The 144179-nt window shown below is 36.0% G+C and overlaps 4 protein-coding genes and 4 long non-coding RNA genes across 13 annotated transcripts in view; 5 read left to right on the forward strand and 3 right to left on the reverse strand.

Annotated features, from left to right (window-relative positions):
- Positions 1 to 2607: 2607 nt before the first annotated feature.
- On the forward strand, positions 2608 to 4709 carry LOC103909482 (uncharacterized). The gene is made up of 3 exons (XR_001796992.4): positions 2608 to 2822; positions 4256 to 4327; positions 4419 to 4709. It is a non-coding gene; the product is annotated as an uncharacterized lncRNA (long non-coding RNA).
- Positions 4710 to 13318: 8609 nt separating this feature from the next.
- On the forward strand, positions 13319 to 15412 carry LOC108180759 (uncharacterized). The gene is made up of 3 exons (XR_011008132.2): positions 13319 to 13534; positions 14982 to 15053; positions 15152 to 15412. It is a non-coding gene; the product is annotated as an uncharacterized lncRNA (long non-coding RNA).
- Positions 15413 to 27791: 12379 nt separating this feature from the next.
- On the forward strand, positions 27792 to 44611 carry LOC141379905 (uncharacterized). Its single transcript, XR_012396871.1, has 2 exons — positions 27792 to 28040; positions 43989 to 44611. It is a non-coding gene; the product is annotated as an uncharacterized lncRNA (long non-coding RNA).
- traf4b (tnf receptor-associated factor 4b) lies at positions 28332 to 48456 on the reverse strand. Of its 2 annotated transcripts, XM_073934406.1 has the most exons (8): positions 48175 to 48456; positions 41954 to 42005; positions 41195 to 41256; positions 38654 to 38758; positions 36317 to 36478; positions 31702 to 31863; positions 31010 to 31165; positions 28332 to 29203 (listed from the first exon to the last, which is right to left on the reverse strand). In XM_073934406.1, the coding sequence occupies exons 6-8, from the start codon at positions 31801 to 31803 to the stop codon at positions 28547 to 28549; spliced, it is 915 nt and encodes a 304-aa protein (XP_073790507.1). In that variant the 5' UTR covers positions 31804 to 31863; positions 36317 to 36478; positions 38654 to 38758; positions 41195 to 41256; positions 41954 to 42005; positions 48175 to 48456; the 3' UTR covers positions 28332 to 28546.
- A 683-nt stretch (positions 48457 to 49139) lies between these two features.
- aldh3a2b (aldehyde dehydrogenase 3 family, member A2b) lies at positions 49140 to 86821 on the reverse strand. Of its 5 annotated transcripts, XM_073934481.1 has the most exons (13): positions 86696 to 86802; positions 84921 to 85083; positions 82851 to 83082; positions 77063 to 77148; positions 72195 to 72403; positions 72005 to 72122; positions 64783 to 64924; positions 64288 to 64454; positions 59339 to 59438; positions 56414 to 56652; positions 54604 to 55993; positions 51862 to 53473; positions 50239 to 51410 (listed from the first exon to the last, which is right to left on the reverse strand). In XM_073934481.1, the coding sequence occupies exons 2-11, from the start codon at positions 85080 to 85082 to the stop codon at positions 55976 to 55978; spliced, it is 1473 nt and encodes a 490-aa protein (XP_073790582.1). In that variant the 5' UTR covers position 85083; positions 86696 to 86802; the 3' UTR covers positions 50239 to 51410; positions 51862 to 53473; positions 54604 to 55975.
- Positions 57173 to 80925, forward strand: LOC141379901 (uncharacterized). Its single transcript, XR_012396866.1, has 3 exons — positions 57173 to 58350; positions 58423 to 59792; positions 78985 to 80925. It is a non-coding gene; the product is annotated as an uncharacterized lncRNA (long non-coding RNA).
- Positions 86822 to 96673: 9852 nt separating the features above from the next.
- On the reverse strand, positions 96674 to 112948 carry vtnb (vitronectin b). Its single transcript, NM_001139461.1, is given in 9 exon segments — positions 96674 to 97086; positions 98248 to 98405; positions 98861 to 99089; positions 101173 to 101319; positions 101825 to 101981; positions 106458 to 106597; positions 106681 to 106902; positions 112613 to 112732; positions 112835 to 112948. Coding segments are annotated over 9 exon segments (1350 nt in total). The 5' UTR covers positions 112890 to 112948; the 3' UTR covers positions 96674 to 96964.
- A 19678-nt stretch (positions 112949 to 132626) lies between these two features.
- slc13a2 (solute carrier family 13 member 2) overlaps positions 132627 to 144179 on the forward strand; it is a 20532-nt gene continuing 8979 nt past the window's right edge. Inside the window, 6 exon segments of the mRNA NM_213452.2 lie at positions 132627 to 132772; positions 135789 to 135917; positions 141581 to 141717; positions 141810 to 142042; positions 143429 to 143612; positions 143906 to 144028. Coding sequence (NP_998617.2) covers positions 132656 to 132772; positions 135789 to 135917; positions 141581 to 141717; positions 141810 to 142042; positions 143429 to 143612; positions 143906 to 144028 — 923 coding nt within the window. The 5' untranslated portion in view covers positions 132627 to 132655.

Consider the following 144179-nt stretch of genomic DNA (forward strand, 5'->3'; position numbering starts at 1 on the left):
ATCCTGTATTGTGGACGTGTATGCATTACTTCGAAGGCATGTTAATTGCCGCCTGTCAATCAATTCGGTTGGTGGGAAAAATTGCACTGCTATATAACCTTGTTGTGGGCCTCAAAATCATTTGGGATTTGGTTCCTTTTTTCAAAAGTGTCTTGAACACCTTGATTAGTTGGATCAGCTGTGTTTAATTAGGGTTGAAGTAAAGCCGCAATATGCAGGTGTTTAACTGCATTGCTTTATTGCATTCCTGCATTGGGCTCTTACAAACTCTCTGGCTGCTATTTCGTAGCCGTGGTGGGCATTTCTCTCTGTTAGACTGGGTTATCAAACCAATCACCGCAGATTAGCTTCACGCTAAGGAGGAGTTTGGGAACAAAAGTTGCTGGGATAATTAGGTAAAAATAAACGCTTATTATAAGACAATGAAAGAGTTTTTTGACCTTGCACGCATATCAGCATGTTGCTAAAGAACCCTAAAACCAAGATATGACCTTTTAAAATGCAAAATAGGCGTCTTTAAAGGACATCTCTGACATTTTGATCAACTGAATTTGCTGTTATAAAATATTAATGTTCCAGAAACCGAATCTTACATAACAAATAGAGCTGTAAATGTTTTATATACATAATTTACCGTTGGCTTTTTATTTAAAAACACCTAATAAACATTATAATAAATGTTAATTACTCGTGGGCAGATATTAAGGCATCGAATAAACCAAATAAAAATGGAGGCAAAAAATTTAATAAATATACAAGCGATGTAGCAGCAGCTGACAGACATCAGTTGATGTATTAATACTGCTAAGTTTATTGTACAAACTGATATGGACTATTTTATAAAGTGCAAGGATGGTATATTTAAATATTCTGTTGATATTAAGAGGTCTTGCTGTATTTATCTTTTAAACGCATAATTTATCCTGCATTTATATGTTATTGTTTATATTTTACAAGTGATATTTTTAGCCCTATGAAGATAACAAATACCAACAACCTGTTATAAGAGATTTTTTTTTGTGCTCATAGCTGAGTCTAACTCAGTCTAGAGCGTATAAAAGCGTGATTATTTTGCAGTCCAACATATATTGTTTTATTAAATTACAACAGCTTCATCACACAGTTTTAATAAATTGTATATCATTCATTCATTCACTCATTTTTTTTTTTGGCTCAGTCCCTTTATTAATCTGTGGTCGCCACAGCGGAATGAACTGCCAACTTATCCAGCACATGTTTTATGCAGTGGATGCCCTTCCAGCTGTAACCCATCACTGGGAAACACCCATCCACTCTCATTCACACACATACACTATAGACAATTTAGCTTACCCAATTCACCTATAGCACATTTGTTTGGAGTTGTTTGGAGCACCCGGAGGAAACCCATGGGAACAGGGGGAAAACATGCAAACTCCACGAAATGCCAACTGACCCAGCCGAGGCTTGAACCAGTGACCTTCTTGCTGTGAGGCGAACGTGCTATCCACTGCACTGCGCTACCAAAGTTGTGGGTTCTAATAGTATATTTAATCTGGAGGGAATTTTGAAATGTGTTGTACGTGATGGGAAAAGATGGGCTCATCCTCCTTTTTTTTATCTGCAATGTTTCTTGTCGATAAGATGTCCCATAGGAGTCTTTGTCTCCAACCTTCACTGAGGAATAGAATGACAAATGGAATTTCACCTGAAGACTATGTGTTGCACATGGGTGGCAGAAGGTAGCGGTTCTTAATAGTTTCATTCATTCATTTTCTTGTCGGTTTCGTCCCTTTATTATTTCGGGGTCGCCACAGCAGAATGAACCGCCAACTTATCCAGCAAGTTTTTAAGCAGCAAATGCCCTTCCAGCCACAACTCATCTCTGAGAATCATCCACACACACATTCACACACACACTCATACACTACGGACAATTTAGCCCACCCAATTCACCTGTACCTGTACCACATGTCTTTAGACTGTGGGGGAAACCGGAGCACCCAGAGGAAACCCACGCGAAGGCAGGGAGAACATGCAAACTCCACACAGAAACACCAACTGAGCCGAGGTTTGACCCAGCGATCTTCTTGCTGTGAGGCGACAGCACTACCTACTGCGCCACTCATGATCATTCTCATGATCATTGTTCAACCCTTGTCAGTTCTATGAAATTCCCTAAACCCTGATTGAATTGTGAAAAGTAAAATATGATAAGAAAATAAGTAAGTTTTGCATCATGTTTCAATAAAACACATTTTTTAATATAAGGTTTTTTAACTAAAATAATGCATTACTTACTTAAATTTAACAGGAGGTCTAAAGAAGGCCATACAAATAAAGCAGTAGATAACAATCCATTTTCAGTTTCAGATTTTTAATAAGGTGAAAGCAAATATTAAATATTTAAGCTAAAGTAGTTTGACTTTTTTTTTTATTATTAAACATTGATTGTAGACCGGAAATTAAGACTTGATGACTGCTCAGTTTCTGTGTTTGTGCTTTGGAGATAATGATTTTTTTTGTTGAATAATCTGATTAGCAGGAGATATATTAGTCCTGAGGAGGCCTGGTTTCCTGCTTTCTTATCATAAAAGACCAAATACACGCCTCTGCGTGCAAACTGTTGATTAGATTTATTGACATTCAACTCAGCCAGTAACGGTCAGAGGTTTCTTTAAGAATGTCCGATATGCTAATAATAAAGGATAATTTCATGGACAAGGTTTTATTTAATTTAATTTGTTTTTACAACTGGAATATATGAACTCAAAATAAAATAAACCACATGGACTATTACTTTCAACTCCAGAAGAGACAACAGGAATAAACAACTTTTGAAGGCAAGTTATTTTAAGTTTTTTAATGTGTTTTACTTGAAAGTTAAATCAAACTAACATATAAACTGAGATTTAGAATCAGAAGACATCAATAATAAACAAACAGAAGTATTAGTATTAAATTGTTTCTATGAAAAACACATAAATGTTAAATAACTTTGGTTTTAGTTCATGCATTTGCTTAGACAAAATGGTTGAACTTATTAAAAAAGACAGTAAACCTTAAACCAGGAAGAGAATTTAATAGTTCCAAATATTGATGTCCATCTCATAGTGAATGATGTTTTCCCTTAATAAGGTACCTGAAGGTAAAATGTTTGATGATCTTCTTAAAATTAAGTAAAATATTAAAACTGCATGAGCATTCAACACAATAATTACTTTAATTGTTACTCTTGACTGTTTCATTTAATTGATTTGATGTTTTACCAAACTTGTACTGCGGTAAACGTAGTGTAATACTGTCAATCTCTGACTGTAATATACAGTAAGCCCAAAAATGCTTGTTACTTTTTTATTGGTTTTCTGTTATTTATTTTTATCATTTTATCATTATATTTTTTTTATAGTTTTTTAATCATTATTTTTCATCGCATTTATGCAGTGCACATTTGCTGCTTTCTGATGTTTGATACAGTCGTTGATAAAAATATTAAATCATCAAGTTCTTTTGCTAAAATGTGGAGGTTTGAACTCAATTTGTGATTTTGTTTATTTACGTTCACATACTATAGACCCTTTTTACATGTTAGTAATAACACATTACAGTCACCAGCATCTTAAATTCTTAATAAGTTTTTAATATGTAGGTCTTGTTTTTTAAAAATATGTACATTACAAAGCTATACTTTGTATTATATCATCTTAGCATAAAATTATATGAAACGTAGCTGCTCTTTTTGTGAGCTGTTGGTAACAGTGTGCATAAGTGACGCAGTAAACTTGACATTGTTCTCTCTTCTGGCTGCCATTATCAGTCTCACACAATTTAGTTTACCCTTTTTAGGTAAATGTAAAGTTTTTCCTTTTATTATTTTAGCAAATAGGAGTGCTATAAGATGTAGAAACGCTTGATGTTTATTGGATCTCATTTAGTCACGTGCGCCGTAATAACCCGGAAGGATCGATCAATGAAAGACAATCAACAAAAGAAAACACAGATTCAACATAAAATCTTCATTAAATCTTCGTATTTAACAATTTTTATTAGACAACTTGGCAAATTTTGGAACAGCATCAACACAATGGTGAGGCTAATCTAGCTAATCTAATGCTAGCGCTAGTGTTTTAGAAACTTCTGGCTATCATATACTACATCTAGCTAGTACACAAAATTGCACTTCTATATACTTTAAATTGTGCTTCTCTTTAAGATGGTAATATGTAAATGAAAGTTGTAATAAGATAGTAATAATGTTTTTCATGTTTAAAAAAAGGGTAACGCTTGTTGCAAACGCACTTCCGGGTTGGATGAAAACATCGCTGATGAAAATTCAAGTCAAGCTCGAGTAAATCATTCAAACACACATTTAAGTTATTAACAATTTGAAGATTATTATAGACAACACAGCTCCACAAATGCTTGTATGGGTCTTTCAGATTCCCATCCAGTGCGAGGATAATCCCGAGGGTCAAAATGGACTGATGGTGTTCGACAAGGAAGCTTTTCCTATGAAGAGATTCCTCTGTCCAGCCGGAGCAGAAGATCTTCCTGAAGCACAAGAAAGAAAACAGCAGTAGATCATCTCTATGCAGATTCAGAAATTTGGGCATCTGCTTTAGGAGCTGCTTTAATCTCTGTTGATTGGGAAATTGTTAAAAAAACACATTTATTAGACAGTGATGTTTGATACATGATGTTTTAAAAACATTAAAAAGAAACATGTATGATTATGAAGAGTAGAGGGGGAGTTATTTAAACAGTTTGTCTTTCAGGTATCCTGTGCTTTTTGTTCCAATCTGGATGCAGACTTGCATTTATAAGCTGAGAGTGCATATCTCAGACATGCAATGTCAGACACAATACTCAATAGTGTAGGGTAATGGTGTGTGTGCATATTTAAAGCTTTGCATGCAGCTCAGCTTGCATCTTTACCTTTGCAACTTTGCATCCAGACAACCCTCGTTTATTCAGCCTACACTGAAAATTTGGAGTTAATTTATTCATTCTTAGGCTATACAAGATGTAGGTGGACTTAAGCTGAAAATATCTGGTCCTTGCTATTCATAAAATACAACTCAATGGCTGCCAGAACTAGTGCTACACACATACCAAGCCTAAACAAAGCAGTGTGATACTATTTTCAGAGTTCTTACACACTACAGAGAGATTCACTCTGCAAATATGTCTAATAATCTGATAGTCCATATTGTTTGCAAAATATTTAAGAAATGCAACAAAATGACAGTCTGCTTCTTTGTCTTTCTTCTTGATGTTGTTTGCTTAGATTTGTCGCATCAGGGTTTTTTTGTACTCTGATTCATAGATGAACAGCCAATCAGATTGCTCTAAATTCTGAACTGAACAAGCAATCTCTGACAACAGCCAAATGAGAGGCCATGAATGCAACACACCAAACAAATTATATTGGCAGATGCTCACCAAAGGCATGATGCTGCCCAATGACTGACCGTCGACTCAGTGTGTCCTGGCCTTTAGAGTCAGAGTCAAGGAGACTTAATTATCATTTCAGCTCTATGCACAGGGAAATAATACATAGGTACTCTGCAGTATACAAAACACTGCAGAACTGAATGAAATTCTATCTGGGATCTATTTTAATGCAAATTTAATTGAAGGATTTAATTATATTCTAAGTGCAATAGCCCATGGTCTGAAGTGTATGCTGCAGATTCACTCAGATTCAACCACAGGCTGTGGTTCTCAATTCCGGTCCTCGCCAAATCCTGAACCCCTGCTGGGAATGGGGAGGGGATGCATATCCCTTATTTTCGCATCCCAATGTTGACAGGTATTGCAGAAACTCACCTCTCTCCCATCCCATGTGCAATACAAAATGTAATCTTAATCAGGAAATTTAAACATGGGCTTTCTTAGAACTTTAAAGGAGAATACAGTCACACTGATAAACACATCAGGTAAATTTAATAAACATGTCGTGTAATTCTAGAAATGAAAAACATGTAATTCATATATACCATGTGAAATACTACTTTTCATATCTGCTACACTTAACAATATTAGGGAATACATGTATATTTTGATAGCCCTTTATAATATGGCTGCACTAACATGCATTAATTAATGCTTAAATAATGCACGGACAATGTGTATCTCATGACGAGATAACCATTTATTAATGTTTACTACATGAGCAAAAAACTTTCAATTTGATTCATACATCAAGTCAGTGGTTCTCAACTTTTTTTTTTATCAAGTACCACCTCTGAAAAAACCACCACAATGAGTAGTTTTGAAATACAGTAGCGTAGTAGACCAATTTAAGCTACAGCTCTGCACAGTTCAAAAACATGGCAAATAAATTACTATTATTAAGAATATTTATTATTGTCAGCCACTTTAAATATTATAAATAGTTTAAATGTTAGGACTCTACTTGTCAAGGTTCGGGAAGGATGAGGGAGCGAGGACTCAAGTGCAAACAATAATTGGGTTTTATTAATAATAAAGTACAAATAAAACAAAAAGGCAAAACAAACAACCCCGAGGGGGAAAAACTCTAATAAAACAAATAAACGAACAAACAAACTTGACTGGCTGGACAAGACAGGGCTGGACATAACAGGACAGGAAACTATCGACGACGAACTGGCAAAGGACATGAGGAAAACATGAGGGGGGTTATAAAGCAAAAAGTAAATTGACACAGGTGAACATGACAAACTAATAATGAGTAAACAAGGAGGGTGGGACTAGACAATAGACGGAAGAGCGCATGACACAGAGAGACAATACAAGCCATGTGCTCACATAACACAACACTGAAGCACACGACAAAAGCACGTGACCACAATGTAAACACCGAGCCACGTGCTTTGACAAAAGACGCAAGACACGAGCACACGATGAATGAAAACACTCACCGTGCGCTCACACACGCAGCGTGCATGCTTCATCCCAGCGCCGACCAAAACCGAAACCAACAAGACTGAGACGCTGGGAATGAAACACCACGCTGCTGACAGACGAAAACACAAACACGAGTACAAGAGCGCACGCGTCTGAGGGACGCAGAACGGAGACAGAAACAGGACCAGACATGGGTAGTGTCCGAGCTCTGCCACCAAAACAACAATTTACAAGACCAGAGTGGCAGAACCCTGACACTACTGTGCTCATATGTAAAACAAACAAACAAACTTAACAAACAAACAAACTAAAAACGTGAACATTTAAATTAAAATGTGCTTTTAAAAGTTAAAAATGGTAGGGTACTGTTCTTAAAAAGTAAAAAGAAAAGTGCTGTACTTCATAGTAAAGTATTAACATATAGTAGTCTTTTCATCAACACCTGAAAATGTTGCCTGGACCTTATAAATATAGGCTATATGTCATCATATTCATATACAAATCAATTTTTATACATTTTGAAATATATGTAGCATGTACATATGACATTTTTGATTCCTCTGCATACCACTAGAAGAAAGCCAGCGTACACCACTGCGTTTAGTAATTGCAACTAATGTAATTGGTATTAATTCAATAATCTGTGATCCATTCATTCCCTAAAAGCATTTTTGATGCAACTAGTGATGTACAAGGGTTAGAGCAGAGGTGTTGTAAGAGGCTAAATTATCATATGCATTTGTTTATATGACAAAACATGTCTTTTTGACTCAAGAAGGTCCATACTGACTCCAAAGGCAGATACTGATAAGATCAGGACCTGGTGTTTGGACTTTGGGGGTTTTACGATGTGGTCACATGTTGATTGGTCAGTTTAAATGTCTCAGCATTTGGGCTTTAGTCACATGGTCAAGAAAGATAGAAAAAATGGGTGGTAAACTCTGGCTCTGTCTCTTTTCCTGGCCTGTCTTTTCCTGTTCTGCTCCTCTCCTCTTCGGATTCTATCTTCTCTGCCTCTTTGAGGCCTACTTGCTCTCTTTGTCTCTCTCTCTCTCCCTTCCCCTGTGTCTCTCCTTCTACCTCTGGTAACTTTAATTTTACATTTAAGCTGGGTACAATTAATATCATATGTTTTATCATTTCATATTTTATCATTTTATAGTTATTTTGTTCTTAATTCAGTTGTAACCATAGAGAGTTATTGTCATTAAATCATCTCATTTTCAAGTATTTGTGAATTACTTTTGATTTAACATCAACATTCAATTATTCCATATTTTGTGTGCTCTCCCACATTTATAGCTATTAACACTGCCCTTATTTCTGCTTTTGGTATGAGATTGCAGAAGAATGGTTTGACTAGAAATGTTCAGTTTTTAACATCATACTGATAACTTTTTAGTCGCTCGGTAGAACAACAGTTTGAACTGCTGTGGTTTAAAACCCATTCTTACAGTGTCAAACTCAGTTCTAACGCAATCCAGCACACTTTAGTTTCAACCTTGCTCTGATATACTTACCTGTAAGTTTCCAACAAACCTGAAGGACTTAGTTTGATCTAGTGTGTTAAATTAGGGTCGGAACTAAACTAATCTTGGGATTGACAGGCAGAGGTCCTGCACAGTGGCCAGAAGGATTTTGAGCCATGTAGCCAGGTCAGTACGTGATGCTGGTTGAGGAAAACAATTACTCCAAAACACCCTAAAGTGTCCCAATAATATTTAGATCTGGTGACTGTTCATGCCATGTTCAACTTAACTTTCATGTTCAATAAATTCTTTCCCCAGTTTTGCTATGTGTATTGGTGCATTATCATCCTGATACATGGCACCACCTTCAGGATACAAGTTTCAAGTTGAGTGTACAGCATGGTCCTCAAGAATTGATCGGTAGTTCTTGGCAGTGACGTGCCCATCCAGCAAAAGCACTGGGTCTAGGGAATGGCATGATGTTGCAGCCCAAGCCATCTCTGATCCACCGCCATGCTTCACTCTGGGCATGCAACAGTCTGGGTTGTGCGAGGCTGTGGGGCTTCTCCACACAATAACTTTCCCACATGTATGTTATATTTGATTTAGTACTGTTCTGCATGAGCTATTTCACATGACATATGTTTGAATGAGCTAGAGGACTATTCAATGTGGTATAAACAATGAGAACAATCTAGGGAGGCAACATCAAAAAGCCCTCCAACGTGTTTTATACTGCAGCTCTGCACCTCTTATCTTAGGGTTTTATCTCAGTTTCAGTTTAACTAGAACCACATCAGTATTCAGTCACTACTCTGCCTGTAATGCTGAATAATTTCCATAAACTGAAATATTTTTTAAAATTTTTTCTTTGTCTGCACTGTAAACCCTACTGTTGTCTTTACTTAAGCAATTAAGTAAAGTTGACTGAACATAACTTAAAATTTTGCACTTTCGTCCTATCACTTAATATGAGTGGATTTAACGTATGAGAGTCTGGGAAGAGAGAGAGAGAAAAGAAAAAAGAGAAATTACAGTTACATACAAGATAAGTCACATTATTCTTCAGGAAGTACATTTAAAGTGGAGAAATATGATAATATGGGTTGCCAAACATGATTTTTTTTCCAAGTGTAGATATAACATCAGTTCTTGAAGCCAGTCTGATGCTTTAGGTGGATTTAAAGATTTCCAATTCAATAAAATTTGTCTGCAAGCCAGTAAAGATGCAAAGGCAATAATGTTTGGTCCCACTTTATATTAAGTGGCCTTAACTAATATGTACTTACACAGCAAGTAATAGTTTGTTACAATGTACTTATTGTGTAAATACATGTATTTACTATGTACTTATGTTTGATTAATACATGTATGTAATTACATCTGTATTTAACTTTTGTAATTACATTTGTAAATACATTGTTGACCATCCCTTACACCTTAACCCACCCGTAAACCTACCCATGCCACCAAACCTGTCCATAACTCAACCTCTATCCCAACTCAAAAGCACCACAAGTGTTCTCAAATAAATTATGAACACAGGAAGAACATTGTATTTATTTTTTGATGTAAGTACATAGTAGTTAAGGACACTTAATATAAAGTGGGACCTAATGTTTTACTGTCTTTAAGTAAGGGTAAATTCATCAGGTGGAATGCCAAAGTTCTGCACATGGCTTGAGCTGTACTTCACACACATTAGACAATATATTATAAATTAGTCTTGAACAGTACATGGGGTTGAGTACTGTTGGGGTTATTTTTTGATGCAAATTTGATAATTTTTAAACAGAACCAATAATTAAAAAAAAAAGGCAAAACAAAATTATGGCAGATTACATTATTGGAAAAAATATATAAAAAAGTTTAACAATATTTGTGAACACAAATAGAAATTTACATAAAAAATTATAATAAACCTACAGTAGGCCACGTGACTCAACTCTAGTAGTAATAAAAGCAAGTGGTCTATTGTCTTGGTCTGCTAAACCCAGCTTAATATTTCAGCAATTCTTTTAATAACTGTATTAAAAATATACCTCTCCTGACTTTCTATGAGGTAATTTAAAAGGATGGAGTGAACAATACATTACACCAAAAAATATATACACTCAAAAAAATTTATCTTCTCACAGCCTGTCATGGATTTTAGGGATGTTCAGATCACAAGATCGGAAATCAGGCCTGATCAAGTGGTTTAAGATTCGATCGGAATCGATGTAACCACCTGATCATGACTCGAATATATATGCATATATATATATATATATATATATATATATATATATATATATATATATATATATATATATATATATATATATATATATATATATATTATTTTTTAACATCTATATTTATGCAGTGGCACAGAGTTAGACCTCTCTCTTGACTTCACACAGAAACAGCAACGCGTTCAGCATGACATCACTTTGTTGCCGAGACACTATTGGTTAAATGGCGGCAAAGTAGAACATGAAAGAAGCTTGAAGCTGAAAGTGCGAGTATGTCTGCGGTCTGAAGGTTGGCTATTATAAAGTTGATGATGACAACATTGCCATGGCAAACTGTGAGATAAGTAAACTTAGAATTGCCTGCCGGGTATTTCAAGTTGAGGTGCTGTTTGTTTTTATATGAGATTTTTCTTATATTTGCTGTTGCACTAAAGTCCAAAATGAAGAATTGATGTTATTTATTACTTGATCGTTCAAGCTACCTAAAGAACTGCTCTGTTTGTTAACAAAGTTATTGAATGTTAAAATAAGGTGAATTCAATAGAAATAAGGAACATCCTGCATCTGTTTCTTCGCTGTTCTTTATATTTTTTATGTATTTTTAGAAGTATTGCATCAGGTTTTGGTATCGAAGGGGAAAAGAGGGGCTCTTCCTCCTTTTTTTAATCTGCAATGTTCTTTGGAGACCAAGCAGGGAAGTTCTGTGGAATGTCTTAGTAGATACGATGTCCCATAGGAGTCTTTGTCTCTGTAGGGTCCAGCCAGTTGGTCCAATGACGGTGTCCAATGGTGGATGAAGGTTCACTGCATGTTCGGTCTTTCCAGTGCACAATGTTGATTTATATTAAACTTAACTCATATCTGACTCCAATTTTAGTATGAGGTGGTTTAGAATATTAATATATTTATCCTCGTTTTTTCTGACTCCAATTATAAAACATTGAGAAGGTTATTTTGTTTCCGTTCACATTAATTTAGATTATGATTGAATATTCTCTTCGGTTCATCATTTTATGTTATTCTCGTTCATTGGGATTCCTATAACATCCTGAATCTTGTACCGGCCGAGTATACAATTTCTTAAGCACAAGCATGTCAGTCTTGGTCACCAAACAGTGGCGATTGACCGCTATCCTAAAACGGCAGAACCCTACTTACCCAGATTAGGATATTTTTTATGCGGTCCCCATAGATCTGCTACCTCCTAAATCAAACCGAGCTATTTAGTCATATAATGATCATTACTATAGAATTAAGCAGACCAGTCGTACTTAAACTATTAGTAACTTTGAATAATCACTATACTATCTAAATAGTATTATAAGTTTAACAGGTGAAGGACTATCCCCTTAGATATCCTTTTACAGTCTAAGTATACATGAATTAATGCCAATGTGTTAGTCGGAGCTCTATAGACATCATATAGCGTGCCGCAATGCTCCGTCTACCATGTTCTAGTCCGCTACTAACCTGTACAGGGGGTTGTGGTGTTATGAAATTACCACAATCTACTAGAGATAATAACACGAACTCTGTTTGAAAAATTCAAAACAAAACATAACAATTTATTAGTCAGGTAAATGTGTACGCCAATTCATTCAGTCAATTCATAAACGATCAATACAAAACATCAAATTATCAAAGATAAATCCAAGATGAAAAGATGCATACCTGACTTCAAATTGTACATAACGTGGAGCGTAAGCTCCAAGTTACGGGCTGATCTGGGTAAGCAGAATCGCCCTGAGCCTTTCTCAAACCTTACCTTAAGTAATCCAAGAGTTCCCTCAAGGAAAGGGGTGTATGCATAACAAAAGGCATTCACATTTAGTGCTGCCTGTGGTAAAGTCACACCCTTCACAGTGGTTCAAAAGATGCCTGAAGTTATATATTTATTGTTTTGATTATGTCTATTTCTGAGAGAATGAGACCATTGTACCAATCGCACTGAGACATTTCAAATGATATCAAACATGATAGATAAAGTCGCTTTGGTTAATCTAGAGCATTCAAACATTGAAATGACTATATGTGTGAGTTGGGGTGGATGAAGGCGAGTTTCAGCAGACTCAGATGCAAATGCAGCAGGAGTTGGTTTTTCCCGCATTCCCACCTGCTGGGTTGTGGAGTCAACAGTCTCTGTTTTCAGCTCATGTTTTGAATTGTCAAAGACATCAAAAATATTTGTAATATTTCAATTCTTACATCTCTAACCTTCTAGGCACCAAGGAATAGAATGACAAATGGAATTTCACCTGCAGACTATGTGTTACACATGGGTGGCAGAAGGTATCGGTTCTTAATAGTTTCGCTATTAAATCCATGATCATTGTTCAACCCTTGTATGTCAGTTCTTCCCTAAACCCTGATTGAATTATGAAAAGTAAAATAAGATGAGAAAATAAGTAAGTTTTGCATCATGTTTCAATAAAACACAATTTTTAGATGTAGATGTCTAAAGAAGGCCATAACAATAAAGCAGTAGAAAACAATTCATTTTCAATTTCATGATTTTTAATAAGGTTAATGCAAATATTAAACATTTAAGTTATTGTAAGTGGTTTGACTTTTTTTATTAAACAATGGTTGTGGACCAGAAAAAGACTTGATGACTGCTCAGTTTTCATGTTTGTGCTTTGGAGATAATGATCTTCACTGTTGAATCATCTGATCGACAGGAGATAAATTAGTTCTGAGAAGGTTTGGTTTCCTGCAAATACACGCCTCTGCGTGCAAACTGTTGATTAGATTTAGTGACATTCAACTCCGCCAGTAACGGTTAGAGGTTTCTGAATTGTCTGATTTGATCATTTTATGGACAAGGTTTTATTTAATTTATTATTATTATTATTATTATTTTTTTTTACAAATGGAATATAAGGACTCAAAATAAAATAAACCACATTGACTACTACTTTCAACTCCAGAAGAGACAACAGGAATAAACAACTTTTGAAGGCAAGTTATTTTAAGTTTTTTAATGTGTTTTACTTGAAAGTTAAATCAAACTAACATATAAACTGAGATCTGAGATCTAAAATCAGACGGTATCAATGATTAACAAACAGGAGTATTAGTATTAAATTGTTTCTATGAAAAAAAAAACACATAAATGTCAAATAACTTTGGTTTTGGTTCATGCATTTGTTCAGACAAAATGAGTGAACTTGTTAAAATAGACAGTAAACCTTAAACCAGGAAGAGAATTTAATAGCTCCAAATATTAATGTCCATCTCATAGTGAATGATGTTTTCCCTTAATAAGGTACCTGAAGGGAAAATATTTGATGATCTTCTTAAAATTAAGTAAAATATTAAAACTGCATGAGCATTTAACACAATAATTACTTTAATTGTTACTCTTGACTGCTTGACTGTTTCATTTAATTGAGATGATGTTTTACCAAACCTGTACTAGACGTAGTGTAATACAATCAAACTCTGACTGTAATATACAGTAAGCCCAAAAATGCTTGTTACTTTTTTATTGGTTTTCTGTTATTTATTTTTATCATTTTATCATTATATTTTTTTATAGTTTTTTAATCATTATTTTTCATCGCATTTATGCAGTGCACATTTGCTGCTTTCAGATGTTTGATACAGTCGTTGATAAAAATATTAAATCATCAAGTTCTTTTGCTAAAATGTGGAGGTTTGAACTCAATTTGTGATTTTGTTTATTTACGTTCACATACTATAGACCCTTTTTACATGTTAGTAATAACACATTACAGTCACCAGCATCTTAAATTCTTAATAAGTTTTTAATATGTAGGTCTTGTTTTTTAAAAATATGTACATTACAAAGCTATACGTTGTATTATATCATCTTAGCATAAAATTATATGAAACGTAGCTGCTCTTTATGTGAGCTGTTGGTAACAGTGTGCATAAGTGACGCAGTAAACTTGACATTGTTCTCTCTTCTGGCTGCCATTATCAGTCTCACACAATTTAGTTTACCCTTTTTAGGTAAATGTAAAGTTTTTCCTTTTATTATTTTAGCAAATATTAGTGCTATAAGAGTTAGAAACGCTTGATGTTTATTGGATCTCATTTAGTCACGTGCGCCGTAATAACCCGGAAGGATCGATCAATGAAAGACAATCAACAAAAGAAAACACAGATTCAACATAAAATCTTCATTAAATCTTCGTATTTAACAATTTTTATTAGACAACTTGGCAAATTTTGGAACAGCATCAACACAATGGTGAGGCTAATCTAGATAATCTAATGCTAGCGCTAGTGTTTTAGAAACTTCTGGCTATCATATACTACATCTAGCTAGTACACAAAATTGTACCTTTATATACTTTAAACTGTGCTTCTCTTTAAGATAGTAATATGTAAATGAAAGTTGTAATAAGATAGTAATAATGTTTTTCATGTTTAAAAAAAGGGTAACGCTTGTTGCAAACGCACTTCCGGGTTGGATGAAGACATTGCTGATGAAAATTCAAGTCAAGCTCGAGTAAATCATTCAAACACATATTTAAGTTATTTATTTTGAACAGTTTGAAGATTATTATAGACAACACAGCTCTACAAATGCTTGTATGGGTCTTTCAGATTCCCATCCAGTGCGAGGATAATCCCGAGGGTCAAAATGGACTGATGGTGTTCGACAGGGAAGCTTTTCCTATGGAGAGATTCCTCTGTCCAGCCGGAGCAGAAGATCTTCCTGAAGCACAAGAAAGAAAACAGCAGTAGATCATCTCTACGCAGATTCAGAAATTTTGGGATCTGCTTTAGAAGCTGCTTTATTTTCTATTAATTTTGAGATTGTCAAATAAATACCTCTAAATAAAAAGAAACATTGATTAAAACATGTATGATTATGAAGAGTAGAGGGGGAGTTATTTAAACAGTTTGTCTTTCAGGTATGCTGTGCTGTTTGTTCCAATAGTATCTAGATGTAGACTTGGATTTCCAAGATGAGAGTGCTTATCTCAGACATGCAATGTCAGATACAATGTACTCAATGGAGCTAGTGTAGGGTAGGGTAGTGGATGGGTTAGATGTGCGTGCATGCAGCCAAGCTTGCAGACCCCTCTCGTTTGTTCAGCCTACACTGAAATTTTGCAGTTAATTTACTCATCATTAGACTATCCAGGATGAGGGTGACCTCTAAAGTAAAACATTACAGAGGTCTTAAGCAGAAAATATCTGGTCCTTGCGATTCATAAAATACAAGTCAATGGCTGCCAGTACTAATGCTACACACATACCAAGCCTAAACAAAGCAGTGTCTTACTATTTTCACAGTAGTTCTTACACACTACAGAGAGATTCACTCTACAAATATGTCCGATAATCTGAGAATCTATATTGTTTGCAATTATTTAAGAAATGTAACAAAATGACAGTCTGCTTTGTGTTTTCTCTTGACTTATGTTGTTTGCTTAGATTCGTCACTTCAAATTTTTTTTAACTCTGATTCATAGTTGTAGCAGAACTGAATTTAAATCTATCTGGACTCTATTTTATTTCTAATGTAATTAAAGGATTTAATTATATTCCAAGTGCAATAGGGTGACGCAGTGGTGCAGTAGTGCTATCGCCTCACAGCAAGAAGGTCACTGGTTCGAGCCTCGGCTGGGTCAGTTGATGTTTCTGTATGGAATTTGCATGTTTCTTCCAGCGCTCACGTGGGTTTCCTCCGGGTGCTCCGATTTCCCCCACAGTCCAAAGACATGCAGTACAGGTGAATTGGTTAGGCTAAATTATCCAGAGTGTGTATGGATGTTTCCCAGAAATAGGTTGCAGCTGGAAGGGCATCCACTGCGTAAAAACATAGGCTGGATAAGTTGGCGGTTCATTCCGCTGTGGCGACCCCAGATTTATAAAGAGACTAAGCCGAAAAAAAAAATGAATAAAGTTAAATAGCTCATGGTCTAAAGCATATATACGCAGGTTCACTTAGGGCAGTGGTTTTCAATTCCAGTCCTTTAAATCTTTTCAATAACCAAAAGGATATCAGTTGTGCTGTTTTAACTTTTTAATCTGATAACAAAAAACAAAGATTTTACTGCAATCACTGCAAAAAAGGAGAAAGAAGAGAGCAAAGAATAAAACTCAAGCAACAAAATCAATCTAACAATGACTGACAAAACCTGATAACACAAAGCATAGATTTTACAGTATGTACCCTTTTAGCATTTTCTGATAAATAAAAATTGCAATGATTTCAGCTCTCACAACATGCACCAATAACACATAAATACATCAAAACCTCAATTAAAATGAAAACATAAAAACAATAACATTGATTTGCAAAATAAACATATAATTTTTATTTAAAGATTTTTTTTAAAGTAGAGATGACAGGATTGATAAGAGCTTAGCAGAAACCACCTCTCTCCCATCTCATGTGCAATCAGTGCAAAAATGGAAACGGGGGGGTCTTAAACAAGAAATGGAAACTTGGGCGTTCTTAGAACTTTAAAGGAGAATACAGGCACACTGATAAACACATCAGGTAAATTTAATACAAATTTTGTGTAATTCTATAAATGAAAAACAAACGTAATTTATATGTACCATGTAAAACACTACATTCAATGGTTGCGTCCGAAACTACCTACTACTCAGTAGGTACTGCATTTACTGAGGTACTGCAGGTACTGAATTTAAATGTACTACTCGGCCGTTAAAAAGTACGTTCTATACAGTATGAATGTGAAAAGTATGAAAGGAATTCGGACGTACTACATCCGCCATTTTGTCATGGTCACGTGACCTACCTGCGTCAGTTGCGTCGCCTCACTTCTATTTATGAATTTTCTCACGGGGCATTATGGGATAGCGCAGTGTGCATGGGATGCGCACTTCAGAATCTCGCCGGAAGTAGTAAGTCATCCGGGTACTTCTCGCCTACTGATTTTCGAATTCTATGAATTCGGACATACTACTCGGCTCGCATACTGATTTTAGCGTACTATATAGTATGGAAGTATGCGGTTTCGGATGCAGCCTATGTCTGCTACACTATGTATGTTTTGATAACACTTTACAATATGCATTAATTAACATTCAATATGATTCATACATTAAGTAATTGCACCTAATGTAACTAATATTAGTTAAATAATTTGTGATACATTATCTACTGTGATACATTCTCTAATAGCATTTTTTAAGTAATGATGTACAGAGTTTAGGGCAGAGGTGTCAAACACCTGGTCAAGTTCCTGGAGGACCGCAGTCCTGCACACTTTAGCTTCGACCCTGCTCCAATACACTTACCTGTAAGGTTCCAACAAACTTGAAGGACTCAGTTGGTTTGATCAAGTGTGTTAAATTAGGGTCCGAACTAAATTGTGCAGAGCTGCGGTGCCCCAGGAAAGCCTGGTTTGAATGAACAATTCATTAGTATAGTGTAGGGCCTCCTTTTGTGAACAATACAGTATCAGTTCTTGTTGGGATTGACAGACAGAAGTCCTGCGCAGTGGCCAGATGGATTTTGAGCCATTCTTCTTGCAAAATAGTAGCCAGGTCACTACGTAACTGGTTGTGGAAAACATTTACTGACCGCTCCTTCAAAACACAGCAAAATGGCTCAATAACATTTAATCCTGGTGACTGTGCTGGCCATTGTAAATGTTCAACTTCCCTTTCATGTTCATCAAACTACCAGTCTTTCTGTGTGTATTGGTGCATTATCATCCTAATACATGGCACTGCCTTCAAAAGGGGTCTGGAGGCAGACCTGGTGCAGTGCAATCTGAGCTGCATCCAATGCTTTTTATTGCGCTCACCTAACCCCACCCCTAACCCTACCCGTCACAGTGATGTCACTCACTCCATTGAGTGCATTGTGTCTGACATTGCATCGCTGAGTAATGCAATCTCAGCTTGCATCATAAAGGCTGCATCCAGATATTATTGCTGCCTTCAGGATACAATGTTTGAGTGTACATGCTCCTCAAGACTAGACCGGTAGTCCTTGGCATCTAGCACAAGCGCTGGGTCTAGGGAATGGCATGATATTGCAACCCAACCCATCACTGATCCACCCCCATGCTACATTGGGCATGCAACAGTCTGGGTTGTATGATTCTCTGGAGCTTCTCCACACCATCACTCTCCCGGATTTGGAAAAGGCAGTGATGAGGGACTTATCAGATAATAATACATGTTTCTCATTGTCCACAGACCAAGATTTTTCAACCCGGGCTCATTGTGGAAACGTAGCCCCGCAGACGTTTCTGCGTACCGCGATTTACGTCCCGGGAGGTACGTATTCGAGCGGTTTTTGTTTTCGCGGATCCGCGAGAGGCCGCTGTGCGCGCTTTTTCGCGTCTCGGGTGCCTCTCGGGAGCGCGCGCTGTTTGTGCCCGCGCTGTTCTCGCGCGAAAAGCCGCCGGATCGGCCGACTCAGCCGCCCTCCTCTTCCTCCTCCTCCTCCTCCTTCCCTAAACCCGAGCGACGGTTAGCAAAAGCCGTCCAGAAAAAAAAAAAAAGCAAAAGCCCTCGTCTTCGATTTCGAACGCATTTTCGGATCCCGCCGCGTTCTCGCCCTTATTTTTCGGATTCCGTTTTTCGTCTTACCTGATTTCCAGAACCTGCTGTTCCCCGGACTCGATCCCGGTCGTCGTCCACTGCGACCGGCTCCTCCTCCTCCTCGTCCGGGGCCTCCGCTCTGCCGACGCAACGCTGTGAGCTAAGCGGACAAACTGATTGCATCGAGAAAGCCCTCCACTCAGTTATTTTCCGTATTTTGTACAGAAGTTAGCTGTTAATCGTTTAGCAGGTTTTCACTGTAGATTGTACAGACTTTTACCGTTAAAATCACAGACTTTTTTACAGTGTAAACATAGCTCAGGTTCATTCTGTTTCCACTAAGATGTTTCAGCAGCTTAATTGGTGTTCACCTGTGGTAAATTCAGTTGATTGGACATGATTTGAAAAGGTATACACCTGTTTATATAAGGTCCCAGGGTTGACAGTGCATGTCACAGCACAAACTAAGCATAAAGACAAAAAGGAATTGTATGCAGACCTCTGAGACAGTATCATTTTGAGACACAAGGCTAGAAAAGGTTTCAGAACAATTTCTGCTGCTCTAAAAGTTCCAATGAGCACAGTTGCCTCTATCATTCGAAAGTGAAAGATGTTCGGAACCACCAGGACTCTTTCTAAAGCTGGCCGGCCATCTAAGCTGAGTGATCGTGGGAGAAGGGCCTAAGTCATGGAGGTGATCAATGACCCGATAGTCACTCTGTCTGAGCTCCAGCGTTCTGTGAAAAGAAGAGGAGAATCTTACAGAAGGACAACCATCTGTGCAGTAATCTACCAATCAGGCCTGTACCAAAAGGCATCTGAAGAACTCTCAGACCATAAGAAACAAAATTCTCTGATCTGATGAGACTAAAAATGTGGCTTCACAACAACTTGGTGAATGTCCTTGAGTGGCCCAGCCAGAGCCCAGACCTAAATCCTATTGAACATCTCTGGAGAGATCTGAAAATGGCTGTACATATATACTGCAGCTCTGCACCTTTTATCTTAGGGCAGTTTTGCTTTTTGGACCTGGCTTGCTTTATCAGGCCCATTGGAGCTGCTCTTCAGAGGATCATCCTGTGACATTTGTATTAAACTGAACTGAGTCAATTTCAATCTAACTAGAACCACACCAGTATTCAACCACCACTCTGCCTGATATGCTGAATATGTTCCATAAACTGATTTTTTTCTTTGTCTATGTAAAGCTGCTTTGAATCAATCTATATTGCTGAAAGTGCTACAGGAATAAAGATGAAGTTTGATGATGGAGGTGATGTGAGGAAAAAAAGAGGATGATGATGAAGAGGATGAACATTCTTGTTGAAAAATAAAGAAATTAAATCTGATGCCGAAAAACAGACATTTTAAAGCATTCAAACTAAGTTTCTGTTAAAGAAAAATTGCAACTTGCATTTAGGTAAGAACCAATGAAAGGACGATACCATGTCATAAAAAGTACTTCATTGTACAATCATCGAGAAAAGTCGGTTAATGTAATACAATGTCAAAAAAAAAAAAAGGAAAAAAAGAACCGTCTAAAAACAGCGTCTAGAAAACAGTGGCCTTAACTTCAAGGGAAATTCCTGTATTCACAGGAGATCCCCTAAATTATCTAATCTTTAAGACAATCTTTGGGTACTCTACTGAAAATCGACTTAGCAATATCATGACATGCTGTTTTTAAAGCAACTTACGAGTAGAAACAACAAGATATAGACAAATAAAAGCACAAAAAAGGCCAAGAGGCTATCAGAAAAAAACACACTATGCCAATGATATCTGCAAATGAATATAAAATAAATATATATATATATATGTTCATTTTTAGAGTTCTTGTTTGGTTACTTTAAAGACTAAAGACCATGTAAAATCAAAACATTTAAATGTTTATTTTGCTAGTGATTAATCAGTGCAAGTTAATCCACTGACGAAAAAAAAAATCCTTAAGCACATGTCTGTACTTGAGTCAGAAGATCAATACCAATGGAGGATTCTGCCATTAACACAAGCTCTTTGGCTCTGCAGACCATCATTTGCTTCGTGCATAATGTTCTCCAGATAGATGCTGAACAGGTCTGAAGGCAAAATGCCTTGTCAGACACAGACTGTTTGCTGGAAGTAGTCTGTCGTATTGTTCCTGACTCTTATAGCACTGTGTTTTTTGATACAGATTTTTAATGAGAAAGATTAGCTTGGGGTGAATACAGTAATGGTGTAGTATTTTCCAAAGATCCTGATGCCACACACAGTCAAGGGCTGTGTTAGCTGTAATACAACCTGACCACTACAAATCGTCACCTTAGAATTATAAGGTTTTGTCTGACATTTCTTATTAAATAACATATTCGTATTAAATGACAACTTATTTACATTATGGGATGCTTTTCATAAGTTGTTTAGAAAAACTAAAATTAGAAAAACAAATGTTACACACATAGGGCCTAATCATACACCCGGTGCAACGTGGCGCAAGGCGCGGCGCAATAGTCTTTTGCTAGTTTCAGCTTAGCGCAAGAGTCGTTTTGAGGCGTTGCGCTACGCTGTTTAAATAGCAAATGCATTTGCGCTCATATGTGCGCCCAAAGGCGTTCTGATCTAAAAAGGAAGGCGTTCTGAGGCGCACTGCTGGCGCGTTGCTATTTTGAGAAACTAAAATAGATTTTTCATTAGACCAAAACAAACCCGGTCTAAACTCCGGCGCAGAGTTGTGCCTCGCTTACACACTGCTTAATACACACAAGAGAGCAATAGGCAAATATCTTTACATATGAAAAAATTTAAATATTAAGGATATATATATAGGATATAATAAGGATAGATATAGAATATAAATATAAAGGATTAAAATATTACAAAACATTTTATTTTCTAGCCTACATAAATCATTAATCTCGGGAGGCTTTTTCAGTTCATTCATAACAATTTGCTTTTGTATAATGTTATTATTATTATTATTAGCAGTATTATTTATTATATCCATATTTATATTTGTTTTATTAAAAACAAGCTTAGATTTGTCCACCTGTCAGGTTTTAGACCATATGGGGCACAGCATGTGTATTAGGATATAACTCAGTATTTTGAGCACACTTTGTTATTATTGTTCATTTATTCGTTTGCTGGAAATTAGAACTGAATTTAGAAACAGTTTTGAAACGAATATTTGCGCTTAACAAACTAAATTAATTATTTATAGACCAATTGATGTCTGTGCGTAAAGGTTTCCCTATCCAAGAGCGAATGTGAAAGTAGATCCATTATCTCTCATTCTCACGCAGTAGATGCTCTGTTTAACAGTTTTCTGTAGAAAAAAACTGTTAACTGTTTGCTTGTGAAATGCAAATTTTTTCCACTTAGACTTACTTTACGTCCTGTAAATAGCGAATGGGCTCTTGGCGCGACGCAGCTGGCTCTGAAGGGAATGGGAGATGAGACTCTGATTGGTTTATTCTCAAAACACACCTATAAGTCATAAAGAAAATAAACTCAACCCTTTTAGACCATGCGCCACGGCGCAAAGCAGATTTTCCCATCCTTAAATTAGCAAAAATGTGTTCTGACACGCCCTGAAAGCGTTTGTGCCCTGCGTTTTGCGCTTTACGCATGGGCCGTCAAAATAGAGCCCAATGTTTTTGATGGCAGGTGGTAATGAGTTCCAAGACCGTGGAGCAGAGCGGCTAAATGCTCTGTTGCCTACAGTCAAAAGACGAGAAGAGGGAACAGACAAGTGGAGGAAGAAGATTGCAGGGTGCGAGGAGCAGCAGAAATGTGGATGAGGGCAGAGATTGTGGATGGCTTTGAATGTTAACATCAAGATTTTAAAGTCAATTTGAAAATGAACAGGTAACCAATGAAGCTGCTGCAGGACAGGGGTGATGTGATGAGAAGAAGGAGCTCTGGTGATGATCCGGGCAGCTGAGTTCTGGACCAACTGAAGCTAACGGATAGATTTATGAGTGAGACCAAAAAGAAGAGAGTTGCAGTAATCTAAACGAGACATGACAAGGCTATGAACGAGAACAGCAGTGGCATGAGGGGTAAGAGAAGGGCGAAGATGGTTAATGTTGCGAAGGTGGGAGTAAGCGGACCGGGTGATGTTATTGATGTGAGAATCAAAAGATAGGGTGCTGTTAAGGATGATAAATCAACAAGTTGAAACATTTCATAAACATTCATTCATTTTCTTTTCGGCCAAGTCCCTTTGTTAATCTGGGGTTGCCACAGTGGAATGAATAAATAAAATAAACAAAATAATAATAAATAAAAATAAATAAATACAAATACGGAAAAAAAAAATTACATTAACAAACCATATACATACATACACATGTACCTTCACTCAATCCACATCTAAGGATTTTAAGTGATTAAAGAATGCAATAAATTGTTGGCATTTTTCAAAATAATTTTCTCCCCTACCTCTGATATTGTATTTAATTTTCTCAAGTTTTAAAAAGAAGACCAAATCTTTGAGCCATAATGTAATAGAGGGGGGTTGTGGGGAGGTCCAAGACAAAAGTATTCTGCACCTAGCGACATCTGGGGCCTGTTTCAGTAAGGAGGTTCAAACAACTCAGAGTTTAAACTTGAACTCTGAGTTGATTTACCGAGAGATTAAAAACTCAGAGTTTTCGGTTTCAGAACAGCTTATCTGAGTTGGGTCAATCAACTTCGAGTAGACCAACTCAGAGTTAAGCGCGCGCACCGTAACTATAAAAAGGCATTATCAGTGGAGCGCAGACATTACGAGTGACTATGGCAATATCTTATAAAAGAGATCACCATTTCTTTCTCCAGCTGAACTTGATGTTCTCATGCAAAGTTATAGCAAATATGAGTGTATATATTTGAAAAGAAGCAGCCATCAACCAGTTAGCGTGGGAAAACAGCTGCTCAAGATAATGCCTAATTTAACTTTTTAAGTCTTTAAATATTTAAGTATAATAAAATAAGTAATGTAATTTGTGACATTTATATATTTTTTTCTAAACTTTCTTTTATACATTAATTAGTTTTAAATGATTTAACAGTGCACTTGTGTGTCTGCCTTTTTTATTGATCAAGTGATAGAGGTTAATATAACATTTAGAAGGTAAGCAGGACTAAAAATAATTTTTAGAAAGAATAATAATCCCATTAATCTAGTTACAGTGCATATCGAAGGTGAATTCAATTTAATTATTTATTAAAAAAACATAAGCCATTCTAGTACAGTTCTTCTGTGTGTGACAAAAATGTAGGCAATAGCTATTTTCCATCCAAATATATTACATAAATTTCTGTGCAAAACTGGAATATTGCATAAAAGATGCGAATAAAATTCCATCCAACGAGTCAAAGAGAACAAAATTGTCACTTCCTGATTTAACTGGCACCAAATATCAACAGTAAAAACAGAATTTACTGTGGTAGAAGAAGCTGCGTCAATTAATTCTTTATTTAGCCTAATTAATGTACTTGTGCCTCGATGTCAGAAGACAATGCTGAAACACAATGAACACATGGGGGCGTCTGAAGCCATGAGACGCAGAGACTCTTGACACGCACCAAACGTTCGGAGGTAATTAATAATATACACTAATACTGAAACAGTTAAGGCATTTTAGAATGACTAAAACAATATTTAAGACGTGTTACAGTGTGCCCAGTCTGCTGGTTTGTTCATTTACACACATTTTCATTATCATATGATCATGATCTTTTTTTAATGTACACTGTAATTTGTTCAGTAAAAGTGTTTCCATCGTAGTTTATGCGCACATTTTCTATCGAATAAAAGTTTATCCTACTCAGTTATGCGCGATTTTTATGCATTTTTTAAAAAGTTATGTGCATCATTACGTTTCTATAAATCGTTTTTATGCACGTATCCAAAATGAGCATTAAAATAGGTGGGTGGAAACGTAAGGCTAAGGCGAGAAATACCGCTTAATCTTTAAAAAAAGGGGAGGAGACAGACAGAAACTCTGAGTTTAGAAAATAAAACCTGCTTCTGACCAGGTTAGATTCACAGAGTAAGTTACCACAGTAACTGACTCTGAGTTAAAGTTAACTCTCTTTCAGAAACAGGCTTGACTTACCCTGATTTCTCGAGTTTAACAAACCTGCCATTTTGAAACGGAAAACCCAGAGTTTCTCTCATTTCAGGGTTAAAATACTCTGAGTTTTCAGTTAACCTCCTTTCTGAAACAGGCCCCAGAAAGATTCGACCCTTCCTATCTGAACATGCAGCTCAACTCCTTGTTCAAGCTCTTGTTCTCTCCAAACTGGATTACTGCAACTCTCTACTAGCCAGGCTCCCAGCTAACTCTATCAAGCCTCTTCAACAGCTTCAGAACGCAGCAGCACGAGTGGTCTTTAATGAACCTAAAAGAGCACATGTCACTCCGCTGCTCATCCATTTGCACTGGCTGCCAGTTGCTGCTTGCATCAAATTCAAAGCTCTGATGTTTGCCTACGAAGTGACTTCTGGCTTTGCTCCTTCTTATCTGCTCTCACTTCTGCAGATCTATGTGCCCTCCAGAAACTTGCGTTCTGTGAATGAACGTCGCCTCGTGGTTCCATCCCAAAGAGGGAAGAAATCACTTTCGCGAATGCTCACGTTTAATCTGCCCAGTTGATGGAATGAACTCCTTAATTGCATCAGAATGGCAGAGTCACTCTCTGTTTTCAAGAAACGACTAAAAACTCAACTATTAAGTCTCCACTACACTTCCTAATCTGCAATTGCCTCTCTGGATATACCACTAACTGTACTCAAAAAAAAAAAAAATTACAAAAAAAAAAGTTTTTACAAAATTACTAAAATACTACTAATACTTTCCTTCTTAAACTGTACAGACCTGAAACTTGCCTATAGCACTTATTCATTGTTGCTCTTATAGTTGTGTAAATTGCTTCCTTGTCCTCATTCGCGAGTCACTTTGGATAAAAGCGTCAGCTAAATGACTAAATGTAAATGTAAATGTAGCGAGAAGAGATGCAAAAGCCAAAATGTCAGCGTGTCTCCGGTTTAAAGGTTGACACTGAGAGGGAACACCAAAGATCGCGATTAAAGGGCAAACAGCTAACTTGACCCCCAGAATATCTGAAACAATTTTAAAGAAAGTAATCCAGTAATTCTGCAACTTGGGACAAAATACAAACATATGACTAAGGTTACAAGGTGATAGTTTACACTTATCGCACATATCAGAAACATTGGGGTACATTTTAGAAAGTTTGGCCTTTGAGAGATGAGCTCTGTGTATCGTTTTAAATTGTATAAAACTAAGTCTAGCGCATGAAGTGGAGGTGCGCACATTGTCCAATACTGCACTCCAGTTGTCAACTTCAAACTCTACGTCAAGTTCCTCTTCCCAGGCCCTGATAGCTTTAATGTTATGAGAATTATCCTTTGACAAAATAATTGCGTATATTTTAGAAATAATCCCACTGGTATGAACATTCAGTTTCAAATACCTCTTCCCATGGAGACTTTGTAGGCAGGGAGGGAAACTCAGAGAACAGAGAGGAAGCACAATGTCTAATCTGAAAAAAAACGAAATAAGTGGGAGGGGAGCAGGTTAAATAATGATGATAATTCTGAAAAATTTGCAAACACATTGTTAATATAGAGATCTTCAAAGCATTTCAGACCTTTCTTTTCCCAGAAAGAAAATACAGAATCTGAGAAAGAAGGAAGAAAAAGATGATTATTATGTATAGGGGTCATAGTCGATGCAGAGGTAAAAGGTTTAATTCAATTCAGCTTTATTTGTATAGCGCTTTTACAATGTAGATTGTGTCAAAGCAGCTTCACATAAATGGTCATAGTAACTGGAACAGTGTGGTTCAGGTTTTAGTGTTTAAGTTCAGTTCAGTTTAGTTTAGCTCAGTTCAGTGTGATTTAATCATTACTGAGAGTTCAAACACTGAAGAGCCAATTCATCGATGCGTAGCTCTACCAATCCTGAACCATGCGAGGCAGTGGCGACAGCGGAGAGGGAAAAAAAACTTCACCTGATGGGAGTGAAGAAAAAAAACCTTGAGAGAACCAGACTCAGTTGGGCACGACCATTTTAGTTTCTCCGCTGGCCAAAAGTCTTGTGCAGAACTTCATTCGTCGTGGTTTAGGCTGGAAGATGGCCTCAGCGAAGACTCGTCTGTCCCTGGAGCGTTTAAAGTGACGCCTAAATTGAAAGAATATTTTGAGAGAAACACACACTATTAGATTGTATAATGCAAAGGGGACACTGGTAGAGAAGAGAATACCATATATACCACATATCTTTAAACTGTGGGGACAACCGAAGCACCCGGAGCAAACCCACGTGAACAAGGGGAGAACATGCAAACTCCACACAGAAACCGCAACTGACCAGCCGAGGCTCGAAACAGTGACCTTCTTGTTGTAAGACGAACGTGCTACACACTGCACCACTATGCAGCCCTCATTTCATAAACATTTTCTTGAAAATGACTGTCATTTGTAGCGCTGCCACATAATTGAGGTATGCTTTCTGTTATGTTCATTAAATGTGTGAATAGGCCTGGCAGTAAAGCATACTCACGGTTCTTAAAGCTCTGAATATACAAATGAATAATGGACTTTTATTTTAGATTCTTTATTTTGAAGGGATGAGGTGAGGTGAATGTATCGGCGTTCTATTTCCTGTTCTGTCGATCTTTTTCAATATATACACATTCACATAACATACTCACCACAAGGGGGAGATAGAGGGCACCTGGACATTACTCACAGTGTCATCTGAAGAAGTCAGGGGAGCACATGGAGTAAGAGTTTGCCGAGGTCTAGCTTTTTTTCTTGTTTTCGTGTGCGAGGGACAATCATTTGTGTGGATTTTTTTTGCCCTTTTTGGACTTGTTAGTCTTTCAGGTCTGAAGTAAAGACTATCCTAAAAGGACACTTGCAACTTAAGATGGTACAATTATCTGGACTCAAACTTTTCTGGTGAGAACAATCCATTTTGCATATACTCTCATCCACGGACTTTGCACATATAAATACATACATACACACACACACCCTCACTCACCATTTCTGTATTATGTTATTGTATAAATGTTGTTTGTGTTTTTGTTTCATTTTTAGGACTTGTTCAGAGACATTTGTGGTTTTATTACATAAAGTATCTCTTAATCCATGATAAAATTTGAATACAGAAACTAGAGAATTGAACCATATCTTTTATTTTTTTCTTGTGTATCCCGTTGATTTAAAGACGAATGTTACACATTAGCCTTTTCAAGAGTCAATGTGATTTATTTGAAACATACAATAGAAAAAAAGGACAAGCAAAATAATGTATTCACATTTCACATGCTTACAGTATCTCAAAATCCTTCATTTGTGGTAAAACCCTAATTAAACATACATTTGTTATTAAAAAGCTCCTCATTTTGAACAGATGAGTGCAAGTGTTGTATTTTCACATTATTTATCAATGATTTCAAAACTCAGTTTAGTATCTTCTGGACCACATCTATAGATGCTTTAATGAAAACAGCGTTGTCTCTGATATAATTCCTTTTCTTCATCTCTTCATGGGAGATGAACTTTGGGTAGCCAAATCCCAGCATGCTCTCATCCAGACAGCCTCCGCGAATACTTCCCAGAGCTCCAGGCCGTGGCCTCTGGAAGTTCTTCCAGGTGGGATCTGGGCTGAAGGTCTCTGTGATGTGCTGGGGTTTGGTGAGCGCCGGATCGCACTGATCCAACAGCGAGAAGGAAACACGGTAAGGGAAAGGCCACTCTAGAAGCCCATCATACTCTCCTGGAAGAACACGGAGGTAGACGGACATGTGCGTGTCCTCGCCGCTGCCATTCCCATTGAGAAAAGCAGACACCTGCAGACGGTAGCCATAGTTGTGAGAGTAGAAAGCAGGACTGAACAATTCCAGACACCCAGACGTCCTGGTTTTGGCCTCCTGCAGCCGCTGGCTGAAGTCTGTGAGCTTCCAGAGCAGTGTGCCGTCTCGACTTCCGGAGAGCTCCTCCATACGGCGCCGGAGATCCCTCAGCTCCAGCCTCTGGCGGTTTACCAAGCCACACAGGAGAGAGAGGTGTGTCGGTGCAGCCTCTTCAAGGTGTCGAGCCACCCCGGTCTTAGGACTCTATAAGTGCAATAGAGAGGAAGACACGAGCACATGATATGGTGCTGGAGATTTTGATGCTTTTGGAGAAACATGGAAAAACATTATACATACAGAAGTCCCAAATCTGTTTTTGTCATTTTGAAAAAGCCCTTCTATTTAGATTTAACTGCTTGTTAATGGAAATATCAGATATCCCACAAAACAAATCATGTCCCATCCAAATCCAAGAACAAAGACACCTATTCCCTACTACTCCTATTTAGTGATTTTTTTTGGGGGGGACTGGTTTTGAATATAGCATTCAAATTGACCCCCTTGATTTAATAACAATCAAAAATGTTATTATTTTGTTATTTTATTGAACTGAAAGCCAACTTATATGAACAGTGTGCATTTTAAACTTTACATTTAATCTAAACCATCCATGCTAAAACACACACACACACACACATACACACACACACACACACACACACACAGACACACACACACACACAATACAAAATCTGTGCTTCCACGCTGTCTTTTTTAACTCATAAAAGCGTTTGGTTACTTTAGATCTCCCAGAAATGTTGGTGAACACAACTTAAGCACAGTTTTTGTCTTTGACTCCATTTTAATAATGATTTTCATGGAGAAGCTTTCTTCTTCTGTCATGTCATTGGTTGTTGGCACTAGCTTTTATATATATATCTATTATATTTTATATAATATAATTTTTTCCAGCAATTCTAATCTATGCTGCAATTAACTAAGAAAGTGCTGGTTACTACATGAGTAAATGTTAGAATCAGGGGTAGGTTATTACCTAGATTATGTATTGACTAATAATAATACACTGTAAAATGTATACTTAAATTATAGTAAAATGTTTAGATGTTAAAAACTATTATTTCCCACATAGCAAAATTTCTCTGGCCCACACAATCAGCCTTTTGCTTGGCCCACATGCCGCAGTGAATTACTGTACATGACTGGACCAAATCTGGCTTCCAGACAAGGGCCAAACACAGACCATATCTGGGCCAAGTCTCAGCCAAGTTAATAACTCATAACTGGGCCTGAACTGGGCCAGATAGGTTGGTGTGTCACGATTGCAATGAAATTGATAAACCCATGGAGTGATGCGCTTTAGGCACACTATAGGCACGCTTTTTCTCAAAGTGACCTGATTGGTAGAATTTTTTTTCTTTACTCAAAAATGATTTTAGTGTATTTTAAATGTTGGTCAAGACTGGCCAAACTCACATGGCCCACTTATCAAATTTTTAAATCTGGGCCAAATACTATGTTTTTCATCTGGCCCAAATCTTGTGTGCCGCCTTAAAAAACGGTGCCACCTTTGCCAAACCCGGGCCATGTTTGGCCCACATGCTGTATGCCAGTGCTGGATGAATGCCTGCTGTGCCAGCTTTATGCCAAATCTGGGCCAGAATTCTTTGCTACTTATTAGTCTTCATCATCATCATCAGTGTTTATTAGATAGTCATTCTTATTAATTGTTTACAAGCATTTACACTTTGGAAATATCTTATAAATGTTTTAACTCCTCTCTAAACTTGTAATTCGAAATGTTCAACAAATTAAAGCAAAAGAAAAAGTTGAAAAATAAGCAATATTGGCAGCTCATACCCAAGTTTTCCACTAGGTGTCGCTAACTGAAAGCATGACTAAGGATAGTTACAGCGTATGCCAGTTTGTTTCTGTTGTACTTATATATTGTCCACTAATACACTGACACACATAAGAGTTTCAGATACATTTCATGGCCACAGTATTTCCCATCTAAGACATATGTTAAATATCCATAAATGCAGATCATACCCTGTGTTTGCAGCCAGCCTCTTTGAATGGACAAAGCACCATAGCAGTACTGCATCCCTCCTTCACATGCGCCATTAAAGTATCTCGGGTGATTCCCGGTGTGCCGCATCTGTTAGGACACTGCATGGGGAAACGTGGACACTGCTGCTGATGATTCTGCAAATGGAAGATTAAGAAATTTTTAGATAAATCAAAGACCTTGCAATGCATTGCCTCATCTAAATACTCAAAGGGTATTTAGGGTGAGGCTGCAAATCCCGGACGATACCCATTTTACTTACATTTCTTTTTTAAACATATAATATTACCACATATAGTTGAAGGCAAAATTATTTGCACTTCTTTGAAATTGTGATTCTTTTTCAAACATTTTTCACAGTTTTTACATCTTAAAAAACAGTTTTTAAGGTCAATATTTTAAGCCCTCTAAGGATTTTTTTTTATCAATATGCAACAGAACACCTAACTTGCTAATTAAGCTAACTAGAGAAAAAAAACACAAGTGGTTAACACTAATATTGCAAAATAAATAAAGGCATGTTAGTTTAATAAAGAATAACACAGTGGTTTAAGTCACTAACAGACAAATACGAGTTATTGCTGTTTTTTAATAAGTGGTAAAACAGTTAAATGTATAATAAATGTAAATAAATGTTGCAGAAGTAGGATGGTAGAGTATATAGTGCACTGACCTGAATAGTGTCATAGAGGAATTCCTTTTTGCAGTATCTGCAGGGAAGTTTGCGTTTAAGACACTCTGAAACCGAGTGCTGGGCCAAAAGTCTGCGCACCATACGAGCACCACATTTATTCTCGCAGTACACGCTCTCCTCGGGACAAACACCCTGATGATTCTAAAGCAAGACAGAAAGGAAGATTAAATAAATATTACTGAGAGTAAAGTGGTGTCGAGAAGCCAGATTAAATGTCAAATAACAAGTGAGCCTAGAATCATGTGCCTAATTTTATATTTAAACAATATTCAGTTGAAGTCAGAATTATTAGCCCCCCTGTTTTTTTAGACCGCTTATTTATTTTTTCCTCAATTTCTGTTTAACGGAGAGAACATTTTTTAAGCACATTTCTAAACATAATAGTTTTAAGAACTCATTTCTAATAACTGATTTATTTTATCTATGCCATGATGACAGTAAATAATATTTTACTAGATATTTTTCAAGACACTTCTATACAGCTTAAAGTGACATTTAAAGGCTTTACTGGGTTAATTAGGGTATCTAGGCAGGTTTGGGTAATTAGGCAAGTTATTGTATAACGTTTTATTTTGTAGATTATTGAGAAAAAATATAGCTTAAAGGGGCTATTAATTGTGTCCCTAAAATGTTGTTTAAAAATTAATATCTACTTTTATTTTAGCCGAAATAAAACAAATAAGACTTTCACCAGAAGAAAAAAAAATGATCAGACATACTGTGAAAATTTCCTTGCTCTGTTAAACATCATTTGGAAAATATTTACAAAAGAAGAAAAAATTTGAAGGGGGCTAATAATTCTGACTTCAACTGTATGTGAAACAAGAAAATATGTCAAGTCATCTTTATTTCTATAGTGCTTTTTACCGTGAACATTGTGTTAAAGCAGCTTAACATAGATGATGAAAAGTGAAAAAAGCCTAAACGTTATTTAAGATTGAGAAACATTCCATCAAATCAGGCATGCAGTAGAGTAGTGGTTGAATTTTGGTGCAGTTCTAGTTAAATTGAATCTGATACAGACATCAGAGTCTAGTTCAGCTAAATGTGATTATATATATAAAAATTCCACAAAAAACAGAGGACGCATGAAAGTTCCCAAATGTGTTCTTGATATCGAGGACGCATCAATGCAGACTTGAGCACCTAGCTCGCTCTAGAAGTCCCAGAAGTCATTGCGACTGGAGGTGGGAAGCGCAGCATTTTATATAGATTTATTATTAAAGTTCAGAGACATAACTTATTTGTCTCAGCAGTGTCCCTAAATGAGACGGTGAAAATAAACATTAACATGAAAATCTTTATAAAGGCATAAACACATTAAGCGTGTTTAATTGCTGAAATTCGTAATAAAATATGTTTCATTTGTATTGTGCAACATGTATTTGTAAAGTCTTTAAGCAGAGACCTGAAGATTTTTTCTTCTTTTCTGTGATTTCCTACATCTTTTGGGTTTAAAAAAAAAATCTAAAATTAGAGTTTTTTCATTTTGTTTTTATTTTTAATTGTACAGCATGTCCACTGTAGTGCAGCACAGGACTATTTTAGTTCAAAACAACTGCCAAACTCAGACAACAAAACTGTACAGGATATATATGTAAAGGGATACTAATCCAATTACTAATCCAATATTAATGTAACAAAAACAAAAGAAAAAAAGCCATTTTTTTCCCTTTGTATTGAAATTCCTGAAACAGTTTAGTCTGAAAAACAGCCGGACTCAAAAAAAAAAAAGGATGTTAATCCAAAACAAATTTAACATAAAAGCGATTGAAAACTGATTGTCGTTCTCTAATTGTCTCTAATTCTCTAATTGTCTGATTGTCAGACTCTAAATCAGAGTCTCCCTCAACTATCTAATAAAGAATACTCTCTGCTTCAGTTCTGCCTCCTACAACATGCATTAATTACATTAAGATGGTCGTGGTGACACAGCACAACAGCTATGAAAGCTAAATGTATTGTTCTTGACACTTTAATAAACAAATATATATGCAATAATAATAGTAAAAAAAAACATTTAAAAAGCTAAGTTTTAGATGCCTCACTCCTTCCCATAAAATGTGCTTTTTTGAAAATCAGTTTTTGAAGTGGTTCCTGGCATGCCAGCCAATCAAATGACATATCGCTAGAAAGCCCAGGATGTCCTCTGAACAGTCAAACAGGACTTGACAGAGTAGCTCAAAAAATTCATGAAAACGCAATGTCCAGAGGACACATGTCAATGGGCGACGTCTCAGGAGGCTACAGTGAAAAGGGCAAAAAAAGCTATAAATCGTTGTATGAAAGCTGTAATGTTTACATAATTTTTTGTCAAAAATGCATGTAGGTCACATGACCATCAAGAAGAACGCAGCATCACATTTCTCACAGGACGCATTGTGTTCTCGCACTCTCCCGTGTTCATTCTTCTTAGGTGACCTGGCAAGACCGGTCTTCACAAGCATGCAAGTTCATTCTCTGCATCATGGAATTGAGAAACAGCCTAAGAAACCTTGATTAGTTGCATCAACTGTGTTTGGCACAGTGCAAAACTGTGCAGAGCTGCAGCCCACCGGGAATTGAGTTTGAGACCTACTGTATGAGCTAGAGAGTACTTTTGTTTGTTTTTTTAGCCTTCCTTTATTTGTCAGCAATAAATGTTTTAATCATTTAAAATATAATGACATTTAGTCTGATCACTTATTTTGTTTGCTTTTATTTTATTTTATTTTTTACTTTATTTTATTTTTATGTTTTAAACTGTCCAGGTCGGAATATGTATGTTGTTTGATTTTTACATAAAATATATCCACTGCGCTAATTGACAATTGGACATTATTGAACCCATAGGTTTATGTATTTTTCCATAACTGTTGCATGTTATTTGAATTATTAGAATATAGGGTTCTATTTTGACGGTCCATGCGCAGAGCGCAAAACGCAGGGCGCAAACGCTTTCAAGGCGTATCAAAACGCATTTTTGCTAATTTAAGGACGGGAAAATCCGTTTTGCGTCGTGGTGCATGGTATAAAAGGGTTGAGTTTATTTTCTTAATGAGTTATAGGTGTGTTTTGAGAATAAACCAATTATAGTCTCTTTTGCCATTTCCTATTAGAGCCAGCTGCGTTGCGCCATAAGCGAATTCGCTATTTACAGGACGTAAAGTAATTCTAAGTGGAAAAAATGAGCATTTCAGTAGCAAACAGTTAACAGTTTTTTTTTTTTGGATCAGTTTTTTCTGTTAAGAAAACTGTTAAACAGAGCATCTACTGCATGAGAATGAGAGATAATGGATCTACTTTCACTTTTGCTCTTGGATAGGGAAACCTTTACGCACAGACATCAATTAGTCTGTAAATAAATAATTGCTTTTGTTAAGTATTGTTAAGCTTTTGCAAATATTCGTTTTAAAACTGTTTCTAAATTCAGTTCTAATTTCCAGCAAACGAATAAATGAACAATAATAACAAAGTGTGTTCAAAAACCTGAGTTATATCCTAAAACACATGCTGTGCACCATATGGTCTAAAACCTGACAGGTGGACAAATCTAAGCTTGTTTTTAATAAAACAAATATAAATATGGATATAATAAATAATCCTGCTAATAATGATAACATTATACAAAAGCAAATTGTTATGAATGAACTGAAAAAGCCTCCCGAGATGAAGAAGACATAAAAGCAGTGGTTTTTCACATTTATGTAGGCTAGAAAATAAAATGTTTTGTAATATTTTAATCCTTTATATTTATATCCTATATCTATTCTTATTATATCCTATATATATCCTTAATATTAAATTTTTTCATATGTAAAGATATTTGCCTATTGCTCTCTTGTGTGTATTAAGCAGTGCGTAAGCGAGGCGCAACTCTGCGCCGGAGTTTAGACCGGGTTTGTTTTGGTCTAATGAAAAATCTATTATAGTTTCTCAAAATAGCAACGCGCCAGCAGTGCGCCTCAGAACGCCTTCCTTTTTAGACCAGAACGCCTATGGGCGCACATATGAGTTCAAATGCATTTGCTATATAAACAGCGTAGCGAAACGCCTCAAAACGACTCTTGCGCCAAGCTGAAACTAGCAAAAGACTATTGCGCAGCGTCTTGCGCCACATTGCACCGGGTGTATTATAGGGCCCATAATGTTCATTCTACATTCATAAAATCCCTTTTGTAAATTGAATAGATGCCAACTCCCATCTTTAACTAATTACCAGGCTATTACAAAAAAACTATTAAAGCTTGAGTGTTGTATTTGTCTTTTCATTCCATTACTAGCTGCCAAAACCCTCAGAGTAAAAGCCTGATTTAAACATTGCGCATGTTGATATTGATATATAGAAATCCCAACATTTTTATCACTGAAATATAGTAAACTTATAGTTGCACTAAGCAATTTAAAAAATAAAAATAAGTCCCTTGCAGAAAAGGGCGCATCTAGTAACTACAGAGGAGATATCATAAAGGGGTGAGGTTTTGTTGGGTTATGGCTGTTGGATTTTGTGCTTTCAATTATCAACACTGATGTTAAAATGTTGAGCAAATATTGTGCTACAGTATGAAAAAGGACTGTGATGGTAAGACAGCAGTGAGAAATGCTCATGTCTGACCTCGTATGCCTCTCCGGTGAACTGTTCTCCACAGTGATCGCAGTGGAGTTTTCTCTTAGCACAGTCGTGCTGCAGGTGCTCGGGTAGTTCACGACGCAGCAGCTTCACAGAACATCGGTTTGGACATGACACCACGTTAAACTCACACACTGACAAATGGGCCTGCAGGAGAGGACAGAGATCTGGGTGGTTATAGCATGTTTTGATTTTGAAGACATGATGAGAACTCGTTATCAAATTTGTGCTAAATCTTTTGTAACTGATCAGACTTTCAGATCTCAAAAAATGGACAGTCAAAACTACAAAAATGGCCATAGTGTTTGAACTTTAAAAAGATTAAATCAGACAAAACATTTGACCCACATGCATTCAGTTCTAAATCTTTAGACATTCATCAATCTATCCAGGTATATCTAGCAAAGCTAAGCAAATAATCGTGTGGTGAAGTCATACAAGAACAATTGGTACTACAAAGTGTTAGTTATGAACAGGACATTTTTAAAGCTGCTTTTCCACTGCTGAGTATGGTATGGTTTGGCTCACTTCGGTTTGGTTTTGATTAGCTCAGTTTGCATTTTCTGCAGTTTAGTACCGCTTCAATTTAGTTGGGGTCATCGAAATAGTTGCTCTGCCTCTACTCCCCGAAAAACATTTTAATTCTGGGTCATCCCATCCAGCTCTGGCTTGCTCCTTGCCTACCAGCGAGAGGAATTTCTGGACCTCTTCTTCTGATCACGATTTTTTTTTCACATCTTTTTCTTGTAGTGGAATAAAAATGGTTTATTTGTGCAAACAAACTATTTGGTTTGCAGACCCAGTGATGCTGGTGGAGACGATTCTACCAAAATGTGACAAATCTGTAATGAACAGTGTGTCTACAATACATTTTGGTAATGGGATGGCTTGCTTGGAACCTCACCAGAGGTGGCACTAAAAAGTACCAGGTACAAGGTGTTAAAGAAGTGGAAAATGCCCCAAAGTGAGCCGTACTAAACCAAACAGCGCTCTATCATGCGGTGAAAAGCACCTTAAGTTCCAAATTTTTTTAAGTTTCCAAATTGGGAGCATATATATGAGAAAAAAAATGGCTGTTCAAATCAGATGCAGTGGATGAACCATCTGTATATTTCATAATTATTTTGTCATTTACAACACTATTAAGTTCTGTTTACATTTTTTTTTTCATCTGATTTGTTCATCTAGATCAGTGTTTCTCAACCACGTTCCTGGAGGACCACCAACACTGCATGTTTTCGATGTCTCTTTTGTCTGTCACACCCATTACAGGTCCCTCGATCTCTGCTAATGAGCTGATGATCTGAATCAGGTGTGTTTGGTTTAGGCGACATGGGAAATGTGCAGAGCTGGTGGTTCTCCTGGAACATGGTTGAGAAACATTGATCTAGATCATCTATATCAGGGGTGCCCAAACTCGTTCCTGGAGGGCCGGTGTCCTGCAGATTAAAGCTCCAACTTGCCTCAACACACCTGCAAAGATGTTTCTAGAAAGCCTAGTAAGAGCTTAATTAGCTAGCCCAGGTGTGTCTGATTGGGGTTGGAGCTAAATTTTGCAGGACACCGGCCCTCCAGGACCAAGTTTGAACATGCCTGATCTATATATATGCTAAGCTTTGATTGGGTAAAATTTTGAAAAAAATTTTTTTCTAAAAGTCTAGTGCAGAAAAACTGTACTATTGAGAAATATGATTATTAAAATGTTAGGTTTTAATAGGTAAACTTCATTTAAAGTATAGTTAAGCGTTAATCTTAAGCGTCACATGATCTTTCAGAATGTCTTCTTAATGTCACTTTGTGAACAATGAACAATTTAATATTAACGTTTTGCGTTTGTATTAACGTTTGTAGCAAAACTATGGTTATAAAAATGGTAGTCAATGCACCCAAAAAAAACATGGTTACTATACTTAACCATGAATAAAATACTATAAAATGAAAAAAACAAACACTTTTAAGTCATAACTTAATAAGATGGCAGTTTGTGTGAGTTAAAACTTTTTAAAATTTACAAAAAAAAACCCATTAATATAGGTTGTTTTTGTTTAGTAGCACTTTAAATGTATGTTATTTCAGGCCTCAAAAATGCCACTGTAATGAGAATGAAGGTCTAAAACACATACTCTTTAGCAGAAAATAGTTTAGTGAATAGGCTGACTGCTGTTTTTACTGTGTTAAATGCCATGCAGAACAATCGGCCAGCACTTCCCAGGGATTCCAGAAACCATACAGAAACCGCAATCAGAAGGTTGTGTGTACGAGCTTCTACAAGTATGACTAAGATCTGTGTTTTTATGTACATAATAGGCCATGTTTTTTCACCTGAAGGAGCTTGTTCTGTGCAGTCCAGCGACAGCCCTCCTCACTGTGGATACAGCGGATGGGCAGAGAGAGAATCTGCTGTTCCAGCTCTAAGTCTGGAAAAATCTGCAATGACAATTACACATTCATGACTATGTACTGGAGTAAAACATGCAACATTTGAAAAGCATAGTAGTCTATTTAAAGTGTTAGTTAACACAAAAACTAAAAAAAAATTATTACTCACCCTCATGTTGCTAGTTTTAGACCTTTAGAACACAAATTAGGATATTTTAGAAGAAATCCAAAAGCTTTCAAAAGGTCCCGAGCCATTCAAAGTCCAGAAAAGGAACCAAAGACATTGTCAAAATATTCCATGTGACTTCAGTGGTTCAACTGGGATCATATGAAGCTCACAGAAAACGACTGCGTGCCAAAAACTGTCAGAACAACTTTGTTTGCCACTGTCTTCTGGATCAGATCAGGGTGCAAGTTTATTATGCACAATACAATGGTTGTTGCATACTTTAACGGCAATAGATCGTGCTGCTCATAGTGAATGTAGAAGACCTAATGACCTGATGCAGGAGAGAATATAAAGGCAAGCAGTTACAGTTTTTTTGGCACACAAAAGTTTTCTTGGAGCTTTGTATGATTATAGTTGAACTACTGAAGTGGTCTTGACTGTTTTTGAACATTTCATTACTGTATTTGCTGCCTACGGAGGATAAGAGAACTCTCGGATTTCATCTAAAATATCTTCATTTGTGTTCTGAAGATAAACAAAGGTCTCAGGGGGTTGAAACAACATAAGGGCAAGTAATTAATAACAGAATTTTTACATTTATAGATTTCCATTCATTTAAATGTGATATATATACAGCAGCCAGACAACAGGGTACGGTGAACATATTTTGGCTTCACTTTTCTTTTCATTTTATGTCATTTAATTGGCTTCAAATTCAGATGTGTAATGGTTGTTTGGTTTCAAACATGTTCTAAAAGCAGTAGACCACTCAGAACAGAGTGCGTCATGATCTGACCAATCAGGGGTGTGTTTCCGAAAACCATTGTTAGCCAAGTAAGGTAGCAAGTTGTGTTGTTACAAACATAGTTCCTTGATTTGGCATTTCCCAAATCCATTGTTCGAAAGAACATTCGCAAACTGCGTCGCTAACTTTTATGCTTGCAGCTACACATCTGGAACTGTGGTTAGAAACATAGTTCCTGGCTGTGTTCTACTCCCAGTTACCCCCTATGCCCTATTCACTTAGAACATTCTAACATTCAAACTTGGAATGATTTTTTTTTTAAAAAAAGGATTAAAGTCATCACTTTTAGTTGTAATTTGCTTTCAAAGTATTTTCAAATACTTAAATTAAATTCAAAGTTCAGTTTTAGCGATCTTCATGTTTACAATAGCGCTCCCTTCGCAGTGCACTTTAAAAACATTGATTTTATTAAAGTGCACTGCGAAGGGAGCACTAAAAACATTGATGTTAAAATAAGCTATTGGTGACCTATTATTTAAAAGCAGAATTTAAGTTACATCTTTAAAGCTTGTAAAAACAAAAAAGCACAGCATACGTTTTTGCTTTTAATTTATAGTAGGTTATTTATTAAGTATCTGTACTGTATATGACATGGGCCTGTTAGTTAGAACATTTCTGCAGTGGTTTGCATGTGTCAAATTGTAAAAGTAGACTTTTAAAAAATATATAACAAAACATAAATAAACAATATTCTACTTAATAATAATAATAACAACAATAATAATAATAATCGTCAACATCATCAATATTATTAATATTATTATTAAAGTAGGATTTTTTTCATTTCCTAATAATAAATATTAAATTTATTTTCTTAATAAATAGCCTCATTATTTATTTATTTTTTATGTGATTTATATATGATATTACAATATGTGTTCGTTTTGTAAGTGATTTTATGTTTTAGAATAGAATATGTAATGTTCTCAATAATTGATAATAATATAATATAAATTTTAATATTGTTCTCAATAATGTAATGTTCTCAATAAAAACACATGCCCTATATGTAGTTTACATATATTTCAATTAATATGGAAAAAGAGTTCATGTTTTACCAAAACTAATATTGGATTTTTTTTAAATGTGTAAAACAATATAATTTGCACAAAGAAATTATGGGGTTCTTCTATAAAGAAGTTTGTTATTAGAGCATCAGTATGGGTGTATTCGTTTAACTAACATGGTTAAAATGATAGATCTGCGACAGAGAAACTACAGGTTTTGGGAAACACTCATCAATACATCGTTCTATTCCCAAACGATGCATCGTACTATGATAGTTCAGCCGCGAGTTACGTCATTGTTTAGGAAAAGCACCCCAGATCAGTTTAGAAAATTAGAAAGGAGAAGCTTAGTAAAACTATCTTTGAACAAACTATTTCAGCTACTGAGAAAAAGATGAAGCTGCAATGTATAACAGGGAAAAAACGAAAGCATTTTAACCTTGGATGGTTACAAGAGGCTCCAAAATTTCAAACCTTTAAAATAGCCTAACAGGGGCACTTACACTTAACAGGGGAGATGTTTTAAGAAAGATCCTCTTTGGATCAAATCAGCTGCTAACTGAAACTGTAGGTAAAGATTAATCATGATTAATTGCATCCAAAAGAAAAGTGTGTGTGTGTTTTTTTAATAATATATATTTATTATGTATATAATACACATTCAACTACAGTAAACATAACAAAAATATTTTCATTTATTCATTCACTTTCCTTCAGCTTAGTCTGTATATTAAAAGTTGCCACAGCAGAATAAACCACCAACTATTTCAGCATATGTTTTACACAGCGGATGCCCTTCAAGCTGCAACCCAGTACTGGGAAACAGCAATACACACTCATTTGCACACATAGTTATACACTACGTCCAATTTAGTTTATTCAATTCACCTATAGCGCATGTCTTTGGACTGTGGGGGAAAACCGGAGCACCTGAAGGAAACCCATGCCCACATGAGGAGAACATGCAAACTCCACACAGAAATGCCAACTGACCCAGCCAGGACTCAAACCAGCCACCTTCTTGCTGTGAGGCAACAGTGATAACCACTGAACCTCCTACATAGGCATTTACATTTTAGATGTAATTTGTATCTTACAAGTATATACATTTTATATCTAAATATAAACAAAAATATGCATGCATGTGTGTATTTATATATACATAAAAATTATGCACAGCACACACAAATATTACGTATACACAAACCTTTATTTTGGATGCGATTCATCTTTGCACAGCACTATTTTTAATGAGTACTCACTTTTGCATAATCCAGTGGCAGCTGGTCTTCTGGGCATGTGAACACTCCTTCACTATTGAAATACATTAAAAAAGTGAGTCAGACTATTAAATCCTAATAGTAATATCAATGATATTTTGAAAGCTATATTGCATATTTTGGGACTGTCATTAAAGAATCTCCATAGAAAATATGCTTATAAATTTACACTGTAAAAAAATATCAATTTCTGTTGTTTAATAATATTTTAATTTATTTTATTTATAAGTTTTTGAATTGCATTATGGGTCCTTGATCTTTCTTCCAACAACTTTTAACCTTGAAAACATCAAAAAAGTGACTTTTATTGACATTTTTAATAGTTTAAAGCGATATCCGCTTGTTAAGTGTGACGTCACGCGAAGCGGCTTCCTAGTCCAAGCGCTCTATTCAACTGAATGGGGAGACTCATGAAATGGTAATAATAAACGTTTACAAAGCGATTTCGAAAATCACGATCGCAGTATACATGTCCATGCCTAATATCCGATGGCCAGAAAGTGATTAATTATTTATAAATTGTAATATGTAATTTTTGGTATTTGTTATGCAGCAAGCCCAGAGATTGTTGTGTACACTATGGTTTTATATAAAATTAACTTTAATGTGTGATAGGAATAAACTAATGATTGCTCCACTCAAATGAATGGCGGCTTGGACCCGGAAACAGTATTACATACGTCACAAACACGTCACCACTTAACAAGCGGATATTGTCCGGCTTGGTGCTGTATCCGCTTGTTAAGTGGTGACGTGTATGTTATGGAAGGCCGTTGGGGCCATAACACGTTGTTGCAGACGTTCTGGTCCCAACGGCCTTCCATATGTTTGTGACGTATGTAATACTGTTTCCGGGTCCAAGCCGCCATTCATTTGAGTGGAGAAATCATTAGTTTATGATCACGTTTTATTCCCATCACACATTAAAGTTAATTTTATATAAAATCATAGTGTACACAACAATCTCTGGGCTTGCTGCATAACAAATACCAAAAATTTAACAATGCATAAAAATATTAATCACTTTCTGGCCATCGGATATTAGGCATGGACATATATACTGCGATCGTGATTTTCGAAAGTATTAAATCGCTTTATTAACATTTATTATTACCATTTCACGAGTCTCCCCATTCAGTTGAATAGAGCGCTTGGACCCGGAAGCCGCTTCGCGTGACGTCACACTTAACAAGCAGATAATACTTTCGAAAATCACGATCGCAGTATATATGTCCATGCCTAATATCCGATGGCCAGAAAGTGATTAATATTTTTATACATTGTTAAATTTTTGGTATTTGTTATGCAGCAAGCCCAGAGATTGTTGTGTACACTATGATTTTATATAAAATTAACTTTAATGTGTGATAGGAATAAAACGTGATCATAAACTAATGATTTCTCCACTCAAATGAATGGCGGCTTGGACCCGGAATTTTCGAAAGTATTAAATCGCTTTGTAAACGTTTATTATTACCATTTCACAAGTCTCCCCATTCAGTTGAATAGAGCGATTGGACCCGGAAGCCGCTTCGCGTGACGTCACACTTAACAAGCAGATATTACCCTACAAAAACCTTGTCATAGACAGAAAGTACATTTTCTGTTTTTTTCCAGACTTATTCCTCCAAATAATATTTCTTATACATTATATTGTTTCAAACTACAACAAAATGTCAATAAAAGTCACTTTGTTAAAATGTAGAGTTTAATTTTGGGCATCAAAAGTGGACTGAGCCAAGATCAATATCCCAAAATGCAATTCATAAACGTAAATGAAAAACACAACAAAAATATGGAAATTGTTAATGAATATATACTGTGTAAAATGCCAGCAATAAAACAAATCTGGAACTCACTATAAATGCAAGTCTTTCAGTTAGATTTTTTCAGATGCTGAATTTGTTTTGTCCACGTGTTTTTGCTTTTCAACATAACAGAAAGCAACACTTACTGTACACGTGAATGCGTTAGAATGTGATTTGCATTTGCTGAACTTTTACATGATATGTTTTAGGTTGAAAAACTGCCTCCGATTGAAGCCTCCACATCATGAAGCCTGAATGATTCACAGTGGAATTGATTTGACAGGAACTGGAGAATCACCTCCTACACCACAGGCTGACGGAGGCCTTCAGGAGGACGACACTGAATCATCCCTCACATACACAACATGGGGAAGCAGAACGACCAACACCACATATATTAATAGAGCTGCGATCTTTCCATTACGTGTGACACTGAAGCACAGCGTCATTTCAAAATCCTGTTGGGAATTTTTCACAAAAGTCCTGAGGAGCTTCATCATAGGAAGATGGAAAATCCAATTGCTGCATTTTTGAGGCATGCACATACTTGCACACCTTTGGTTTTTTGATAACTTATTTTTCAAATTTTTAAAATGCCATTGTGACTTGAATATAGATCTCCAATTGTTTGAAAGTTGTTGCAGTTTTTGCCACCAGATTTAATACACATTTTATAAAATAGCAAGGTTTGACAGAAATTACATGTGTTGCTTCTAATGCAACTTATACAACCACAGTGTTGATCATAAAATTCATCATTTCTGGTCAAATTTGTTAAGTATTATTCATTAAAACATAATTAATAAATAATCATGGCATTTCAGATGAAAAACAGAAAGAAGTCTTTGTCTTGCTTCAAGTCTTGTTTTATTTTTCATTTAATAGTAATACAGTAGCTCACTTAAAGTACAAATCAAAAAATTTAAACTTGTTTATTGTAATTATTTAATGAAAAATATAAACCTGTAAAATTTAAATTAAGCAGTCTAACACAAACACAGCAAAAAAAAAAAAAACGTAAAAAAAACAGTGCTGGATTCAACACGACCAATCTGTGTTTATTTTTGAGTGGACAAACACTCAAACATTATCCTATATGTGCATTTTATTATTGGAAGCATTATTACAAGTAAAATATGTAAATGTACTTTATATTTACATTATTTAAAAAACCTTTATTGTCATATAAAGAATTTCTACTAATGAAAACACTGAATTAATGATGACACAGAATATATTACCGCCATAAATGTCTATTCATTCAATCATTTTCTTAGTCCCTTTATTATTTCGGGGTCGCCACAGCGGAATGAACCGCCAACTAATCCAGCAGGTTTTTACGCAGCGGATGCCCTTCCAGCCGCAACCCATGTCTGGGAAACATCCACACACACATTCACACACACACACTCATACACTACGGACAATTTAGCCTACCCAATTCACCTGTACAGCATGTGTTTGGACTGTGGGGGAAACCGGAGCACTCGGAGAAAACCCACGCAAACGCAGGGAGAACATGCAAACTCCACACAGAAACGCCAACTGAGCCGAGGCTCGAACCAGCGACCCAGCAACGTTCTTGCTGTAAGGCGACAGCACTACCTATTGCGCCACTGCTTTAAATGTCTATTTAATAATTTATTTATTTGTTTGTTTGTTTATTTATTTATTATTAATTAATGTATTTATTTATTTGTACAAATAACATTGACATTTTAAATAATGCAAATTAAGCAAACTATATATCAAAAAAAATTCAATAAGTGACTATTTTTTAAAGTAACTTAACGTTTCTTTCAAGATCAAATCATGACTTTTTCTACTAATGGAAAAACACAACGAAAAGGAATACATTTAATTTAAACGTAATATTCATTCATTCATTTACTTGTCGGCTTAGTCCCTTTATTAATCCGGGGTCACCACAGCGAAATGAACCGCCAACTTATCCAGCAAGTTTTTACGCAGCGGATGCCCTTCCAGCCGCAACCCATGTATGGGAAACATCCACACACACATACACTCATACACTACAGACAATTTAGCCTACGCAATTCACCTGTACCGCATGTCTTTGGACTGTGAGGGAAACTGGAGCACCCGGAGGAAACCCACGCGAAGGCAGGGAGAACATGCAAACTCCACACAGAAACACCAACTGAGCCGAGGTTCGAACCAGCGACCCAGCGACCTTCTTGCTGTGAGGCGACAGCACTACCTATTGCGCCACTGTCTCACCCTAAATGTAATATAAACTATTTTAATAACCATACAAAGTTTTACAATTTAGAAAGTGTGAACAAAACAAACACATTTTGTCATGTCTTATCTTGTTCAGGACACTCAGTGAGTCAGAACTGCAGATGGGCCACCTCAAGGCAGATGCATGCTTTATCATGTTCACCAATGTGCTAATTTAATATCATAAATATGTCCACATTATATATAAGCCTAACAGTATAGCTATTACTCAAAGAGCAGATGGATTATACAGTAATTTATCCCCTAAATACCTCCCAATGGTCATGTTTTAAATCACTGGACGAATTGTCTGACAAACAGCAATTGAATATAATCAGTGAATTAAGTGTAAGCGTGTACGTGATTGAATGTGAATGAACAAGACTTTCAGTCACTGTGAAAACATCCACAAGACAATGATTGCCATTGTTTCAGTCTTTTTAAGCAGTGCGACTGATATATATGCATGTATACTCGTCAGAAAAGATGGTATGCAAAGAATGGGTCATAACCCAAAACTGCATGCTTATAGTTGAGCAACACTACCAAATAAACTGACTCACTGCATACTTTCTTTTCTAGAAAATCCTTCAGGCTTTCTAAAGAATACGAGCAGATTTCTGTGGCAGTCCGATTATACTCGCATCTCTTTTTAAACTTTAAAATGTAACAGAGGAAAGCACATAATTTTATGTCAACTTTGCAAAGTAAAACTGTCAGTTCAGAGGCCGACAGACAGTCTGTAGCCTGAGGGATTTAGTGCGGCTTGGACATCTTGCTCGGCCTGTTTGGCGTTAGTTTATTGTATCTTGTCATAAGGGCAATTATTTTTAAGTGATGCTTTTCACATAGACAATTAAACACATCTATTAAATTTTCTTAAAAACACATTTGTAATTCAGATGGTGACTTGAAGATGTTTTCAGTTTACAAACTCCAATCAAAAATTTGATTAATGAAGGTTTTTTTGTTGGATACTAAAACTACATAAATAATAAATAAATAAATAAATAAATAAATAAATAAATAAATAAATAAATAAATAAATAAATAAATTTAATTATGCTTTGTTTTAGCAGCATAACCTTTTCGTTGAGTATTAGCCACATTTTTTTAAATAACTCAAAGGCTCATAACCAAACAAACAAACAAATAGATGTTCTTTTAAAAAATGTTCTTTTAAAAATGTTGCCTTGTTATGTGGCAGCATCACCTTTTCTGATGTATATTAACCTTTTTTAATTCAATGGCCCATCACTAAACAAACAAACAAATAATTAAATACTTATTATTAATTATGCCTCGGCTTGTATTGTGGCAGCACCATCTTTTCGAGTATTTTTTTATTATTTAAAGAGCCATCATACACACACACACACACACACACACACACACACACACACACACACACACACACAGTACATTTATAAGCTTTTTTTTATCATAGCCATTGCTTGTCATGGTTAGAGCCTTTGACAATTCATCATATATTTTAAAGTTTCAAAGTAAATACAGTATATTTAAAACTGTAATATTAAAATATATTTATATTAATGACATATTTGTTTTTATTTGTTTTTTTGTATTTATGTAATGTCTAATTTGTCATGTGATTTAGTTATTGTGCACTATTTGTTGTATATTTGTTGTATAATTATTAGTTTTTATTTCACGTTTTTGTCTTTTTCATCATGATTAAACGTATAAAATTTATTCAAAGGAAACTACATTTTAAAGTAATGTTTTTGTTATAGTTCATTGCATTCAGATTTAAAGACTTAACGTTTTAAACTACATAAAAATATTTTAATACAACTATAATTATTTCTAACTATTTGTATTGCTTCTTTTTTTAAGCATTGCTGGCATTGCTTCTTTTTCTTAGCATTGTTTTCTCCCTCTTTCATTATTTATCAGTGACCCAGATCATATTCTGGTCTGAACACTTACTTACTGTCCAGTCAGTTTTTTTACAGGGACGTCACGTGGACATCACATCACAGCGAGCGTTAAACATTGACTTTGCATATATTTCCATTATTCTTTGTCGTGTAGTGTGTGTGTGTGTGTGTGTGTGTGTGTGTGTGTGTGATTACCTGTGTGTTTCCTGTGTGTGTGTGAGTGAAAAAGAGAGAATAAGGGGTGTTTTACCTGAGGTACTCCTGCAGGCAGGTGTCGCAGAAGCGGTGTCCGCAGGTGGAAACCTGCACCGGCTCCCGCATCGGCTTCTCGCACAGCGGGCAGTAAAACTTCCGGCGCGGTCTCTCCAGAAACTTCAGATCCAAACCCGGCATTATAGAGAGCCGCTGCGCACTGTAATACTGCTGAGAACTTTACCAATGAAGTGAGGAATTCTGTGAGAAGGTTAATGATTTATTCGCCGGTGTGACAGTGATAAGGCTGTCGGTGATTTCCGTGTTGAGCAGAGCAGGTGAAGCTCAATGTTTACTGTTCAACTGTCCGTCCGCTCAATGCCCCACCCACTCGAGTCTCAGGGGGCGGGGCTACATACTACACCTGTTACTGTAAGCATGCTCATATTGCTTTTAATTCAAATAAACTGATATGGTTTTTGCTTTTAAAACTCCCGTTATTGTAATATAAGTAATTATTTTAAGAGCTGAAGTATATTTTAGTTAAATCAAAACAAAAAAAACCCGGTTTGGCAACTGTTTTTGTTATTTTAGTCTTACTGAGACTATTCTTTTTTTCTTTTTTATCAAAACAATATCCTTCAGCTTATTCCCTGGTTTGTCAGTAGTTGCCACAGTGAAATGAACCGCCAATTACTTTGGAATATGTTTTATATGGCAGATGCCCTTCCAGCCACATTTTTTTTATTAAACATTTGATTAATTTGTGAATATTCTGTTTATATATACATATATATATATATATATATATATATATATATATATATATATATATATATATATATATATATATACTTTTTTTTCCGGTAATTATTAGCTATCTGCAATTTAAAAGGCTGTCTATATACAATGTTTTATTCATTCTTTATTTCAGTCTATTATTATTATTATTTATTATTATTTTTCTGTTTTAATAGTATATATTTAGGCCATTTATGATTAATAAAGTTTATTTCTTGTTTTATGAAGTGGGAAGACATTTTTTTTTTTCAAATTTAGTTTTCTTATTCCTTCATTTAATCACTTAAATAGTTACATTTAGTCATTTTGTTGTGTTGTCAGTACTTCTGAATTGACCTACTTTATCCATTTTTATGTTAATTGCAGTTATAAATATTTTAATTCAGTAGAAACTAAATGCAAATCTTAAATGCGTGCACTGATGTAACATTATTTATTTATGTATTATAATGATTAACTTTGACTCACTTTTTATTTCCCTTATTTTAATAAAAATAAAATTGTGTAAATTTTTAAATATTTGATTTTTTTTATAAAATATAGTTTTAACTACCAATAACATGCTGAGTTTACGAACTGTGCTGCCATTGTGCTTAACAAAATCAGTGCCACCAAGACAACAATAAATAAGACATATTATGTGTCTCTCTTCTCCTCATTGTCCACCTGTCTCCAGTGTCATGTTGACATCTGACACCTCAACACCTCCACAGGCCATCCCAACTCAAACAGCACTAAAAAATGAGTCCCAGCAGTAAGAGGTGTTCATTTACCACACGCTCTCTTGGTTTACCAAACATATGTGTTTATCAAGAGTCTCTAAACATGCTTAAAGTGCTATATTTACATCTCATCTGAAGTCCGTAAACGTAGCCTTTACACAGTATCATCGAAACAGGTTTCATGTTGCAGAACCTGTTTTACTTCCTCGTTCCAGCAGGGAATATTCAGGTTGACCTTGGACTCCTTAAAACAACAAAAAAAACTTAAAAGAGCACAGCAAGATCAGAATATCTGTCTTAAACTCCTTGTTGTAAGCTTGTTTTCCTGTTTGATATGTGAAAGCTGTTACACAACTCTTGCATTCTTCGATGAGTGACTGAAAAAGGCTTTTGTTTTCTTTTAAATATGATTCATCCTAGTTAATATGTCAGTGTGTCGGAGAAAAGCAGTCCACGTGAGCTGCTGTGTGTTTGTGTAGGAGGACAACAAAGACACAGATAAAGGAGAGACAATAATAAAAGTTAAAGACAAGCAAACATTTCTATACACAGTCAGTGAGTTGCCAGAAGTTGCACAATTACACCAAAAAACCACTTGCAGCTGTGTAAAAACAGGTTTATTGTTGCATTAAAAATGATTTTGCATAAAAGTCTCACTAAATCTATGGTATTATTACAGTATAAGACATGTTAGGACTAAAGGAAATGGAGAAACAAATGAAGCGATCCTTCAGACAGAACATCCTTTACAGAAAACTAGATTAGCGTCATATGAGCTTAACAAACGTTAAAATCACACTTGAAACACACATGGAACATATGTAGAACAAACGGGAAATTTTTGCTTTTGGAATAGCAAAATTTTCCAACCCAGATTCATTCTGAAAACATACCGCTATATGTCTTGTACATGTGGCTGAATTGACAATAAAGCTGACTTTGACTTGATTTGGCTATATAAATTGTTGAAGAGCGCCAAATACATCCTACTGTAGGAGCTATGTTTTTTTTTTTTGTTTGCAGTTTTTGTTTTCGCGAATCCACTAGAGGCTGCTGTGTATGCTTTTTGAGATCTCAAATTTCTCTCGCGAGTGCCATTCGCGCCTGCTGTTCTTGCATAAATCCATCAGCGACTGACTGATCGACTGATCCACGCTCCTCCTTCCCTCAACCCAACCAATAGTGTTTTAAAAAGCACCAATTGCCAGGCCCACCCACTTACCTAAACCCAACCAACAGTTTTTCCAAACTTTTATTAGTTTTTCCAACCAAAAGCAATCCAGATAAAAAAAAATGCCCTCATGTGATTTTTACCACGTTATCAGATTTTACCACATTCTCACCTTGTTGTTTACTTGTTTGTTTCATTTTTTAGCTTCTGTTATCGTCTTAATCTCTTGCTGGAACCGTTCTTTCCCGGACTTGAACCCTGTCATCGTGGTCATCTCTGCTCTCAAACTCAAGTCCAACGACATACATGGCAAGCTACTGGACAAACTGGTAACAGTGGGAAAGCCATCTATACGGAGGTAAGCGGTCAGCTGGTAAGTGAGAAAAGGAACAGCGTCATACCGCCCCGTAGTGTTCACTTTAAAGAAGAAATGCAGCCATACGGGTACATACTTCTGGCTACAGAATTCACAATCTCCAGAAATGTATATAAGGCTATGTTTTCAGAATGAGCCTGTGTTAAAAAAAAATGTAATGTGAAAAACAAGTTCATGTGAAAAAATTTATCATTTATAAAAAAAAAAAAAAAGAAACTGTAACACTTTAAAGGCTGATTTAAACTTCTGCGTCAAACGCCGACGTATGCTACGGCGCTGACGCATAGCCCTTCGCCATGGCCGTAGCGCTGACGAGTCTAGGCGGGACAGAGAGCCCAATGTAGCGATTAGTGTGTAGTGTGGAGTCCCGTGAAGGAGCTCCGGATGGAAAGTTTTGTTCTGTGTTTACCTCATAGTTAAAGTTGTTGCACGTCCGCCGGTTCCTGCCTCAAAATGAGTGAGTTTGAGACACTTTTACATCCAGGAAGTGTTCAGGAAACGCAAAACAGCATCGAAGAAACTCGACACAGAGGAGCATTTACACCTCACTGCCAACTAGCGTTTTGGAAGTGTTAATGCAGACCAACAGAGACAGCGCGCAGAAGTATAAATGCACAGCCACGCGCGTTGCATGCGCCGTGGGTTACGCCGGTCACTTGACGCAGAAGTATAAACCAGGCTTAAGTTGTCATGTTACATGTGCTTACTGCAATAATTAAAATTAATTATGCATAATTACATGTAACTAGCCCTAAACGGCATTCTAACCCTAAGCACATTTAATTAACTGACTGATTGATTAAATAGTTTCACTGACTACGTTTACATGGACATCAGTAATCAAATTTTTTGCTTTAATCCAATTAAGGGAATAATAAGACTAAGGTGTTTACATGAGTTGCTTTTTGAGTGTTACTTTCATGATCGCGTTTTACATGTTAAAGCACATAATTTGATTAACGTCATTGCGTCACTGTGCTATTCGCATTTCCTCCGGAGTTTCATGTAATTTTGGGTCTTTCACTTTTAATTTGTTGACTTTAACTGCAGTTTGGCACTTTCACTTTCATTCACGAACATTTCATGCATGCCCACCGTCACAAACGAGATATTGGATGCTACTATGAACTGCTGGAAGAGTGTTGTTATAATGGAAGTTCATACCGCATGTTGAATGGAAAAAACCTCCGCATTTAACGAAGCAGGTGTCCGTGGTCTGCACTGACTTGGTAGGTGCAAAGAGTGTCATTCAGCCGTGCATGTGTGTATGTGTGTGTGTGTGTGTGGACTACCCTGTTGCAAAAAGCGGCGAAAAGTCCTACTTGACGGTAATAGTATGATTAGGGTATTTACATGTATGGACTGCACTTTAATAAAGCGACTAAAATCTGCATACTCCACGCGTCTTAATTCGATTTCTCTTTAGTTCAATTATGACCTTAATCTGATTAAATTAATCAAAAATCGCTGTTTCTATGGTAGATTCTTAATCAGAGTAGTCTTAATCGCATTAAAATCAAATTATTGGTGTCCATGTAAACATAGTCATTGTAACAAGCACATCTTAAAATTAACTGTAATCCAAAAATGTTCCAAAGTCACACATTTCATTAGTTTCACATGTTCCACATTTCATCCATGTGTGATTTTAACATGTGAAGCTTATTTTTAAAAATAATTTTTTTCTGTAAAAGATGAGCTTGTTTCACAGTGAAATGTCAGGAATATTGTAGAAAGTTCTGCTTTCCTAAAGTGACAGTTCACCCAAAAATGAAGTTTTGCTATTAATTTACTCATATTTAGGCTAGAACGGTGGTTACTGGTCATTGATCAAATGTAAACCAAGAAGTAACGTTATTTTTGAGTCAAAATATGGACAAAACAAAAATAATACTTTTGACTCCAGAGGCCTGTTGCACAGAGCCGGTTTTAGTTTTTTACTCGGGGAAGTTCATGTTTAGCTTGAGCAAATTGAGTTTTCTGGCTCAAGAAGGCGGGTTGGTTTTGATCAGGTTTTGTCACTACAGTAACTTACGATACATGGTTAACCTACTCCGACGCAGGCTGCAGCTATTCTGGTTTAGAGATCACAAAACAAAACTCGACCAATCCGCTTGTAAGAAAAGTGACATATCGTCTCCTTAGAACTAAAAGTTGCTCTCTGACATTTTATCAAAACTGAGTTATTGACATATTCTTATTAAATGACAACTTATTTACATTATGGGATTTTGTTTACATTTTAAGACTTTTTATTTAAAAAACAAATGTTACACATAAATTAGGGCTGCTCGATTTTGGGAAAAATCATAATCATGATTATTTTGGACATAATTGTAATCAAGATTATTCAAAACGATTAAGTCAAAATTATTAGCGCTCCAGAGAATTTTTTTTTTAATAAATATTTCCCAAATGATGTTTAACAGAGCAATGAATTTTAACAGTATTTCCTCTAATATTTTTTCTTCTGGAGAAAGGCTTTTTTTTTTTTATTTTGGCTAGAATAAAAGCAGGTTTAAATATTTTGAAACCCATTTTAAAGACTATAATATTAGCCCCCTTAAGCAATATATTTTTGATTGTCTGCAGAAGAAACTACTATTATACAATGACCTGCCTAATTACACTAAATCCCATTTTGAATCTGAATGCATGTATTTTGAAAAATATCTAGTCAAATATTACGTTCTGTCATCATGACAAAGATCAAATAAATCAGTTATTAGAAATGAATTATTAAAACTATTATGTTCAGAAATCTTCTTTCCATTAAACAGAAATTGGTGAGGAAAGGGGCTACTAATATTCAGGGGGGCTAATAATTTCAACTGCATACAGTTATTTTCCACCCTACAAAGGAAAGAGAAAAAAATACAATAGAATAAAACATGAAACAGACTGTGCTTTAAGCATCTTCACAGTAGGAAAAACACTTTAGCTACAAAAGTCCTTTAGTCAAGAGCAGAGAGGCATGTTCTCCATTTGTTGTTTGATTAATAATCATAAAAACAGGCGGCAGAAGGATTATCGTGCGCTGTCTCTTTAATGGTTTCTCTTTTGCGTGTCTTTTGATCCTCAACTCGTTTGTTTATTACACAAATGAAAGTTAATGTGAATAACCACTAAACACCGCGTTTTGACACCTATTTGACCATTAAAGCGCTCACATTACGATGACTTTAGATGTGTGCGCTGACTGCGCTCTGCTCATCTCAGTGTGCGAATGAGACCGAATGCTGACTGCATGCTTCTGTTCTGTGTGTGCGCACCTCACACACAGAATCATGTGGTCTTTTGCGCTTTTGAGAGCAACATGTGTACAACTGAAAAATGACGCAATAATCGTTTATTTTGATTAATGGTTTTTTTAGGATTTTCAGGATTTTCGATTAATTGCACAGCCCTAGCATAAACTGTTTGCCATCGAATGCAAAAACTTTGAAGCTCATTATTTTAAAATCAATCAGAACGCAGATAAATCCTTATCATTAAAAGGTGACGACATACCTGATGCAATGAATCCACCCACAGTCCCCGTGTGTATTTTTGTTTGCCTCATAATGCCCCACAAATCTTTTTCACTAAAAGCATTTTTTTGCTGCTAATAATTTGTTTAAATGATATGAATTATAATGATTCATATTATACATTCAAATACTTAAGAATTGTTAATTATTATTATTAATGCCTTTAAAAAACATTTACATTTAAATATTAACATAAATTAGCTTCAATTTATAAACTATTTTAAATGGCTGTCTTTTTAAACAGCTTGTAAACCTACATTATTTAAATAAATGATTCATTTTCATTGATATAATAGTATTTCATTTAGTTCTTTCCCAAATTTTTGCAGTGTTTATTTCAGCTTTGTATCTTTGTTTGGCCCATCAGAGATCTCAAAAAAGGATTATTATCGGTTCAGGTTGGCTGTCAACAGTATTTGTTCTGATTTTTGTTCTGGAATAATTATTCATGTATCAGCTATACATATTACAAGGCTCATTAGCACAGTTATTAACAGACATATTTTGGTTACGTCAACCATTGCATACAGTAGATGCACGTAAACAACGGAAATCACGGCACACAATCTGATATCACAAAAAGGAAATGACTGAACACTACTTAAAATGTAGCAATGTAGACCAAATTTTTGGCATCTAGATTTGTAAAAAAAAAATAAAATCAAAAGAGCACCATAACTATTTTTAAACATTTCTTCATAAGAAAAAGAGACAAACGGATTTGGGATGTCAGTAGAAGGAGTAAATAAAGACAGAAGTTTCATTTTTGAGTGAACTATCCAGTGAAATGTAAAACATCCAGGACTAGATGATATTTTCTGTAAATCCTTCATAAATAAACAGGAGTGGACCACCTGACTGCAGCTCAGACGGTCTGTTCACGGTTCACAAAACTCACATTTAGATTTCTGTTTGAAATGTGTATCTCTTCAAAATCCTGGACCTCTTGTTCAGAGCAAAAGTTATATATTAATATTTAGTTTAGAAAAACAAATCATTAAATCTGTTGTGAGACCTTCATATCTTTCATTAAAAACATCCCAGCCATGGACAAGATGATAAGAGTGTTACATAAAATGAGCGTGTCCTAAAATAATCACTGATTAAAGTGCTCTAGATATTGTTGTAATGATTGAAATGAATGACGGACATTATATTGAAACTAAGGCAAAGGAGAGAAGCAGCACTTCAGGCCCATCCACCCACCGTCTGACCAGAGCTTCAGGTGAAGGGAAGGTTTCTTCATATTATTCACATTCTTAGTCAGTAAAATATTTCTGAAATAAAAAATAAATAAATAAATAAATAAAATAAGAGTATGACTGAATTTAAAACTGATAGTTGTACAGTAGCCTTAAAATCTGATGAGACAGGTCAGAGATAAGTTTATTGCTCAATTTTGTTCATTCAGCTCCTGTTTTGCCATGTAATATAACATAATATAATATGATATATAATATAATATAACACATATATTACTAATAACACAATATTACTAATATATCACAATCTAATATTTAATAACAATATAACATAATTATATATATATAACATATAATTATATTATATTTTATTCTAAATATGTTTACTTTTTAATATTGCACACATGCATAAGCATAACAGAGTAAATAATATAGAATAATAAAAGACTATGATAAATAATAACTGTAAAAATCTTATTTGTAATGGTGTGTTACCTGTATGATGACTGCAGCAAACACCACCATCAGAGCCAGCATCGCCATGCGGCCTAGGCTGCCGAAGTCGACATGTCTGACTATGAAGAATCGAGCCCAGCCCAGTTTATCTGCAGTGTGCGGAGGATAACGCATCTTATTGACCGCCTCCATCTTCAGCTGCTTGAGCAGAACCCCACGCATGTGGCTCAGGTTATCAAAGCCATGCTTGCCGTGATAGCGGCCCATACCACTGTCACCTGCAGGGGGAGCCAAAGATGTCACACACGGCACACACACAGCTGATAAAACCATAGACACAAAATGAGCTAAATGTCTCCCCTACTTCAGGACATGAAAAGGTCAGTTAGGAATTGTTTACATTTGTATTTTTAAAAGTCACAGATTCATCGGAATGGAACAAAACATAAAGAAAGAGTTCCCACACAAATGAACACTTATAATTTACAAAGATTTAAAAAAAATGTATTACAAATACAAAAAATATTTTTTTGTCATTTTCTTTCAAAACATTCGCTAATTATTTCATTTATTTAAGCTTGTGTATATATGTATATGTATTTGTCTCTTACCACTAATTACAGTTATTATGTTATCTACAACCCCTAAATAGAAAGTTAAGACAGTATGTAAAATTCAAATAAAAAAGAAAGTGGTGGTTTCTAAATTTACTTTGACTTTTATTTCATTGCAGACAATACAACAAACATTATTTTATGTGTTCCTCATAATTTTTTTTTTTTTTTTTGTTTTGTTTTTCAAAATATACAAGCATTCTAGTTTTGGTTATTGCAACATATTAAAAAAGTTGAAACAGTAAAGCATTTACCACTTTGTAATGTTGCCATTCCTTTTCACAACACTTAAAAAACGCTTAGGGACTTAAGACACCTAGTGATGAAGTGTTTCAGGTGTAATTTTTGATTATTCCTGAAACAAGTCTTAAAGTGGGCAACAGTACAGGGTCTTCGTTGTCGCATTTTGCACTTCAAAATGTGCCACATATTCTCTAGAGCAGTGGTTCTCAAAGTGGGGGTCGGGACCCCTTGAGGGGTCGTGGAACAATGAAGGGGGGTCGCCTGGTGATTTGCAAAAATCTACTTATTATTATTAGGCCATAAGAATTACCATATTTTATCCATAACCAACTGAAGAGAAAAAAACAGTCGTTTATAGTTACTATAGTAGCTTATTTACTTGTTCTATTGGATTGCGACCCCTGGGGTAAATACATTATATTAAAGACAGCAATAGCGTCAGATGCAGCAGATTGATTTTATAACACCAGGTTAAACTTTCTGGCCCATTTACGGCACTGACATACATAAAAAAAATTAAACGAAGAATAGACTTGGGTCTATTGGTGTGTGTGTGTGTGTGTGCACCATTGAATGCAAGTTTTCTGTATTTATAACCACCTCAGAGGATATTGGGGGTCGCGAGTCACTGGCATTGTTATTTTAGGGGTCGCGTGCTGAAAAGTTTGGGAACCCCTGCTCTAGAGGAGGCAGATCGGGACTGCAGGCAGGCCAGTCAAGTACCTGCATCCTCTTCCTCTGCAGTCAGGACTTAGTAATGTGTGCAGAATGCGGATTTGCATTGTCTTGTTGAAATATGTAATGTTGTGTTTATATTGTCTGCAATGAAATACAAGTTAAAGTAAATTTAGAAATCACCACATTCTTTTTTTCATTTGCGTTTTCCATACTATCCCAACTTTTTCTGATTTGGGGTTGTAAACAGAAACTCTTAAAGTGAGTATCATCCAAGTGCTCCGGTTTCTCCCGCAAGTCCAAAGACATGTGGTATAGGTGAATTGGGTAGGCTAAATTGTCTGTAGTGTATGTGCATGAATGAGAGTGTATGGGTGTTTCCCAATGATGTATTGAAGCTGGAAGGGAATCTGCTGCATAAAACATATGCTGGATAAGTTGGCGGTTCATTCCGCTGTGGCGAACCAATTAATAAAAGGACTAAGCCGAAAAGAAAATCAATGAATATGTATATAGAGTTGAGAATTATTAGCCCCCCTTTGATTTTTCTTTTTTTTTTTTAATATTTCCCAAATTATGTTTAACAGAGCAAAGAAATGTTCACAGTATGTCTGATAATATTTTTTCTTTATGAAAATGTCTTATTTGTTTTATTTCGGTTAGAATAAAAGCAGTTTTAATTTTTTTAAGAAGCATTTTTTATATAGTCTACAGAAAAAAAACATCATTATACAATAACTTGCCTAATTACCCTAACCTGCCTTGTAAACCTAATTAACCTAGTTAAGCCTTTAAATGTCAATTTAAGCTGTATGAAGTGTCTTGAAAAATATCTAGTAAAAAATTATTTACTGTCATCATGGCAAAGATAAAACAAATCAGTTATTAGAAATGAGATATTAAAACTATTATGTTTAGAAATGTGTTGAAAAAATCTCTCCGTTAAACAGAAATTGGGGAAAATTATTCTGTCTTCAACTGTATGTATAATGACACATAGTAGTTGAACTAGGCATTGTAGTCTAAATTCAATATACTGAAGAGGGTTTTTTCACTCTAATTCAACACACACGCAGGTTGCAAGATTGACAACATAAACAGGAGGGAGTGTGCCTGATGATTGAGCCTTACTCAGCATATGTTTACGTTTGTAATAATTGTATTTATTACATATATATAATGGCATGTAGACATTTGGGTATCATTTGTTGAAGGCCAACCAACGGTGCTGAAATATAATAAATATAAACTGGCAGTGGGCGGGCTATAAAGTTCAAAATAAATAACTGACTGTAGTATTGTTTTTAGATAAACAAGTATATTCACTTACCATGTTTCCTAAAAATCTGCAAACACATTATGGTATTTTTATGCCTTAGAAGAGTTTATACTTTATAAAAGTAAGGTAAACAGAAAGATTATTAAGACTTACCAACTCCACCAAAAGGCAAAGAGCTGACAGAGAAGTGCATCAAACAGTCATTGGCCATCAGTCCACCACTAGATGTCTCTGCTATCATTCTGTCGATCAACTGCAATCACAGCACTGTTTAGTACAGCCTGAAGCAAAGCAGCATCTTTCTCAAGAACAGGAGTTTAAAAAACTTTTCAAACCCACATACACAACGGTTATTAATCTCAAAGTATTTGTAAACTTAAATGGGAAATAAATCATGATTTGGTAGAGGGCATTTTTTCCTTTCGTTTGTCAAATAAATGAAGTATACATTTTTCAATTATGGCCAATTTGGTTTGAATAGTTTGCTAGCACAGTACATGTAATATGAATCTATAACAAGTTTTGTCAACCCGAGCTCATTCTGAAAACGTAGTCCCGCAGACGTTTTTGGAGACAGCGGAATACATCCCGGGAGGTACGTACGGCCGTGTTTATTTTTTTCAAGCGAACGCTGCGGGGCGGTGTGACGCTGTTCCTTTTCGCGCTTGCCGGCCGACCACTTACCTCCTTGTGGAGGGCTTCCCCACTGCAACCCGTTTGTCCACTCAGCTCATCGTGTACATCGGCAGGCTCGAGATGCGGAGAGGAGTCGACAACGGCGACCGGTTTCGAGTCCGGGGAAGAGCGGTTTCAGCAATCAGGTAAGACAAAAACAGAATCACAAAAATTAAGTAAACGAGTTTCGTAAAAGGGTAGGAACGCGGTGAAATCCGAAAATGCGATAGAAAAAAAAAATCAGGGCTTTTATTTTTTTGGACGGCTTTTGTAAACTGTTGCTCGAGTTTAGGGAAGCGAGCGGGCGGGAGGGTCGATCGGTAAAATTGGTTGGGTTCAGGGAAGGAGGAGGGCGGGTCGGCCGATTAGCCGGTCGCGCAGTCAATCATCCGGTCAGTTGGACAGCGGCCTCTGGTGGGTTCACGCGAGAACAGCGCGGGCGCGAACAGCACTCGCGAGAGGCGTCTGAGGTGAGAAAAAGCGCACAACAGCAGCCTCTCGCGGATTCGCAAAAACTGCAGCCGTACGTACCCGCTGGGACGTATTCCGCGGTCTCCAGAAACATCCGCAGGACTACGTTTCCACAATGAGCCCGGGTTGAGTTTTGTAGTAATACCATGTTCACAAAAAATTAAAGCATGGGTGTGAGATGGGATAAGGATGTGAATTCATTTTCATTAACAAAAACAGTGCTCTCCAAAAAAGTGTAACAGCCTTGTCTTTTGCACATTTGTAGATTATCATGTACAAGTATCACATTGTCACCACAGAAGCAAAACAGTAGTCTATTTGCTTTCTATTGTTATGAAGAAATCGGCGGACATTTAGTTCAAATTAAAATTGCACAATTAAAATGACACAAATGCAGTAATTCAATTACATTATACATTTTAAATATTTAATACCTCTGTAACATTATAATTACAGTTGAACTGGCCGCATGACTAAAACTGCATTATCATTTCTTTAAAAAGTTTGTTGAAAATGAAAAACGTCACGTCATGTTTTTCCACTATAAAAAAGGCCTTTAAAAAGATTTTCATTGCTTAAAAACAGCATCTCAATGTGGATAGAAGGTCAAAATAGAAGAAGTAGAGCTGTTTCACTCTCTTACTGGTGCGTTCTGTCATGTATTTCATTCCCAACAGTATATCACCATCAATCACTTCTGTAAATTAGTAGTGGTGCCAGAACAACCTCTAATAATGCACTAGCAGAAACTAAGCTAGCAAAATGAGACCATTTACAAGTGACCTGGTGCCCTGTGATGAACAGTGATGAGAAAAACAACTTCATAAATAAATTGTGTAACTTAAAAAAATACTTTTTTCAGTAACGAGTAACCAAATAAGTAACTGTTTCCCTCGGTTACAATGCCATTACTGTTACATACAACTAAATTGTGGTGTAAATAATTAGTATACAGATGAAGTCAGAATTATTAGTCCCCCTGAATTATTAGTTTATTTTTCCCCCCAATTTCTATTTAATGGAGAGAGAGATTTTTTCAACAGATTTCTAAACATATATAGTTTTAATAACTCATTTCTAATAACTGATTTATTTTAGTCTTTGCCATGATGACAGTTCATAATATTTTACTAGATATTTTTCAAGACACTTCTATACAGCTTAAAGTGACATTTAAAGGCTTAATTATTATAATAAGGTTAACTAGGCAGGATAGGGTAATTAGGCAAGTTATTGTATAACTATGGTTTGTTCTGTAGACAGTCAGGAAAAAAAAAATTGCTTAAAGGAGCTAATGATTTTGTTCTTAAAATGGTGTTTAAAAAATTAAAAACAGCTTTTACCCTAGCCGAAACAAAACAAATAAAACTTTCTCCAGAAGAAAAATATTATCAGACATACTGTGAAAATTTCCTTGCTCTTTTAAACATAATTTGGGAAATATAAAACAAAAAATCAAAGAGGGCCAAATAATTCTGACTTTAAATGTATATAATTTGCAATTGAGCTGATGCAAGTGGAGGCAAAAGTGATTTAATACAGTTATACCAGGATTAAAACATCAGGAAAAAGAAGCAGACTGAAATATACAGTAGGCCTATCTAATGTATTTACCAAATCTTTGTTTCAACCGTGGAAAGATGTCAATGTTATATTTATATTTTATATAAAAAAATAAACAGTGCTCTTAATCAGGGGTTCTCTACCTTTTGCAAGCTGGGCCCCCACCAAAGCTGGTTCATTGCAGTTAGGATAAATATAAACCAAGACTGACACGCAATGTATTAAACACCTGAAATGTCTTCTTCTCAGCAATTTATCAAAATACTGCTTAGGAACTATCTATCCATTTATACAAATAAAAACCATTAATAATAATAACAATACTATAATAATTAATTAATCATATAGTAATAATATAATAAGCCTGCATTAAATGTGCTTGTGATTTTTTTTTTATTTATTTGTTGATGTTCTCTCACAGATGGAAAGAGAACAGAATATTTGTACTCAAGTTAAAATACAATAACACTGCTAAAATAATACAAATTTTAGTAAATAATAAAAAATTTTGGTAACACTTTATAATAACTGCACACTTTAAATCATTTATTAAGCATTAGCAAATAGTGAATTCATTATCTGTTAAGCATTAACTCTACATTACTAAACGTTAGTAAGCAGTTTATAACTGCAGCTACAAATGCTGTATTCTTGACTTATAAGCACATTTAAAATGTGCTTAATAATTGTATTTTCATACTTAGTTAATGATTAATTTTTCATTACTAAATTAAGTATTGCATTATTTACAAACCAGTTGTATTTAGGAGTAGTTGAGGGTTTTAGGATCATTCAGAATGAGTTAGTAAATGATTAATAAACTATTGAAATCAACATTCATATGTCTTATTATTCAGGCATATACTAATAGTTAACTAATATGTTAATAAATGCTTTATTAACTCAACTTCATGCAGTTTTGTGACCTAATCTAAAGTGAGGACTATTCATGCTTTATAAATGCTTTATAAATGACAAATAAAGCTCAGAATCGAATGAACAATAATCTTTGCAATCTTTTCTAAAATGTAAAATTACTGTCAAGTTTAAAAATTGCTGAATAACAGGAGTGTCAAAATATGACAAAACTAGATAAAACAACATAATAATTAAACAATGTAATAAAATGTAATGTTTAAACTTTACAGTGATTTTATTTTAGATAAGGTTGCAAAGATTTATTTTTTATTTGAAGTACAGTTTCATTTGTGTATTTTTAATTGAATAGGAATGAATAATGTCATTTTTCCTGTTTAGAATTTAACTGAGCCTTTATTTGTCATTTATAAAGCATTTATAAAGGTCACAAAACTGCATGAAGTTGAGTTAATAAAGCATTTATTAACATATATAGTAACCATTAATGTATGCCTGAATACTAAGACATATAAACGTTAATTTCAAAGGTTTATTAATCATTTACTAACTCATTCTGAATGATAATAAAAACCCTCAACTACTCTTAAATACAACTGGTTTGTAAATAATGCGATACTTAATTTAATAATGAAAAATTAATCATTTACTAAGTATGAAAATACAATTATTAAGCACATTATAAATATGGTTATAAATCAAGAATAGAGCATTTGTAGCTGCAGTTATAAACTGTTTACTAACGTTTATTAATGTAGAGTTAAGGCTTAACAGATAATGAATTCACTATTTGCTAATGCTTAATAAATTATTTATAGTGTGTAGTTATTATAAAGTGTTACCAAAAATTCTAAACCCTCTATTATGTTTTACTGTTCCACTATAGAAATAATAATATTTACAATAAAATATTACATTTGATAGGTGCCTTTCATTTTGTCCCACCGCTACATTAATATAGTATAGAATATAGAATATTTCATAAAAAATAATTTATTGTTTAGTTTAATGTTCAGGATTTAGTGTCCATTTGATTCAACATGCATTTTGTACAAGTTTTGACATTTTTCTTTTAAAAAGTAACGCATTACTTTCTCTGCTAATTAGTTACTTTTATAATGATGTCATTCAGTTACAAACTCTAGTTCAGGGGTGTCAAACTCAATTCCTGGAGGGCCGAAGCCCTGCACAGTTTAGTTCCAACCCTGCTCCAACACACTTACCTGTAGGTTTCAAACAAGCCTGAAGGACTCAATTAGTTTGATCAGGTGTGTTTAATTAGGGTTGGAACTTAACTGTGCAGAGCTGCAGCCCTTTTGGAACTGAGTTTGACACCTGTGCTCTAGTTACTATTTTTGAGAAGTGACAAGTAAATTTAAGTAATTACTTTTAAGTAATGTGCACAACACTGGTGAGGGATAGCTGAGAGCTACTGATTTAAAAAGACTTCAAGAACTTTTTGGGGCACAGTTTGCAAAGCCCTGCTCTATAGTATAAATGAATTAAGTGAGTGTAACCTTCTTGTCTGAAGAAAAGATGTACAATGCGAGGGGCTTGTCCCTCTGGTTGATGAATTTGATGGCTTCATCTACACTGTTCACAGTCACGATGGGCAGCAGAGGGCCAAAGATCTCCTCCTGCATCACCTTGGCATCAGGCTTCACGTCTCTCAGCACTGTTGGAGCTGTGGACACAAACATGATGAAGAAACACATTGTTTTAAAATATGCTGTTTGCTATGAACGTCCAAGACTTCTGATTTATTAGCTGCTATATTAAATTACTATGAGAAAAACAAAGTTACAATTAGTGCTAAAGCTCTTTGTGCTACAAACCAGTTTGTTTATGAATATGATCATTTGCAACAATATGATAGCAGTTAGCAATATAAACCATTAAAATGTGCAGTTTTTGTAGCTATAACGTGAAAAGTAAATCATTAAATAAAACGTATAGTCTATTGAAAGTCCTTGTAGTGACTGATTAGCATTAGCAGAGTGGCTGAACTATACCGATGTAGCACTCTGCCTCGTTGTGTTCGCCGCTCACAGCGATGCTGCTGCCCTCCATTAGTGACATCAGTCTCTTGAAGTGCCGCTGATTGATTATTCGGCCGTAATCTGGACATTTCTGTGGGTTTTCTGTGTAGAATTCCTGATGATCATCAATGAAAATAGTCATTTGCTCAGTTGATTCAGCTCAGTTTGATATTTTTTTTAGTTATTTAAACTTACAAACAACATGTTAGCACTACTACAAGTACTGCTGTATATACATAAACAAAATATATTTTAACCTCAGTCCAAAACAGGTTATGTTGCATGGGTAAGCATGGGTATATTTGTGAAAACAGCCAGAACAATGTATGAGTCAAAATAATGAATTTTTGTTGTATGACAAAAATAATTTGATTACAAAAAAAATGATTACATTAATTGGTTACATTAATTAGTTAGATTATTTAGATAGACTATCCTCCATGAATTCATTTTGAAAACTTCCTTCAGTAAATATATCAAAACTTATTTTTTGATTAGTAATATGCATGGCTAAAAAATTAATTTAACCCAGGCTCTGATTACATACTCCTATTTACATTTCTGAAGAGAGCAAAATGATTCCCAGGAGCTGTTTTTTTTGTGCTGTTTTTGTTTTCGCGAGTCCACCAGAGGCCGCTGTCTATGCCTTTTCAGATCTCAAATTCCTCTTGCGAGTGCCATTCATGCCTGCTGTTCTCACATAAATCCACCAGAGGCCGCTATTGACTGACGAACCGACCGATGTGACCAGACAAATTGGCAGTGTTGGGCAGTAGCGTCACTACAAGTAGTAACCATAGACTGTAAAATATATGGACGTAGTATTCGTGACGTCACCCATAGGTTTCTAAAGAGCGCAAAAGAAGCCACAAGTAGGCGCGGCCAACCGTCGCCATTTTGTTCGCGCGTCATCACACCCAAGGCGGGATACCAAACAAGGGCAAAGAGGCGGAGAGTGAGCAGAGCTACAGACACCTGCTGGTATTTAGCTTGGACCTGGTTCAGACACACTTTACTTTGGGAGAACGCTTAATACTTTATCACCTGTGACTCGTTTGTATTCTGACCACTTGTGCTTGGTTGTACACTATATCAATAAAGTGTTTAGACTTTTAAAAACACTGCTGTAATACATTGAGCCACTAAACATTGTTCTTATGACGGTTTTTAACAGGAGGAAAACGCAAATTACTTCCAAACACTTCAGATATAGTCTGTGTTAGTTAATGCAAGACTATTGATGAAATCCAGCATAACACTGTATGACAACGCTTCAGATGACTGTTCTAGAGCTTACAGCTAATCAATTTGTCAGATTCAGAAGTGCACTACAGCTCTAAATATAAATATAAACGATAAATGATCTTAAATAAAATACATGAATAGAGATGGTATATAAGTATGTAACTTTACTCACATGGGAAACGGAGGCCACGTGAATGGTTTGTGAGCACAATTAAGTGCCCTCAGCATACCATGCCATCTAATAATTGTAGGAAACAAGTCCAAAAGGCAGTTGACTGTGTAAAGCCACATAAAACAATACAGAAATACGATAAATATGCCGAGTTCAGTGGCTAATCTGCCGGATTCAGCTGAGGTGACGTGACGGCGACCAACGAGACCTAGCTGTCAATCAAGTGGCCACTCCCTTAATTATGCAAACTTAATATAACTTAATATAAAGGAAACGGATGAGTTATAAAAAAATTCACCCCCCTCACCATTGTCATGAAGGGTAATATTAGCTGTATTAACCAAAATCGTTTTTTGTACCAGGCTGTAAACACCTTTTTTTCTGCTGTAGAGTTGGCCATTCTAACAGTGGGCTCAATTGAAATTTGCTCTGTTTTGGAGCCAGGAGCGGCCAGGACTAGCGGAATTTCAGATGAATTGCAGTTTTAGTTACTTCCGTATTGGCTTCCTAAGAGGGAGCGGGAGGTTGCCGCTTGGTAGTAACGCTACTAGCTTAAGTACATTTCTTAGTAGCGTGGTGGTAACGTTGCTACTTTCTAAGGGTGCTTTCACACCTACACTTTTGTTTCGGAACCTGTCTCGTTTGCCCAGTTAGCGCGGTTCATTTGGCATATGTGAAACCAGCAATCGCACTAGGATTCGTGCCAAATCAATCACTCCAAGATCGCCTGAATAAGGTGGTCTCGGCTCGATTGAAACTAACTCTGGAGCAGATCAATTGCAGTGAGAAAGTGATACGATCCGACATATCACATATCACAGTGTTTTATGGATATGTAATAGGCATACGGCTATATGAAGAGAGAATTATGAGTAGGGCGGGAAGTTTTGTGAGTCTCCCGGATGCCCGCAAACGAGTGATTATCTCCCGGTTATCTTGCGTCTCTCTCCCGGTCCTCAAATAGGCTACGTCGCGCACCCTTCTTACCCCTCCCCACCGCATCACTCCTTACTCTTCAGACACATTGCGCGCACCTTGTCAAACACCACCAAACCACCACCTCTCCTGACAGCTGAGCGGGACTCTGCAAAATAAACCCTGACACTCTGACCAATGTGAGGAGAGTTTACTCGCACGTGACTTGTTTTAGCTCTTTTGGTCCGATTAGAAACTTTGCAGTGTGAAAGTGAACCGCTCCAAGAACAAAGAGCAACAATGTAACAATTGTAACCATTGTTTCAGAACAACTGAATCGATTCACTGGTGTGAAAGCACCCTAAATCAAAAAGCTTTTCAGTAGCAAAGCTATTTTATTAGTCAAGTAGAGCAGTAGTGTCCACACAAGCTACATTTACCAATCTATTGATTCATCTAAAAAAAAAAAAGAGTCAATTCATAGTGGTTAGAATAAATCGTCTTCATAACGAGTCTTTAGCCATTTCGGCGTGACGTGACTACGAAACATAATTGTTGTGGGCGTAAACCCGGGAAAATTTAAACCTGCAGCCCACCCATTAACACAGCAGCGAAGACAAAAGGTGTGTTCGACTTTATGCAGCGCTGCGCAGATCGATCGAAATCTGTCTTAAAGCGGTGCATGCTGGTTAGAAATCTTGTTCGGATTGATGCTGCGCCGACGCCATGTGACTGTCACATGTGGCATCAAAGTACCGCAACAGCGCTCCGAGATCAGACGGCAGACTCAGACCGTGCAGCTTCTGAAGAGCGACTGCAGGAGCTTTGATGACGACACCGATATTACACGATTGGCCGAGTTCACCACATGACAACAAACACGTGTATTTCGGGTTTATAATTGGACAAATTCCGATTCAAAAGTTTCAAAACAAACAATTCACTTTTCACATGCTCTCTATCCTGTACACATCTTGCTTATTAAAAGACTACAAATATTGTACTGCAGTAATCATCTTTTGTTAAATAATCTGGTTATAAAGGTTAGCTTGTTTGCACAGGTTTATTTTTAACTTTTTTATACAGACTATTTACTGCATTCATCTCCATGAACGATTTAAATGATATATTTTAGTGTATGTTTTAGTGAATAACCTAAATATGAACTCAAATAGGTCTTACAGACTTGAAATAAAATAATCATCATCATTGATCCTGCCACCCTAAAGCTCTCTTAACAAATTAAGTTAAAGAACTATTTTATTAAATAATTATAAAATGGTTTTATTATTATAATATAAATATATATTTTATTTCCTGTCTAGCAGTTTAAAGGCTACCTGCTCTTTCTGGGAAACTTCTACATTGCTCACTTATTTTAACTTTTGTTCTTTTCAACACAATCTTTTTGGATTAAAATGCTTTTTTGAAAATTCATTCATTATCCAAAATAATCTCATTTATTAAGACCTAATCAAAACACCTTGTTTTGCTTTTTATATTTTACATTTTTATATCTATAAATGTACACATATGTAAACCCTTTTTTTTAGCATTTTCAAACAAGAAGTATTAGCCTAAAGATTGATGTTTAACTCCTAGAATTTATGCTTATTGCTTTCTATTTAATAGACCTGTTCGTTTTTATGTTTATATTAACCTCTCATTTCCTCTTATTTCTCTCATGCATTTGTTATATATTTTATTCATAATTCTCCCTTATTGTTTAAAAAAAACTATAGTTTGTAGAGACTGTATTCTGTTTTATTTGTAAATGTTTTGTTGTTATAAATAAAAATAACAAAATATATATATATATATGATGACACCATGAGATCGGTCATCATGACTGCAGCAACTTTGAGTCCCGAAGTGTCCAGCTGTCTGTCTTGAAGGCTCCGTTTTCAACTCTGCCCCTGCCTGCCCTCGGCTAATCTCGTTGATCACCGGCTGCAGCTGAGCTTCATGTCGAACGCACCTAATCAGATCCTGAAGTCATGAGTCAAGAAGACGCTGTGCTTACCTGGATATTATTGGAAGTGTGAGGGGAAATAATTGATTCAGCAGTCTACACGCTTACAGTGGGCGATTCATTCGTTTGTTAAAGGAAGGATCAGAAAAGACTGGTGTATGAGACTTGTGAGAATGAGCAGACAATACACCAGGGCCCGGTTTTTCAAAAGGTTTAATCTGGATCAAATTGATCCGGATTTAGTAATCCTGTTTTTGCGATCTGTGATCACGTAATCCAGCTTACTTTTTGAGCCAGTTTTTCAAAGCAACATCGGATTGGATCAATCTGATCCGGATAGTGACCGAATTTTTTTTTTGTTTTTGGTAAATTTTACAGCTGTTTGGGGGAATATTTTATGAGGCCAAACTCTTTCTACTTTGCTGTATGCCTATACTGAAAGGCTGAATACGTTAAAGCCTATAATCACTTTAGCCTGACGGATGAACAAATAAAATTAAAACCTTATAAATAAATAGTATATCCCGTAAGATACTGCATGATCTAAAAAGTAGTATTATTTAATACATTTTTAAGTTTTCATTACATTTTAGGCATGAAATCCACGCTGAATCCACCCTTCTGATGGGATCAGTTTAATCCAGGTTTTTTGGATCAAAGTGATCCAAATCCTACAAAAAAGGTGATCTAATCCGATTAGGTAATCCGTTTTTTCTTTTGAAAAACCCATTTTCAAGATTAGATCCAATCCCTTATCCAAAATCCTAGTGGATTACTTTTGAAAAACCGGGCCCAGGGGTGCGTGCAAAATATGGCCAGTTTATAAGGCACAAAGGCAGCCTGCTACACGCTGGTGAGCACTACAACCCCCTGGCTGGGGATGAGATCTTTGGGCAAAGCAGAGTACAGGTAAGCCCTGAGAACATATAACACTTCACACAAGAGGTGCCACAGCAATAATTGCAAATAGAAATGATCTAAGTTACAGCTGAGAAAGGAGAAAAGCGCGGCCATGGAAATCACGCTCAGTAAATGATGTGCACACTATCGGTTTTATTTTCACTACTAAGTGCGGTTCATACTTCCCGTGCGGGGGGTTATGACAGTCACGGGTTATCGCGCGGGCCCGTCCGCCTGGGGCTTGACAAACCGCGCTGGGCATTTGTCTCGCGCTGGGCATTTGTCTAGCACTGGGCATTTGTCTAGCGCTGAACGCTGTTGACCAATCGCAACAGGCTGTCATCGGTCCAATCAACCAGATTAGCTTTGCGCTAAGGAGGGGTTTGGGAACAAATGAATCGCTGAATGATTCATATGGGAGTCGCTGGGATAATTGGGTAAAAATAAATGCATATTATAAGACCATGAAAGTGTTTTTTGACCTTGCATGCACATCAGTATGTTGTTGGAGATCCATATAACCGAAATATGACCCTTTTTCATGTATAATATAGGCTCTTTAAATAAATATATTTCAGACAAGTATTCTAATATTTTACTTTCCTATCAAAACCTATATCAATGGAAAGTTCAGCTTTATATAAAAGTCAAATATCAATGTCAGTTTCCATAAATGTATGCTTATGACTGGTTTTGTGACACAAACAGTTTTGTTTCTGGAGTTGTGGAGACATTACATGGGTTTTCATTGTTTTTATCCTGTACAAATTGTATTTTCCTCTGCCCTACACCAATAATATGCTTAAACCAAACCCTTACTGGAAACTTTGTACAGTTTAACTTTCTGAAATGAACTAATTCTGTATAATTTATAATCTTTTTGAGTAATGAGGACATCAGCAATCTAATATCTGTGGCATATTCATACATATTTAAAGGTGCAGTAGGTGATTGTCTTCAGAAATATTTTTTTGTTGTGCTGATTGAAAGTCTCTTCACAGTCCAATAGTAATGATTACAGTAAATGATCTAAATGTGTTTATATGTATTTTTATATTCTGGGTAAAGCATAAAACTAAAAAATGTTTATCCAATTAAATGGAGTCGGATCGTCATCTCCCTTAATTCCGATGTAGATTCCGACTTCTGCACATTAGCACGTGCACCAATATTGGAGTTACTTTAGCACGCTGGAGGAAGGACGACATCATGGCTGAAGTATTACTGTTAGACAGATAATGTTCTGTTTTGAAACTATTTTATGTTATATTGTGTTTTGTTATGAATGACTTATATGCACAGACGTGTTGTTCAGCCACTGAAATCTCCCGGTGAAAGATTGATGTGATTATTTTCAGTTTCATAAGGTTCTTTGACAGCATCTATAATGTAGATTTATATTTAGTTTAACAACAAAACACCATAGCGCTATTCCGCCTAACCTGCTTTATTGAGCTGAAGTTGCTTTTATATTCACATTGGGTCATTTTTGAACAATGATAGCCTTCTTATACTGTTTACCATGCTACTCTGAATATTCGCATGTAAGTGTGGCAAAGTATTTCATGTAATTCCTGCACGGCGCTGGCACTAACTAACTGGCGAATGACAAGAACTAGTGGGTTGTCTGTCGGCTGTTGTGACACGGTGCGCGCGCTCATGATTTCAGGGAGATTGGCTTTGAATCACAGTCCCACCCCGCCGTCCAAAGATAATATGCTAAGCGGATAGCATTTTGGCAGATCACCTACTGCACCTTTAAGCTGTGTTGTGTAATAACATAACTAAAAATAACTTAAAACTTAATACATTACTTATATAATTTGCATAATACAGTTTATACAAATAAATACTTTTAACAAACAAAACTACAAGTAAAATTCATCTAAAAAACATCTATGATGTATGGTGTTAAAATCTTGCTATCTCATGTGATATTTCATATTCATGGGTTGTAACCAGGCCCAAACTTTCAATATCGAATAACCTACTTTGATGTTCTTCTTGATCTCCTCGATCACCCTGTCCTGTATGCTAGGATCACACAGTATGTAGTCTGGAGCGATGCAGGTCTGTCCACAGTTTGAGTATTTTCCCCACGCAATCCGCCTGGTTCACAGATCACACATGTTTGAAATCATTTCAGAGACTTGCATTCAAAAAGACTGTGATTAAAATGACCTGCAGGCGATGGTGAGGTCACAGTCTTTGTCGATGTAGCACGGGCTCTTTCCGCCCAGCTCCAGTGTGGTAGGTGTTAAGTGTTTCGCTGCCGCCTCCATGATGATTTTACCCACCATGCCGTTTCCAGTGTAGAAGATGTGATCAAAACGCTGCTTGAGGAGCTCCTGCGTCTCTTTCACCCCACCCGTCACTACAGGGTACAACTCCTGATAAAGACATGTGCCAATATTAAGTAATACAATAAATATAGTGTATTGCAGTGATTCTCAAACTGTGGTACGTGTACCACTAGTGGTACGCAGGCTTACTTCTAGTGGTACACGGAGGAATCACTGAGTAACAAAATAAAAAATTATTACAATTTTATTCATTTGATGCGTACAATAACCCCAATGTGATCAGTATTGGTTGTTCTCTAAAGCCTACGATCAAAGCATTGCGCTTAGAATGTTTACTTTAGTGCATCGAGTCATCAGCTGCTAAAAATCAATTTAATTGGCACAGAACTAGAAAAAGAGGTGCGTGGTGCTTGCAGAGCAGATACTGTACGTGCTAGAGCAGTGGTCCCCAACCCTTGGGCCACAGACCGGCATCGATCTGAAGATCAACTGGTACCGGAATGCACAAAAAAATCATTAATTATTTCAGTTTTATTTATAATCTGAGTCTAAACAGTCGTTTATTTTGAAAAATCTTTTATTTTGAAAAATGACCATGTTCTCTTGTTACATCTCGGTCACTTGAGGGCCAAAATTTAACCCACAGGCTAGCAAAATTAGTAAGAACTGCAGCACGAAGCGCTTGCGTATTCAAGGCGTCCTCAGTTGAAAACATCTTAACTTTTCAGAATGCCGCACCGCGAGTCATGTGATAAAAACCGACTGATCAGCTTCATATTTTGTATGGAATATAATTTCGTTGAATGAATAGGACTCTGCTTCGTTTTTGAACTGTGCAGTGCTGTAGCTGCTTAATTTGACCAACTACGCTACGTTATTTCAATACTGGTCATTATGGTGGTACTTGGAGAGACCATTTTTTCTGAGGTGGTACTTGGTGAAAAAAATTTTAGAACCACTGGTGTATTGTGATAGTAGACATCTGTGATATTGAGGGCACTTCAATATTTTTTTTAAATGATTTATTATTTAAAGGTGATGCAAAACACTTTTATAAGGAGATTAAATACAGTTGTGTTGCTTCAGTGTGTGAATATATCCAGCCTCTAATGGTAAAAATTGATTAATTAAAATTTGGATATTCACACTTCATAAAAACAGTCTTCAGAAGCACTTTGACTGTGAAGATTTCTCCCTCATTAGCATAGACAGCCCTGAGTGAGAAGCAGCCATATCCACTATTAGAGTTTTCAGCTGCTGATGATAATGTGAGCATCTAAGGCAGGGGTGCTCAACCCTGTTCCTGGTGATCTACCTTCCTGTAGATTTCAGTTGCTACCCATTTCAAACACACCTGCCTTTAATTATCAAGTGCTGTTCAGGTCCTAATTAATTGGTTCAGGTGTGTTTGAACAGGGTGAAAGCTGTGTTTTACAGGAAGGTAGATCTCCAGGAACAGGATTGAGCAGCCCTGATTTAAGGTATTATAAATGTGGAGTTATTGGATGCACAAATGAACATTATAGTCTTCATAGACTAATTTTTCTTAGCCACTTCTTTTGATGTTTTTACTTTTTCACAGAGATAACATTAGTCCTGTTTTGAAATTGCTCTTATGCTAATGCACAGGCATTTGCAGCTCCGTCCCCTTTTGAAAAGAGGGCTGGGAGCACAATCTCATTTGAATTTAAAGCGACAGTCACCAAAATGGCACAATTAGGATGGAAGGAAAAGATGTGAGATTCAAAGAGTTTTTGTTTTGTAGAGCATTTTGAGCTGAATATTCACACATATAATACAGAGACATCAGGCACGTATTTTACAGCTTGTAGAAATGGGCATAATAGGTCCCTTCTTTGTCCCCATCTCTGTTTAAAACGTGCAATCGCATTTTTTTGCAGAAGTATTTTCATTACGTGGGTTGATAGCTCCTTAGCTATGTGTGGCTGTCAATCACCCACTGTACTTTTAGTTTCTAGATCTTAACAGTTTGCCTAATAATAACAATAAATTGATAAAAAAAGGTGCATCAAACAGTGCAAACTACTATATTATATTCTTAAATTGTTAGTACTAAAAGGACGGTTGGTCCCAAAATTTTAATTCTGTTCTTGTTTAGTCACCCGTAAGAACTTCATTCATCTTTGGAACACAAATTAAGAAATTTTTGATGAAACTAAAAAACTCTCTGACCCTCCATAGACGGATACCAAGAACACCATCAAAACAATCCATGCGAAGTAATAAGAATTATTTTGTGGACACACAAAAAATAAATAGATAACTTCATTCCAGTGTCCAGTTATTTATTCCAGTTTCTTTTCAGTGTCAGTTCAATATGTGTGTTCACAAGAACACTATGGGCCCTATCATACACCCGGCGCAATGTGGCACAAGGCACGGCGCAATAGTCTTTTGCTACTTTAAGCTCGGCGCAAGGGTCATTTTGAGGTGTTGCGCCACACTGTTTAAATGGCAAATGAATTTGTGCTCATATGTGCGCCCATAGGCGTTCTGGTCTAAAAAAGCAGGCGTGTTTTGGTGCGTTGCTATTTTTAAGAAACTGTAAATAGTCTGTTCTTTAGACCAGAACAAAGTCGGTCTATTGTCTGGCGCAAAGTGCGCCTGGCTTACACACTACACACAAGATGTAGAGCAATACGCAAATATCTTTACATATGAAAAAGATATGATATATTAAGGATAAATATAATAAGCATATATATAGGATATAAATATAAATAATTAAAATATTACAAAACATATTAATTCCTAGCCTACATGAATTTAAAGACCACTGCCTTACTTTCTTCATCTCGGGAGGCTTTTTCAGTTCATTCAATTTGCTTTTGTATAATGTTATTATTATTAGCAGTATTATTTATTATATGTCAGGGTTCTGCCACTCTGGTCTTGTAAATTCTTGTTTTGGTGGCAGAGCTCTGACACTACCCATGTCTGGTCCTGTTTCTGTCTCTGTGTGCGCGCGCGCCGTCAAGGGTGTACGCAGAGTGTGCGCGCTGCCGCTTGATGTGGCCGCGCACGCTCTGCGTCCGTCAGACGCGCGCGCTCTTGTACTAGTGTTTGTGTTTGTTCTGTCAGCATCGCGCTGCTTTATTCTCGGCGCCTCCGTCTAGTTGGTTTCAGTTTTGGTTGGCGCTGAGATGAAGCATGCGCGTTGCTTATGTGTGAGCGCACGGTAAGGTGTTCATCTATCGTGTGCTCGTGTCTTGCGTCTTTTGTCAAAGCACGTGGCTCGATGTTTACATTGTGGTCACGTGCTTTTTGTCGTGTGCTTCAGTGTTGTGCTCGTCTTGTCATGAACATGCAGTTGATGAGTTCTCTCATTGGCCGCATGTTCTTGTCCTGTGTTATGTGAGCGCATGGCTTGTGTTGTCTCTCTGTGTCATGCGCTCTCCCGTCTATTGTCTAGTCCCACCCTCCGTGTTAACTCATTATTAGTTTGTCATGTTCACCTGTGTGTCAGTTTTTTTGCTTTATAATCCCCCTCATGTTTTCAGTCCTTTGCCAGTTCGTCGTCGATATTACCCTGTCTTGTTGTCTCCAGTCCTGTTTTGTCCTGCCAGCCCTGTCAAGTTTGTTTTTGCCTTTTTAATTCATGTTTTCCCCCTTCGGGGTAGTTTTGTTTTGCCTTTTATTTTTATTTGTAGTTTATAATAAATAATCCTACATTTTTCTGCAATTGGGTCTTCACTCCATTTTTCCCTCACCGACCGTGACATTATGTCCATATTTATATTTGTTTTATTAAAAACAAGCTTAGATTTGTCCACCTGTCAGGTTTTAGACCATATGGGGCACAGCAGGTGTATTTGGAAATAACTCAGTATTTTGAACACACTTTGTTATTATTGTTCATTTATTAGTTTGCCGGAAATTAGAACTGAATTTAGAAATAGTTTTGAAACAAATCTTTGCGCTTAACAAACTAAATTAATTATTTATAGGCTAATTGATGTCTGTGCGGTAAGGTTTCCCTATCCACGAGAGCAAAAGCGAAAGTGAACTTACTTTACGTCAAAATGCGCTTATGGCACGACGCAGCTGGCTCTTAAAGGTAATGGGAGATGAGACTCTGATTGGTTTATTCTCAAAACACACCTATAACTCATTAAGATAATAAACTCAACCCTTTTAGAACATGCGCCACGGCTTAAAGCGGATTTTCCCGTCCTTAAAATAGCAAAAATGCGTTCTGACACGCCCTGAAAGCGTTTGCGCCCAGCGTTTTGCGCTCTGCACATGGACCGTCAAAATAGAGCCCTATGTGTTGTGCTTCTGATGTACAACTCAAATGTCCAAAATGTGAATGCCTCTAGGTTATTCAGTATGTCAGCAGCGTGACACAATGTTCCCTGTTTTTTTTTATTTATTTTTATCATTGCTTAATAAAATTACGATTAAACCACTGATGGCAAAATAAGGATGTTTTTGGTACCTTTCTGGGCTTTGAACATTTCAGGACCCTTGCTGTCTTTGCAAGCTCAGAGCTCTCAGATTTCATCTAAAATATTTTAACTTGCTAATTTACAGTCTTGCAGATTTGTTATGAAATGAGGGTAATTAATTTTTTGTGACAGTGAACTATCCCTTCATCAGTATTGTGTTAAAAAGAATTCAAATTTCATATTAAGTTCATGACTTCAACTGTATAGTAACTTCAGCTGTTAATGCTAACAGCTTGGTTTGTTTTATTCATAAACCACATTCAAAAAGGATTCTTACTTTGTCCAGGTAGAGCGGTAAAAACTCCTCCATTACTTTGGAAGTGTGAGCACTGACTTCAGATGGTTTGATCACTGCTGCATTACCTGCCAAATAAAACAGCATTTACAAAATTTTTATTTGAAATGCTTTTGTTAATGTCTGTTTTGACCCAGAAGAGAAAAGTAAAAACACCCCCAAAACTGCATATTTTTTAATATAAGAAAAGAAACGTATCTTAAAAAAACATTACAAATAACTTCTCAAAGCAATAAGTATGTTGCTTTTATGTTGTTTGGTAAACTTGCAAATCTATGCTTGCAAATCTGTGCATTTGAAATATACTAAACCTCAAACCTGACCTTTTACTTAGTGAAAGACTTAGATAACAGATAAGGATAAAAGCTCAAGCTATCTGTTCATAGTGATATTGAGTTCAAATGGATTACAGTAATTCAGACAAATAGTTGCATAATTTGTCACTAATTTGTAAATAATGTAATATAACACATGCAGAATATATACGATTGCTTTTAAATGCATAATTGACCAAATGAATGAATGAATAATTAAACTGTTTTAAATCGTAAAGCATTTGTGTCAGTATTTTATTTTAAGTGTTCCCGCTGTTGATAGTGACTAAGGGAAAGGAGCATTGTTGTACTTTGCTCTGTTAGCACAAGGTTGTGTGGCATCAATAAAACAAAGTGCAGTGCAGCAATCATTACACTCGCATTTGATCAAGTCACAATTTTTGTGAAAAATAAAAAAATACAATAATAAAAAACAATGTAAATATTTAAAATATGTTAAGATCACTAAAGCTAAGCTAATTTATTTGCACTGAACAACATGGCAATCAGATTTTGACATTATCTAACATTATTTGTCCAACCTTAAAGGGTCACGAAACACCAAAACACATTTTTTGAGCTGTTGACAGTTGTATATGTGACCCACACTGATAAAAACACTATTAGGACACATTTATTTCACTAAAAAGTGAAAATTGGTTGTTTTTGCGTTATTTTCGTACTTCCGGTATGAAACTAATTTTTGGAGCTGCGTCATGGCTATGAGATTTTAGCGTGTATTCCAGCGTTTAGACAGGCTGTCTGTACCTAAGATTACCTTGTGACGTTTCTAAGTGTGCTGCATTCATTCATAAGTAAGACTTGGTTCAAACCAATCAGCGCGCTTTATTGTGTATGCGGTGCAACTTTATTAATATGCATGATAGCTTCGAAGACTGTTTAACCCAACCCGAGCTCATTGTGGAAACGTAGCCCCACGGACGTTTCTGCGGACCGCGAGATATGTCCCGGGAGGTAAGTATTCGAGCGGTTTTTATTTTCATGCATCCGCGAGAGGCTGCTGTGCGCGCTTTTTCGCGTCTCGGGCGCCTCTCGGGAGCGCGCGCCGTTCGCGCCCGCGCTGTTCTCGCGCGAAAAGCCTCCGGATCAGCCGACCCGGCCGCCCTCCTCTTCCTCCTCCTCCTTCCCTAAACCCAAGCGAAGGTTTGCAAAAGCCGTCCAGAAAAAAAAAAAAGCAACAGCCCTCGTCTTCGATTTCGACCGCGTTTTCGGATCCCGCCATGTTCTCGCCCTTATTTTTCGGATTCTGTTTCTCATCTTACCTGATTTCTGGAACCGCTGTTCCCCGGACTCGATCCCGGTCGTCGTCCCCGCGGCCGGCTCCTCCTTCTCCTCTGGGGCCTTCGCTCCGCCGACGTATCGATGTGAGCTAAGCGGACAAACTGGTTGCATCGGGAAAGCTGAGGCGACCCGTCGGCCGGCGAGCGCGAAGACGAGGAGCGGAGCGGCGCCACACCGCCCCGCAGCGTTCGCTCGAAAAAAACTAAACACGGCCGTACGTACCTCCGGCCACGTAAATCGCGGTTTCCAGAAACGTCTGCGGGGCTACATTTCCAGAATGAGCTTGAGTTGGTTTTACCTGAAACAGTGTTCAGATGGCAGAGAGACGACACATTGTGTTGCCAAAACAAGTGGAAAAAGAAGAAGAATCGTCATCAGTGTAGCTTTTATAATGTGCTGCAACGAAGGTTTTGTTTTTATTTTCCAGCTATGAGAGCGCAACTGGAGTCACGTGTGGATCAGTGCACACGACACAGCAGAAATACGCTTGTATGGAAAATATTTTTAGTCGAGAGCTTTTCGCATCCGGAAATTGTAAAATACGGATTTGCTGCTCATCTTCTTTTAATAAAGACGCCAGTCTGGAGTCTCCAGTTGGTGTTGATTGTTCTGTCTCTACAGATTTGGTAGGTGTGTGCGTTCAGTGCCCTTTCTTTGTTCATTCAGATGGTAAAGTTATAGTTTGTATCGCCAGCAGTACTCTTTTAGTGTTTAAAGACAGACCTTATACTTAAGTTACTAAAGTTTACAGTACGTCAATTTCACTACAATATTATGGACTGGAAGATCTGCTGTAAATGCTGCTCTCTGAGTGTAAACATGTAAACATTGCAAGCAAACTATTACCGACCGTCGTGTTTAATTTTCGCAACATTTTGTGACAGGATAGTCTACACACACACGGCTTTCTGACCTACCGAGTGCATCTGAGTTACCGAGAAATGCGGAGGTTTTTTTCTCTTATGCGACCTGCGGTATCAAACATTGCACTGTTATTAAACACAGTCACTCTTTCTCCCCTGCATCTGTGTGTTTATTTTGCCTCGGTGAAAATCAGCATGTGACTAAATGGAAACTCCCATTTTTATTCAAATCCTTCCCTCTTTACCTCCCCCGACACTCCCACCTAAACAGCGCTAGACACACCCACTTTCCTAACTTTTTCCAAACTAGTGGTGTGAAAAAACCCTGCTGAAACAGGGGGGTTTCATTGCCCTTTAAGTATTGTTTTTATTCAATTAAATTGGTTGATATATCAATCCAATATTAAGGTGATTGTTCATTCAAAAATTAACATTTAAACACTTTTTACTCCTCCTCATGTGACTATAAACCTTTAGGAATTTCTATCTTCTGTGAATACAAATGAAGATATTTTGAAGAAAGTTGAAAACCTGTAACCATTGATTCTTTTAAGTAGGAAAAACAAAAATGGCGGGGTGGCGCAGTGGGTAAAACAATCGCCTCAAAGCAAGAAGGTTGCTGGTTTGAGCCCTGGATGGGTAAGTTGGCCTTTCTGTGTGGAGTTTGCATGTTCTCCTCGTGTTCGTGTGCTCTGGTTTCCCCCACAGTCCAAAGACATGCAGTACAGGCAAATTGAATACGCTAAATTGGCCGTAGTGTATGTGAGTGTGTAAGAGTGTGTGGGTGTTTACCAGTGTTGGGTTACACCCGCAGCATAAAACAAGTGCTGCATAAGTTGGCGGTTCATTCCTCTGTGGCGACCCCTGATAAATAAAGGGACTAAGCCGAAAAGAAAATGAAAGAATGAATAGTATGGCAGTCAATGTTTACAGGTTTCCAGCTTTCATCAAAGCATCTTTCTTTGTGTTCAACAGATGAAAAAGAGTCAAACAGGTTTGGAACAGTTGAAGGGTGAATAATGCCAAAATTTTCATTTTTTGGATTAACTTACCCTTTAAGACTTTCAGCCAAATAAGGAGAAGAAAAACAAGACTGTTGTAATCTCATTTTGAACTTAATTAGGCCAACCTATAGTTTATTTAGAGGTCGCTCTGAGTATGTAAAGAGTTTACCAAAGCAAACATTGCAGAGATGTTCACTCCAGCTGGTAAACACTTCAAACTGCCACTGGTCTGTGGCATTTACATAATGGGTGGGTGTGTCTCTGAAGCTCCGTCTACTTCAACACAGTATTGTGGTTCATTTCTGTTGAGGTCAAGCATCTGCCAGTAATAACGTAAACACAAAAGAGCTGCTTTACAATAGAAACTGAAGTGTATTTCTAGCTGAAAAAAACACGAACAGATTTTTTTTATATTAATACTGTTAAGCAGCTTGCTTTAAAGTGATTCACTGTAAAAATGCTGAGTTCCACACAATTGATTTGAACAACTTTTTTGTTTTTTAGAAATATAAGTGTATTGAACTTAAAACAATTAAGTTGAACTCAAAAATACTTATATACTTATATTGCTTATATACACTATGAACAGCAGCTACGCTAATTATTCTCTTTATTCTCTATTTTCACCTGGGGATACTCATCCCGAGGTCCTCAGATTATGCGGAGTCACTGATTGGATCCAAGACCAGCGATGTGATCATCCCAAGGATTCCATATCCGGGACCAGGCCATATCCTGAGCTGCTGCTGCGCTGATGGTCGTGGGGAGTGGAGAACATGAGTCTGATTCCAGCGACGCTCCAGGGACAGACGAGTCTTCGCTGAGGCCATCTTCCAGCCTAAACCACGGCGAATGAAGCTCTGCACAAGACTTTTGGCCAGCGGAGAAATTAAAATGGTCGTGCCCAACTGAGTCTGGTTCCCTCAAGGTTTTTTTTCTTCACTCCCATCAGGTGAAGTTTTTTTTTCCCTCTCCGCTGTCGCCACTGCCTCGCATGGCTCAGGATTGGTAGAGCTACGCATCGATGAATTTGCTCTTCAGTGTTTGAACTCTCAGTAATGATTAAATCACACTGAACTGAGCTAAACTGAACTGAACTGAACTTAAACACTAAAACCTGAACCACACTGTTCCAGTTACTACTGTATGACCATTTATGTGAAGCTGCTTTGACACAATCTACATTGTAAAAGCGCTATACAAATAAAGCTGAATTGAATTGAATTGAAAAAATTGTTTTGTTTCAGCTCATTTTAAAAAAGTAGTTTGAACAAACTGCAAACACCACTTTTTGAGTGGACCTGTAGTTCACTCAAACTGTTTCATTCTGTCACTATTCACTCTCCCTCCACTTGTTCCAAACCTGTTTGTGTTCCTTTCTTCCGTTGAACACAATGGAAGATATACTAAAGAATGCTGGATAAAACAGCCATTGACTTCCATAGTATTGTTTGCACTATACTGTATATGACAGTGGCTGCTATTCTTCAGAATATCTTGATTTGTGTTCAACAGAATAATTAAAAAATCATAAAGGTTTGGAACCAATTAAGAAAATTGTATTTATTTGTATTCTTATGTGAACTATCCCTTTAAGTGCTTACGACTAAATGCTACTAATGCAGAATTTAACGATTTAAAAATCATGACCGTCAGATGTTTGTGAACTAAATCTTGACTTTTTAAAGCCAATTAATTAGATGCTTAAATTGGGACATGTTCATATTTGTGTAGTACTACCTGTTTAGTGTAGGTTTCATTGAAAAGCTGAAACTAATGTTAAAAATTAAACGTTTTCTTGGAATAAGAATAATAATTCACCTATTGGTACTTTTAGTCACTTTTAAGGGAGAGTTTGTGCAAAAATGAACATTCTGTCATAATTTACTCACCCTTTCAAACCAGTTTGGGTCTTTGCTCAGTTGAACCCAAAAGAAGATATTTTGAAGAATGCTGGAAACCTGTAACCACTAACTTCCATAGTATTTGTTTTTCTTACTATGGAAGTCAATAGTAAACAGGATTTAAGCATTCTTTAAAATATCTTGTCATAGTGGAAATAAGAAATTCCACTATGTTTGGAATTTTATGTATGGGGGGGTCATGTATTTTGTATTTTGACTCAATAAACAAGAAAAAAATAACTAAATATTTAACTGGGGTAATATTTCATTGGGGTATTAATAAATACTTGATTTGTGTACATCATCCATCCAAAATAATTCCAAAAAAAAAGAGATCAGCTGTGCCCTCTTGCCCTCTTCTATCTTCAGAAGATCTACGTTACCTGCAGCTATGGCTCCTACAAGGGGCCCGACGGTGACTGCCCAGGGGTAATTCCAAGCACCGATGATTAGCACCACTCCCAGAGGCTCAGGTTGGATGTAGACCTGGTCTGAGATGGTCATTAGGCTCTTGTTCACAGGTCGAGGAGCAGCCCATTCTTTCAGCTTTTTTAAAGCCAGATTAATCTCACTCTCCACACCCAGGGTCTCATATAAAGAAGTCCCAAACTCACTCTGTCACCACAAATATAAAGCACATATCAATACATGTCAGCAAATACAGGGGGAAAAAATTATTTATGCATATAGTCTATGCTTGTGCATTATCAGAATCAGAAAGTGCTTTTTTGCCAAGTATGTTTACACATACAAGGAATTTGTGTTTGTGACAGAAGTTTCTACAGTGCAACAGAATAACAGTCACAAGACAAAACAAAGATAATAAAGGAATTCAAAATAAGAAGTAAATTGACAATAAAAATATAGACATTCACAAATGTATATTACTATTTTCAATATTGTATGTATAAAAAAATATTGTATAAAAACATTTTAATTATTTACAAATGTAATTATTTTTAGTAGTAGTAGTAGTAGTATTAAAGAGATTGAGTTAACCCAAAAATTACAATTCTATCATTATTTACACATCAAAATAAAGGGAAAAAGAAATATAATTAAATTCACCATTTTGGAAAAAGTCCATTATACTGTCTGGCCTACTAACACCCATAGACTGTAAAATATATGGACGTAGAATCCGTGACGTCGCCCATAGGTTACTAAGGAGCGCAAAAGAAGCCACAAGTAGGCGCGGCCAACCGTCGCCATTTTGTTCGCACGACATCACACCCACGGCGGGATACCAAACAAGGGCAAAGAGGCGGAGAGTGAGCGGAGCTACAGACACCTGCTGGCATTTAGCTCGGACCTGGTTCAGACACACTTTACTTTGGGAGAACGCTTAATACTTTATCACCTGTGACTCATTGTATTCTGACCACTTGTGCTTGGTTGTATACTATATCAATAAAGTGTTTAGACTTTTAAAAACACTGCTGTAATACATTGAGCCACTAAACATTGTTCTTATGACGTTTTTCAACAGGAGGAAAACGCAAATTACTTCTAAACACTTCAGATATAGTCTGTGTTAGTTAATGCAAGACTATTGATGAAATCAATAACACTGTCTGACAACGCTTCAGATGACTGTTCTAGAGCTTACAGCTAATCAATTCGTCAGATTCGTCAGAGTTATAAAAAAATTCACCCCCTCACAGTTGTCATGAAGGGTAATATTAGCTGTATTAACCAAAATCTTTTTTTGTACCAGGCTGTAAACACCTTTTTTTCTGCTGTAAAGTTGGCCATTCTAACAGTGGGCTCAACTGAAATTTGCTCTATTTTGGAGCCAGGAGCGGCCAGGACTAGCAGAATTTCGGATGAATTGCAGTTTTAGTTACTTCCGTATTGACATCCTGAGGGAGAGCGGGAGGTTGCCGCTTGCTAACACCTTATCTTTTTCTGACTGACTGTGAAGTAATAATATTATATACTTGAATTTAATCCTCCACTTGCTCCAAATAAACCTCTTTGAGTTTCTTTCTTCTGTTAAGGATAAAGAAAGATATACTAAAGTATGTTGAAAAAAAAAACAGCCAATGACTTCCACACTATATATAATATATAATTTATTTATTTATTTATTTTATTTTTATTTTTTTGAGTGAGAAATTAATGGTCTAATCCGATTCAATGATTTATGCTAAGCTAAGCTAAAAGTGCTCCGCCAGGTCCAGTGATCAACTGAATGGATTCAAAAATGGTAAAGACTCAACTGTTTAACTCTAGGGGTGTTGTTAAATGAGAAGATTTTTTTAAAATATGTGGAGTTTTCATTATAAAAATATGCAAAATATTTAAAAAAAACTTCAAAGCACTTGTTCAATTTACTGCTATAATAATAACATAAATAATAATGAAATATTCTTCATTTATTCTAATAATTATTATTTTTGTTTTGTTGTCCAAAAAAGGTAAATGGAAAGTGAACTGAATGAATCACCAACCCGTTTGAGATCCTTTTTAAGGGCTTCTGCGATTTCCTTCTGTCGTTCTTGCATAAAACGCTGCAGGTTTTTCAGCTGTGAAATGCGGTACTCCAGAGATTTGCTTCGGCCAGTAAAGAAGGCCTTTCTGGCACGTTCCACTGCTTTCTGCTCTCGAGACATACTGTGAAAAGAGGAAGTCATTGATTCACTTTGAGGATATCTCTGTCATATTTACTGTGGGTAAACTTCACACAGTGATCTCATATATTATGAGTGAGAACCTAGCATAAGATCTGTCATGGATTGACATCTAAGCCCTTCGAAAATGAAAGATGGAACAAACTTATCTTTACAAAGCTGTTGCATAATATTAGAAATCAGATGACAGTTCATGACCTAAAACCTCATAAGCATGTTGGTGTCTTTACAGTTTTATAAATGTTTTAAAAATCAAATCATCCCTGGATTAATCTTATTAATTTATGTAACTTCTAGTCATATATTTATGGAAGCTGTTTATGTAATGAAATGTATTTTTTATGTAACCGACTTTTTATCTTACAGTTATGACATTTTTCCCTCACTATTCTGAGTTTATATTACACAATTCTGTGTTAATATTGCACAGTTCTGTGTTTTTACAATAACTGTGCATCAAAATGTTGGCATACCAAATCAAAATTCTGAGAATAAAGAACTGCAAAGCTTATGATTATAAAGCTTATAATTGCAAGAAAGAAAGTAAACATTTTGGATAAAAAGATGCATTTATCTTTGTAATATTTATCCCGTAGTGGAAAAAAACTTGCATAGTTTCTTGATTATTCACTTTGAGCAATTTAGTAAATGTTCAAGGCTGTAATTTTTTTTACAGTGAATTATTTTATAAATTATAGAACAATTAATAGTTTTCCAGTGTTGGGTTGCAGCTGAAAGGGCATCCGCTGAGTGAAGTTCATTCTGCTGTGGTGACCCCTGATTAATAAAGGGACTAAGCCGAAAAGAAAAAAAAAAGAATGAATGAATGAAAGAATGAAAGAATGAAATATAAATAAGTATTTTTTTTCTAATTTCAATAGTAAAATAACAATGTTAAAAAAATTCAAAGGTTATTAAGTTATAATAACCAATTAGTTATAACGGTTATTCAATAGTTATTATTTATAATTATTTCAAAAGGTTTAATTAATCATCTAGTACAAAATAAAATTGTTTATCTTATAATTAATTACACGATTTAACTTTTTTAAAGTTAAAACACTAAGCAAATTGTGCAAATTCAATTATCTATTATAATACAAATATGAATAATAATAAATTGTTCGTATTTCGTTGCTAATATTGTTAGTATTAATGTAGCAGAATTGATACTGAAATACATCATTTAAATATAAGTATTTTAAGTAAAGAACAAGTGTATACATGTGACAGTCTTAATTTCAGATTAATTTCAGGCACTGCGAGGCAGAAGTTATGCAATACACAGCGGACTATGAGACTGTCAGAATCATGCAGAAACACAATCAAAATCATAGCCTTATTAGCCGTGTATATGCAGTTAATAGTGTTTCATTGAACTCTCCAGTATAAGTTACGTATACTTAAGATTCTTAGCGTAACATTGTCTCTCGCAGTCGTAATTACAAGTTTATAACGAAAAAAATAGCAGGAGAAAAATAGGATTAACGTCAGAGTCCTGCGCCGTTGCAGGATGTAGATGCTAGCGGAGCCAAATAATACCAAATACATTATTACTCTTTCGACAACAAAAGAAAGACATTTCAGTTCGTTACCTTGTGTTATTTCGCAGAGCTTCCACGTTTGTCTGTGTTTAATGGTGTGGCGCTCAGAAGAAGCTATCGGATCTGATAGTTCAGTTAAGCTGACGATGGTAAACATTAAACAACTCTGTTCCGTTAACAGTAGATACGCAAGCGGAGGAGGCGGGGTTTGTTCTCATGGGTGGGGGTTCAACGACTCACAAATCCAGCCCGCAGGCAGTGGATTCAGTAACAGACAGCATTTACGGCTATGTAAATAGCCATGCTGCATATGCAAGCACAGGGGCGGAGTCACTGATTTGGGAGCCCTAAACCCTAATATGCACTCTTTGTATATTTATTCATTTATTGATTTATTTATTTATTTATTGCTGTCTTTTTATAGCACATTATATTCATTTATTGATTTATTTATTTATTGCTGTCTTTTTATATCACATTTCCTTTTCTACATTTGCATCTTAATCTAATCACTGCACTTCGAATAATTTGTTTTCTTAAAATGAATTCACAACTAAAAATATAATGTATTTCACTTGACTAAATCGTCATCTGATTTGACTGTTGGACTGCTCCAGATTGGAGCAGGAGACACATCTGCATGAATGTAGTTAACTCTCACCATACAAAATGTGATTTAAAACACTGTTTTATATAATTCATAGAAACTCCTGCTTATTAGTTAAATGCAACCATGGCTAGGGGGTCATGGGTCAGGTTGCGTTAACATGTTTTATGAATGCTATCGTGACATTGCTGTAACCCCTGTTATTTATATATATATATATATATATATATATTTATATTTTATATAAATATATATATATATATATATATATATATATATATATATATATATATATATATATATATATATATATATATATATATATATTTATATTTTATATATATATATATTTTTTTTTTTCTGCTTAAAAACTTGCTGGATAAGTTGGCGGTTCATTCCACTGTGGCAACTACGGATTAATAAAGGGACTAAGCCGACAAGAAAATGAATGAATGAATATATATATATATATATATATATATATATATATATATATATATATATATATATATATATATATATATATATATATATATAATAGATACAAATTTATTTTATAGATGACATGTTAAAAGGCTTGCCATAATCACTCTTCTGCAGCTGTGAAAACAGTTCTTCAGGATGTGTGCGTGTATAATCATCTCTCACTCTCTTTCGGCTGGATCTCTGTGGCACAATTTTGGCCGAATATCAGAAATTCTCCTCAGTAGCACTATACCTCTAAAGTATGAAAACTGGCTGAACGTCTTGAAATATTTCCGCATAGTGACAGAATAAATGGTAGATGTTTCCCGATCAAAGAGAGTGCTGGTCTCAGGTGTTTGTGGACTGGTGCAGGAGAGAAGTGCAGCTGCGAGGACACGTCATTAGCACCGCTGTGACAGAACTGTGACCTGTAGCAGAAAAAAAAAACACAGAAGAGCCATTGGATGGGAACTGAATGAATGCAAACGCACACATTCCCACATACCAGGCATTTATGGACTCAAACACTGAGTACAGTAGCAAACATTTTGAAGTGTATCAATAACTTTAATCAAAACTTGTCCTACAACTATTGAACAACCACCAATCTTGTCTTTTTTGATCCACTTCAAAAGATGATTGTAGACATTCACACAAATAACTTCTGAGAATTCCTTAACAGTTTCACGTCTATTTAGATTTACAAAAGCAATTTGACATTCATAGAATACATGTTAGGGCCTCACAACAAGAAGGTCGCTGGTTAGAGCCCCGGCTGGGTCAGTTGGCATTTCTGTGTGGAGATTTACATCTTTTCCCCATCCCCGTGTTCACGTGGGTTTCCTCCGGTTTCCCCACAAGTCCAAAGACATGTGCTGTAGGTGAATTGTGTAAGCTAAATTAGCCGTAGTATATGTGTGTGGATCACAGTCTGTAAAAGATATGTATGTAGTATCCCTAATGTCACCCATAGGTTTCTGAATAATGCAAAAGAAGCTACACGTAGGCTAGGCCAACCGTCTGCATTTTGTTCGTGAGTCATCGCATCAATCGCGGGATACCAATCAAGGGCAAAGAGGCAAATCGTAAGCGGAGCTACAGACGCCTGCTAGCATTTTGCTTGGACAGTCTTTTTTCTTGGAAGAAATGCAAAATAATTTATTACCTGCAACGCGTTTGTGTGCTGAAGTTTTTAGACTTTTAAAAACATTGTTTTAATAAGTTGAGCCACTAAACATCGACTAGCGAGACCTAACTGTCACTCAAGTGGCCACGCCCTTAATTATGCAGACTTAATAAGGCAAGGCAAATTTATTTATATAGTACATTTCTCACACAGTGGCAATTCAAAGAGCTTTACATAAACAGGAATAAAAGAGACAAGTTTAAGAAAAATAAAAACAAAAAATAAAAAAAAACCTAATAAAAACTGAAAAAAAATCAACCCGGGCTCATTGTGGAAACGTAGTCCCGCGGACGTTTCTGGAGACCGCGGAATACGTCCTTGCAGGTACGTACGGCTGCAGTTTTTGTTTTCGCCCGCGCTGTTCTCGCGTGAACCCGCCAGAGGCCGCTGTCCGACTGACCGGATGATTGACTGCGTGACCGGCCAATCGGCCGACCCGCTCTCCTCCTTCCCCGAACCCAACCCATTTTACCGATCGACCCGCCCGCTCGCTTCCATAAACCCGAGCGACAGTCTACAAAAGCCGTCCAAAAAAATAAAAGCCCAGATTTTTTTTTTCTACTGCGTTTTCGGATTTCGCCGCGTTCTCACCCTGTCACGAAACTCGTTCACTTAATTTTTGGGATTCTGTTTTCGTCTTACCTGATTGCTGGAACCGCTCTTCCCCGTACTCGAAACCGGTCGCCGTGGTCGACTCCTCTCCGCATCTCGAGCCTGCCGACGTTACACGGTGAGCTGAGTGGACAAACGGGTTTCAGCGGGGAAGCCCTCCGCAAGGAGGTAAGGCAAGCGCGAAAGGGAATGGCGTCGCACTGCCTGCGTTCGCTTGAAAAAAATAACTTTTTCGGTCTACGTTTTCAGAATGAGCTTGGGTTGAAAAAAATTGTTAAAACAGGTTGTAATAGAATGAAAAAGAAGAGAAAAACATAATAGTGTGATCTGTCGGACTCAGCATAGTGCTCATTCAGTAAAGGCACAGCTTTTTTAGTCTTGATTTGAATGTGCACATCTGATCATTTCTGGAAGCTGATTCCAGCAGTGAGAGGTGTAATAGCTGAAAGCAAATTCACCCTGCTTTGACTGAACACTTGGAACTTCTAGTTTATATGATCCTAAAGATCTGAGTGATCTGTTAGGTTTGTGTTTCGTGATCATTTCTGTAATGTGTTGAGTTCCTAGGCCATTTAGCGATTTATAGGCCAGTAATAATACTTTAAAATCTATTCTGAATGTAACTGAGAGCCAGTGTGAAGACCTGAGGACAGGTGTGATGTGCTCTGATTTCCTGCTTCTGGTCAGAATCCTGGCCGCAGCATTCTGGATGAGCTGTAACTGTCTGACTGTCTTTTTTGGGAAGGCCAGCAAGGAGGTGGTTACAGTAATCCCCCCTGCTGCTGATAAAAGCATGAACAAGTTTTCACTGGAAACAAAGCATCTGATTCTTGCAATGTTTTTCAGATGATAGTATGCTGATTTACTGACTGCTTTGACATGACTATTGAAACTCAGATCTGACCCCAGAGTCACACCAAGATTCTTGACCTTATTTTTTTGTTGTTTGACCCTTAGTGCCAAGGTACACATTCACCTTGAGAACCTCATTTTTTTCCCAAATGCAATCACTTCAGTTTTCTCTTTGTTTAGCTGAAATTTTTTTTGCCACATCCAATTGTTAATTAAAACTTAATAAATACGAAACGGATGAGTTTCATAAAAAATCCCCCCCTCTCACAGTTGTCATAAATAGAAATCATAGCTATATGCACCAAAGTCTTCTTTTGTACCAGGCTGTAAACATGTTTTTATAAGCTGTAAAATTGGCCAATTTACCATTGCAGTCAGAAATCATCTGGATTTCCTGGAGCCAGCCCCCAAAGGCGAGTCGATGAATTGCAGTTTTAGTTATTTCCAAATTGGCTTCCCGAGGAAGAGCGAGAGGTTGCCGCTTAGTGTGAATGAGAGTGTATGGGCATTTCCCAGTGATAGGTTGTGGCTGGAAGGGCATCTGCTGCGTAAAACATATGCTGAATAAGTTGGTGGTTCATTCCGCGGTATTGACTCCTGATTAATAAAAGGACAAAGCCGAAAAGAAAATGAATGAATAAATGAGAATACATGTTAAAATCAAATTTCTACTTTTATGAATCAGGAATATTAATTAGTATTTGAGGGGCTGCGCTATAAAGCTGTAATTTCCTGTATTTCATCGTCATTGCTTAGTCGTATTTAAAGATATTAATGTGTAAAATGTCATTTTTAAAGCCTGTTTTATGAGTTACATGTATTCTGATTCACAGTATAAAATCTTAAATGAGATATCTGCAAAAGAACTGATTTGAATAAGAGAACACTTTGAGATCTTCCCAGTTGAAATAACTGGTGTCAATCTACACCTGGTGGTAATTTTCTTACCTGAGAAACCATGATTAACTGGCAGCTAATCTTCCAGTTTTCACTGACTTTGCAAGTTGGCTGCAATAATGACAGAAATGTTGACTTGTTCACACTGCAAAACAGATAAAGCAGTTCCTTGAAGATGAAATTGTTAAAATATGAAATGGCAGCCTAGAGTCCTGATATAAACCCGATTGACTTTTTTTTATATTGGTGACAAAGTTATGGCTTTAACAAACCTGACTGTGGAAAAACTATTTTCATGTATATTTTATGAACACAATTCATGTCAATTCTAGCTGGACAAATGTGACTACCTCTTTGTCCTTGCAAGAGAGCTATCCTGTCAAATCATGAAGTAGCATGATAACTAGCAGGCAGTTCTGATAAAGTTAACATCAGTTATATTACTGAGGAACTTTGTTAAACATGATATGTCATGCAGCTATCAGCATCTTTCATTATATCTGAGACTTTACCCATTTGAGAACCACCCTCCAATAAAAATGAGTTAGCTTTTATTGTCATTTGCTCGAGCATTATAATTGAAACTTGGGATTGTGCCCTTGTGGAAAAGGTGCACTTAAATGCATTGAATGTGCAGTTCCAGTATACTTTAAATCTTGAAGATTGCATACAAAGGTCTGTTATGAAGATCTTTTGAGTATGCAGACAGATACTGTTTACAAATTTAATGTGGATAAATAGGCTTACAATAAGCAGCAGGGTTTCCAAAACGGCTTTATGTGAATGTCATATTTGGTGAAATAAATACATAATAAATTACTACCTAAACATTTGTTTCTGTAAAATGCAGCCTATGTAAAATATGTTATAAATATTAAAGTAACTCATACTTTTACCGTATCTAGTGTACTTTTATGTGCTAAATTGGAACAAATTAAATATACTTATACTTTAGGTATAGTATAATTTTATTAAATTCTTGATTAGTGATATTAAAGTTTACTTTCTTTGTGTTACAAGTGCATTACAAATAAATTATCAGTGTATACTTACCACAAATATACTATTTCTGAGGAAGAAAATATGCCCAATAGTGACCTCAGCTGTTTCAAAATGGCTGCTACAAATTATACACTTTCTCGTCTTCAATAACAAACTATCCATATTGAAAGAAATGTGACATGCAGTAAAACATTAGAAACTAGTTAACTAAATGTACACTATAAAAGGACACTTGCAGTACATTTGTAGTACATCACAAAAACACTTGTTAACTAAGAGTACTCTGAGAGCATTTGTGCTTTTGTGGCCTATTGTGATCCAAGTGTGTGTTTGTGTGTGCGTTCACTACTGTGTGTGCTGTGCATATGTGGTTGAATGCAAAGCCTAAATTGTGAGTGTTTTGTGGAGACTGTCTGTCTGCTTTCAGGACTTAAAGGGATAAAACTGCCTCAGTTGACTCGCAAAAGCAGTAGACTTTTTTTATTCAGTTAAAGTGAAGCAGGTTATTTTCGCCACAGCTTCTGAAACCAGCAAATACCATCTTACAGTGTCAATATGTGAATTTTTGCTTTTAAAGAGGTGCAAGATTTCCCCTTCGTTGCCATTTTCCACCTTTAGGTGAAAAGGGTCAGTCTGGCTCTGAATGTGCTATTAAAACTCTGAGGAGGCAGATGCTGGACATAACAAAGCTGCATCAGCGCTGGAAAACAGGTTAAAAAAAAAAAAGCAAATTGCAAGCACTCTCATTTTAGACAAATATCATTCAGCTACTTGAGAAATATCTACAGTATGGGTTATATTTTAATCACAGCCATGTGAGAATAATTGTTATGAAAATGAAACACACAAAAACAAAAATTGTATTTGAGATATGGGCTATCAATATCTCTTAGCTTTTTCAAGACCCTCCATTTTTATGAAATATACAAATTAAAAATAATTAGTTATAAACAATGTAGAAAAGTCATAACTGTAGAAAAGACACGCTCTAAAACAAACCTATTTGCAAAAACAACCCTAAGTTTATCAAATCTTTTCAACACTTGGAGTGGATGAGCAGCGCCATCTAGAGCAAAGGAGGAAATAGGAACGCTGCTTGTACACAATCCTAAAAATCAGGGGTGTCTGATTATATGAAAAGGGTTTTTAAACTAAATATTGATTATTTTATTTTATTGAATTTGAATTTATATATTTTAAGAAATAAATTGCAATATTTTAAGGGTAATTAATTAATTAAAAGCACATTGTTTAATTTATCAGAAACAAAAATATAAAATTACACTGAATTCATTATTTTTTTTGTCTGTGCCACCCCAAGTTTTTCTCTTCTGGCCATCTCTAAGAGAATTTTCTGGGGGCGCCACTGCCTAAAATGAAGACGTGGTAGAGTGCAGACGATAATTAAAAATATTTAAGACTCTTTCTATATCGTGAAACTTTTCAGAGTATTTAGAAATATCTGGTTAAAGTTAAAATGCAAGTATACAAAGTTGAATATTACACCACCAAAACAATTTAAAAATGTACTTTAAAAATGTAAAACAGTCAAATAAAATCATAGGCAAAACATTTAGAATAGTTTATTATAACACATTCTCAATTAAAAAATAATGACTGATTTAGCATAGTCGGTGATTATTTGTTATCATGTGTGTTTTATTAAGCTGGAAAGGTGTATAATTCTTAAGTGTTCAGGCTTCTATCGAAAACCAACGATATTTTTTGCATATGGGAAGAAAATGCATTTATATTTTCTTAAACATTAAATTTATTAATCACATTTCTCCAAAGTTTGCTTTCTCTAAAGTTTTTGCTTTGTGTATATATATATATATATATATATATATATATATATATATATATATATATATATATATATATGTATGTATATAGCAAAATTATGCAGTGAAAAAAAAAACATTTTGAATAAGAATTTGTGTGTGCTCAGTTGTGAAATTAAAGAACAACAACCATAAGCATCTTCCTTAAACGATGATGTGCATTTTTATGATTGTAAGGTAATGTTGTGTCTTTGGTCTTTATTCTGAAGTAATGTCTCCAAGCTATTTCTTACTATATTGTAAATAAGCTTGTTTGAAATATATATTTAGGAAAACACAGACATGTTTATGGTAAATTGAAAAAAATTGAGAAATACTTCTCCATAATGTCTTTTTGTCCAATCGACATTTTTAAAATCAACATTTCGAGAAAGTCTATTCATACAACACAAATTAAAGCGTAATGCAGCACTAATTCTGTTCACTTTCAGTTTTGTTTTTATTGTCACCTGCATAAGTTTGCATGCACAAAAAAGTGTACATTTTCCCTAAACTGACTAACGCAGAGAGTTTTCAAATCTGTAAGTCCTGTAATTCCAACACTTTACACATTTGCTTGTGCAAGTAGTATTTTTCTTTGCTCATGGAGATTTATTTACTCCTCTATGACACTAGAGGTCACCACTGTTCGCAAACCCCCATATGGTAAATATTACTGTAGCCTGTAAAAAAAAAACTAATTTTACAGAAAATATCCCAATTTTTTTTACAGTAATTTTTTGTCTTTTTTTGGTCATCATTATTTGTAGAACTTAGTATAATGACAAACAATCTCTCTAAATTAACAGTTTGACTTTCATTTTAGGTACTTTATCATTAATGACAAATTACTGACATTTTTTTTATACAGGTAAATTACAGAATTATTTATACAGTATTTTGCTGTTATTTTAAATTATATTTAAAAGTCCATAAAAATTACAAACAATATCTGTAAATCAAGAGCTTGACTGTTATTTTATGTACTATATAAGTAATGACAAATTGCAGTAATTTAATTTTAAAATTTTTTATTTAATTTTAAAGTTGTGAGAACTTTAATCAGTTGTATCTCTGTTTTTTCCAGACTTTATTGATCATAAAACGGTTAAATTACGACCATGAGCATGTCTTGGCATTTTGTTAAAAGTCTTTTAAATAACATTGTTTTCTCTTAAACTTTTAGTGCAGGCACTTTATTAATGGTGTTCGATCATAATAATCTAGGAAAAGTCTGTAAAATAACAGTGTTTCCTTGTAAAACTCTAGTGTGTAACTTTATTGAACGAGTTTGATCGTAATAATCTAGGAAAAGTCTGTAAAATAACAGTGTTTCCTTGTAAAACTCTAGTGTGTAACTTTATTGAACGAGTTTGATCGTAATAATCTAGGAAAAGTCTGTAAAATAACAGTGTTTCTCTGTAAACATTTTAATGAAAATATCTGTAGATTTATTATTTTTTGCACTTTATTTCAACAAAGACATTTTACCATAATTTTATGGTTTGTGTTTGGCAGCCGTAGCTGCCAGTCATTTGACCTTTTTTTTTACAATTTTTTTTTTTTTTACATTGTACTGAACAAATCAACAAACAACAACAAAGGTAGCTAAAACTTAGAGTTTGATGGTCAAGTTTCAGCCATTACAGATGTGATTTGTTATGTTGTGGTAGACTGTCTGTTGCTGCTGGGAGTTGCTGCTCATATGTTATACACAAATTGTAGCAGTTCAAATAACTAAGCAGAATACTGATGAAATTAAAGCATCCATATGTTAGGTGGTTTGTGTGTATTTGGGTGACTATTTGACAGTTTTTAAGGTGGAAACCACATTACATAACCCTTGTTATGCTATCCGAACCGGGCCCATTTTTCAGATTGTTTGAAAAGTGTGAATGCATCTAGGTTACGCTTATTTTACCAAAATCCATCATACCCAGACATGCTCAATTTGTAATGTAATGGGCAGCAAAAAATGTCTTGATACCTCAGACTGTTGTTGTTGCCATCCACTCTGCAGATCTCTCGCACACACCCATTTTGAATGTAACCCCAATCCATGATTTTTCCTTCACCAAACTTGACTGATTTCTGTGAGAATATTGGGTCCATGCCGGTTCCAATAGGTCTTTTGCAGTATTTGTGATGATTGGGATGCAGTTCAACAGATGATCATTAAAATGTACCCTCTGACACTTTTTCAAATGATCAACTAAAAGTCAAGTTATTATTTGTTGCTCTTACAACTGGGACTGACGACTTTTGTCAGGTAGCGTATTAATATTTGCTATTATAAAATTAAATTGTTCAACAAAAGATATATTATACATCTGAAAAATTATGAAGTTGGTCCTGCAAAAAAAAAATCACCTTGTAATTATCTTTTCTCATTATTGAATTATTATCACAAGATATTTATTGATTAGCGACAACTGCTAAATTATGTAGTTGGATTACAAGTGATTATAATGTAATAAATTACTTAATAAATATCCTCCAACTTGTGTAATTGTCAGTTAAATGATCTTCGAAGTGTCTATACTAAAAACAATTCGACAAATACAGGCTACAAATAAGACAACATTGCTTGCACGAAACATTGTTTAATATTTTTCAGCATTTTGATACATGAACAGGTCACAAATTTGATCAAGATCATATATTGAAAAATATATATTGGTTATGACAATCTTTATCCTAATGCATGTGAAAAAACTGTCTGCTACTACTGTAAAGATTAGAAATTTTTCAATATAATATTTTTTAGTAACTACAATGCTGACAGACATGATTAATGGCTCATGAATGACTTCTAATCCAACAATGCTGTTCAAATCTGTATTTTCAGCTCAAATATAGAAATTCCGTTTTTTTTTTCATCTTTTCTCTGACAAGTCCTTTTCTTTACATCCCAACCAGTATTTGCCAATAGATCTTGGGTAAGGAGGAGTTACTCGGTCAATCCGTTTCGTCTGAAGGTCCACTCTGTAGTATTTGTCTAGAAGAGAAATACCACAGAATTCAAATAACGAAAAATAATATTTAGGAGTTGATATGCACTATAAAAAATCTGTAATTTTACTGGGGTGCTGGAAATAAGTGTAAAATACAATAATGGCATTAAATGACCGTAAAATAACAAACATTAAATTACAGAAATTTACCATAAATAACAGACATTAAGTTACAGAAATTTACGGTAAAGTAACAGACGTAAAATTACAGAAATTTACCGTATAATAACAGACGTGAAATTACAGAAATTTACCGTAAATAACAGCTGTGAAATTACAGAAATTTACCGTAAATAACAGATGTGAAATTACAGAAATAAACCATAAATAAAAGACGTGAAATTACAGAAATTTACTGTAAATAACAGATATGAAATTACAGAAGATTACCGTAGAATAACAGACGTGAAATAACAGAAATTTACCGTAAAATAACAGACGGGAAATTACAGAAATTTACCGTAAATAACAGACGTGAAATTACAGAAATTTACAGTAAATAACAAACATTAAATTACAGAAATTTACTGTAAAATAAGACGCGAAATTACAGAAATTTACCGGAATAACAGACATTAAATTGCAGAAATTTACCGTAAAATAAGACGTGAAATTACAGAAATTTACCGGAATAACAGACATTAAATTACAGAAATTTATCGTAAAATAACAGTCATTAATTTACAGAAATTTGCCGTTAAAAAACTGACGTTAAATGACAGAAATTTACCAGGAATTTAAATTTAAGGAAATTTCAGTAATTTAATGTCCAATATTTTAAGGTCCAATATTTTATGGTAAATTTCAGTAATTTAACGCCAGCACCCCAGCTGCTGGGAAAAAATGTACATTTACAGATTTTTTTTTTACAGTGTGACTTTTTAAAAAGTTTTTTTTTAAAGTCTTTAATACTCACTGAGGTTGTACCTCATCATAAATATTACATAATAAATGTTATTACAATTTGAACTATAACTATAAGGTAATAGTTTTATTTATGATGCAATGCTAATACTTTCACCAAATCTCCAGTATAAACCATTTCTGTTGTATTACAGTCCACCTTAAAGGGAAACTATAGCAGAAATATGTTTATATTATAAGGATTGACTATAACAGAATGAATTGATCATTATCTCTAGTACCTTTCTTGAAGAAGTAGACATTCTGCACAGGTGTGGCTTTCTCTTGAACAACCTCCACATCGACGTAATCCATCGGGTCGTAGCTCATGTCAAATAAAGATGGACGTCTTCCACGGCCTTTTTTCTGTTTTTTACCCTGTTTCTCTGTTCCAAAATACCTACAATAGAATTATTGCAATACGCTGTAAGGGTTCATGAATTTAATACACAAAGGGTCGGATGTTTAGACACATACAGTAGGAGGTAAAATAATATAATATAATATAATATAATATAATATAATATAATATAATATAATATAATATAATAAATTGAGACCCTTGATAAATGGAGTTAAGTTGCAATAACACAATTCAACTGGGTGAAAATGTGTATCGTAATTAAATTAAGCTTTTAAAATTAAGTATATTTGTTTTTTGACCCTCTCTTAAAGACATAATTCAACCACAAGCTTCTATAATAAAATATATGTTTTGCATATCAAAATAACAGATGACGCTGTTGTGATGTACTCAACTAATTTGTGATGATTTTGGATGCAATTGTTTTCCCTACATTATAAGTGGATCTTATAAAATATAATAAAATCAAATAAATGTCCTCTTTAACAAACCTTTCCTCATAGTCCAGTCCGAAGTCTTCCCAGAAGAGCGATCGACTCACCCTGGCTTTGCTACCTCTAAGCCTCCTTCGTGTGTTTTGCCCTCTGCTCAAGCTGGTGGATGGAGACGGTGACGGGCCGGAGTTCACATACAGTCGACCCACCATTGCAGCATCCACGGGTGGTTTAATGCCAATCCAGTCTTTGGAAATGAAGCGTGGCCCTTTGTGATGCCCTTGAGCTGCATGGGTGAAAAGCAGTGTTGGGTAAGTTACAAAAGGAATTAATTTTTAATTACCTCATTAAATCTCTAGTTAAATTACTTGTCTGAAAAGAAACTTACTCAAAAAGCCATTTCATTTAATTTTTTAATTCAAAAAGATTTGCAAAAAAGTTAAAGCATGCAGTGGTCAGCCTATAATTGAGTACACCTCATTTTGAAAATGAATATTTTTATCCATTTCTCAGTGAATATAGGCAATGTATGTTGGTGCATTTAAACAAAACAGATTTTTTAAACAGATATGTTTATTAAAATTATATTTTAGTCACCAAACATATTAAAAAATTAAAAGATAATACAACAAAATTTAAGTAAAATATTGCAAAAAAAAAAAATTACAAAATTTAAACTAAATTTTTAAAATATTTTTTTGATTTTCTTGATTTTTCCTTTTTTTAATTTGTATTTAAGATTTTTCTTTAAAATCTAAATTTGGATGTACTAGTTTTTGGACCGTTATCATAAGTTATTTTGTTAGATAAGCTCAACATTTGGCTTCAGTACTGAATAATCTAATGTATATGCACAAAAATAATATTGTATAGTTTCCTATAAAAATAAAAATTTAAAGATAGATTTGTGAGGGGTTTACTCATATATACTGAGCACTGAAGATAATATAAAATATTATTATATTATTTAGTCTCAGTTAAACAGGATGTTTTAATGTTAAGACTTAAATTCTCAACAATATATCCAAACATTTGAAATTAACAGCATATTTTATATATACCATATTTTGACATAAATGTTTTATTTTATTGCTTTTTAAGCATGTGCCAGATATACACAATCAAACAATAATTTGCTCTAAATTTATAGCTTATACTGTCATGAACTTTTCTCTAAATTAATTTTGGTAAGCATATGCAATTGCCTTGATAAATGTTAAATGTTTTTCTTTAGTTGACAAATATAATTGTTCTGCAAAACATACATTACTCTGAATATCTGAATTGATATATATAGAACTGCTGGATTTACAGTAAGTGCCGTATTTGAAGCAATTATATTTAAAGTAACTGTTCGTCACCTTGGAATTATAAGGTTCTATCTGCGTTCTGACTGATTTTGAGATAATGAGCTTCAAAGTTTTTGCATTCCATAGCAAACAGTATGTGTGTAACATTTGTTTATTAAATGAAAAGTCTTAAAATGTAAACAATTTATAAAAAAAACATCCCATAATGTAAATAAGTTGTCGTTTAATAATAATGTCAAAAACTCAATTTTGACAAAAAAGTCAGATAGAACCTTATAATTCTAAGGTGACATGTTATTAAGTTATTTAAAAATGAAGATTTTTAAAAAAAGATTAAGAAAAAGAAAAATTATCCTTTGCATTTTTAAGGAGAAAAGTAATTTAAGTACAGTAATCAGCTAGCTACTCATCGATGAATTTGCTCTTCAGTGTTTGGACTCTCAATAATGACTTCAAACCACACTGAACTGAGCTAAACTGAACTGAACTTAAACACTAAAAACTGAACTACCCTGATCCAGTTACTATGACCATTTTCACGAGTTCAAACTTGCATTTTTTTAAGTATAAAGCAAATTTGGCGTGCTGTCCGGGGGGAGGGCTCTGAGCTCGAGGAGACATCCCAACTCGAGTTATTCCCCTTATCAGGAAACAAAGAGGAGTTGGGATTCGAGCGAAGTATCTAGCCCGGCCCCAGAACGCTCCCCCCGGGAATACAATGCAAGTGGTGAGGTGACGGGGTGGTGGAGGGATGCTAAAGTCGTGAGATGCTGCAGGTAAGACAGCTTTGGTATATATAGGGGTTGCTCAAGAACTGATTTGATGGTGGGATAATTGTCAATAACGTATTCGATACAGAAACTTCTGCACATGCTCCTCACGAAATTTGTTTACGAAACATCACTATGTGAAGCTGCTTTGACACAATCTACATTGTAAAAGCGCTATACAATTAAAGCTGAATTGAATTGAATTGAATAGTGTAATTAATTTCATCCAACACAACATTTGACCAGTTAATGGTATTTATTTGGTCATGGAATTTAATAACAGACTTACCGCCTTGAAAGAACAGATCAAATATGTCAAAGTCACAATACAGATCTGTGTATCGTGTGAAGGCCACGGACGGTGAGGACTTGGTCATGCGGTCACATTCTTCATGGGACGGCTGATGTTTGAACTCATACTGGTAGTACTGGTCACCTGTGGATGAAAAATAATAAATGCTGAGAATACATCAATTCCATGGAAATGGAAGCCTTCATTTGGACCTGTTGTGATGATTTGTGGATTAACCCATTAGAAGCCATAACCCAATATCCCTGGAATATTACAAAAAATAAGTTCTGTGTCCAACAGAAGTTTTTGATTCTTAAATATTTTATGATGATAATCTTTTCAAACTTAAATGCATTACAATCACAGAATTAAAAACAAAAACTTTAGTGTCTGTTCATGCTATTGAGACATACAGTGCATACAGCACTAACTGAGGTGAGTGAATCTGGGGATAGATTCAACATTTAAATAATTTGGTGAAATAATACCCACACAATACAGATTATGACAAAACAAAGTGATCACTTTAAACTGATTTGTTTTTAAACATTTCATTAAAAACTGGATGAGTCAGCATTTAATTAAAATGCTGACTCAGTTCCATGCTTTGACCTTTAAATATCTTCCCTTTTCATTTTCTATGACGTACCTTTAAAGAAATACACCTTTTCCCTCCCATGATGGCCTGGAGCCGGAATTGCAAATGCAGCATCAACATCATCAGGAATCTTCTCGAAGCCCACAGCTATGTCTCTAGGATAATCTTCATCCAAGACGTCACCATCAAAACGCCAGTACTTGTTTCCCTGTGATACAGTATGCAGTGACTCAAACTTTGTTTCACTGTAAAATTTTTGTCAATAACTCATGACCCATGTGACAGCATTAAAAAAAAATTACATTAAAAAACAAGTAAAAAATGTGAATCTATTTAATGCCAATTGACTGCCTGTATGTCAAAATGACATCAAATTAACATCTAACATTGGTGGCAAAAAACACATCAACAATTGATTACAGTACTGTCAGTTATTTGTCAATTTGATGTTTATGTATACTGTAGTTTATGTATATTGTAGGGATACAAAATTTAGTGTAATTTTGTACTTTGTAATTGAAGCTTTCAGATGAATAAAACTTTTCCTTTTTTTATAAGAATAATGGGGGTGGAGGTGATCACCAGAATGGGGAAGTCCTAGAGTAAAGTGAGAAAATACGATACACCGGTGTTTTGGAATATGCAAAACTGTATCTGATTGGGCAGTTAAAGATTTAACCTGGGCCATCACCTGGGGGCTATTCCAGAAAGCAGGTTATGTGACATACACAGGTAAGTTTGAGAGTAAGTAGGTGGATAACCTCAACTTTGGTTCCAAAATCGGAGGTAACTTCTGGGTATGTTAAGTAGCCATAGCAACTTACTCTCTGAAGATAACCTGCTCCGGAGCAGGTTATGTTCAGAGAGTAAGTTGCTATGTTCCAGAGTTTGTCTGTTTCAGAGAGTTTACTGAGCATTGCGTGCTCTTTTGATGAGAATATTTATGGATGTGGACACACAGATACAAGTTTTTTCGTTGTGAGAGGGTTATAAGTGCATAGTTTTTTTCATAACCAATTTTATAATGTTAATGTATTTAACAAACCTTTTTGAAATCAAATGTGACAAACCGCGGGTCTGCGCTTACCATAAAAAAAAACATTCAGTGCAGCTCTTTGTATTCGCGTCAGGGCATTTTAGGCAACTGTACAATGTGGCAGTATGACCACCTGTACAGTATGCCTCGCACTGAACTGTTTTTTACACTTTTGTACAGTTCCTTGGTCATAAATTACTGCGTATCATTACACAGATGATACAGCGCATGGGAATAGCGTAGTGGACAGTGCGTCGATAAAGAACAACAGAGCGCACAACGGAGCGAGTTCGAATCTCACTAACAGATCTTGTGTTTTTTCTCTTTTCTGCACCCTCACATTTTTCTGTATAATAAGTGGCAGCTTTGTCTTTTGTAGGAAAATATATCTTTAATTTAAGATGTAGGACGTCGTTCTTATATATACATTCACGCACACACACCTACATTTTTTAATATAATATTTTTTTCAGGGTTTCTAAATGCTATTGTGTGCATTAATTGCAGCCGATTTTAAAGCTCCATCAGTCACTAAAGGACACTGATAATATAAAATTTGTCCTAAGTATAAGTGTGCAGGTACAACTTAATTTTCTATCCTTAATCTTTTGGTGTTTCAACTATTAAACTCATTACTGCTTCCACTTACCAGCTCATCACACACCCCACCTCATCACTATGTTGAGGCTAAATGGCTGATTTTCAGGAAGTAATGATTTAAGTGTATAACACAAATATAGTAAAAAAAAAAATATAAAGCAAATGTTGCTTAACACAATGTTTATTTTTATTATATTTGTATTATAAAATAGAATCATTACTGGGCACTACATTGTTACTTGCGGGAGGACAAAAGATACCCTTTTCTGCCTTATACGATGACACGTACCTGCAGCCTGACCCAGAGGAAATCTCAGTGACCCAAGCAGACAAAACAGATGGAAGAGTGCTAAAAAAATATAATTAGTCAAAAAACTATGTTTAATCAAATAGTTTGGTCTGTTCATTTCTTCATTTCCTGAAATAAAATGAATGATTTTGTACACTGATTTATACACACACCTTTCAACGTGTAACATATTTTTCATATACATTTCTCACCTTAAGTTGATGCTCATGTGACTTTATATTTGGATAAAGATGGACCTTATACAGCTACTTTAGAATTTAAATATGTAGATAAAAGATTTTTTGATCCAAGAGTAATATTCAAATATGGAAAAGTGCAGAAAATTCTTACACTGCTTGTTAGTTGAGGCAGAAGGAACTTCGTCTGCATGCAAAATAAAAAGAACCTAAAGCTATCTGACAACAATCACTTACAACAGTGACAGAGTGTGTGGTTTAAGTCAAAAACTCAACCACTGAAAAGCCTTTATTATAGGACACAGCAGTTTGACAGGCCTCTTACTATTAGCTGCATGTCAGAAAGAATATTCTAGAGTGTTAAATAAAGAGCTCCAGTAATTAAATATTACCTTTTATAATAATGTTTCTGTGTTTAATGACTTTGGACAGAGTTCTAGCTCCAGAAAGATTACAATTTCTATAAGCCTTATTAGTCAATACACATATTGTGGCCTTAAGAAATTAATGGCAAAAAAAAAAAATGCATGAATGGTTACACAACATACTCAAAAAGGATGTTTAAGAGCAATTTAATTTATCATTACAATAAAATGGAGGGTGGCATGTGTAATTTAATGAACTAATAAATTTTCTTATTATTTATTTTTTATTTTCTTATCTATTTCTTATTCTATATTTATTTCCTTCGTTGAAGCAGATGTGTAATCTCTGTGTTTAAAACCTCCAGCTTCGCCTCTGTAAAGTGCGTTGCCCTTTTTTTCTCACCGTGACTTTCTATGGTGACTCGTGAATTCGGCGATCTACTGAAAATGCCTTCAGGTGTGTGCCGTGCACGCGCATTAACCCGCGGTTATCTTCAGGAGGTTGATTTAACTAACTCTTGTCACCTGTTTTGGAACCAACATACTCGCGGTAAGCAGGTTTTGGGTAAATCAACCGAGAGTTTAGGTTTTAGCAGATGGTAAGTTAACCCAGCTTTCTGGAATACCCCCCTGTAACGTCGGGGAGTGACACTGACAACAGAAGGTAGGATCCAAATGCAGGTTTATTCAAAGTCAGGCAAGCGATGGTTAATTCAGGTGCAAACAGATATATGTAGACAATCCAGAATCGTAATCAAACACAGGCGAGGGGTCAGAAGGCAGGCGGCAAACAAGGACAAAAGGATAAACTAGGCTAAGGTCAAAACACGGAGAAACAAGACAAGGAAAACGCGTTGTAGTGTTACTTTTACAGATAACAAGACTCGGCAATGTGAATGAGTGTGTGTGCTGCTTAAATACTGTGTGTAATCAGTCTCTGAAAGTCCTCAGGTGTGAATGTAAATCAAGCTAAATGAGAAAGCAGGTGTGTGGGCGAAGAGCATGTATGAAGTTGAAGTCCATTAACTGGCAGATTTGTAGTTTCATGAGTGAGTGTTTACCAGCGACATCTGGTGGTTTGTTCACTGGTAAACATGACATCACCACACTGGTAGATCTGTCTCTGTGTAATCACAATAAGTGAGATACAAGACTTGTTTTGGAATACGGAAAAACTGTCTTTATGCTGTTTTCATCTGTTTTAATATTATTTATAAATTTTTTTTATACTTGTCTCTTTTATTCCTGTTTATGTAAAGCACTTTGAATCGCCACTGTGTATGAAATGTGCTACATAAACTTGCCTTGCCCATAAACATAGCCTTAGGGTCCACTCTGCTCTGATTGGCCAGATCGTGGCCCAGACTGTTGTGATTGGTTGAACAATAACACTCACTTCAGACAGATCAGAACAGCTTATTTCCTTTGCAGAATTTTTCATTTACAAATAGTATAAAAGGTAATTCCTGAAAAACACTCAAAAATGACACTTGCTGTTTGTTCAAACTACTGTGTTGAAACAACACAATTCTTAAGGTTTAAATCCTTCATGTTTTCCCAACACAAATCGATTTGTGATTTTGTACTGTGACCAGGCCCGGATTGGCTAATCGGGAGGACCGGGAGAACTCCCGGTGGGCCGGTCCGTTTTTTGGCCACGAGGGCCGGTGTCCCTAGTTCCAGAATCGGTTGCTCTCAGCAGTCACACTTTTTAAAAATAATTTATTTATTTACTTGACCACAGCCTTCTTATTCATTATTTTACCGCAGCTCTGCTCTTTTTATCTATTTTCTCGTAGCCTCGTGAGCAGGATGCAGGTTAATGATGATATAACTAGATAAATCACCATTAAGCGCACAGCTGTTGTGGTACAGTGGTTAGTGTGTTAGATTATGACGCGGACAACCTGGGTTCGGTCCTTGTCTGAGTAACAATTTTTTTTTTTCATTTTTATTGTTAAGACATACTGTAAGGGTTGTTGAACATTTGAAGTTCTAAAACAGCTGTTTTCTCAAAAAAAGACGTGATAGTGTAATTAGAAACTGAATTGGAAATAACCTTATTTTAATATAGTCAGTGGTGAACTGAGGTGGGCCGGTCTGAGGCTTGAAACTCCAGGGCTGAAAAAAAGTCCCACTCCGGCCCTGACTGTGACGCATAATGGGGCACTTCAGTATTACATCATTTTAAACAAACCTTGAATATGTATGTTTTTCCCTGGCAGTTGATGCGGGTGAAAGCAGCATCAATAGGACCGTTGATGCCCCAGACATCCTTGATGAGTTTGGGATACCCAGGCATGACCGATCTGTCATCTAACTCAAAGAAATAATCGCCTGAAACACAAATCAAAAGTGGCTGGTGTGGTCAGACTGCAGCTGAAACAGCCACAATGATTACATTCCTCCTCAAAACTGACCTCTGAAGGCAAAGATTGAGCCATTCTTGAGCTGCATGAAGGCATCAAAGGTGCGTCTGCTGCAGGTGACAGCGTCCGGGTCTGGTGGAGCTGTAGGAGACACATAAGGGGCTGCTGTGGTGGTAGGGAGAGCTGTGGTGACCGTCAGATTGGTTTCTTCTGTCGGCGTCACTGAAGTGGTCACATTTACCTCGGGCAAGTCAAACATGTCACCGCGAGCAACTAAGGCACAGATGAAAACATTCAGTAAGTAAAGTTTTCTCACAATCATTTATTCTTTGGTAATTAGTAAGAGATTAGAATGTGAATAAACATTCATATTTGGTTGATAAACTGAATTCAGGAGCTGCATGCATGTTAAATGTGCCATACACGGGACTGGTTCAATAAATTAAATAGAAGGTAAGGACAGTAGGTACGTGCCTTCAAAAACTCTCTATACTCATTGATTATGTCATAAAATAACTCTTGAATCAGAAGGTCCTTATTGACCATATTTGGAAGGGTCTTAAATATAAAATTCATGCAAAGGAAGATTAAAAACTTACAATTTCCAAAACACTGCTTTTTCTATTGTAAAGCACTTCACTGTTGGCCTTGTTACAAGATGTAAAATAAGTAAAGTAATGCTAAGTAATAATATAAGTGTCAGGTCAAAATACCCATCAGATCATTTATTATGCCATGTAGAATATGTACATTTTGGGGTCAGAGGGAACTACGGCTGTTTTGCCTTTAAACCACTCAGAGTGGGTTCTCCCTGCCCACTCTCAGGAAATAGGATAACCATAGGTGGATTTCAGGATAAAAACAGCAAAATGACAGACAGCAATTCAGATACAATTAAAACAGAGACCCACAGTCACACACACACACACACACACACATACATACACACACACACACACACATGCACACACACACACACACACACACACACACACACACACACACACACTCACACACATGCACACACACACATTTTTGTGGGACATTACATAGGTTTCCATTCATTGTATACTGTCCAAACTGTATATCATATTGCCTCACCCAACCCCACCCCTAAACCCAACCATCACAGGAGACTGTGTGCAGCTTTACTCTCTGATTAAACTCATCCTGTGGGTTTTATAAGCATTTTGAGAAATGAGCATTAAACAAAATTAGAAAACACTTTCAGATGTTCCCATGTTATACAGTATACTGTATTTAACATTTCATGCATATAAGTGGTCCTGCCACACTCAGAAATCAGCTGGACGAATTTAAAAAATAGTTAAATAGTTAAAACTATTAAGCTCCAGAGGAGCTGTAAAAAGAATCAATTTTTCTTTAAGAGATCTGTTATGAGTATCAGCTGGAGTGCCCACAAAACCCCTGCGCACTCCAGCCATCTATTCATATCTGCTATTCATCTGGACTACAACTACCATGATGTTTCGTGCCAATCAACATCGCTACAGCTGTAAACAATCTAGACTGACACACACACACAGCTGAAGATCATTCACACAAATTTGCACTCACTATACTGTATAAGCCCTCCAGTCACTCTCTTATATTGCGAAATCTTGTTTAACTGTTCAGTGTGCAATTATCAGCCTTCTCCTTGTCTTCACAACCGTGTTTTTGTTTCTGGACTGTTTCATTATATAGGTGAACAGCTGTAGCAGGTGTTGCACTGGAGTGCTCTGTAATGAGTTCTGTGAGCACTCCAGCTGATAATTGTAAAAAGATCATTATTCAAAATAAACTCATAATCTTCCACACTATGTTGCGCCCTCACTCCTAGATGAGACATGACACATTTCCTTAACCATTTAAAGAAATCTATTTAACTGGTATTTGTTCCAATGTCACTGAAACCTTCCAACAGCAGGTTGTCCAGATGAAGGCATAGGAAGCTGCTCATCCCAAATCTGCTATTTCTAGAATATTGCATCTTTAAAATGTCACTAACTCATTCAAGTCCTCTAAAAGGGTTGGCTAAGAAACTACAGGCAATGAACCATGAAATTGTCACGGTTGCAGGTTTGTGCACTTTTCCGGAGTGTCTGTTTGATCACGTTGGTTTGTTTTTGTTCTCCTCGTGTATTTGTTTTGATCACTTGTGATGACGGCACTCAGCTGGCTTGATGAGCTCGCCAGCTGAGGCTCATATTCGGGTCTATATATGGGCCACGTTTTCTGTGTGTCTTTGTCAGTTCGTTAAGTGTGCTTATGGTGTGCTGTTCTGTCTGTGTGCGTAGGATCTGAGGACTAATTTCTGGACCCTGTTTCCCGTCTGATTCCTGCCCGATCTCTCCTAGCATTAGCACCATTCATTACTTGATTTTTGTTTGACTTTGTCAATAAATATTATTTTGTTTAACTCGCACTTGGATCCCTCTGAACATTCAGTTATTCGTGACAGAAATAGACTGATGAAGAGCAATTAAATAACAGAGGAGACATCATTTATCGGTAACACTTTATTTTGATGGTTTGTTTGAGTATTAGTAAACTGTTTGCTTAATACTGCTCCTTCAACAGACATTAGATACTGCAAATACATGTTAACTTGCGCGAACCCTAACCCCAACCTAACTGTCTACTGATAATCTGAGAATTAGTTGGCATTTAGATATATTGTAACTTAAATTCAACAAACGGACCATTAAAATAAAGTGTGACCCATTTCATTTCATTCATTCTCTTGTCGGCTTAGTCCCTTTTATTAATCCGGGGTCGCCACAGCGGAATGAACCACCAACTTATCCAGCAAGTTTTTACGCAGCGGATGCCCTTTCAGCTGCAACCCATCTCTGGGAAACATCCACACACACATTCACACACACACTCATAAACTACGGACAATTTAGCCTACCCAATTCAATTGTACCGCATGTCTTTGGACTGTGGGGGAAACCGGAGCACCCGGAGGAAACCCACGCGAACGCAGGGAGAACATGCAAACTCCACACAGAAACACCAACTGAGCCGGGGTTCCAACCAGCGACCCAGCGACGTTCTTGCTGTGAGGCGACAGCATTACCTACTGCGCCACTGCCTCGCCATGACCCATTTATTGTTTTAATATTTTAATAAGTGCATGCCAGATTATTTGTTTAATTTTACATAAATATATCTGTTATACTGAATAATGATGAAACAAAATTGTAAGCATACTTGGACATTTTATTTAAACATTAGAGCAGACTTTTTTAGATATTGTGTTTTATGGATTTATTATGTTTTCCAGACTGCTTTTAAAAGCCGTCGTCTCATCTTTGACCCACTCACTATATTTTTCTTCTCCGCAACAATCTGTTGTAAACATTTATCAAAGGTTAGAAATAAATTGATATCAGGGAGGCACAGAGATAAGAGACATGTAGTTTGTGTAGAAAAACAAAGCAATCTTTTTATTCTGCATTATTTACAAAACAAGCTATCAATTTCTGCCTTTCATGAATTGGTACTGATATACTGTCATAATTTTCTGGTTGTTTGAAGTGTTTCTTTTTTTTCTTTCTTTCATTTGAATGCATTGTGTATGTGAATATAAATGTGAGACAATTTCATATCATTGTAAGACATAAGAATCAGCTTTAGCAAAACAAAAAAATATATAATTTTCATTAATGAATACCATTAACCACAAATACATTGTTCAAGAAGGTTACATTTTTATTTTTTACAGCTGGATTATAATGGATATATGCTGTTTTTAAAGTTTTTTTTTTAAGTCCATAAAGCTAACATATTCCATAGTTGAAATGAATCCTATTTGTAAACATTGTAAAACTACCCAAGCACTGCCCCTATCTGCCATTGGTCAGACAAAACAGAAAGCCCCGCCCTAAAATCACAACACTGGATGATGAAACAGTGTATTTGTGCCAGACAGTTCAAGCTGTTCACACAAACAGAGCAAAGCTTTCAGAGCACCAGTATTGTTTAACACTTTCCAGTCAAATAGATCCTTCAGTGGCGTACTTATCTGTGTCGCAAACTGAAAACTTTTATTTATAGAATATTTAATCAAGCTTAATTAAATATCTATACCCCATTATAATATTACATTTAATAATTAATTGCAGCTCATGATGCACTGGTATTTTCTTTATTTACATATCCAAAACACATAAATGGAGCTTGGTTTGTGATTCAACAGCTTTTGGTGTTGAAACTTTAACTTTCAGCAAAGGTTTTAGTTATTTTAAGCAAAATATTGTGTGAGCAATTTTTCCAAATGTATTTCTATGTATTATTTATACATAGAAATACATTTGGACAAATTGCAAACATCTGCAAGTGCTTTTTTTGTTCTGTAATTTATAAGGCTCATTAAAATGTTATGTTTTTACAGTACAGAACAATTTAATGTGTCCTTTGTGAACAAAAGATTTAGATTTTACGTATTTTGTTCTTTGAAACATTTCAGGAAATAGGTATTATGGTTTTCACAGAAGTGAACTGTTTTTAGAATTAATAACAAGAAGAGATATTGGTAACACTTTATAATAACTACACACTATAAATCATTTATTAAGCATTAGCAAATAGTGAACTCGTTATCTGTTAAGCATTAACTCTACATTAATAAGTGTTAGTAAGCAGTTTATAACTGCAGCTACAAATGCCCCATTCTTGACTTATAAGCACCTGTATAATGTGTTTAATAATTGTATTTTCATACTTAGTTAATGATTTATTTTTCATTACTAAATTAAGTATCGAATTTTTTACAAACTGTTTGTATTTAAGAGTAGTTGAGGGTTTTTATGATCATTCAGAATGAGTTAGTAAATGACTAATAAACTATTGAAATCAACATTTATATGTCTTATTATTCAGGCATACATTAATGGTTACTATATATGTTAATAAATGCTTTATTAACTCAACTTTATGCAGTTTTGTGACCTAATCTAAAGTGAGGACTATTCATGCTTTATAAATCCCTTATAAATGACAAATAAAGGCTCAGTTAAATTCTAAACAGAAAAAAAAGACATTATTCATTTCTATTCATTTAAAGATACACAAATGAAACTGTACTTCAAATGAAAAATAAATCTTTGCAACCTGATCTAAAATAAAATCACTGTAGAGTTTAAACATTATATCTTATCATAATGTTAAATTATTATATTGTTGTTGTTTTATCCAGTTGGATGTTGTATTTTGACTCTCCTGTTATTTTGCAATGTTTAAACTTTACAGTAATTTTACTTTTTAGAAAGATTGCACAGATTATCGTTCATTTGATACTGAGCCTTTATTTGTCATTTATCAAGCATTTATAAAGCATGAATAGTCCTCACTTTAGATTAGGTCACAAAACTGCATGAAGTTGAGTTAATAAAGCATTTACTAACATATTAGTTAACTATTAGTATATGCCTGAATAATAAGACATATGAATGTTGATTTCAATAGTTTATTAATCATTTACTAACTCATTCTGAATGATCCTAAAACCCTCAACTACTCTTAAATACAAACGGTTTGTAAATAATGCGATAATTAATTTAGTAATGAAAAATTAATCATTAACAGAGTATGAAAATACAATTATTAAGCACATTATACAGGTGCTTATAAGTCAAGAATACAGCATTTGTAGCTGCAGTTATAAACTGCTTACTAACGTTTAGCAATGTAGAGTGAATGCTTTACAGATAATGAATGCACTATTTGCTAATGCTTAATAAATGATTTATAGTGTGTAGTTATTATAAAGTGTTACCATGTCTTATAATACTTTAACTTCACCTTCACAGCAATAAATTATATTTTAATAGTTTTAAAAGAAAACTATAAATAATATATTAATTGCAACTTGCATGATCTTCGTCCAAAAATATCTTATAAATATGTTTGCATTATTATAAGTAGCATATTTACTTAAATATTTTCAATGACTGAATATTAATTCGGCTCTTACTTTTTGTCCGACAAGTGGTGTCAAAATCCTCACAGCAGCTTCCATAATATTTGCACATTCGATCACATTGGCATTTCTTTGTAGGATCAAAACCACTCCGGCAGCGTCCCTCGCATGTTTCTGTTAGAAAAATGCAATATAATGTATAAAATATTAATGTGGCAGCTTAATAACCATTAAGTATCTTTCTCCTAATAATAAAGCACTTAGTGATAATCTTACCCTCCGCAGCAAAACAAGTTGCCAAAAATAGGGACAATAAAATCGCCAGTTTCATGTTTAACGGCACAGTGAGCAGCGAGTGCTTGATTTGTTCTAGAAACAGCAACGTGTTGGAGCAGCAGAGGACAGGTCAGACATCTGTGCCGATCGATGGTTCCAAAAGTCACCCGTCCCCCTGTTTGTTTAGCCTGAAAACATCAATGGTCACTAGAGAAGTTGTCCTGTTAGGCATGCTTGCTATGAGGCCAGCATGTTGATCTTCAGTCAAGAGAATGTAACAAAGATGTAACCAAGAAGGCCTGAATAATCAGTAAAGGCCAACATAAGTGACACTGTGTACAGCTTGAAATGTATAAATAAAGTACTGAACTGCTATTGAACTGTCTACTATTGATTTCACTGAGCAGCTCAGCTCACTGCAGTTGTAAAATGGCTGATGTTTAGTCCTTCTAAAGAGTCTTTTAATAATATGAACCCTCTTGTGCTTATAAATATCTCTTAATGCAATTCATAGAGTAAATAAATGGAAGTTTTTTATAGTGCAGCTGAACAGTTTTGTCCTGTTTGTTTTTCCCAATAAGATATTAATAATGTTTTTGTTGATTTATTATGAGCCATGACACCAATCAACCTACTGTACAAGGTGAATCACACAATTACTGTTGAGGTACTGTATGCCTGCTATAATTACTGTTAGAGACACCCTAATGATTTAAACTTACAGCTGCTGCAATTGTCATGCACTTCTTGTCAAGGAAGAATAGTGTGATCTGTAGTAAATCTACTCTGAAGGCCAGAGGGCGCTCTCACAGAAAACCTAAATACCCACAAGGAAGAAACCTAGGAAATCCCCATACAGTAGCATAGCGGTTGCTGAATCAACATATGATTTAACTGCTTCCATTGATTCAGCGTGACTAATAATCACACAACGATGTAATTATCTCACATGAGGAGTTATTTCAAACACTTGACTGAAGTTATAAGGTTTTTTTAAGTAAAAACATGTTATTATATGTGGTGATTGTCAGGACTTTCCCCCCCATGTGATTCCTTTGTTCTGTTTTCCTGTCATCTACCAGTATTCATTAGTTCCCCCTGTGTTGGAGAGGGTGCTCGCTGCAGAGCCATTTGAGGAGAGCTGAGCTCCAGCGAGGGGGAGCATGAGCTGTCGCTCCTCCTCCTGTAAGCTGTTTTAATGCGTACACCAACCCCACCCCTAACCCTATCCCCAGTGACATCACTCGTAGAAGAAGTGCAAAAAAGGTGAAGCTCAAGCTTAAGCTCCCCCTCGCTGGAGCTCAGCTCTCCTCAAATGGCTCTGCAGCGAGCACCACTTGCTGTGTTCACACCCGTTTGTCATTAGTTAATAATGATTTTTGTATCTATGCTTCCTAGCAGGGATGGGCAGCAGTATTTATGATAGATGTATTTCAAATGCGTATTTCAAATACAAAAAAGTATTTTGTAATTTGTATTTTTTGTGTTTTTTGAAAATGGGTTAATACTTTGTATCAAAACACTTTAGTGTCTTGTATTTGTGTATTTTTAAAATAGTGTAAAATACTTTGTAAGAAGTCTACAGGGTGACCATTAGTGGAAAGAGCACTGTAAAGTCATACTGAAGTAAAAGTACTTGTCTAAAAATGTAGTGAAAGTAGAGTAAAAGTATCTGTAGTTATGTATCTGTAACAGGCCCGGATTGGCTAATCGGGAGGACCGGGAGAATTCCCGGTGGGCCGGTCCGTTTTTTGGCCGCGAGGGCCAGTGTCCCTAGCTCCAGAATCTGTCGCTCTCAGCAATCACACTTTTTTAAAATAATTTATTTATTTTCATTATTTTACCGCAGCTCTGCTCTTTTTATCTATTTTCTCGTAGCCTCGTGAGCAAGATGCAGCCTGCAGGTTAATGATGATATAACTAGATAAATCACTATTTAATGTAAAGCTATTGTGGCACAGTGGTTAGCACGTTAGGCTATAACGAAGCCAACCCGGGTTCGGTCCTCGTCTGAGTAACTTTTTTTTTTTTCATTTTTATTGTTAAGACATATAATACTGTAAGGGTTGTTGAACATTTGAAGTTCTAAAACAGCTGTTTTCTCAAAAAAAAAAAAAAAAGACGTGATAGTGTAATTAGAAACTGAATTAGAAATGACCTTATTTTAATATAGTCAGTGGTGAACTGAGGTGGGCCGATCTAAGGCTTGAAACTCCAGGGCTGAAAAAGAGTCCCACTCCGGCCCTGATCTGTAAGTAGGAGTAAAAAGTATACCTTTCAAAAGTACTCAAGAGTAGTGAGTAGTGAGTATTACGCTGTAAAAAGCTGATGTGTTTAAATCTAATTTGTGCTTGTGTGTATAAACGTAACATTCTGTAGTGCATCTAGTTATTGTCCAGCAGGCACACAACATCATAAAACTTTAATATTTGGTTAGAAGTTGTGATGTCAGGTGATTATGTTTAATTCAATGTCTAGCCAGCGTCTAGGGACAATGTTGTTTTGATGTCCAATAACGACGTCAAATGATGTTGATATTGGGTTAATTTTAGGTTGTTAGAAAGTGACCAAAATCCAATGTCAAGCCAACATCTTAAACCAACATCATAATGACATCAAATACTGACATTTATTTGTTAGGTTTTGCAACCAAAATCCAACATCTGATAGACGTCATAGTGGTAACGTCCGCACTACGCCAAACTGTAACATCATTAGACGTTGAAATTTTGGTGGTTTTAGGATGGACATTAAAATTCGCCTGACACTGAGTTCTAATGTCAACCTGACTTTCATTTCCAAACAAAATGCAACTCCCCTATGACGTTGGGGTAAAACGTCAATGTAGTGTCATGTTGATGTCCTGTAAACGGCAAACATCAGTAAACATCCGTCATCTTCTGATCAGTGACATGCATCTAAACAGTCTCTAGGTCAATGCGTGTAAAGATTTTGGACAGCTTATTGGACAACTCTCCAAACAGTTTGCTGCATTTATAAAGTGCACATGTCTTGAGGTAGTTCATTATGAGGCGATTTACCTTCCATGTGCGATCTGATTGGACAGGAATCACAGGACTAGTTGTTCTAATACCCATAGACAAGTAAAAATAAAGTAGTGACTGCAGGTTGAAGGAAAGTAGTGGAGTAAATGTGCTGATCCGGCTCTTAAAATGTACTCAAGGGATTCCTGAGTTGTAACACACACACACACACACACACACACACACACACACACACACACACACACAAACACACACACACAAACACACACTCAAACACTATGGTCAATTTTACCCTACCCAATTCACCTGTCCCACATCTTTGGACTTGTAAGCGAAACCGGAGCACCGGGAGGAAACCCAGCCGTACACGGGAAACCATCGACCTTCTTGCTGTGAGGTGAAAGTGCTACCGACTGCGCCGCCTCAACAATCTCATACTAACTTTTTACTTTGATACATTTGTGACCGGTGTATTTAAATACATCTAAGATTGAAGTATTTGGTGTTTTATTTTACACCCCTGCTCCCAAGTTTTGGTTATTATCATCCTGCTCATCTGTTCATTAATGTTGGTTGTTCCTGTTTCCCATGAAGATTATGTGAATAAGTTAGAACATGTTTTGATAGTGCCTGATTCCAGTACGTTTGTGCAGAGTGCCCCTTGACAGTAATTTCGTATGCAGCATTTACTAAACAGAGTCGTAGTTCATTGAGAAGCTACCTAAACAACTGCCATTACCACAGAACTATTGTCGCAATGTCATCATCGACTGATCAAACTGCATTCAAATATAAAACTGAATTTTGTGTAACCAATTTTTCTTCATCTGAGCGCACCTGCTGGAGGTTTCCCAGAATGGGCTTTACTGCACACGAAAATGACCTTTGATTAATCTCTAAACTCTGGAGCAGGGGTGTCAAACTCAATTCCTGGAGGGCCAAAGCCCTGCACAGTTTAGTTCCAACCCTGCTCCAACACACTAACCTGTAGGTTTCAAACAAGCCTGAAGGACTCAATTAGTTTGATCAGGTGTGTTTAATTAGGGTTGGAACTAAACTGTGCAGAGCTGCGGCCCTTTTGGAACTGAGTTTGACACCTGTGCTCTAGGGTATGTTTAATATAAACAAAACAAGGGAGCTTTGAACAAGAAGCAAACACCAACAAAGAATATCTGACGATGAACTAAACACCAATGTAAACTAACATAAAAACCAAAATACGCAGGTGAAAATTACCTGAACGTAGAAAATTAAATGTGATGAAATGATCTTGTACCAGTAAACAGGATCAAAAGAAAACTAGGACTAAATGCCAGGGAATCAAGGACACTAATTAAGTGTGGCATTACTCTCCCCTCAATGCAGATGCGACCACACGTCATAACTCACTTTACGGGAAGACAAAGTGTTGGGAGGAGCCAGGAGCACGTGGGCATACACTCAGAGGCCAGTTAGGTGGGCAGCAATGGTGGACTTAATGACAGGAAGAGCCATGGTGGAGATGGGAGTGTCGACACCAGGAGACTGACCAATGGAGCAGGATCTGATGGCAGTGGCGATTAAAGGGGCATTCATTATTTCAAATGGCGACCAGTGGCTTCCCTGCTGAAAAATCCAGCTTAAACCAGCCTAGGCTGGTTGGCTGGTTTTAGCTGGTTGACCAGCCTGGTTTTAGAGGGGTTTTGGCCATTTCCAGGCTGGTTTCCAGCCATTTCCAGCCTGGTCTTAGCTGGTCAGGCTGGGAGATGACCAGCTAAAACCAGCTTGACCAGCCTAGCCAGGCTGGGAGCCCAGCCAAAACCAGCTATTTCCAGCTAAAACCAGGCTGGTCAAGCTGGTTTTAGCTGGATTTAGCTGGTCATTTTCCAGCCTGACCAGCTAAGACCAGGCTGGAAATGGCTGGAAACCAGCCTGGAAATGGGCGAAACCCCTCTAAAACCAGCCTGGTCGACCAGCTAAAACCAGCCAACCAGCCTAGGCTGGTTTAAGCTGGATTTTTCAGCAGGGTTGCACATGTAAATACAGTGTGACGCTCTTTTAGTGCGCATGTGATGTGATGTGCTCATGTTTTCCAGGCATGCTTAGACTGCAAGAAGTTGTAAAACATCTTACATTTTTAATGCCATTTGCGCACCATGAGTCAGGTAATAAGAACCAACAAATCAGCTTCGCACTTTGTATAGAATATAAACATTTCAGTAATAACCGTAGACTAAGTTTCTCAGACAAACACAGAGCAACCCAACACTGCAGTGCTTTTCACTTTTCTCCATAAATAATACTTGTATCAGGGTATGTAGCATTAGTTTGTCAGTTGTGGATCCCCAAAGAGTGGGGTTGATAATTGCCCAGCAATGACATATGCCACAAGAACGCAAGTCATCAAGCAAGCACCTTGCCTTTTCCATACTGTTTTAGACACAATGTGGAAATGGTCCCTGAGGTAGAGATGTAGAGCTGAAGCCTCGGGTGACTGAGGCAGAGATCTAGAAGATCACCATTGATGTGGAGCAACAAAGGACCAAGGTGGAACTGGAAAGATGGAGTTCAACAAGAAGTCAAAGGGAGACGGGTTATGACTGACCAAGACAGAGCTGGAGGACAGAGGTGGAAAATTGAGGAAGCATGGCACTAAGGTGAAGCCAATGGGTCAAAGGATTAAGGGGGAGTCCAGCAGAGCTCAGAGACTGGAGGAAGAGATGAATGATATTTAAAGGTGCATTAGGTCTTCAGAAGCATTTTTTTGTTGTACTGGTTGAAAGTCTCTTCATAGTCTAATAGTAATGATTACAGTAAATGATCTAAATGTATTTATATGTATTTTTATATTCTGGGTACCTAAAAAATGTTCATCGAATTAAATAGAGTCGGACTGGCATCTCTCATAATTCTGATAAGTAGCCCAATCTGTCTGCCAGCAAATGCAGATTTGGACAACTGCGCAGCCGTTTGTACGCAGCTCCGCCAACCGCCGCGCGTTCACGAGGGAGAGGATGCGTGCGATTGGTAAAAACCTGCTGAATCAAAACTTTTTAAAAACCTGAATCAATATTGGAGTTACCTTTGCACGCTGGAGAAAGGATGACAATGGCTAAATGATTTCTCTTAGACAGGTAATGTTCTGTTTTAAAACTGTTTTAGCTTCATGCAAAGCTGATGTAACGGTAGTTGTTGTCACAAACGGGTTATATCTTCACAGAAGTGTTGTTCAGCCACTAAAATCTTCAGTTTCATAAGGGACTTTTTACAGCTTCGATAATCTAGATTGTAATTAGTTTAACAACAAAACACAAGTAAATAGCGCTATTCCGCCTAGTCTCTCCCTATATTGTTTACCATGCAACTCTAAATAATCACTCTGAAACAGCATGTCAGTTTGGCTTGCACGGCGCCAGACAAGCACTGGTCGCTTTTAACACATGAGAGAGGGTTTTTTTGCTGTGCTCGTATTTAAGGAAGCGTGGCTCTAGACGGCAGAGGAGGGACTGTGATTCAGAGATTTATGCTAAGCTGTTAGCATTGTGGAAGATCACCTACTGCACCTTTAAAGTATGATTCAAAAGCAGAGGTGACTGGAAGCCCAGTGGCAAAACTGCACCAGCAGATGGAGCTAGCTGAGGGTGACCAGAGCGACAAATGGCACTAATGTGATAGTACAGATGCACTTAATGGGATAAAGAGAGGCGGTAGTAGAAGTAGCCAGGGTAGGGTCTCAAAAGGCTTGTGGGTGACCCATAAAAACTTGGGGGGTACCTATAGAAACCGAAGACACAGGAACAGCTCACCCTCAGCAGCAGGAGTATCAAAATTACCACTTCAAAATCAATTGTGTAAAAGTGTTCTGACTAAAAAAGCAAATCAGCAAAGACCTGCAGCCAATCAGAAAGCAAAATACAGCAAAACTTTTTACACGCAGAACAAATATGGTTAAAATGCGAGTTCTTTCATTGACATATTCAGTGGCAGACCACCCCTGTATTGCACTTTTATACCTTTTTATTTCTCTGTGTACCTTCTTTATTTAAGTGTGCCACACAAAAACTCACAGCTGCTTCATCATTGTAAAATCAAATCATTCATTTTCTTTTTAGCTTAGTCCCTTTGTTAATCCGGGGTCGCCACAGCGAAATGAACCGCCAACTTATCCAGCACATGTTTTACGCAGCGGATGCCCTTACAGTTACTACACATCTCTGGATAAAGTGCTGGATGTAATGCTCAGTTTTTCTTTCTGTATTGTTGTGAGCATTTTGGGGGTACAATTTCTCAGGCTAAATTTATGTACGATTAAATCTAATCAATTAGATACTTTTTTTTAATCGTTTCACAACCCTAATTCAAATGTGCATTGAGCAATTAATTTCAATCTTCTTTCATAATTTTGATTAGGTTGCTAGTTATATACTTCAGAAAGTAATTATCAATTATTAACAATTTTTGCTGAAGTATAGATAAGTCGTATCACTTTTGTTCCATGATATTTCCTGTAACTTGATGTCCTGCCAGACTTTATTATAATTCAAAAATAGCACAAATTGCTTTGTGGAAATTAGATGATCATGTAAAATGAATGGACTTTGTCTTTTATTGAGGTCAATATCCAAAAATGGGTCATAGACAAAGAGGTAAAAGTCCAAATTCAGGAACAAGGAAGTTCATCGTTAAAGTTCTGTCTTAACTTAATCCAGTGCCAAATTACAGTCCAATTGATAAGTCATGTAATACCTTTAATCAGAAAACCTTGGGAGGGCCATGAGAACAGACTTTTTGATATGATTATTTCCCATATACAAGACCTAAAGACCTACTCGTTGTACCATTTCAAATTACAAGACATTAATAAACTTTTACTTTTCTTTGAAAAGGTATAAAAAACTTTCTAAAAAATGAATGTGAGTGAATTTTCTGAAGAATAACTCTACAGAGTGGTAAATGCTTTGGATTTTCAGAAAGTTTGCATTGCAATATCAAAATACAGAAAGACACATACTATCTGGTCTCTTGGTTGTGATTGATTTAGTTTGTAGCTGCTCAGATTTGGTTATATTTGTATGATGATTGGATTTTGTAAAAGTTCTAAACTTTTAAACGTAGATTATAAAATATGTAATTGTTTTGTGGCATTCATGTTTAGATCTTATGATATATAACAGCTGATTACACAAATGACAGTTTGTCAGAGTACACTTTATAAAGGTGTCATTTGAAACTTTTAAACACCCCAAAGAGACTTTGTGATGTAAAAAACAAGTATAATGATATAGCTACAGCAGCAATTTTCTGGGCCAAGCTCTACAGAGACAAACAGAGATTTCAGGATGATTTTAGTTCAAACGTGTGAAAATCACAAATACATTCGCGGGTTATTTGAGTGAATGATTTATCACTTTTGACCAATAGGTGGCAATGCTGCCAAAATAATGTTGTTTGGTCAACCGGGGTGAATGTAACACATAGACACACACACATGCACGCACCATACCTGTCAACATTGGGATGTGAAAATAAGGGATTTGCCCCCCATAATAAGCCCCCCTCTTATTTATTTATATCTCTTTATTTATTAATATCTCTTATTTATTTAGATTTTTTTTCGTTTAATTACATTAAATAACAGGTGTCACTTTAAAAATGCATACATTTAACCTTGTAATGAAGGTATTCGACTGCTTTCCTAACTTTTTATGCTTATTTAAGACAAAATTTGTTGTGTTTGAAAAAAAAAAACACCAAGATCAACATCTTTAGATGTTATTATTATTATTTATGTGTATATGTCTGTTCAGGGCAAGGCAGTGGCGCAGTAGGTAGTGCTGTCGCCTCACAGCAAGGGGTCGCTGGGTTGCTGGTTTGAACCTCGGCTCAGTTGGCGTTTCTGTGTAGAGTTTGCATGTTCTCCCTGCCTTCGTGTGGGTTTCCTCCGGGTGCTCCGGTTTCCCCCACAGTCCAAAGACATGCGGTACAGGGGTCTGTTCTTCGTACGTGGATTACTCAGTTAGCTGGATTTGGATATTGACGATTTGACATGATCCAGGATCGTTTCGTTCTTCAAAGCTGATCCGAGAGTTGTTGTCATAGCAACAGTTCTGCTAGCTCAAACCTGATCGGAAGCAGGTTCAATTCATATAAACAGGATTAGATCGGCTCAGATCAAGCAAAGATAATAGAGAAAGTACCGAATTATTATATTTTCTTACAGTAGTAGTTATATACACTTGGGAAAATAGTAAAAAAAATGTAACTATACATATAAAGTTATAGTTATTAATAAAATAAAGTTATATTAACAAAACTTATGCAATCTGCACCCTCGAAATGAAAGTACAAAGAGAAAATTTATTGATATGAACTTTTTAGATCGCTTTAGTACAATTTGTGTATGATAATAGAAATGCAGAATATGTGACTTTTTAAAAAAAAGCAATAATACATTTATGCAGTCATGAACATGTTTTGACAGTTAATATACCAGTGATTTGATGCTTCACAAAAGTTGCAGACGCCTTTACCAATATGAAAACGCTTTTTTTAAACAACCAGTTATTCTTTACACCGATTAAAAAACGGCTACTATAATAAAGAAAATATTTTCTAAATGTGGAACTAAATACATTGATATGCATTGAAATACATGATGAATACACTTGACACATGAAAGTGTAAAGCCTGCAGCTCACAACAAATGTGGAAGGTTATTGCGTATCATATTTAACAAACCGTTTACTGCTAATTTGATGTAATTTTGCTCACATGGATAATTGAATATTAATCAGATGATGTCATTACGCTGCTGTGCCCTCAGCCAATCGTTGCATTGCTGATCATGATTTCGAGGATCGATAGATCTGTCCTTCACAACACACGCAGCGATCTCAGATCAGTTTATCCAGACATTCTAATCTGATTCGCGAACTCGTTTGAAGAACCAAATTAGCGAGAGATCAGTTATCAAGATTAAAAGATCCAGGATCTGCCAAATCATCTTAGATCATTTAAGCGAGGTACGAAGAACAGACCCCAGGTGAATTGTGTAGGCTAAATTGTCCGTAGTGTATGAGTGTGTATGTGAATGTGTGTGTGTGGATGTTTCCCAGAGATGGGTTGCGGCTGAAAGGGCATCCGCTGTGTGAAAACTTGCTGGATAAGTTGGTGGTTCATTCCGCTGTGGCGACCCCAGATTAATAAAGGGACTAAGCCGACAAAAAAATAAATGAATGAACATGTCTGTTCAGACATGCGTCCAAAAGTCTGACTTTCGCTCCGCTTCAAATCGCGTGTTCAGAATCCGTTTGGGAAACAGCGTCTATTTATCACTATGGAGTGCGTCAGCTGACAGTCATGCACCATTATATGACTGTTTTGAGGATTGCATAGGAGGGGTGAAGGCACCTATAATGAAAAGGAAGGGGAATCGCACCGTTCTTATATTTATTTCAGAGTGTTTTCATGCCAAAACAAAGCGAAAGCACAGAACAGACTCACATTTAAGGGAGAGGGGCGGTCCCTGGTGGTTCGGCGGTATGGGTTGCGTACAGGGAGGCTCGGCTCTTTAATGTTCCTAAGCCACCCTTTAGAAAAACACTGAAAATGCGGGAGAAATACGGGAAAATACCTTTACGGGATGATAGTGGGATAGAACTGTAAAATACGAGAGAATCCCAAGAAAAATGGAGGTTTGACAGGTATGGCACGCACACACAATTTGAATGCATTTTGGCATCCTCAAAATATGTTAAAATTTAAAAACGCATAAAGGAACTATGGTCAAATGTTGTATCATTATTATAAATGTTGTTGACATCATCAGATTTTATATAATGTTGCTCCAAAACTCTTCAAGAAGACTCAGGGAATGTGCTAAAAACACAGTGAGTTAGACACATAATGATTACACACCAGGGAGAGTTAATAATGAGTTAATTTCTGTTTATCTTTTTAAAGGGTTATTAGCATAAACAAAGCTTTAGAGAGTTGGTGCTGGAGGCAAGCAATCCTTCATATTCAGATCTTAAGCTTGTATTCAAGTTCAAGTTCTTCTTGAAATAAATAAATACATACATACATACAGTACATCTGAATGCTTAAACCACCGTCTTGTGACTGTCTTGTAGCTTTGTGCCAGGGGACGGTGTTGTTCAATTTTCCTCAGATGTTTCAACTCCAACGTCCTCCAGTTCGTTTGTCAGCAATGATGGCCAGTCACTGCCCATCTTCTTCTGGCTTCCAGCTCAACTAGGAACCAGGAATTACTAAGAACCTACCAGAGCCAACAAGAGGCCCTTCCCATTCCTCCCACATCCTTGCTATTGCCAGGGCATTTTAAGTCAACATCAAATCAAAATTTAAAATGTTTACTAGCGCACATTATTAATCTTTAAGTAAACAAATTAATCCACTGAAAAAAAAGGTTTGTTTTGGAAATCTTCAGTCAAAACATGACCATTTGCTTCTGTGTTTGGAGTGGCGGTCCTTCTCTTTTGACATCAGTTTGATGCTTCAGCCACAAGATTCATAACCATGCCCCTCGTTAGCTACATCAAAATACTGAAATAAAAGTTTCACAAGGACACTGAAAAATGCAGCCAACAGACTTGGCTATTGGGAACAGGCAAGTCTGCCCCGCTTTGTCATTACAAGGCATCTTTTCAACTGTCCTCCCAGAGCACCATTAATCAGGATAATCCTCTTCCTTGGACCTCATGACCACATCAGGCATTTTATTTTGGGATTATATAATTTCCTGCCCAAGTTCACAATCCTTTTTCAAGATTGTGCTGCCTCCAGGAGGCTCTGTTTTGGTCTTCTTGGAGGCTCTGTTTTGGTCTTCTCCCTCCCTGATGTACTGGATTTATAAGTCTGACCTCTTATACAGTAGGTTTGGTGCTTTCCTACTCCAAGACGCTGGCCAGTTCACTGGGTGCAGTCTTTCACCCCACCAGTATGTGCATCAATGAGCATCTCCCTCCACATAAACTACATACTGAGTCCTCCATCTTTCATTGGTGCTGGAAGCATGTCTTATACTTATTGGGGTAGGAAAGAGATCTAGAGTCCTACCATGCACCCTGCACAATGTGGTGCCAGATGCAATTCAAGTGTTTTTGCTTTAGCTCAGCGCTGGATCATTTCTTTGTCCTGTGCCCACATTGTTTAAAAAGCAAATGCATTTGTGTCCATTTGTGCACCCACTGGTGGTTTTCACACGCTGGTGTAAAAAGTAGGTGTGTTAAATGTCATTGTTGATGCTTAGCTATTTTGGGGCAACTGAAATAGACTGCAACAATGGCCCCTTTCACACATACAGACCTTTCCGGAAAATTACCGGCAATTTTCCGGAAAGGTTGTATGTGTGAACAGGTCCTTTTTGAAAATACCGGTAAATTCGTTCTGGCTATTTTCCGGAAAGAGAAGTTGTAACATTACCGGTAATTTGCCGGAATGCTGCGCTGTGTGAATGCAGAAGGAAGATTCCCGTAATAAGCGTGTGCACGTCTAGAACGTGCTGACGTGAGACGTCTGCTTTAGCCAATCACAACAGTCAGACGCATTTACGTCCGCGCGGTTTATGAGAATAAAAGCCTTTGAATATTTTTCCAGACACATTTAGCTGCTAGAAGTTAGTCAGATCACGTTTATATGTTCCTCTTAATGCCAACTGTGTAAATAATCATCGATGAGATGCTTATGATAAGCCGTTGTTTGTTTACCTTCAAGCTTTGCGTGTGCCTGTGAAACAGCCTGTGAGCGCCTGCACACGCACATATTATGAACATCTCGACATGCGAAAGTTGTTCACAATACTGATCATCCACAGAGTTTGTAATTTAGTCAAATGTTAACAAATACAAGCGCAGCCGTTTAAAGCTCATTTGTGGTGAATGATGTCAGAATTTACCGGTATTTTGGAATGGATGTGTGAATGCTCTTTTCCGGAAAATTTCCATAACGCCCTCGCCTGTGTGAACAGCGCTTTTTTGAATATACCGGTAAAGTCGTTCCGGAAATTTTCCAGATATTTACCGGTATCACTGTGTGAAAGGGGCTAATGACTAACTAAAAGCCGGTCTAAAGTCAATGGCGCAGGTTTTTTGATGTCCGTGTTATTTAAAGAGTGTGTTAGTGATATGTGCCTATACAAGACCAAAAAGCCTATACACAATGTCCAAAGCGCACCTGTGCTGGTTACTTTAGATCATGTGATTAGATAATTAAGACAGAGTTTCCAAAGTTAGGACCAAGTTGTTTTTCTCTTTGGTAGATCCCACTTAGTTCAGGCTCCTTGTAGTTGTTTGCTTGTCTCCAGCCATGTGTGGGACCTCAGTTTGGATCATATCACTTTTGGATTTAAAGGTCTAGAGTCCTTGTCTCCCCATGCACTGCTTCTCAATAATGTCCTTCAACTTCAGCATGCTCTCTTCAGCATTGCTTTTGTCATCGAGGGAGGCTTCATACCACTTCCCTGGGCATTTAATTGGGTTTTCCTCAATTGATAATATAATATCCACCTCAGTCACTTGCTCATGTCGCCAAATCAACAAGTGTCGTCAGGACCCACCTTGCTCATGAGATGGAGTAGCAAAAGTAAAGCCATCCATAAAGCCTCTAATTGGAGATTGGCGGGTACTAAACTCCATTATTCACTATCTGGATTTCTTCCTTACTGTCATTATGAGCAGAATCATTCATAATAAACAAGATAGAGGAGATTTTACAACTGGTTAAAATTCAATTCAATTCAATTCACCTTTATTTGTATAGCGCTTTTACAATGTAGATTGTGTCAAAGCAGCTTAACATAAATGCTCATAGTAACTGAATCAGGGTAGTTCAGTTTTTAGTGTTTAAGTTCAGTTGAGTTTAGCTCAGTTCAGTGTGGTTTAAATCATTACTGAGAGTCCAAACACTGAAGAGCCAACTCATCGATGTGTAGTTCTACAGATCCTGAACCATACCAGCCAGTGGCGACAGCAGAGAGGGAAAAAAACTTCACCAATAGGAGAGTGAAGAAAAAAAACCTTAAGAGAAGCCAGACTCAGTTCGGCACGACCATTTTAATTTCTCCGCTGGCTAAAATTACCTTTACTAGGTCTGACCATGGCATTGTAAAAGGGGCAGTCTTAAAATGTAACTGTAAATCCTTCAAAGTAGCTGGTGATCATTTCTCTGATGTGAAAAGTCAAATAGTAGTGTTCCAACGCTGCTTTAAAACACTGTCGATTTCAATTCTCTATTTTCCAATGGGCTGTTTTTATCACATTTCATGCAAAAAACATGAAACCTTTTATGGGATTCGTCTGTTTGTTTTTTTCTACAATATATATATATATATATATTGTATATATATATATATATATATATATATATATATATATATTTTTTTTTTTTTTTTTTTTTTTTTTTTTTGGACTGAAACTGCATAATTTTGAAACAGGTTGCAAAGTGGAAGCTTCTAAAAATGCCATTGTTGTTGGGTCCGTGTAAACACCCGAAAGCAAAAGTCTTTGCAAAGGATGACACCATGCCTGTACATAGTACATGTTTAGGGGAGTGTAGATTAACAAGTTCATGGGGGATTGATCCATGAGGATTGGCCAAGTCAAGCCATACACTTTTTAGATAGCCTTTGCTCTCCTTGACCTTCCGGATCAGCTGCTTGTGGACACTCATGTGTTCTAAATACCCGGAGAATTTTTGGATTGCTAAATAAGTGTCAAAGAAAGTCCAAAAGACAGTTGTTGAATAGATTTAGTTAAAACTATTCTAATGTTTGGAAATGTTTTGTGGATGACTTCCAGGGATGCTAAAGATGCTAACATTTGTTTGAGAATTAAAAGGGCATTGCATTCATTCAGAAACAATAATTCATGTCCTTGAAAATGATTTCCCAATCGCCTGTGTTGAACACTTGGTGTCTGTTAGATGGTCATAAAGATGACGAGAGTCCTCTATCATCAAAGCTCAATGTACTAGAGGAGATCATCTATAATAATGCTGAAGGGCTCCATAAAGCTACTGTTATTGTGGCCTCGTAAACCGCAAGCAGTATCTCCATATTCTTACACTAGGAACCAAAGAAGAAGAGCAGCACGACACAGTAGCATTTCATTTACATTTCATATCAATGTCAAAGACGTACAGGGGCTTTGAAAAACAGCATTTTGGCAAAGCTTCTTTGGAGTGTCTTTGGAAGTTGTCCTCACATCCCTCAGTACAAATACACTCCAAAGGTTGTATTAGTTATGCAACACGCAAGGAGCTTTATCTCTAAGAAACCGACTCTATAGATGGTAAAGGACAGACTTTTGGAGCTTTGGGGAAAATATGTATATGTTGGAACTTTACCACATATTAAGCAGTTAAGATTTTAATCAATTAAAGAGTTTTCATTGAACGGCTTCAGAGATGAAACAGGTCACACTTGATTAAATTTCCAAAATAAGTCCTTAATAATCACAAGCGGAGAGTTCAAAGTCTGTAAAGATTACTAATTAATGCGTAAAGGCGCTGGTTTCAGTCTGTCCTGAACTAAAGATAATCAAGTGCATCACATGTTTGGACAATCCGTTCATCGCTGATCTGAATTGATTATAGTAATCCATCTTAGCACATCGTTCTTATGCATGGATCCGGTTTTATGAACAGAGCCTGAGTTTTGTATGCAACACTTGTTAACCCTTATCAGAGTTTTGTAAAAAGTTAAATTAAAGGAACATTGCTCTTGCACAATCTTATATAAAACTGTGGCATTTTAAATAGCAAAGTTATGGAACTGTAAAAGTCAGAAAGGGCAGACGCAAAAACAGACATAAAGAAAGAAAGAAAGAAAGACAGAAAGAAAGAAAGAAAGAAAGAAAGAAAGAAAGAAAGAAAGAAAGAAAGAAAGAAAGAAAGAAAGAAAAAAAAAGGAAAGAAAGAAAAAAGGAAGAAAGAAAGAAAGAAAAAAGGAAAAAAAAGAAAAAAGGAAGAAAGAAAGAAAAAAAGAAAAAGGAAAGAAAGAAAAAAGAAAGATAGATAGAAAGAGAAAAGAAAGAATGAAGGAAAGAAAGAAAGAAAGAAAGAAAGAAAAAATAAATAAAGAAAAAAGGATAAAAAGAAAAAAAAGAAAGAAAGAAAAAAAAAGAAAGATAGAAAGAGAAAAGAAAGAAAGAAAAAAGAAAGAAAAAAGGAAAAAAGAAAAAAGGAAGAAAGAAAGAAAAAAAGAAAAAGGAAAGAAAGAAAAAAGAAAGAAAGAAAGAAAGAGAAAAGAAAGAGAGAAAGAAAGAAAGAAAGAAAGAAAGAAAGAAAGAAAGAAAGAAAGAAAGAAAGAAAGAAAGAAAGAAAGAAAGAAAGAAAGAAAGAAAGAAAGAAAGAAAGAAAGAAAGAAAGAAAAAAGAAAAAAAGAAAGACGTTTCACCTGTTATTCAGATATGAAAATGTGACTCAAACTAAATGTTTAATTTTGAAGAAGTGCTTGATAAAGGATTGGGTCTATTAAACTTGATTTTTTTTTTCAAACCAATTTCTTTGAAATTTTATAATCTTAAAACCATTATCATTTATTACTATATTAATAAAAACCTTTGGTAATATAAAATTGCATTGATGTTAGTTAATATAACCAACTAAGACACATTTTCTTAAACTGTATTATACTGTTTCAGTTCTTTGTTAATAGTAGTTGATAAAAATATAACTGTTTATTGTAAGTTCATGTCAGCTTCGGTCCAGTAAATATTACCATTATTATTAATAATAATATTGAACAACTTTTTATAATGTAAATGTCTTCTTATTCAAATAAAGGCTCCAATTAATATTAAGTTCTAAGTGTTTAGTAAGTGTTTCTTCTTTTTAAGTCATGTTGACTAATGTTAACCAATGAAAGCTGCTTTAGGTTAAAATCAGTCTACGTTTAAGTGTCACGCGATTCATCAGAAATCAATCAATTTTGTTTTGAATCACAAGGAAGACTATTTTTATCCTTGATCGACAGAAAGTTTAAAAGTCTGTACTAATTTATTTGATAGAGAAAATCTTTACTGGCTGCACGGTGGCGCAGTGGGTAGCACAATCCCCTCACGGCAAGAAGGTCGCTGATTTGAGGCCAGGCTGGGACAGTTGGCATTTCTGTGTGGAGTTTGCATGTTCTCCCCGTACTTTGTGGTTTTCCTCTGGGTGCTCTGGTTTCCCCCACAAGTCTAAACACATGTGGTATAAGTTAATTGGGTAACCTAATTTGTCCATAGTGTATGTGTGTGAATGAGTGTGTCTGGATGTTTCCCGGTGATGGGTTGCAATTGGAAGGGCATCTGCTGCATAGAACATATGCTGGATAAGTTGGCAGTTCATTCCGCTGTCGGGACCCCAGATTAATAAAGGGACTAAGTCAAAAAGAAAATGAATGAGTGAATGAATGAAAAATCTTTTCATCCTTTATTAATAAAGGCTTTTCTATATTCAAATAAATAATAAAACAATCATTTTATAACAATATAGTTTCAACAACATAACTTAAGACAACTGAACATAGTGGCACAGTGTTGTCTAGTATGGCAGATTTGATTTCTTAAAAAAAAAAAAAAAAAAACATTGAAATGTCCCATTAAATCTTACCCTTTGTCTGATTCTATCATAAAAATAAAATAAAATAAAATAAAATAAAATAAAATAAAATAAAATAAAATAAATAAATAAATATATAAATAAATAAAATAAAAACACGAGGACTGACTTTAGAATATACTGTATATGTAAATCAGTATAATGGTCACACTTTTTCTTAAGGTTTTATTCTCATGGAAAACAAACCATTAACTATTTGCCTTTTGCTTCAGCAAACTCATAATCTGTTGCTTTTTGATAGTCAGTATAGTTTCTAAGTTAGTAAGAATAGGGGCAGTAAGATCATGGAAAAAATGTTCTTTTAATAAGCAAGTTACTCAGCCTGATGCAGTTCCACAATGACTTCAGGAGGCAGTTTCTTTTTATGTTGAATACAAGAGAAAATATTTTCAATAATATTAAAAACCAGGCGAGGAAAAGTCAGTTTTCAACATTTTCTTCTTTGATGAACAGAAGAAAATATCTCAAACAGGTCTTTGACAGGTTATTTTAGTAAACGAAAACTAAAACTTTTGTTCAAAAACAGTTTCGTTAAATGAAATAATAGTTTTAAAAAATCACAATAAATGTAAAACAAAAACTAATCCAAACTAACAACATTCACTGAAATACAAACAAAAAATAAAGTGATGATTAGCAAAAATAATAATCGTTTTCAGAATTAATAAGTAATCATTCTGTGATGGAAAATGGTTTCGAGAAACACCTGTAAATGGCGCTTTTACAGAAAATATATTTTCAATCTAGGTTCATTCTAGAAACATACCCTTACACATATTTTTGTTTTCGCGAATCCACCAGAGGCCACTGTGTATACTTGTTCAAATCTCAAATTTATCTTGCGAGTGCCATTTGTGCCTGCCCTTCAGACGTAAATACACCAGAGGCCGCTGTCAACTTAATGACTGACGGACTGACTGACTGACTGACTGACTGACTGACTGACTGGCCCATATTTACTTCTGGCTTCATAATTTGTGATATCCAGAAATTTATAAAAGGCTATGTTTTCAGAATGAGCCTATGTTTCTACTTTTACCAAAAAGTTGAAAACTAGGCATGTTTAACTACAGACATTATCTTTAATATGAAAAATTATGTTTTAATATTTTCCGAAAAAAACAAAAAAAAAAAAAAAACAGGTATATACTACACTAAATATACAAAAACTAAACAGAAATGTGTTAAAAGCAATAAAAAAAATAAAAATAAAAAAACCCAACAAAACCAATAAAAAACGACCTTAAAATAAGCTTCAAAAAAGGATAAAATATAAAACCAATTTAAAAATGCTAAACTTTAAAAATTCTTTTTTTTGTGTGTGACAAGTTCACAGTAATAAATTCCCAGAAATTTACAACATGTTACTGTAATATTTCACAGTAAATTACATTAGTGTCACTTTACAGGATTTAACTGTAAATGTTACATATTCTGAATTTTATTGTGAAATCAAGGCTAGCATCATGATTACGGCAGATTACTGTAAAAAATTGCTATTTCTTTTTCACGTTAGTTATCATTCGAACACTAATAATATTTTATTCAACAGAAATGTATGCACATTAACCTTTGTTACAGGCACTTTGATATTTAGAAATATTTACAGAAATATCGGTATTATAAAGTACACTACAGTCATTTTCTGTGAATTTATAAACAGCATCATACTGTGAAAGTAATGCAATTATTAGCCAGTAATTTACTGTAAATTTAAGGTAAAATATTTGACAGTGTGAAGGGTGAGTAAATGATGACAGAATTTTGCTGAACTGCCCCTTTATTAGTGAAAACTGATAATAAACCACATTATTCCAATACACATTTCCTCATTTAAGTTCCCAGAAGAGCACAACGAGAAACATTCTCGACATATTTCTGGACATGAATCAGGGCGACACCTGTTCCTCTGTGATGACTTTAGCAGTGTGAAAAGTTCAAATGTGTTTTTAATAAATCCATTACGCACTGCTGCAACAATACAATCAAACTGCTGCTTTAGACAGAGATAACACAAGGGTTTATCTTCTGTGTTTGTCATATACCCCCCTCCTCCTTCATACCCCTGTTTACCCTCCCCTTGTTCACACAGTTAATGTTTAATTTTCCTTATGTGACGATGCCTATAAACGCATTGATCGAGCTGGCTCTCCTCTGCAGTGCTCAAACCATCAGCGCTCCAGCAACAAACACCTGAGGGACCCAGGACACAGACATGGGGTGCACCAAAGCAAGTTTAGTTCTGCGCTGGCTGTTGCTTCACAGAAACTACATCCTTATCTTGTGTGTTCCTCTGCTCATTTTACCCCTGCCGTTGGTGCTCCCGACTCCAGTAAGTACAGAGGGAATATTTCATTTAAATGTAAAGCAAAGTCTTTGAATGTCTGGTATAAAGTCTTTCTATGTTGTTTGAATGGTCTGAAAATGTACTCTCAAATATCGACATTTTAAAGAAAAATTATAAAAGATGAATGATAACTGAAGTGTGTATTTATTCAGCTTGCGGAGGTCACCATCATGTCACAAATAATGAAAAGGAAGCCCCGTGGCTCACAGTTAGACAGAGCTGACAGATCTTCAGCTGAAAAAATAATGCAGGAATATTTTCTGTTCTAAGCAACCACTGAAGTTAGGAAAACTTCAATATTTTGATCACTCAAACCACATTAAGGGACTTTTATTAAGTGAAACAATCTATCATACTCTTATAACAATGTTTTGGTTTATCTTTTACAGACTGGAAGGGTTTGGAAAGTTAACTGAGTATACTGTAACGTACTATATACTACACTATAAAGAATACTGTATCTGTTTTGATGGAAGAATCTTTAGGCTCTAAATCAGTGGTTCTCAAACTGTGGTACATGTACCAGTAGTGGTACGCGGACTTCCTTCTAGTGGTACACGGAGGAATGAAATAAGTCATGTACATGCTACATATATTTCAAAATTTATCAAAAATAATGTATGTAATATGGCATATATGACATATAGCCTATATTTCAGAGGTAATCTGCCACGTTTCTTTTTTTAACTGTGCAGAGTTGTGGCTTCTTTACTAGGCCTACTACGCTACTGTATTTCAATACTGCTCATTTTGCTGGTACTTGGAGAGACAATTTTTTTTTTTCTGAGGTGGTACTTGATGAAAAAAGTTTGAGAATCACTGCTCTAAATAATCAGCACAGTCAGAACTTGATTTCAGAACTTTAATTAAAGCAAACCAGTGGTTTTGCAAGTAAAATATATTTTAGTGAAGTTACTAAAAGGTTGTGCTTATAGCGTATTTTTGCTTTGAAATCTTTACTGACTTTCTAAATCAAATGTAAAAATAAATTGTATAATATATGTAAAGTTTCAAGATGAACGCCTCTATATTGAATTTCGATATTCAAATTCTGTCGTCATTTACTCACGCTTAACTTGTTCTGCATCGCTTGAGTTTAACACATACAACTGAAGTCAGAATTATTAGCCCCCCCTGACTTATTATTTCTGTTTATTTTTCCCCCAATGTCTGTTTAACAGAGAGACGTTTTTTTAAAACAAATTTCTAAACATAAAAGTTTTATTATTTCATTTCTAATAACTGTTTTATTTTATCTTTGTCATGATGACAGTACAGAATATTTTACTAGATAATTTTCCATGACACTTCTATACAGCTTAAAGTGACATTTGAAGGTTTAACTAGGTTAATTAGGTTAACTAGACAGGTTAAGGTAATTAGACAAGTTATTGTGTAATGATGATTTGTTCTGTAGACTATCAAAATTAAAATTAGCTTAGAGTGGCTAATAATGTTTTCCTTAAAATGATGTCTAAAAATTAGAAACTGCTTTTATTCTAGCCAAAATAAAAAAATAAGACTTTACCCCAGAAGAAAAAATATTATCAGACATACTGTGAAGATTTCTTTGCTCTGTTAAACATAATTTGGGAAATATTTTTTAAAAATTAAATTAAATTAAATTAAATTAAATTAAATTAAATTAAATTAAATTAAATTAAATTAAATTAAATTAAATTAAATTAAATTAAATTAAAGTAGGGCTAATATGACTTCAACTGTATATACTGAGGAATGTTGGAAACTTGTAACCATTGACTTATTGTTTTTCCTACTATGGAAGTCCATGGTTGCAGGTTTCCTGCATTCTTCAAAATATCTTCTTTTGTGTTCAACAGAATTAAACTAAAAAAACAGTTTTGAAACAAGCTGAAATTTCAGTTTTGGGTGAACTGTCCCTTTAACAGACTATGCTTCAACTTGAGTCACAGATGAGATATAAACTTTTATAAGCTTTTTAATAATCTGTCAATCATCATTCTCTATCATATCACATCTCTATCATACTCTATCACATTGTACATTTTGCTCCATAATGAAAACAAAACTTTGATGATAATAAAACAGCATTTAAATTTAATCATACTAAACATACTGTAACACTTCATTTTGATAGTCATTTTGATGGTTAGTAGACTGTCTGCTTCATATCTGTTGATACGGCGACTTCAACAGACATTTAACTGACTATAAGAAACTTTTCAAGTCAGCTTACACTGACCCTTAACCCCAACCTACCAGTCTACTTATAGTTGACTTGTAGATGCAATGTAACAAACTGACCATCAAAATAAAGTGTGACCAAACATGTTACTTTGACTTCCAGAGTAATGAATTCTATTTTTATGTTATATATTATATATTTTATTATTTTAGACAAAAAATTTGTCTGATTGTTTTTTTCCTGAGTATGGACTAGACAAAAAATGAGGTCTTGCTTGACTATGAGTAGATTTAGTGATATTCACATTACTTCAGCAGATATATTCACTGAAATACTCTCTAAATCTTACTTTTTAGCCATAAAAATATCGACAATTGTTACCAAAGCACATATTTTAGCTTGATTATAAGGAGTAAGCCTCTAAAAGTCCAATAAACCTTTCCGTTTCAATTAAACTGGATTTACTAAGCATTTACGGGGTCAAACGCATTACACAGCCTTTTCTCTATAGTGATAAAAGCCCTCCATAAAATAGAAGCATCCATAAAAGTAAATCCATTGAAAATTGTTTAGTGTCGTTGATGGTCAAGGGTTACTTTTATCAGCACTTTTTCGAGCGATAGATGAAGATCCGCAAGAGATATAGCAGTGACGCCTTCACCAGATGCAAGAATCCAACCCTTTCATCCCATATGACAGCCTATGATGAGATCTGATGTGTCATGCATTTCATTCACACACACAATAATCCTACAGCAGTGTGTCCTACTGCTACTGGAATAGGTGATGTATTCACTGTAGATCTCTTACCCTTATGACTGCTCTGTTCATCAGGAGGCAAGATGTGGTTTTGCCATCATCCTGATGGCTCTGTTCTGGTGTACGGAGTGTATGCCGCTGGCCATCACTGCCCTGCTGCCCGTCGTCCTCTTCCCTATGATGGGTATCATGGAGTCTGGAAAGGTACAGTTCATTTCTGCGTCTACACTGTAAAACTTGCAGACACTGACTGTACAGTGTACACATGAAGCAATTCTGTGGATGCTGGGTTCCACACAATTGCTTCATGTCGTCCCAACACAAAGTGATTAAATTAACTTCATTGTTTTTTTTTTATACAAATTTAATTTGATTTAACATAAAACAATTAAGTTGTGCCAAAAAAACTGAAGAATTGTGTAGATTCAGCTCAACTTGAAGAAGTAGTTTGACAAAAAGATTTTTTAGTGTGTGAACTTTTTATTTTTGGTGAAATATTTATACATTTAAAAATACAGAGACATAAAGTTGTGAGATACTAAAATATGCTTTAAGAATAAAGTAAATATTACTAAAGAATGAAGTAGATTCAAATAATTTGAGAAAATATTGTCATAAATAATTAATATTCCTAACAGAGGCAGCAGATATTCTAAAATAGAGTTCTTAATAAATTTCAGCCTGAATTTACATTGTCAGATTTACTTTTTACAAAGTCCTACTTTGTGGAATGCTCTGCCCCTCTGTATTAGGTCTATATCATCGCTGTCTGTTTTTAAATCTAGGTTGAAAACTACCTTTTTGATCTGGCATTTTATCAGTGAGAATTGTTTGTTTTTAGCTATAATAACTATTAGTGAGATTTGGTTGTTTTTACCTATATTAACTATTTGTGAGAATTGTTTGTTTTAGCTATAATTTTATACTTGTACTTTGTGATTTATTGTTCAGCACATTGGTCAACCTTTGGTTGTGTTTAATAGTGCTATATAAATAAAATTGACATTGACATTTTTACAGTAAAATACAATATTGCTTTATAAAGCTGACCAAAGCGCTGTAAAGTATAAGAAAATAAAAGGTAAAAACTAGAAAACAAAGCTATCAGATTAATCAGTAAAGACAATAATAGAACCTGTAATTAAGGAGTATTAAAAAAAACTTTTTAAAATGTAAAATAAACCTTATTTACCATTTACCTCAGAAATCTTTATGATAAGAGTCAAAAGGTAAACAAAGCAAAAGATTATTTTATTTAAACATTTATTTGTCAAATTTGACAAGTTCAACCACACTTTGCAAATGACAATTTTTTTATGAACTCTGATTGAATTCATAAAGTATAAAGATAAAGAATTTTAAGGTTTTCTCAAGGTTTTTTTTAAGTTTTTTCTTTTTAAGTGTAAAAAATTATTTAAATATATATAGTTAAAATATATATATAATTATAGATTACAGTTAAAGTGTTTACAGTGTATTGAGCATTAAACATTCAACACACCATGCTGAAAAAAATTAATTGAATTTACAAAATGTTTTTAAGGTAGAACGTTAATTACACAAACGACCACAAATGAACTGCCAAAGTTTAAATTTGTCACTCCGTTCCAAAGTAATTAACCGAACAATACTTTTTCAACCGTATTTCCTTAGAGAAAGTCAAATGCAAATGGCATTAGAGAAAGTCCGATGCAAATGGCTTCTGAAAAATTCTTTAGTGACTGTGGCTGCATGGATGCTGGAAATAACATCATCAAGTGTTGGTTCTGTAACTCCTTGATTTTGCACTGGATCAATTCAGCTTTTAACTCTAATCAAATTTATCAAAATCTAACTCTGGGAGAGGCAGTGGCGCAGTAGGTAGTGCTGTCGCCTCCAAGCAAGAAGATTGCTGGGTGGCTGGTTCGAGCCTCGGCTCAGTTGGCGTTTCTGTGTGGAGTTTGCATGTTCTCCCTGCGTTTGCGTGGGTTTCCTCCGGGTGCTCAGGTTTCCCAAAGAGTCCAAAGACATGCGGTCCAGGTGAATTGGGTAGGCTAAATTGTCTGTAGTGTGTGTGTGAATGTGTGTGTGGATGTTTCCCAGAGATGGGTTGCGGCTGGAAGGGCATCTGCTGCGTAAAAACTTGCTGGATAGGTTGGCGGTTCACTCCGCTGTGGCGACTCCGGATTAAAAAAGGGACTAAGCCGACAAGAAATTGAATGAATGAATGAAATCTAACTCTATAATGTCAACACTTTACTCTGAAATGCTTCAACATCGAGAATTTAACAGTGTGGTTGCAAACAATTTATATGAGCTGAATTTAAACAAACAAATTAAGTTGCTAATTACTAAATGTCTTTTGTTTGTTTAAATTCAGCCCATAAAAATTGTTCACCAGTTACCTTTAAAAAATTTAGGAAATCCAATTAATCATATTTTTTCAGTGTCAAAGTAACTTTAACTAAAACTAGTGAGTGACGAACTGCATTGTCCAAAAACACAACAACAAAAACCACTCCGAAAATTACATAAGAGTTACGATTGACCACATGCCCACAGAGATTTCCCTTCATCAGCATGAGATCTGTTTGAACAAGCATTATCTCTAATGATAGAAGAACTTTATGGGCTATAAAAGTGTTTTTTATGAACACCTTGAAACTTGTCACCAGACTGATTGTTATCTGCCTTTATATGCGTTATCCTTCAGTCTTTAAAGAGAACTCTAATACGTCTGTCAATAAGGAAACAGAACCGATGCACACCGCGCTGTTTACTTTGTCCCACAATGCAGTGCTCTCAACTTGACTTTCCTTTTCCTGAATGAACGGTTTTGATTGTTTTATCTAAGTGATTAGCTTAATAAAAATGGTACTTTACTGTATTTTACTATTCAGCTGTGATTTTACATGTATATGTTATGAACTAATTATTAATAAAGGATGTAAAATAATCACCATTATTAATGCATAGAGTTTGGCATACTGCTTATGTTATAAATAGTATAGTATAAAGTATCCCTAAGAGGACATGATTGGAATAAAATAAGCAACTCAGTCTTATTAGAAATATGAGCTTCATACTTTTTGTGACATAAACAAATGTTTGACTGTAGTTTGGGGCTTAAAATTAACGTTATCAGGGACTGTTCTTTTCATATTAATGATATTCATAGGGACATGTCATAAAGGAATATGGAATCTTTTTTATGCAATACTTTGCACAACACCAAGTAAACAACCTAAAGACTACATTTGCATCACATCTCTATCTCCATAAAACTTTACTTGGAGTGGTCAGTTTGCTGGGTAGCTCACCTTGTTCGTTGTCATAATTGTGATTCGAAATGCTCAGGTTCAAGACTAGTGAATCAGAGTTCAACAAAAGAAGGAATAGCCAGGTAAAACTACATGGTCACAGCTATGCACTTTTTTGTATATTTGCTTTTGAAAACACTATTGGTTGGGTTCATGGAGGGGTTTCGAATAGTGGTTTGCTATGTGATCTGTACTACACGCCCCGCCTTTACGTGGACACATAAAGGAAGGACTTCAGGAACCCGCGAAACATTTAACCTATTCGTATTTCAGAAGAAGAAAAATGTAGACAGTGCCCTCTAGTAGATTTGTCATCTGAAAAGGGGAAAGGAAATGTACCAGGAGCCATGTATTTTGTAAAAATGAAGGCAAATGATGCACATTTTTCCAATAAGATAAAAAGTGATTTGACAATACAAAAATAGCTGAAAACGCAATGGAAATAAATAGTTTCTCACCTAAATAAATTTGCTATTATGTGCAAAACATTTGCGTTCTCCAAACAGAAATATTCTCAGCAAAAGTGTTGTGTTCCCTTGGGAGCAAAATTAATTTTTTTTTTATCAGAAACGTTACATTCATCTGAAATTTGCAATAGTATCTGGATGCAGCCTCTATGATGCATGCTGAGATTGCATCACTCAGACACAATGCACTCAGTGGAGCGAGTGACGTCACTGTGAGGGGTAGGTTTAGGGGTGTGGTTAGGTGAGCGCACTAAAAAGCATTAGATGCAGCTCAGATTGCACTGCACCAGGTCTGCATCCAGACCCCTCTCGAAATTTGACGGTCCCTATTGCACATTACATGCCAATTACTTCTCGTTTGAGTCTTAGTAGTCTGTCTGCTTAATATCTGCTGATACTGCTTCTTCAACAGACATTTAACTGTCTATAAGAAACTTTGCAAGTACATGTCAACTTACAATAACCCTAAGCCCAACAGTCTACTTACAGTATCTAATGAGAATTAGTTGGCATGTAGATGTAATGCAACTTGACTTCAACAAAATGCATTAAATGGATCGTCAAAATAAAGTGAAACCGAAAAGTTTTGCATTTTCCCAACAAACTTTTAGTTCCTCAAATCTTTTACTCTGTTTTGCAAATTTTAGATTTCTATAGGGAACAGCATTTGCTCAAAATCTTAAGCATTCTCTCACAATATTGCATTACTTTGAGAAATACACTGAAATATTTTGCATTCTCTATAGACTTGGATAATATTGTGCAATTCCGAATGTGCTTCACACAGGTTAATGAGCCTGACAAACCAACTGCAGGAAACACACTCTTTCTTCTTCCTCTCTATATCCACCAGACACTTTCCTGCAAACAATCTGTTACAAGGACTCAATAATAATAACAGCAACAACAATTATAATAAAAACGGCTAAATTTGACATCTACATATCACTGCTCTGATGATTTGAAATGCTTCTTTTATCCTTACTTTGGATAAAAGCATCTGGTAAATGAACACATGTAAATGTAAAATGCATTTTTAAGGGCCATGACACCCGCCTCTTTCGGTTAAAGTCTACTTCAGAATTTTTTCAAAAGATGCATGATTAATGGGCGTGGAGCTCCGCGAGCATCGGGCAGGAGTGGGCGTGGCCAGCAGGGGAGAAGGGGAGCGAATAACTGCTGTTGTCAGTTAGCTCACAAACTGAGACACAAAGAGGAGACGCATGAGTTTATAGTTTACAAAGTTAAAATGCAAAGAAATGAACAGTGATTTAATGCCTTGCTACATTTGTAATTCGTAATTTCATATACAGACAACAACAACTTATATCATTATAAAGATGTGTGTTCATGTAAACACTATAAATGAGGACTTCTCCCTCAATCCCTGTATCCAGCAGACTCAGTGCAGCAGGTCTCCTGACCTGTCTATTTCAACCATTAACCCTGCTGGTAATCTGGAGGATTTAGGCAAACACAGCAGCACGGCGATGTGTCTGAATGTGAACGAACTCCTGATGAAAGACAGCGTCCGCCATTCTCTAATTCTCGTGCTGCTCTCCAGACAAAAATGCTTTCAGCTTTGCTGTATGATCGGCCCTGAAAAGATCGCAGGGGAAAGCATGCAACAAACCCCGTGGATGATGGAAACAAACGCATATGAGGCTTCATGAACGGCTAAATATTGTCCCGTGGTTTCCGTGTCTCTCAGCTCGGGCTTGACACTGGCAGGTCTGGCAGGTCTCATGAATAATTAAGCAGCCGGCTCTTCTCATAGGATAAGAAAACTCCGCTATGAATAATAATGAGAAACCGACGCGTCATCATTGCACTTGCAGTTCTGCGCTACGTCGCCGATTTTGATCCCGCCCCAAAAATCATTTTAAACCCGGAAGCTGAAATTAGCTGACAAAAGCTCAAAATTATCCAGTTTCCCCCACAATTACAGCTGACAGGTGCTAACATTTTCTTAATTGATGCTCAACACACACACATCTGTTAAAATAAAAAAAAAAGTTCTCCGGGGTGTCCTGAACCTTTAAACTCAACCCATGTCAACCAGAGCTGAATGTGATATTAAGCGTGTAACTTTGTCTTTTAGGTATGCGTGCAGTACTTAAAGGACACCAATATGCTATTTATCGGGGGTCTGCTGGTGGCAATAGCTGTTGAACACTGGAATCTCCATAAACGCATTGCCCTGAGTGTCCTCCTAGTCGTTGGAGTCCGGCCTGCTCTGTAAGACCAAACACAACGAAAACAAAATCTCCAATTGGGCCTCATTAACTCACCAGTACTGTTTTTTTTACTCTGTCTGTCTATTTCTCCAGGCTAATGCTGGGCTTCATGATCGTAACAGCCTTCCTCTCCATGTGGATCAGCAATACGGCCACCACCGCCATGATGCTGCCCATTTCTCAAGCGGTTCTCGAACAGCTCAGCGCCACAGAAGCGGATTCTGATGAGAAAGAGCTGAGGGAAGGTCAGGTTAATCAAGCGTTCGAGTTAACCGAGGTCAACATCAAGCAACCTTTGGACAACACCCAAGGAGAGAAACCCAACAGTATGTTGAACACTTGTACTTTTTTAAAGTTTTAAAGAGTGTATTATTGAGTATCAAATAATGTCTTTGTCACAAAATACTGTTTGGGTGCTGAAGCATTTCTAATATCCAGTAGTTTGCCACTAGAGTCCACCATCAATATTAATGGACCAGTCAACATTTACATTCTCATCTGTTGTTCAATTGTCTCACAGTACGTCATATTGGCAGATTAAGAGTGAGGAATTGTTTACTTAATTTTGTCGAGTTCTAAAATCCAAACGTTTGAGGTCACCATTATCCAATCAGATCAATGGACCAATCTTAAAACAGCCTGTCATTTCGGCATATTGAATATTTAGTGAGGCTTTGTTGTGATACTGTTTGGGTACTAAAACTTCGCTGAAACCCAATAGTTTGCCACTAGAGGCCACCATTGTCCAATCAGATTGATTAAATAATAAAACTTACACCCCATCTGTTTTTCGTTGGTCTACAACAGTGTTTCTCAGCCACGTTCCTAGAGGACGACACTACATGTTTTGGATGTCTCCTTTGTCTGTCACACCCATTACAGGCCTTTCAGTCCCTTCCAAAGAGCTGATGACCTGAATCAGGTGCGCTTGGTTAAGGAGACATGGCAAATGTGCAAGGCTGATGGTCCTATAGGATTGTGGTTGAGAAAAACTGGTCTACAGTACCTCATTATGGTACTTGAGCTTTGAAGATTGTATATTGCACATCCATTGAGATACTGTTTACATCATTTTGTTTGGGTCTTGAAGTGTTTCTATACTTTGCCACCAGAGGCCACCGTTCGCCAATTAGATTAAGAGACCAATCTTAAAACAGCATGTCATTTTGACAATTGGACTTTTTAAAAAGTGTAAAGCGTGTATTAAATATTCAATGAGGCTTTGTTGTTATAGTATTTGGGTCCTGACCTTCTGTAAAACCCAACAGTTTGCTACTCTTTAAATCAAAGGTGTCAAACTCAGTTCCAAAAGGGCCTCAGCTCTGCACAGTTTAGTTCCAACCCTTATTAAACACACCTGATCAAACTAATTGAGTCATTCAGGCTTGTTTGAAACCTACAGCTAAGTGTGTTAGAGCAGGGTTGGAACTAAACGGTGCAGGGCTTCAGCCCTCCAGGGATTGAGTTTGACACCCCTGCTTTAAATGTACACCTATCTTTAGGTCAACATTTTAGCACTTTGAAGAACTAGAACTTTTGAAGATTGTTAGGCCATATTGCACGTCCAATGAGATATTGATTACTAAATGTTTGGGTTCTGAAACGATTCTAAAATCCAACCGTTTGCCACTAGAGGCCGCCATTGGCCAATCAGATTAACGGACCAATCTTAACCTCTGTTATCTTAACATTTACAACCCACCTGTTGACAGATAACGCAGATGTGGAGGAAGGGATCAACGCTCTTTCTGAACGCAGGAGGAAAGCGCGTGAAGCCAAGTATCTTCGTCTTTTTAAAGGAATGAGTTTATCTGTGTGTTACTCCGCCAGCATTGGAGGAACTGCCACCCTGACGGGCACCACACCAAATCTAATTCTCAAGGGCCAGATGGATGAGTATGTTTCTGTCTCTTATTAAAATGTTTTAAATGCACTAAAAAAGATAAGATTGATTGAATACAGATAAATTAGTAAATAAGATTAATTAAATCCGAAATTGATAAACATAAAATATTCTAGAATAAGGATAACGATAATAAACATTTATTTATTTATTTATTTATTTATTTATTTATTTATTTATTTATTTATTTATTTATTTATTTATTTATTCATTTATTTATTTATTTATTTATTCATTTATTTATTATGGCGTCTCTCACATATTTGATGTTGTTTTTTCTTAACAGGATTTTTCCAGATAACAATGATGTGATCAACTTTGCCAGCTGGTTCGGTTTTGCCTTTCCTAACATGGTGCTGATGCTTGTGCTCTCTTGGCTTTGGCTGCAGTGCATGTACCTGGGCTTTAAGTAAGTAACTTGTATACTTTACATCAAAATGCAGTCAGTCTATTTTTTAGCCAATGGTTCTTAACATTTTTCATTGCCATTTCCAACACAATCATCCCCCTAATACTTCCTGTAGGTTTATTATAGTTTATAAAGTCTTTATTTACTCAGC

Source organism: Danio rerio, chromosome 21, assembly GCF_049306965.1.
Source record: "Danio rerio strain Tuebingen ecotype United States chromosome 21, GRCz12tu, whole genome shotgun sequence".
NCBI lineage: Eukaryota > Metazoa > Chordata > Actinopteri > Cypriniformes > Danionidae > Danio > Danio rerio.

Coding starts and splice junctions, on each gene's coding strand:
- traf4b (XM_073934406.1), bottom strand. CDS start 31,803: ATGGTGCGCAGACTTTTGGCCCAGCACTCGGTTTCAGAGTGTCTTAAA. Junction 31,166..31,701: donor TCCTCTATGACACTATTCAG/GTCAGTGCACTA, acceptor TTCCATTTGCAG/AATCATCAGCAGCAGTGTCC. Junction 29,204..31,009: donor AGGCTGGCTGCAAACACAGG/GTATGATCTGCA, acceptor TTGCACTTATAG/AGTCCTAAGACCGGGGTGGC.
- aldh3a2b (XM_073934482.1), bottom strand. CDS start 85,082: ATGTCTCGAGAGCAGAAAGCAGTGGAACGTGCCAGAAAGGCCTTCTTT. Junction 77,149..82,850: donor TGTAGGAGCCATAGCTGCAG/GTAACGTAGATC, acceptor TTTATTTGGCAG/GTAATGCAGCAGTGATCAAA. Junction 72,404..77,062: donor TACCGCTCTACCTGGACAAA/GTAAGAATCCTT, acceptor TGTCTTTATCAG/GAGTTGTACCCTGTAGTGAC.